Below are 144,179 nucleotides of genomic sequence, written 5' to 3' on the forward strand. Positions count from 1 at the left end.
AATGATTTCTCGGGTGGTGACCAACTTTTAATGAACCTCACAAACGAAAATTGCAGAAATGTTTACTAACGTAAAAAAAACTTACTATTTTTCTAATTACCATTTTAGGAATTGATAAGTAATTTGAAATTTGAAATTTTGGTATTGTTGTATCTTAAAAGAAACAACTCTAGTGTCTTAACTTAAAGTAATAAAAGTTTAATAATAACTCAAATGTAATTATTATAAATATAATTAAGCAATGCAAAACATACAAAATAAATATACACTTAATACACAATAAAACAATACACAAAATGAAAACTTAATGTCATAAACGTACCGCGTGAAAAGAGATTACCTTCGGTGCTTCTGAGGTCCTCTCTCCTCTACGATTCATTCCATTTCGTCTTATATACTAAAATATTTTGTTTTTCTTCTTTTTACAAAATTAAAAATACTATAATTTTCAAAAATGTTTATAAATATTAAATTCCTGGTCTAGTAACAAATGATTAACTATATTATAGTATACAAAGTGATTTTTTTATCATAACCCACTCATTTACTTACGGAATCAATATAATTTAAATATTTTTTTTTTTTGTTTTCTTTAGTTACACATTATTCTTGAATTATTAACTATTTAAAACTTTTTATGTTCATCCCTTATACCTTGTAAGGGTGTCAACTTTGTTTTTTTAAATGGGAACACATATTTTGAATATAATAAAATGTTTGAATGTTTATTCAATAGTAAATGGCATTTGAATTTTTAATATAACTTTATTAGTTTATTAGATATAAACATTTAAAGTTTCAAATTTTTGAGTTAATATATATGTATAATACACAATTTATAATACACATTTTATTATATTCAAAATATGTGTTCCCATTTAAAAAAACAAAGTTGACACCCTTTCAAGGCATAAGGGATGAACATAAAAAGTTTTAAATAGTTAATAATTCAAGAATAATGTGTAACTAAAGAAAACCAAAAAAAAAAATGTTTAAATTATTATTACTTTGTAAGTAATTGAGTGGGTTATGATAAAAAAGCACTCTGTATATTTTGATAATTCTCTATAATAAATTCTTAACATATTGTATTCTTTGACCAATAATAAAATAAAAATAAATAAGTATTTTTTATACTAAATTTATTTATAGTTGGCTTATATATTTTTTAATGAATTTTTACAATTAAGTTTCCTTGACAATTAGATGTAAATGTTGATTTTATCGACATTTGAGTTCAGTTCGTTTTTTCCCGTGAAAAACAAACTTTCGTCTTGTGTAAGTATAAAGATTTATTTAATTAGTTGTTGATATGGCAAGTGAAAAAAATATTTTTGGTCAAACAAATGAAACAAACTTACATAAGGTCATACGCAGAGTTGAAGAAATATGGAATCGTCGTTTCATGCATTCCAATTGTGTTTTAAATAATCCAAATAAAAGACAAATATCAAAAAAGTCAATTAAAGGTGGAAGAATTATCTGTAAATACTATTAAGATTAATAATTAAACTAATTATTTTGAATAGAGAAAAAGTTTTTTAATATAAATTATAAGAAAAATTAATAATAACTTCTCTTATAGATATATAACAATAATTCAGTAGCTTTACTTTAATTTAACTATTTTAATGTTAAAAAACTTTTTCGAAATTTATTATTTAATTAATAATTATTAAAATGATATTCAATTTGCAGCAATTATTAACGAAAATATTTATCATGTAACAAATTCCATTATTCCAAAAAACCGCACGTATCGAAAAACAAATAAAAATGATAAAATTATTTTAGAAAAATTGTAACTATAATTATATTAATATATATTAACAAATCTATAAATTATAATTTTGTAAAATTGTAATGTATTCGATTTAGCTATGTTATTTGGGTTTGTCTGATTCAAAAATATAAAATAAACTATCAATCCCCTTAATATAATTGCGATAACATAATGTTTAATATTATTTAGGACTGCTATTTTTTCAATAAGATTTTTATAAGAAATTCAATTTTTATCGAAGATAATAATATAATATTAAATATAGTTTATTTGTTTATTTAAATATCTCTTTGGTTGCCTAGAAATTGATACAGCGAGGAAAATTCGGAACACTTATTAAGAATGAAAAATCATAAAAAAAAAATTTTAAATTCAACAGAAAAAAAAATATAACAATTTCAAAAGACAATCCGCTATTTTTACCAGCTGATTTGTTAGGAAAGGTATATTTTATTATCCTTTTTTTCAATAAAAAGATTTTAGGATATCCTTAACCATTTTTTGGACATAAAGCAGATTTTTTAAATAAATTTATCATATAATTAAATATATTTTTATGATCCGTTAAGAGTTTTCATAAGAAAAACTTGGAACGCAAAAAATCCGAAATAAAAATGCAACACTTTGGGATATCTTTTAATACTACTGCTCGGTCAAATTTAAAAAGAAATTCATCTGAAGAAGATGAAAAAGTCATAAAAAGTATTCAACTTATAAAATATAATTAATTTTTAAAAAATAATATAATAAACGTTTTGATTTTTGAAACAAATATGTAATATTTTAAAACATAAATTATTTTAGAGCCAAAAATTAGTTCTAATCCTTTGACCTTAAATATGCCAAATGATGTAAATTTACTTGCTCTGTCCACTTTTGAAGTAATAAAAGTATCAGAGAAAGAAAAAGGTAATTAGTTATTTAATCTATTTATTTTATGTAACATAAAATAAAAAAAGATTATTTATTAAACATAATTAATAATTATAATACATGTTAAATTAATATAACCTCTGCAGAGGCTTATTATTAAGGGGGTCCATTGACGTTTTAAACAAAAGTAATTATATGTGTTTAATTTCATATTCCAAAACCTTAAATAAACCTAACTAATTGTAAACTGTTCAACAAAGTTTTTTATTAATTTTATGAAAAATGTTTAAATATGGTTACATTTGCAGAAGTAATACAAGATCAGAACACAAAATCTCTTGATCAGTATAATGCACCTTCATTTAAGTCGCCTATATCTTGGTATACTTCAGACACAATTAATGAGTACATTAAAATGATAGTAACACAGTCAAAAGGTGAAGTTTATGCAGTTGTCACTGATTTTATTGTAGCGTATCTTCGAGGAGGTTATCCATTTGTAAGGAGATGGATAAAAAAAGATATTCACACAATAAAATTACTTTTTGTGCCCATGAATGTATATGAGAGTCATTGGATATTGACAGTGGTTAATATACCTGAAAAGACTGTGACATCATATGATAGTCTTAAGTCGTATGAGGGTCCCTATCCAATGGTATTAAAAAATTTCTTAATTGAATGGGAGATGGACAAAAAAGGAAAAGCTTCTACATGGACATTACAAATAGGCGAGACATCTCGCCAAACCAATGGACATGATTGTGGGCCATTTACTGTNGCGAGACATCTCGCTAAACCAATGGACATGATTGTGGGCTTTTTACTGTTGAACTGGCAGAAAAAATGTCTCGAGGATATACAACACCAATAAATGCAAATATTATGCCTTTTATAAGATTAAGACACAAAAATGAAATTATTGCTGGACAGCTATTCTTTTAATACTTTTATGAATGAAATTTTATTTTTGTATTTTATTTCAATTTTCTTAATGTTCACTACAAATTAAAATTTTTATTTGTATACTACCAAACATATTTTTTACTTTTTCTATGTTTAATTGTTGGTTTTTTATTTTATTTTAATCTTATTTTTTTTTGTAACATTATTTCATTAAAGAAATTCAAATTTAATATAAATTTATCTTAACTGAAGTAATTTAATGTTCTTGTTATGTGAATATACAAATATTATAATGGATACAATTAAGTTAAAAAGTCAACCAATTATACATTTTTAAGTTAAGAAGTGTATCTACTATCTTAACAACTTAATTTTAATTTTACTAAATGACGATTCATAAAGAATTTCATAACTTTTGTTTAGTTTTTAAATACTATTTTTATTATAAAAAATTATTTTCTGTAATTTTTATAAATGCGGTATATTGAATAGTGATAATTAAACTTATTTGTTTATAATTCTCTAAACTGATAAACTATAAAATAAATTTAAAAATGAACTACAAGTTCAGAATATTTCCGTTGTTATTATATTTTTGCTATGGGTATTTTTGTTATCTAAATGACCCAATGAAATCCAAATAATTTCTAGAAATCTCTGATAAAATGTAGATAAATACGTGTCGTCGAATCCTATCAAATTATCTTCAATTTTGTTATTTATTTAAAATACCATTTATTTTATAGTAAATNACTTCATTTTTGTTATTTATTTAAAATACCATTTATTTTATAGTAAAATAAATACAGTATATTATAAAAAAAAGTTAATACCAATATATCAGGCATTTTTTTTTAAGTCGGGGGGCGTACAGACATGAAGGACACCCCCTCAAAATACGCCATTGAGGGTCACAATAAACATATGCGCAGAAATGAGTCAATGCCATATTAAAATCATGCGCATGGACTTTAAAAAAAAAAAGATCATAAAACGGTGAAAAATGATGGATTGAATTGATTTTTATATTTTATATTGAGCAGGTCTGGTGAAAATTTCAAACCTTAAGTCGTAAAACACTGGCGTCAACGAGCGTTTTTTCAAAAAATGTCGCAGGTGAGCGGCAAAAATTTTCCGGCTTTCGCCAATAATTTTTCCAGAGTCTCGTGACCGAGTACTTTCGTTGAAAAAAAAATGGAAAATCGGATCATGCTAAGTAATTTTTCCAGAAAAACGTTTTTTTCTTGTTCTATTATATAATAAGATTATTAGTCATATTATAAATAATATAATTCAATTTATTTCTAACCTCATACTTGCAGGTAACATCAATAAATAGATAAAAATAAGTTTCAACTCATTATTTTGAGTGCATTAATTTTTTTTTGTCTTTAGAACCCTAAGTTTTAAATACTATTTGAGTCAATTTTTTCAAGACTAAACGAATTTTAATTAGCCCCACTATAAATTCCATTATTTATGGAATATATTCCAGTTTATTCATTTATAATTTTCTAAGTTGTAAAAATAATTAATCCAATTTTTTTTTTTTTTTTTAGAAAGGTATGTCTTTCTCATGTTTTCATAAAATAATTTTGAAACATAATAATTATGTTTCATAAGTCCGCAATATCAAATAATAAAAATTATACTATTTATGTTTTGAAAATTACTGTGATCCTCATGTAGGGATTAATTATATGAAATAAGACGAGTATAAATTATAGGCATTTGATATAAAATATTTAAATATTAGTGAATATAAAATTATTGAATTGGTTTGTATAATTGGCTAGTTATGTGAATTGCAATCAAATAGGCGATAACAATACAACATTATTGAACAACGCGCTCATTTCGACGAAATCGTTACGTTCTAGTATATGTATATCGATTTTAATGCTTTAAAACGTTTAAATCGCCAATTCTATTTGAATTTGATTCAATTATAAATTGATTTGAAGAACAAAATCTATTATTGTACACGTTAATGGGCACGTTGTGCGCATTATTTTGAGAAATATTCATGGTAATTTTAATCTTAAGAAGTAAAACAAACGATTGTTATAACGTCTAGTTTTATAAAAATGTTTAAATTGTATTGTCTGGCGCAAATGCTTCTTTTTTAAATGGAAAATGTTACTTGTGTATCGAATATTAATAAAATAATTTTATTTGAAAATGATTACTAACATCAATATACCTATTCTGGTATAGAAGATGTTCGGTTACGGTTTGTGTGAGGTATAACATTGCTAGTGCTGTTCAAAGATAGTGGGGAGAAGAAAATAGAGGCGCGGCTTGGTAATATTCTCGTGTCATTGGACAACGTTGGGTTTGGCCCCCATTCGGTCGACGGCGCCCCTTGTGACCGATCACACCGTCGGTCAGTCAGCAGTATCCACTGTATCGGTGCATCTCTCTCGTTGCCGCCGTGGTCGTAATGTACGTTGTGTCTACTCATCGACGTAAATCTTCTAACAATTGTTTTACATTTGCGCGGGCAAACGTGTTTCCATGACAAGAACCATCGCTGACAGAATTTCAGTTATTTTTCCGCATAGTTTGTAGAATTACTAAAATAGTCTGAAGCTAAAAATTTAATCAAAATTGGCCGTGTTAAGCAGAATCCGGTTCGCGTGGCCGCTAGCGAAACGGTCGCCGCACAAAACATAGTAAGTTATTAATATTTGAGATTCATTTACAAGTATCGTAGTTGTAAAAGTTATCGATAAAAGGATGTAAACTGAAAGGACAACTGATTTTGCCATAACTTATTTTTATATTTTTGGAGATTATGTGTTAGAACTAGAGTTTCATTGCACTTGACTTTAGTGTGATTACCATTGTAAAACTGTAAAATTATCATACTTCAAAATCATTATAATCAATTCAAGACCTTACAACAACTTCGGTATATTTTATAAAAAAAAATCAGGAAACGGAAAAACAAAATAGATTTCTTTGGAACTTACACTATTTTTCTATTAATTGTAAATGTAAATGTAAATGTAATTTATAAACTCGTACTTTTATATATATATATTGGATTTTTATGACATTGCTGTCTCAGTCACGGATTGTTTATTATCAATTATGATTATCAATAGATATACTTTCTGTATTGTCAGTTAGTGTATTTATAAACTCATAACAATGTGCCTTACTACAATTGATAATAACAATACTGTGTACCTGCTAATATCGATGTTATAAAAATCCAATTAGCTACCTGTATTTACAATTCCATGTGTATTATACATGTATATTAACTCAAAATTTTGAAACTTTAAATGTTTATATCTAATAAGCTAATAAAGTTATATTAAAAATTCAAATGCCATTTACTATTAAATTAAAAACTCAAACATTTTATTAAATTAAAAATATGTGTTACCATTTAAAAAAACAAAGTTGACCCCCCTCCAAGGCATAAGGGATGAACTTAAGAAGTATTACATAGTTAAAAATTCAAGAATACTGTGTAACTAAAGATAATAATAAAAAAAAATGTTTAAATTATTATTATTCTGCAAGTAATTGAGTGGGTTATGATAAAAAAATCACCCTGTGTATATATATATAAAACTGTATATATAAACTATATATATCAACAGTTTACATCAGTGTTTTGGCGATTACAAGTTTTATAATCAAATAAAAAATAAACATTAAAGAAAAAAAACTGTATAATACATTTAACATATTTGTGAGGCCTTCAACTAAGATTAACGGAATGTGACTACATAAAAAAAGTTAAATATTCATGTATTAATAAATCGTTGTTTTATCGAATTTAATATAACCGCCAAAAAAACTCAGTACTGATAGGCCTTACTGTCTAGTACATAGATGGCGCTAATGTCAATCATCCACACTCATTATAGGCATTAACCTTTGTTTTGTCAACAATTCGCACTATGAGTGCAGCTGGGCCATATATTAAAAATCATAATATTTGTCATTTTTATATAATTAAGTATAGGTTTTTATTCTATATCTAAATATGCCAGAAACATGCATAAAAGTTAACTGAAACTAAATATAATTGTTAAAAATACAATATAATTCATATGGATGATTGAAACTTTGAAACCGTTTATTTCAAAACGACTCCTTTCGACATCGGTCCTTTTGCAATAACAATCAGATTAAAATAATGTGACGTTTAATAGTTATTGAAAATAAATGATCTTTTATTCACAAGATACTGTTTTATTTGTTTTAACATTTATTACTACTAAATACATTTTTTATTTGTAATAGTGATTAATATCTTCAACTATTATTAATAACATAAACACTTAATTGAATCTACTTTAAAATAATTAAGAGATAGGTACCTACATTATAAATTAATACAACTTTATTTACTTATCATGATTAAATACAAATTATTAAAATCAGTATACGCAAAATTACATTATATAAATTAATTTTCAAATACTAATGCAATAAAAAAATTATATGCACTGTGTGTGTTATTTATTAAGTATCATCTCCTCTCCCATTTTTTCATTAAATAATGATTTCATCATAAAAATGTGTAGATAAAATCTTAATTTATTTTTATAAATTATTGTAAAATGTAAAGTTCATTGTAAGGAAAATTAATTTCTATTGGTAGACTTTAGAGGTAACTTTCGAAATTTAAATGGAACCTATTATTATTATTTACTACTAAATGGAAAATTATTTTAATAAAATTTTGGCAGATTGATAATCATTTTTATATCATTACTTATTATTAGCATTTGAAAATTTACAAAATGTAAGGAGCTAAGTGGTGTTTAGCAACACTCTATTTTTGTCATAATGAACAGATAAAAATTATTTTATGTTACGCACTCTGTTTAACATTTAGAGTTAACAACTCATAATGTAATAATACAAAACTGATTATCGAACTGTCACAATATTATTTGGACCATGCTCCATTTAATAGTAAACAAATGATAATAGATCAAAATAATTATATTACAAGTTAAAAAAATAAAAATTTATATAGCTATTTTAATGTAGTTAAACTTTTTTTTTTCTCAAAAATAATATTTTTCAATAAGTAAGACAATTACAAAAAAAAAATTGGAGTAGAAATGATTAAATCAATTATTAAAATTCAAAAAATTAATGTATCAACCTCATTTATTTCAAAGAAGTATACAATGTATTGTTTTAGAGTTACGTTGGACTTTTGCCTTAAATCAAATTTGTTTCTTTAAATTCTATGACAAAAATTGTGTGCGAAAATAAAACTATGTAATTTCTCAGTAATGATTAATAAAAGTATTCAATGTCCAACCGCAAAAATATTCAAGTCGTATAAAATTATTTTATAAACTTAAAATAGTATCAATAACATGAAAAAATGATCCAATATTTCATATTTATCAACTATTAGTTCGTAACTATAAAATTAATTACTTTACTTTTACATTTGACTATTATCCCAGTTTACTCTATATACTTCAATATATATTAATTTACATATATTTAAGTATAGACAGAATTAGTAGACACGCTTAATTATTAAGTTAACGCATGAATTAACTATTAAGATTTTTGTTCATATAAGATTTTAGGAAAAAATGTTTTTAAACTAATTATTTTGTTGTTTAGGAATGATGGTCTACTTGATAAATTTTCAATTTTATTAAATTTTTATTTTCCAATGGGATATTCTCAAAAAAATTTCTAAGCAAAATCGTTATAAAAATGAATGATATAAATTATATATATAGAATATAATCCATCTATGTACGTTTGTTTAAAACTGAACGGGGTGAAACTCTTTAGGTACAATGCAAACATGTTTACTTAGTCAAGGACGATGCCTTCAAAGAGACTAGTACCGATGTTTTTATAAGGGTGAAAAACTATTTAGAAATTATCGGGACAAAAGAAAAACGATATCACAAATAAATGCTACGAGGTTCACTCTTTACTATGACTAGAGCGGCAGTTTTTTATTTGATCACTCTTTAACAAATCAATAAGTCAGGTTCGGTTTGCCCTTACATAGGCTTGCATCTATTAGGTAAATTGAGATTTAAGAGTTTTTTACTGCAATAAAACGGTTCGTTTGTCGGTTTCATTGTCTATTTACCTGTTGGAATTATTTACACAAAAATTAATGTTTTATTTTCATACATCTAAGAAACATGTAACTTAATCGCCATAAAATATATAAAAGAAATTTCCATTGTTGTTCTCATAACGTTTGTGTAAAATTTTAATTTCATTTTTAAGCAATCTGTTATTGTATAAATTATCAAATACCTAAATTAAAAAAAAAAAGTTTTTAAACAATTTTATTTTGATTTTTTTTAAACTTAGATTTTACCAAAAATATTTTTTCTATTACTTTATTTTTCTAAACTATGAATTCAACTTGCTAATTATTATGAATAATATAAAAAGATACTGTTGTTTGTTACTTGATGTTCGTTTATTGATTCCATACTGCTTTTACAAATCATAATACAATTTTTTTATTAGTGTCTGACCAATATTTTTATAACAACAGAAAAACAATCACTGTTTTAAAATTTAGCTTTTATTTATTTTTTTAAAATTCTAATTATTGAAGTCGCTAATACTGAAATATAATGTATATATTTTTATTCTCAGTATAATTAGAATACACGTGTTACGTTCATAAGAAATGCTTACTAGTATTGACATTAGAGACGTATGAGTAGTGTCCACTGTGTCAAATAATTCTAGTAGTGTTGTTCGCTAAAACAATTTTTACTGTCAATTTAAATATTAGATGTATGGAGGATATATTTTATGTATCGGAACTAATATAAAATTGTCGATTGAAGTGTTTCAAGAATACTCTGCTATTAAATGCGTGTTCTCCGCGTTTCCGTTTTGTCTATCAGTTGAAAAATTTACATGAGATTTTCCGTTTCACATACTTATACGTACATTTATCATCATCGTTATATTGTTTTTCTGAAGGATATGTGTTTTTTGTGTAAATGATAGTATATGACTTATTCATTATATCATTGTTTCCTACTCTCCTGCTTTCCGATATAGAATAATAGTATGTATAACAAACATAAACATATGTAAACTCGAGTATTGGGCTATTAAATACCCGGACAATTGTCATTATTATTGTGTAATGATACTCGGTGTGAGTGAGTGTACGTTATTCATTTCTTCGTGGTAAAGTAAAAAAATAATAATAATTAACCGACTTATTTTCATAAATAAATGCCGAACCCTCTTCTTCGCATTATGTGATGTTAGACTTGTGAATTAAGTGACACATCGCGCATGATATGGTATACAATTATTATCTGTACATACGTATGTACGTGATAATGGGTAATGATGACGTAGATACAAACATCCTTTTTCCGTTGCTGCGATAATATAACTGAATTATATTTCCCGTGGACAGGTTTACACTACCACAGTGTGTTCCCGTATGTCTACTTAATTGATTTCACACTCGAGTGTCAATTTTTTCAGTTTTTTAGTTGATACAATCAATGAATAACACAATTGTATTGTACTGGTAAGTACANAGACAGGTTTACACTACCACAGTGTGTTCCCGTATGTCTACTTAATTGATTTTCACACTCGAGTGTCAATTTTTTCAGTTTTTTAGTTGATACAATCAATGAATAACACAATTGTATTGTACTGGTAAGTACAATTTGGGTAAGTTTGCTTTTGTCGAAGTATGAAAATTTACGCGAGGCCAAGTGCCAACTTTTTATCATATGGTTGGTTGGTTAAAGTAAGGGGAAAAGGGATGCAACTCCTACATATAAATATTTTCTACTTAGAAACAAATTATATTTAAAAAACACATAGTAGTAAAATTAATACCTTCTCAGCTTCGCATTGAAGCTAAAAGAGATGGAAGCTCATTTATTCAATTTCCTCCGTGAAAATAATTTATGCCTACAACCCTCTTCTTTATACATAGGCAATAATATAATTTTCTATCGTTTATAATGAATTTTTTTATCAATAACTCGTAAACTAATAAGGTTCAAATAACAATAGAATTTATAGAATTATTTTTCCAATAAAAATATATTAATTTCATTATTGATGAAAAATTGATGCTATAGAATGTAATACATGAGCATATTACACCCACATAACATAGTCTCTTATACAAACATATGACATTTTTGATACTATTTATAATCTATAAATTATCTGCATTTTATGTAATTCATAAATGTTTTTAAGGAACGTTTCCTATGTACGTTGACATTCATAAAACTATTATCACTAGCTTGTTAATGGTTTAACTTATCAGTGTAATAAGTATATTAAGGAATCTTTATAAAAAATGTGTTTATTAGTTTTTTTTCATGCAAAAATAAGCTTATTATTAAATTAAGTAAAATTTAATCAAATTACTCTAAGTACTTACTAACTGAAATTTACTTATTGACTCATCTAAAAACTCCTAAAGCGATCAAAAGTTATGTTACATAGTTATATGTAAAAGTTATATGTACATTTAGCAAGGTTAATTTGTTTATAAGAATCATAAAATACTTAATTAAATCCCATAGACAATGAGATTGTTTTAATAACATTGTATATACAAAATATTGACTTGCCAATAAAAGACCTGTCAATCGCTAATTATCATTATCATAAATAATTAATGCACGTAATAGTGTCTTGAAATGTTTGCAAACCTTGAGTATAAGCGTAAAAAATGAAAAATATGAGTCGGCATTGAAGTGTCCGCTTGAATTAATCATTATAATTTAATATACTTAATCGGTCAATCATAATACGTTTTTGTGTTGTTTTCCATATTTTTAGATTCAAAGTATTACTAAAATTATTATACAAATCTTAAACAACATTTGGCGTAAAAATAGATTTACTCTTTACCAAGATAATTAATGTTTTAACATATGTTAATAATTAATAACATATATTTATATTTTAACTATGTTAACTGTTTGCTACTACTCGATTTGGTATATTCCGTCATTTGCAAGATCATCAGATTTTAATGAACTAGCAAATTTTTCAATTAAATGAAAATAATATTGATAAATTTTTGTTTTGGTTTCTTTTAAATATATATTTTTTCAATGTATCAATCATAAAGTATTTTTTATGTTCATCCCTTATAAGGGTATCAATTTTATTATTTCAAATGGCACCATATACAAAAAATTAACTTATCTATTAGATAATGATCTCATTAAGAAAATGACTAGCTGACAATAATTTTCCAGTCAATATTTCATAATTTTTTAACATTTTTATACCAAAATGAGTAAAGCAGTGACGCCGAGGAATATATAGTGTTAAAAAAGTAGACTGTTCCATTATCGTATTAGTGTTAATTAATAGAATTATAGAGTTATAGACTTATTTTTTATCATATCATTAATCTTTGGGACTCGTGTTTGTAACTTGCAGAACCATTTTCCTAATGCTTTTAGAACTCTGTGCTTTGTCTGCCTACTACAAAACTGCTTGTCCAGAGAATCCATGCACATTACCTACACACCCCAAATACTAAATTTTATTTTAGTCGCTCTATCCTTACGTACGATTTCATAATTTCTCTAGTTCTCCATATGCCATTATTATTGTTTTAATATTTCAGAACGTGCTTTAAAATCGACCATATGTATACAGCATGTGTTACAAATAATGAATATTATGTTGGTTAAATTATACCTTAATGTATCGGTTCCTGACACGTGCTAGATGAAACACTTTTGGAAGTCTCCAAATTACAGCGATATTGCCAAAATGGTAATTATTTGCACGCGTATAACTAAAAAAGAATATAATTTCACCTATTTAATTTTAATGTACAGTTTATATGGTATTCAGTATAACGTTGTTTGCAACAAAGACTAAAAAATAATAAACGAGTCGCCAAGGTTAATATTCATATGTACTATAAGTACCCCATTACACTTATATTCGTTCCTTTTTATAATTATTATTTTTGATAATCGTATTCTATATTTTATGTTATTGATTTATTATTCTAGATGATAAGTAACATTTATAGTGTATCTGGATTTAATAAGTAAACCAGTGGGATAATAAAACAAGTCTGTTAAATGATACAATTGTTGAAATTTTTTTATTTTAATAATATATAACCAAGTATAAGTTTACAAAAGTAATCTTTTAATTTTAAAAATCAGCTAATATTATTGTTCTCTCGCTACCTCGATCTTATCCTTTCGTTTTACATTTTCCGTAGACTGATGTGTAATTTTATAACCGACTACTACACACAACTATAAATTGTACTTTTTATTTATTTTTATTACTTTTTGGTGTCTGCTTTACATGCTAACATATGGACCCTCCACCACCACGTTAGTGTGTGAGGGCAAACCGTTACCGGGAACTTAAAATGTTTATGGGTAATTTTATGCTTTCCGATTGATACTACTTGCACATTGACTGATTAATAAAACCAGTATGGGCCCGGGTGTCGGATTTGATGTTATTTTTTATTTCGTTTTTGTATATTACATGTGAAATAATCAACAGATGGATAGAAAAACAAAAATAAAGGAAATCATATAATAAAATTCATATTAAAACAGAATTAGTACCGCTGTAATAACATACCGACGTACGATTTAACACGACGCGAGGCGTTGAAAACATTGACCGACAAGACTCTCTCGAACCATTAACTTATAAATGATAACGGTAGCAAAATAATCACTAGATAAAAATTGGTAACTCTTGTGTTATGTTTTTTGAATTTTTAGAGAAGCTAGTCTCGGTATTCGCAAGCGTTGTAATTAATGTTTTTAAACTTCGATGGATTATTCTAGTTGCTCTAGTGTAGCACCTACTTTACAAACGTTTTATTAGTATGATATTATTGTTGTTTTTAATGAGTTTATCGGTTTTCCATTTTCTCTCTCGAATTTTAGTTTTATTATCGCCATATCTATAAATAAGTGCCATTATTTAACTACAAAAAAAATTCAATATTATTAATTTTCCATGACTAATGCGTATAAAAAATCGCAAATAGAAGTCATTAGATGGTAGACATTTCATTGCAATTGATTATAAAATTTTTTATCACACATTAAGAAAATGTGTTCAACAACGCAGCAATACACATGCAATTTTGGAACTGTTATGTGTATAAGCCAAGTGTATTTAAAACAATCGTTAAACGTTAGGAGCGTTCAATAACGTCCGGTTTTAACGGGTGTCTATACAATAATAATAGCACTGGGCTTAAAAACGGTCGTTCGGAAAATTTTTACGGCCGATTTTATGTGTTCCGATTAATGCGGCACCAACCGATTAATGAACTAGAGTTTTATATCTTTCATCTCTCTCTCTCTTGCACGCGCACAAATTATTTCATAATTTATTTATTTATCGGTTATCCACACAGAACTGTACGGCACAATCTGTACAGTACTCTCTATGTACAAAACGTTTGAGTTATTAGGTTTTTTTTCTTAGTATCACATATTGAAACGGATGTCGGGCAAATGTTCTAACGAGTTAAATTTCATCGTGACGTAATCATTTTAACTAAGTTCAATCAATATCTTCTTTCCACTTAAAAATATTAATCAATTAATAATCAATTTTTAGTGCTTAGTGTAGTCATCTTTGTTAACACACATTTGCTTAACGTCAATAAAACAGTATTGATGTTATCAAGAATTTTATAACCAATTACCTAATAACACTAATTAGTGTTTTGATCTCTTTTTAATACACAAAGTATCTGTAAAATTAATCGTTTAAACTAAGAATAGTTTGAATAAACTATTTATATGCAAAAGCAGATCGACATTTTATCACTTTTAATTTAATGTTTAATTAATCTATCGATATTATTTCACTTACAGATCAATTTAAATGGCTTAATTGTGCCAAACCCATGACTACCATAACCGTCACAGTTTATGTGAATAGGAAACTTAGTACATAATCTACCAACAAGTCATGGCCGTTGCAACGTTGTTTGCTCTTCTGTGCATCCGTCAACAGCGGTGTCAGTGGTAACGACAACAGCGTGACAACAAAAATAAAATGCGATTAAATTTCGTTTATTCTTTTTTTAATCGTCATTCGTATTGCAAAATGTGTGCCAAAAAAAATGTGAAAAAACATTCCTTGTTCGAAATTTATGTAATTTTAGTGTGAATATATGAATTTTTTGTTACGAAGCTATGTCGATATCAATCCTGTCTGTATATTCATTACATGTAAAACAACTTAAATCAAAGGGGAAATTCTCTTTGTGTTGCCGCCAAAAGCTTTACAATTAGCTTTTGTAACTGCATTACATTGTGACCTGAGTGAATTTAAGCCATTTATATTGTTTTTTTACTCACTGTTTAATGTTATTGATCATCATAGAGTCTTGAGAAGCGTATAATGTTTCATTTATGCAGAAACTAATAAAGAGAGTATGAACTCTCTTGGTATAAACGATCACGTGGGTGCTAATTTTAATATGGCGGCCGTTACTTTATTGCGGAGACGTGGACAACCAGTCGATACGCTTTTTTATACCTCCTTCAAGATTCAAGACCCTTACACGGTTATCGATTATGTACACGATGAAGGCGAATGTAACGACTTGTATTATCAATAAATAAGGCACTAACATTCAGTATACCAAATAAACTAGGTTCATCTTTGAAACAATGCACTACTCAATTTATACACACTAATATTGGTACTTTGATTTTCGTTCAGTTTTTATCCACGTGCTTAAAGAACCTTTCCAGATGTACTTTAATTTAGTTATGATTTTTTTAATTAGTATGCCACTAGATAGGTATCATCCGAGAAACTGACACCTGTCAGCAACATACCGAATTTGATTTTTAATTAGGTGCACCCAGTACTTAAGACTCGACGGTGTGGTCATTAGTTTTGTACATCATCGGAGACCCGTGTGCCGCTTTAAAAAATATAACACGTGCGTTTATGATTATAGTTAGTAATATTAAACACACAATCGCCGACAACGTTCGATTAAAGACGTCATGCGGCGGCAACATTAAAATCAACCTACACATTAAAAATCTCAACAGTTGTGCCACAGTTATGAGATCTTTGTCTTAGGTCCAGTCGATAGCAGAGGATGTAATCGTTTAATATCAAATCGACTTAGTAACTGTAGAACTAGTAACTTGGATTTTCATATTTATACTTTGTTGAATTTAAAAAAATGTTTATTTATTGTTAAAGTTTTGCACGCTCTTACGCTTTCATAATACGATTAAAAGTTATCTTCTAATACTTGAACACGACTTTGGATACGAATCAAAACCGGTATACTTGAAAAAAGTAAAAAATTTAAATATTTTCTTATTTATTTTACCATATCAAAAGATCTATCTAAAATCTTTTAAACTAAGAAAAGGCTACCTTATTTTTTTTTTTTATTTAATTAAAAATATAAGAATATTAAAAATATTTCTTATGATATTTTATAGTCCTAAACTATAATAATAATTTAAAATAAAATAACGCAAAATGTCAGTTGAATAAAAGTTGTTAGATTTGTCAAAACATTGTGGACCATCTTGTATGTAGTGATTAAATACTATGCCATTTAAGTTGTTTTAGTTTGACGAAGGTACAACAGATGTTTTAGCCATATCAGAAGTCTAGTAAAAACGCTAAGCTCACACCTTTATTTTACCAGAAGTGCATGCAATACTAACATCACTCTGTGCATATATTATTACGGGAGTATTAACCGTATGTGCTGTCGCATACGATGATGATAATATAAAATAATATTTTATATTGAGCTATAAATTTGCATGGTAATTTGTTCACTAGATAACCAAGTAGAAGTATCTTGCGCTGACGAAGATGCTGCGTGCCAAAGTGTATAATAACAATGTACTTATAAATCTACTCTGAAGATATGATGTACATACATTGTTTATGTGTCAGTTTTTAAAACAGGAAAAATAGGCAATGTTTATTTGAAATTTAAAAAAATATGAACATGAACAAATTAATTTCCAATAGAAAATTTCTTACAGCTGTATCGAGTAAAATAAAATAGATGGCAATTTTAATAGAAAATATCGCTTTTTTTTATATATTGTAATTTTTACAGTAGACATTTTTTGATTATTTAAAAAAAAAATGTATTGATATTTTTATTATTAGTTATAAAACAAACTAATCATTGTTTAATGACAAGTATCCTATTTTTATCAAAATTAGTTTTTATTTTAAATTGTTTTATATTATTAAATTACTTGAGATGTTTTGAACGTAATTGCTAGCAACAGTTGCCAAAATATTGAACACTGCATTTTTCCACGTGTTCCTTTGAATTTGTATTGTAGAACATGTTTATACGTATACATATTTTAGAATTTAATTAAAGAATATCATCAGTCAGTATAAATACTCTCACACATTTTGATTAATCTGTTCTCATTGTTTGGTTCTTTTTCTCTATTATTATAGTATTGTATAGTCTTGTACGTTCTTTATATTTGAATAGATCTTTCGCTCATCCGGTTAAACAAAATCAACGTCCGGGTATTGATATACTCTGAGGTATCGATTACAGACGAATAAACTCATCTGCGCAGCCACCAAGCAGTATAAATGAAACGTTTTGCAATAACTTATTTATAAATTATAAAGATTCAAATTTAAAACGGTAATAAATTACATCTCCAAGGTCTTTTGAAATATAAAACAAGTGTGAATCGTCCAAACCGGACGCATCGTATCGCGTTATTCAAAGAAGTGCAGTGAGGATTGATTGAATCAATTGACATATCCAACTGACGTTGAATGATGAAATGAACGTAGTAGATTATATAATTCAACAACACTTTTTTGTGCAATGGTAAATCATACAGTATTTTTCACACTGATTTTTAGATAGAGCCATATTATTTATACAAATTTCATTCAGAAATCCTGTAATCGTTGGTTTCTCGAACTTAATCATATCCAACAGAACTCTGGCCCTTAGAATTATATGATAATTTTTTCACACCTACATTTTATTTGATATTAATTGTATGTTTATGACTAACGAATTTTTTCGCGTGGAACCAAACACAATCATTACCGTTTGTAATTCAATAGCATATTACTGTGGTTCAAATTAGACGATTACAATATGTATGTTAATGGATAATTCATTAAAGTAACGTGGATTCAATCTACCCACATTTTAGATATAATGATAATAATAGAGTAACCGCTTCAGTCATTGTAGTTTCTTATTAAATAACTACAATAAGAAACAATAAAATCATTTCTATAATAACACATTTCAGATCATGTATTATTTTTTCGTGTTGACAAATAAATAATGTCAAAACTTTTTTTAGAAAATAATTAGATTATTATTCAGCTAATTTTTTATTTAAACATTTTTCACGTTTACAGACAATTGTCAAAAATTTGACCATACCAGTTTGTTTTTTTTTTTTTTGTACTCAAACAATATATTAACAAGAGTTTTTTGGCACGAGCATATAATAACATTGTGTTTTCCAGCTTCGTGGGTTTTTTTACACTTTACACAATTTGCATTGAAAATTTTTATCCTCAGAACTGTTTAAAAATAAATATTTATAATTTATTTGAATCGTACGATGATATTTTAATTTATATTAGATAATAATTTGAATCTTTTTAATTTAAATACTGACTCATTTTAATATTAATTATTGATGTTTCGTTATTCAGTAGTTTTTCTGTGAAATGTGAATTTGATAAAAGCACCTAAGACTAAAAGTTACCGCCCATAACCGGATTCACGGCTTCCATATTCAATGTAATAACAGTCAAAATTGATGGGTATCTGGAAGTGGCGGTATCGGAATGCTGTGCATAGTAGCTTTGAGGGGAAGTTATAGTATCGTATTAACAAGGGGTTATGAGGCAAGCGGGGGACATTCGGTGGTGTGAGCAAAAAAATAACGAAATAGCAAACGTCATTTGGATGTTCACTAATCTTGTTTTCCATTTAAGTGTCGGGTAAGGGTTGGCCGGCGGAGTCGTTGGGGTCTCAACGTCACTCGCGCTATAATATTAATGATGTCGCTGTGGAATTTATTTAACTACAACCAACGGCGGCAAAATAAAAACCGTTTTAAACTGTAGCAAACGGAAATCTATCACTGTAATTAATGAACTTATAATGACAGCACACTGTACCATTAGTATATACCACGGGTTCTAGTATCATCTTTGTAGCAAGAATCTTTTTTATGAGCAAAACAACAGCGCTAACACCAGTAGTATGGGCAATGAAGCCAACCGATACTATTCCTTCAATATTGTTGTTTATTACTCGTTGGCGCTAACGGTAACAATCTCTTTTGTTCATTATGTCTATTTGCTGTGCATAACGTATTTAATTTTATGCAAATCTGGGTTTTGTCTGTGGCGAAAATTTCTAGCTGGTTCTGTGATATTCCAAAGTATCGTTGCACTTTCTTCCAACACGTTTTACTAAGGATACGGTGACACCTTACAGTAACGACCGTAAACGATAGAATGCTATTGAAACTTGTCACACACTCACAACCCATCATCTGTCTGTCCGGATACAGACATTGTCTTATTAATTAGAATCGCTTCGTCTTACTTAAACGTGTTTCCGGTCGATCACATAGTAAATAAACGAAAAATTCGACTGGAAGAACTGTTAAAATTCGGAGTGCTTTTTTCATTGAAATAACATTTTTATTGAATGAGGTACGGAATGTTTTTAATGTTTGACAATACCTTTGAGTATATCAGTATTTTCCTTACATTTCAAGCTTTTTGACATAAAACAGTATGCTTTATCTCTTCCCCCATCACGAAAAAAAATTCAGTTCATTTACGAAGGATATGAATGTCTCTATAAGGACTGAACTTAAACCAAAATTCTGTGTGAGCCAAAGCTCCCATAATCCTCACGAAAATTACTATAATGTTTGTTTATTTTACAATATGTTATCAATTAAAACAATAACAAAATTACTAGTTAATTTTTATTGATGTCCGGTAAATTTTTAGATAAAAACAATGAGAATATTTTTAAACATAGATATTTATAACAATAAATTATAATTCTATTTTATTCTATCGTTAAACAATAGACATGAACAAGTCAAATTCATGGTACAAATCATACAATTAAACCCCTCTATCCATTGTATATTTTCAAAACAAATATACTGAAATTAAATACAGTCAGGTATAATAATTATTAGTTACACTGTGGTTTTTCTGTTTTTTTTTTTTTTTTTTACTGCAACGCATCGTTGTTAATTAATCTGTTAATATTTAGAAACTATAATGCCGTTGGTGATGCGTATCTTATAAAGGAGTCAGTCAGTGCGTGTGTCAAACCGTCGAGGTTAGGCCAAATAATGTGTGGATGAATGCCAACTGGACTAATGTAGTCTTAATGAAACATGTGTTAACATTTTTTTTTAGTAGTACTTCGTAACATAGATTTAGTGGCTTGTCTCTTTTTAGTATTATTAATTCATTTAGTTGCGGTTACCTTTAAACGAATTTTCGGAAGTTGTTGTTACATCCGGTCATGATGAGTGTGACATTGCCACAAAGAACTTTTCCATTTGTAACATCGACTTTTTAAGTTCTTATTTAAATTTTTACTAGTCACTAGAAAATTCTAAGAAATGTAGTACTTTTCATTGTAAATGAAATAAATTTCGGTTATTTGGATGGTGAGTCTAAATTAAAAGCAGATTCTTAGTTATTACTATATATAATATTATCATCTTATTTTACTGAAGTTATATCTTTTATCATATATTTTATATTTAAAAAAAATACTATTTATTTTTTTCGCCTACCTGCCTATTAAGACAATTAGGCATTTTAATATTGAGTGAAATGTTGATATAGACTACTTAATTTGCTATTACAGCAGTTACCGATCGAAACTCAGATAATGGCCACAGATGCTACAGACAGTTCACGATTAGGGTTGAATCTCAATTTAAGTATGACTCAGCCCCATGCTTATCACTGGCTTCAGTCCCCCAAAGTAGGAGGTTCTGATGATGATGATAACGATGAAGATGACCGTAGGAAAGAGGATGATGACTGTTCTCCAGAAGATGATCCAGAAATTCTAGAAATGCAGGTATGTGATTACATAGAATCTTATTTAGTTTACTAATATCACTTTGTTTTAACTTTCAACTACAAACTAGGTTAATTGTCTTTGGTAAATAAATCATAGATATTTATTGACATCTTGATTTTTTATTTTTTTTAAATTCTATAGTTCAAAAATATAATACTAATTTCAATACAAAAATATGGTTTAAAAATTTAATGTTTTTCATCTTAAGGTGACAAAGATAATAAACATTCTTTGATCATATCATAATAACTATCATTTCAGCGTGAAGAACGTGAAACTCTTAATCAACTGGCCAGACGTTTAGCGACTGCACCACCTAGTCTTATGCTTCAACATCTGGTGTACCCAAGACTTCCTGGTGGCGTCGCAATGTCAATGGCGCCAAATATCGCAAACGTCTCTTCTACTAGAGGACCATCTGAGACCATATCTCCGCTAGGATCGAGCAGATCCAGCTTGACACCACCAGGTCAAGACTACAACTCAGAAAATGGATCTTCTAGAAAAGGAGAAGCACAATCGTGGACTTTTGAAGAGCAATTCAGACAGGTAATGAACCCTCAAAATCGCACGTCATAATGTAATTTTGTATAGGCTAGACAAAAATTGTCTACGTTTATTTGTCTAATTGTATTCATAGCGCCCAAGTATAAAAGTGCATTAGAACTATGTTTCGGGGGTGGTAGTAGTGCGGAAGATTTCTTTTATAACTTATCTATAGGTATATACATTATANACAATTCAGACAGGTAATGAACCCTCAAAATCGCACGTCATAATATAATTTTGTATAGGCTAGACAAAAATTGTCTCTACATTTATTTGTCTAATTGTATTCATAGCGTCCAAGTATGAAAGTGCATTAGAACTATGTTTCGGGGGTGGTAGTAGTGCGGAAGATTTCTTTTATAACTTATCTATAGGTATATACATTATAATAGAATGTAGTCCACACTAGAAATAGTCGCGTTCGCACCGCTATNTAATAGAATGTAGTCCATACTAGAAATAGTCGCGTTCGCACCGCTATGGTTAATGTCCTTTTTTTTCTCATAGAGTTCGACGACACGCGCGTACAAAAGACCACAATCAGCGTGAGCGAGTGTGTGTGTATAAACTCGTAATGAAACAAATAGTATACAAATATAACACTCGGAATTGTGGAGACAAGAGGTGAAAAAATATATATATATACCTACCCATTTTATGAAAGAAAAAAAAATTCTATACACACGCACACCTGTTGAATTGGTCACAAGAGACGGCGAAATTATTAATAAGAGTGCCTGGACGGTAAATACAATACGATGACGGTGACAACACTACTGGGTGAGAATATACGATAATTTATGTAAAATAATAATCTAAAAAAACCGTGAGAGACGGATTTCGATCATGTAGACCGATTTGTCATCTTCACATACACCTGCCGCCCTGAGCCTTGTCATATACTATTCGTGTTCCCAATGACGTCGTTTAGCATATGCATCAACCTGCAACAGCAGCCAGCCTTACAGGCGGTCAACCCGTAATGACCTCACGACTCTTTTAATGCATGTTATCATTCTTAGAATAATATAAAATTAAAAAACCGTGTAAAGAATAATGAGGTACGTATGTAAGATATACATTTACTATGAATGAAAACGTGTAAAACAAAATGTTTCTTTATATTACAATACGGTCGACATTTTTTATGTAGATCCATTTGTTTAGATAATCAGTTAATCATTTTTTTTACTGTAAGAAAAAATTCATAGCCTTGATTTTACTTGATGAGTGTGGTCATGCACACATTCCACTGACATTAAAATAGCTGATGTTTTTTTGTTTAAACGTCGGACAAGGACTACCCGAATTATTTTTTGAAAACAAATTACCAATATTGGTTTTCATCATAGTACTTAGTATTATTTCTATAAATTTATTTAGAAGGATAGAGGCTAGCGCCTACTCCATACACAGTAGCAGAGGTTCGTCTACTGACAGGCTATTCTTAAGCATATACTTTTAAACTAATTTACTGGTATTATTATTTTTAGTGTTGATTAGCGTCTAACATATGAGTCTGACACAAATTACTTTTGTATTATAATTTCGAATAACTCATTTGGTAAGTTCGTTGTTATTTAAAAACAAAAAATCCAAATTGATCAAGTTCTCCATATTTTCTCCATTCCATCGATACAACATAATAATAATAATCAGTCAAAATTATAATATATTTTGAAGCATACAGAATTTTTGTAATCTCTCGTTGCTCCGATGGTAATGACTGCCAGCGTACGTTCTATTAAAATTCCTCCTTTTAAAGAATTACTTATTATGTACAATTATTATTATTATTAATATATGTGGTGGTCTTATGGTCTATGTATGTATGTTCTAAAATATATATATACAATATTAATGTGTTTTATTCCGCCGGGCGCGTTATTGACTGATTGGCCGGCCGCACACACCCACTCCGATAAGTTGAAAAAGAAATAATACATATAGTGTATGATAAAATAATGTATTGATCAAGTGCACAAATATATTATAATAGCGCAAGAGAAGAAAAAGATAGATACGAGATGATGGAGAGAGAAAAAGAAAAGGATTACACGCTCTGCTCGATGCAGTTAATTACGCTTATATGTGCTGATTGATTGGCCGACCGTACATGGGAATCTTTCGTCATTATTATTGTACTTCTCTTCCCCTATCTTCGAAACATTTGCTGCTGCCGTCGTCTTAACATTAAAAAACCGATCACCAATTTATTTGCTTTTCCCAATTATTATAGACAATGAATAATCGCGTCCGACCAACTAGCCAGAGATGAACGTTTCTTTGATTCGACCAACCGAATAAATGACAGCAATCGGTCAAAACCACGTTTGCCGTTCGACACCTTCACATACTTTGTTATTCCATCATACACAATATTTATGATCGCCAGACGCGCCAACAGACGGTAATTGCATCGCAGATACTTAATAATAATAATCGTACTAAATGTGTTTTATATTTTTTCGTCAAATTGTGACTGTACTTTTTTTGCTTCACCGGAACTACGCAAATATCGAACATACGATTATTTCGTTCAGAGTCCAAAAACACGTTTTATTTACTTGTAGTCCAATTGGGATACGAATGTATATAAAAACAATTTATCTTCAACCCTCACAAACAAATATCTTGTACTTTAAACATATATGTTTCCGTTCCGAGTGATGTTGGTCCTTAACCTCTTTTTAGTTACGCCATTAGTCCAAAACCAACGGTAGTGTTACACTGCGATTATTTTTTAAATAAATTTTTTTTAATTTTATTTCTTTGTACAGTCTTAAGAAAAATAAATTAATATGACGTGTTATTATAAACGCTTGTTTAACAGTTTCTGACTATTCTAAAAAAGCAATTTTTTTCGACAAGTAAAAACACATTAATTAGTATATCGATTTCAGGTTTTCTCTTTTCAATAAGAGGCTGCTCTTTTTATTGTTTAAATCACTAAATAAATGCTGATGAAATGACAGTCAATCAATTGTATTTTGACTGTGTATTAGAAAGTTGGAGAATAAACATTTAAGGATTATTTATGGTGTCATAAGACGTGACAAAATAGTGAGATTTGTTTGGCGAGGCCAGTAATAATGTATATAATTTTTTTCACTTAATATTTAAAAATAGATACGTACTTGGTTGATCTGTTAAATCTTAAAATAATATCTTATGAATGTCGATGGTACTGAAATTGGTAAACATTCTATTTAGCCGATATTAATAGCAAATATAGAAATCGCAAAATATTTTTGCAAAATTCATTTAGTTTTTAATTGTTTAAAATTATAAATATAACTAACCAATAATTCGTTTTTCATAAACTCAATTCTCAATTAAAATATTTTCAAATAATTTAGTATTCTATTTGTACATATTTTTTTTTGTGGGATTTAATAGTGCTAGCTTGCCCTTGCAATTGAAAAAGGTCACCCTTATTTCTAACATTTTACACTATTTTTCAACATTATATAACCTATAAGTGGTGCATGTAATATAAAAGGAATAGCAAGTTGTAAATTACTTTCGGTACCTCTCACCCATAGTCGATGTACAATGCGTGTGTTATTATGAAGACGTTTCGAACGAATAATATAATCCGGCTTTTTGGAAGAAGATTAAAGAAGTGTATCTTTCATTCGCGGGAAGTTTTCAATTATTTTCTGTTTGTCCATTGACTAATGTATAAACTACCCTAAAATGAAATTTCCGTGTGTTAGTGAGTAATCATTGATATGAAAATCAAACAATTGAAAACATTTTATTACGGTTGAGTTGGTCGAGCAAAAAAAAAAATTCAAATAGACATCAGACTTTAAATCGATATTCGTAAATTTTATAAGTCTAGTTTTTTTTTTTTTTGAAGTTTCAAATTCTTGGAATAGTCACATAATCGAAAAGTTCAATAATTATTTACTATTCAATTAGTGTCCGCCAAAATTTTGAAATCGTGTTAACTCATATAACAAATGATAAAATGTGAAGTGTCTAAGACGTTTTTTAAGACTTATATTATTTACAAATATTTATCAAATGTTATACACTAAAATACTTATGTTAAAAACAGACTAGAATAGACTTAATTAGTTACTGGGTTTAACTTGTGTTATTTTCAATTACCACCGACACATTTGAAGACAAATGTTAACTTTTTACACGTTTTATAGACTACGCGCATTTTTTATTTAATACTATTCTCATACGAATGACTCACTTCAGCTATACTTTCTTTAACAAATAATATACGTCTTTTACATGTGTCGCTTTTGTTGTACTCATAAAAGATCTTATTCTTGTTCACCGTGTAAATTACCCGAAACTGATCCCGCGTACACGGCTGTACGTGATTTTAATTATGTTTCCTTTATTAATTTTACTCTATTCAAACTGTCGTCGTTAAATTATTCAGTTTTCTGTGTAATATGAAAACGGTGATAGATGTCACTCATAAAAAAAATTATTTTTCACGTCGACTAGGAAAGTAGAACGAAAACGTTTCCACGTGTTTGTTGCGTGTACTCAATTTAATACAAATATTGACTCTTTTAATTAATTAATTAATGCGTTTATTAATTCTTCATTAAGATTATGATCGGTAAATAATTGTTATGCACACATGCATAGTCTTAATAATATTTATTTTATTGTTCCAATAATCTCCTACAGGTATAATTGCACTGTTTTTTCAACAGCTGCTATCGGTGAACAAACAGCGTATGAAAAAGCCGCGATATCTCTCGGTGCACATAATGGGTACGTTGTTCGTAAAACTCATATTGACATTAGGAGAAACAAATTAATAATTTTATTACATCTGATCAAAGGTGCCGACTCCGCCGACCAACCAGGTTCGGGATTAATATCATGTTCATATTATGACACACGTGAATGTATTTGAATATTAGTTGGTTTTATATCCATTCAAATAACACTATCTGTTTATTTAGACAATTAATGTAAATTTTGTATATCCGTTTTGATAAACTATACAGAGGCTATTTATTGAACATTATCTATTACAATGCGATACGTAAAATCAACGAACAAAAAGTTCTCATTTCATTTACTGTCGAACGTATTGAACGTGTCTAAATAATTTATCTAGTAATTCGTAATGGAGTTTTAATAGAGATTTAGATTGATTCATTATATTATAGACTAATTTTTTGCATTTAAATTGGTATGCTTCGAATCAAAGGTGTAGTCGAAAAGGAAGAGATTAAACTTTCCATTACAATTTTTTTTGTACTTGTAATAAAATTACAATAAAAATTATGGAAGAAAGTTTATGCAATTAAAACGATCCCACAAATAATTTATTCTTGTATCTTTGCTTGAATGAGGTTAGAATGATTTGATAAAATAATATTTTGCATACGGAGCGTTTAAAGTAAATTTTAAATATCATTTCTTTATTTTTCTCTGTTGTGCAAATTAATCGCATCACGTAGTGGTGACTAGAAAGTATTATACTAAAAATAGACTTTTAGAAACGCTGAGAACATGTCGTCTTATTTGTATTTTAAATACAAATACATATTAGTTGCTATCAATCAAGTTACCACAAAGTTGCTTTAACGACAAACCCTTCGTGCTGGCGGACGATGGCAGCAATACAAGATGATAATTTCAATGTAAATAGTCAGCGATATCTTCTTTTTATTGTCGTTGCTAATCATTTATAAATTTATTGTATGAGTGAGTGCTCGTCCTACGCGTCGATTTGCCACAAAACGTTTTACCGCACTTAAAGAAACACAATAGTAAACACATAAACTCGAAGTATTAACTACAATTGTGTAATGCTATTTAAAAATTACCCAATGCAATACAAAAGAAAATGAAAGCTCAGCTCAATGAACTCTGAGTTGACCGCAAGTTCAACAGTTAACAATGCACAGCAAAAAATCAAACATTTTCTGCGCAAAATAATATGATATTAAATTCTGAATGAAATCTTGTCACCTGAATTTGGCCTTGGAATTTTTAAATTGATTTTTTTTAAAAATAATGGCTTATTAAAAAAAAAAATTTCAAAACTTTTTTTGCTTAGACCTATAGTTTTAAATATACATTTTTTTAACAATAAATTTTAAAAAATGTAATTTTTATGCTTCTACCATAAGAAAATACTGAAATAATTGCTGTGAGCATTAAAAAAATGTGAAAAGCTCAAAATTTAGATATTTTACAACGTTTTTATAAAAAATATCTTTAATTCTATAATCATGTTTATTTAAAAATAGATGTAATGGCAAAATCCTGTAAAATTATTGACGTTGAAAAAAATGATTTAATTAAATTTCATGTATCTTCATCAATTGTCAAGTTATAGAGGTATACTGACCAATTTATATTTAAAATCAATAGATTTTTCTTGTTCATTGATAAAATTTATGTAAGAGTTTTTGATTATATCAGTTTAATTTTTATCAAATTTTATTCAGTATTAGTGTAATATTCTTTTTTTTCATACTTTCAAATATCAGTCATAATGTGTTTCAGTACACGGCTTTTTATTTTTGTAATAATGAGTTGACAGTTTATAATTCTATAAAGTTCATAAATAAGTCCGAATTAACAGAATAATTAACATTTTTAATTTTGTTGAATGTTTAACACGTATGTCTTTTTGCACGTTAGTTTTTAGTCTGTGACAGTTATTAATTATATTTGATTAAAATGAAACAAATGTTGTTAAAAAAATGGGTTTTATTTAATATTTTTGTATAAGAAACTGTGTTTCCATATAATTAAATTCATATTTAATCGTCGTTAATATCTTGATAGAGCTAATTGATTTTACGGACTAAATTAATTAGCTCTAATAAGTCTATGATTCTAATATTCTGATATATGTTTATTAAGTGTTTTTTTCGACTAGCTTTATTAATTTACCAATAAAATTTTAATTGAAAATGTCGCATGATAACTGATAAACACTCAACTAAATTATTATTGTTTAGCTAAAATATTCCACTAATGAAACTAAAGTTAATTATTTAGTACACATCTAGTATTAAACTCATATGAGGTTGCCCTATACGTAGTAAAGTTCTGATTAATTATATTGACTCTAAAAATTTATTAAGTGTGAATAGTATAAACTATGTGCTTGATTAGAGTATATGGCAATTTATAGTAATATTTTACAAAAACATCCATTGCTCAAAAATAACCTATCCTATCAAAAAAAATTAGTGAAACTAAATGTCAAATACGACAATGAGATACTTAAAATTAAATTTTTAAAACTAAAATATTGTTTTTAATATATCGTGTTTGTTTTTTATTTTTTAACAAAAATATGTGAAAAAACTCAATTTTAAAATTATTTTAAATTTTAGAAAATATTCGTATTCTATTCGTGTAGTTCGGTTACACCACTTACGAAACATTTGCCCACTACTAACCTTTCTGTTTTATAAGTGCACTATGCCTGTAACGTGGTGTTGCCAGAAATATTTATTTCAGTTAATTACAATTATCNGTGCCTGTAACGTGGTGTTGGCAGAAATATTTATTTCAGTTAATTACAATTATCGTACAACACGCTATGATATTACGGTACCACGTTATATTGAACGAAATGGCGTGTAAATGTGTTAATTATTATTGCTTTTCACGTAAAACTGCATCTGTTAGTTGATGGGGTGATTTGAAGTGTTGAGTTTAATTGAGCTATCACGATGGGGTTTGTTCAAATGGAACGATCGTGTAATGAAGTGCGACAATAATTGTCTCCTTTCATGATGGGGATGCATTGCGCACTCAAAGCTTACAATATTTTATAATCAAGTTTTCGTGAGAATTTGCGACATGTGCTGTCTTATTTAACTTGTACTGTATATATTTGGTGTGGTGATGAAACTTACAAAAATTCATTAGCAAAAAATTCTTGCTTCTGTTAATTTCTAGTTTTTTATGTAAATATATCGTCGAAATATGATAACCATCAAACTTTCGGAGACAATTTAGGTTAAATATGAAAATATTTATTCATAATGTTTATAAAAATTTTTGTATGCTCCGACAAGGTTTAGTTATGTCATGCGGTAACATGATGTCTTTTATAATAGGAAACGGTAGGGGGTATTTTTTTTACCATCCAAACATCCAAATTTGAAATTTTATAATAGGAGTACAGACAAACGGATTAAGTCATGCGTCATGTTTATTGTATTTTTGCTATGACAATATAAACTTGAAGTGAGATTATGAAAAACGATTATAAAAGGTGTTAAATCCTCGCTAATGAGTGAGGTCTACCCTCCATGTTATCCTGTTTTGTTATTATTATCATATAAATATTGTCCTATTACAAAACAATATTTTGTAGTTGAGAAGATATGAGGATTTTCGATAAGCATCGGGCTCTGATGGCCACTGGTTTTATTTGTGTTCACGAGACCATCTTCACCTTCAAGCATGAAAACCTTTTATTCGCTCAATGCGTTTGTATAACAACTAGATAGGCAAAACAAATTAGTTTTACTATTCAGATTATGTTTTGAAAACGGTTTTGTATCTCTATTGATATATCATAACTAACTGTAGCTCCTGATGAATTTTGGATTAAATAGATTAGTATTATTATTTATTAATGGGTTAAAACTGTGTCAAAAATATGTGGATTTTATAGAAAATATCATTTGTTTTTTATTGATTTCCTCAATTATTTCAAGTGTATGTTGTAAGATGATTTAATTTATTAACACGTTATTTCGATAGTGAATACTATCAGAGGTATACCTTCGGTCTGTCCGATGTTTCACTACCTGGTGGGTTTTGTTGACTCAACGTGTCCCTTTGGTGTTTTACTAGATTTTAGCGCCACCGCAATGAAACCACATAAAGTGTTCCTAACTATTAACTGTTAATCCTTAACAATAATTTTACCATGGCAAACTCATACTGTTTGCACATCAACTCAATATTTTCATTCGGCAATAAAAATTTCTTTCTTTTTTTCATTTACCTATGTGTTAATTCATATGAGCACTCATAAATCATATCACTTTTGTATCTCTGCCCGTCTTCTTGAAGACATAATCTGGTTATTGTATCTAAACACTATTGAAAATGTATATATTGTCTGTTTAATTATACTTACTTTTATTATACATTACAGTATTAACAACAACTATCAGAATTTTTGACCAACCTTTACGTTTTCGTATTTATTTTCTGGGTATTATCAATATGAAAGCATGAGACCCGCTGAATTCGGTGTATTTGTACCTATACAACACTTCGCCTTAGTTAATTGAAATTTAGCTTGTCTTTTGATGTATTTTGTAATGATTTTTTGGAGTTATCCTTGTGGTTACATAAAAATTATTATCAATGTTTTATTTTGCATATTAACTATGTCAGACGCTATAACCAATGCTGAAAACTTTACCAATGTTGTCTGGTTTTAATTATCAATGCGAATCGCACTGTAACGAACGCATATAGAATTTATTGCAGCGTGAAGATCACAACTTGTTTTGACACATGGGCGGAGTTTCCCTTACAATATTTTTAAAAAACAAATAAGTTTTAGCAATTTACGTTTGATTGTTAGTAGCATTTTTTCTCATCACAAAGCATTGATAAACAATTAGCGTATACTTTATACATAGTCGGATAGCATTTTAGTTGTAATCAAGCAACATGCCCTACCTACAAATCGAATAACTGTGAAAAATAGAAAGATCATATTGTTTTAGGGCAATCTTATGACGGCCACGGTATCATACTGTGCTATTAGACAATAATCACATTATATTATTATAAAAGTTGTACAATGGAAGTGAATATACTCGATTAAATTAAATAGACACCTGTTAATATTGTTTCACGGTCACGATAAACGACTGATAATTAATTTACTACAACGTGGAACATCATATCGCCACACAAAGCCAATTAATTAGACTTCTCGTGCTCCGTACGATCCTCTGTAGCTGACCGGCCTATCAAAAATAATACATGTTTAGCTACGGTCTTTGCTGGTTTAGGGTGTTAATTTTATACACCCTATTTTTACTTACCCTCTGTTTTATTAATTTAACAATGATACGTTAACTATTAATAATAACTATGGACGTGAATCCAAAGTTTTCGTTTTATTATTTAAAATGTTCAATATTTTAATGTTTTATCAAATTTGACTTTATGCGTAAACTTTTGTTTGCATATCTTGTGCTAGTCATCTACAAAACATGTTTGCTTCAGGAGTGTATTTAAGGGCAATGATAAGAGCGATTGCCCCCTAGACCAACGCCATCAATAATTTTTAAAACCCATATTTATGACTTATAGTTCAAAATAAATTTGACCATTAGTTTAACTTTTAGCAAAAAAAATGTCTCTAGCATGTTTACCAAAGTAAAACAAGTCAAGTTACACCCATCTCTAAAATGAGTTCTAAATATGACTCTGGTTTGATTTGATAATTACTTGGATGACTAATAATTTAATTTGTATAAATACAACCTAAAGTGTTAACACTACTATTGCCGTGAGAATCGAAGTGTGTCCGTTTTTTTGCTATAATAACACTTTAAAATATTTTTATTGCTTGTTTGTATTGTTTTAAATTTTTAAAACTCAATTTTTTCGAACGGTTTTGTATTTTTTAACACACAGAAATTCATATAATTTTCATAATAATGAGCTGATGTGGTCCTAGGTTATGGTTAAAATGTTCAAAAGAGTTCAAATGTTTTATGTTCAATAAGTTTTCCATTGTTTTGTTTCAGCTGTACACTGCAGGCAATGAAACGGACAGACGGAGTTTCCTGGATTCGCTATTCAGCTTTATGCAGGAACAAGGTGAGTAAAACGAAAATACATCGTTACATTATGTTATACGACTTTTTTATTATCATTATTATTTCATACAAAATTACTACTCGGAACGCTATTCGGTTATACATATATATATATATATATATATACGTGACCAACTACAAAGTACACAAATAAAATTAACTCTAATGAAGTAATGGATATATTTTTAATGACATTTGTTAGCCTGCCTTACAAAGTAATGATGATAATTTAACAAGAACAGTATGATAAAAAAATTTCAACTGTGTTGGTAATACTCGTTAATGATAAATATTAAAAGTATGTTTTTAGAATTAATTAGCAAGTTCAACAAATAGTAGAATTTACTAGGACTATTATTTATAAGTAATTTTTCAATTATCTTTGAAAATCGTTTAAACGAAAGCTTATTTTATAAACTATAATTTTATTTCAAAATATTTGTATTGTTCTCGAGTTACACCAAATGAGATTTTAACAATCGTGATCTCCTTCAGCTGTAAATATACGACATCTTTGTACGGTTCATTTCACGGACTCGGTTGACCGTAAAATATCAAAATCAAATGTGTTATAAGAACGTTGAATAATTATCTGATACACAAAGAGCACTTTTTAGATTTACGGTCGTAGCCACACACTCACAACTCATACGTATTCGCGTCTATCCTCAATAAAACACGTCTCTGTGATAATATACGGATTTTCGGTTTTGTTTTATTTGGCTATAAAATGAAAAACTACTATTGTATGTATTTTATTTTAATAATAATGCACTGGGACGCTCTTTCCGTTTATAATCCTCAAGTCTTACACTATATAATATATTATTCGACACTGCGAAACACAATGCTAGTTTCTGACAAGCCTATAATAATAATCCAGCGGCCATGATGCTGTTATTATTTTTTCTTTGCATCTTTCATCCGTAATTCTTGTCTGTTTTATTTTATAACAGAGTACACTTAAAAAAATGACTGGTTTTGTGCGGTTAATGATCACAGAAAATATTGGAATTACATTCCAAATTAAGTTGAGTTTGCTGTAATTTCGAAAAAAAATTAAAAAACTCTAAGTCTCACAATCGATTGTGTGTATAACTATGACAACAGTTTGCAGTTTACACGTTGCAATAATTGATGCTGAAAAACACTATTTATATAGTATTTTAACTGAAACATGAATAGGTTTTAGAAGGTGTACTTTAACGACGGACATAATGGACTGCTAGAATATTAATAATTGGTATGAATGTGGCTTAATTTGTGAATATTTTATATTTGAATGTTTTTACGGTGAATTTGACAAATTAAAAAAAAACATATTTATATTGTAAATGCGCGCCTGTGGTTAATTTATTATTCCAATCACCTTGTAGAGAATTAATAATAACCGAATTCTAAAACTAATATGTTTGGTTGATTACGGGTTACAATTGTTATTTAATTAGTCGCTAGTACATTTATGTAAATATCAATTTTCGAGTCATTTCAATTATTGTATTTTTAGAATTTAATACTAGGCGATTTTATACAGGTATATCAACATAGAAAAATGTTTCTATTAAAAAAACTTATATGTATTTGTCATTAAAAAACTAGCATAGTCGTCTATAATGATAATTAAACGCACACATAAGCAAGTTAAATACAATTACAAAATAGGCGTGTGGCGATGAATTATATAATTTGTAAAATGCTATCATTGTTAAATAGATAATTGCTAATTCGCCCAGGTATAATAAAATTAATTCATACATTTCAACTGAAGCAGTATTCTGGGCGACATATGTGTGCGTTATAATTTCACCTGCTCTTAATATCAACTGTAATTTTCATTTTGAATAATTTTATAAATTAAATTGTTTTTTGTAAGTCAGAAGTAATTTTTCAATAAATAGTTATAGTAGTATACTTATGTTAGTTAAAATAATTGATTAGAAAATTAGACAATTCTATATTTTATTAGAATTTAAAAATGTATCAAAATAAAATATTCTCTAATTTAAATAGAAAAAATTCTAAACATTGTTATTACAAATATAATTGTTATTGAACAAATTGTTACATAAATGTTCACTATAGTTTCTCTTGTTGTATATGCAAAATGTTAGTATTTTTTTTGAAGTAAAAATGTTTTGTTTAGTCTAAATCATATTCAAAAAACTGATATTATGTAAAAAAACTGTGTAATTATTAGTTGAATGATGTTAAACATATTTGATTATTACTATGAACAATAATATAATTAAATTTTATCTTAATTTTTTCATAAGTGATGAAATTTAAGGTTTTGTTTTTTTTTATAGAAATTAAGATATATTAAAACTGTAAAAAATGTTCAGTATATTCGTGTTACGTTAATAAGTGAACAAAAATGAAATATTATTTCTTTCGTGTGTGTTTTTTATTCATAATTTACGAAGACACTTAATGTTGCACAATATTTAAAGTAATTTTAAAAGGCTTTATTTTAGTAACTAAATTATGTTTAATAAATTTAAATTTCATAGTTTTGGAGGGGAAATGTCCGTGTGAAAACTTTGAAGTAGAGTTATTGTTAAATATACACTCAACAAAAAAAAAAAAATTTATTATTTTTCTAATAAATTTTAACTTATATTTTTTGCTGAGCTGAAATTATCTTGGATAATTTATAGACATGTAACGTCACTAAGGGTTAATTTTACCCCTACAAAATGTTTTATTTATTTTATTTTATTTTATTTTGTAAAGCATTCCGACAAAATTAGCACATTACAAAATTTGTACCTAGATTCTGTACAGACAGATTTTCACTGATCACTGTCAAATAGCTCAAATCCATTAGTGATAAATAAAAATGTATGTTAATATTTGTGTTTAAAAGGTTGGTGTATACTTGAATGTATATGTTCCGTTATAGTTTTAATTTTAATTTAGATAAGGTTAGTAATTCAACTCGGCAAAACAATAACTAATATTTATCAGATTCGTTTATTATATTCCTGTAAAAAATTATTTAGTGTGTCGAAAAATTCTAGAAACGTATAACTGACCTCAGAGTGTACGCGACCATAAAACAATAGCAAAGACATTAGAAAATGTAAAATAAACAATTTATTCGCCATATTGTTGTATTTCCACACTTAATCACGTCACGTTAATACACTTTGCTACTGGCTAGTTAAAAATTATCTTACATAAATTATACAGTATAACTTAAACTGAACCTAGGAAACATTAATTTAACAGAAAAATACTGATAATAATATATTGTGTCGTTTACTACATTTTACATTTGTTGATAATGAGCATAGTACTTTTTAGTATTCAAATTTAACACACACGTAAACAATTTACCTTAGATCATTTAATTTAAGATTTGTTTATTGTTTATCTTGAAAGTTTCAATAACATAGAAAAAAGTTAATGAAAAAGGGTAAACTTTTCATTTAATTTTGTTTTATGACAATATTTCTATTTATTATTAATTATCATCTTTTTTTTTATATAAAATAATATCTTTTAAGTCAGAAATTTAAATTGCTTAATAGATTTGTCTAAAATTTTCTGACTTTAAAATTAAAAATATTACTAAGAAATTTAATAAGAAAATAATACATAGTTTTATATAACGGTTGTGTATTAAATAAAACTGCTTTTCACGTTTACAAATTTTTATGGTTTTTGTGGTTGTAACTAATTTTTTAAATTTCCAAGCTTTTTCGAAAAGGTTATTTAATTAATTCATTTTTGAATTATTTGAAATAGGTGATATTGTGTCAGTTGAAACGTTTAGTATTTTTAATGTCCGAAAATATCCTATAAAGACTATAAACTAGCGATGACGACAATGGTCGTAGACAATAGATGTTGATGATGATAATAATAATAATGTCTTAACACACAGCGGTGGTGCAAGGAGTGTCTATTGTTATTAGTAATATGGAAATCAATTACTACTCGCATTAATATTGTACGTTAACTAAAAAAATAATGATTATTGTAATTAGTTCGGGTTTGGTATAGTTAAATATATAACATTTATTACGTTTTTTATAATAATATTCTCGTTACCCGTTTATATGGCTGCGCGAGTACTTCGATATTGATGGACAGGTTAACAAGCAACAGTACTTATAAATACGATGACCGTAATGACGCTGTTTTTAATAATGTATACAAAATATTTATCCCAAATCCGAAACAATTAAGTATAATTTTTTAATTTTCAAATGTAAATGTACTCGTTTATCATTATTGCTTTTTATCCTTTATCCTCTGAACGTTTGCATGAGGTTGCGTTGTACTGGACAAAAAAACAACACATCCGATAAGGGCTTTCACCTCCAGAATACAATTAATAATGATTATATTGTGCAGCGAAGACTAAGTATTGAAATATTTCTTTGTCGAATTTTATACTATTAAAATTATTAAATTATTAATATATTAAATAAACGCATTACATCATCAAAAGATACCGCGTTTCATAGTTGTATTATATCTTATAGATGTGAATATTTTTATTTATTTCTGATCTCATCTTATTGCTTTAATCTGCCTTGGGCAGCATCAAAAATTTTCGAACCTAACACATTTGTTTCCTTCAACTGTAACCATGTACAGGGTACATTTTTAAGCTAACATAATATAACTTCAATAGGCTTTTGATTATAGCTCGAGTCAAGATAATTTTTTTTATACACTAATAGTATTGAATGATGAAATTATAACGTTATGGCGACGATTATTTTATGGCTTAGATTCAACTAAAACGATATGGGTAAACACACTTATTCGATTGAAATTTGAAACCTCAAATAATGGCTATTAAAAACAGTTATCCGCTGGTATGAACCCATCCTGTACCTTTAATGTACAGCGGTTGGTTGAATTATTGTGAGTCTTTAGTTCGATCCGATCATATCCTAGGGCGGTGATACATTACAAGTTGGTACGTTTCCCCGAATAATTAATTACACGCACAATTCTATGAGGAGTTATTTCTAAAAAAATAATAATAATAATAAATAATTATGATCCGTGTTTTATTATTGCCATCAATCAACAGGGCCATGATTTCTTCAGATCATCGCTCTGTATACGAAGGTCTGCCGAAAGATATTCATCCTGTGGACGTTATCACATTAATCCCGACGATGTTATTTAATATGAAATTTACTTTCTGTGTATAGAAGTTTGTATCCATACGAGCATTTAAGACAATCTCAAACTTATGTAATTATATTTACACAATTAAAATCACGGAACAGAAGTTTAAGATATTAGACCAGCTGCTGCTTACCCGCGTGAAAACATTGTTTATCGTAATTTTTTAATATAGCTTCTCTTACTCGTTACACAGATCTATCTCTCAGTATTATCATAGTGTTACAAGAGAGTGTATATCCGTTATAAGTATTACTTTCATACGCCGCAAATAAGTATTATGCCACCTATTTAACCCCTTTGTAAGAACCATGTGTCCAATATTTTTTACATTACATTCTTTATCGACATATACATCACTATTAATGTGCATCGAAGCTTAATTAACAAGCTATTATACCATTTATCTGATTGAATACAATGGATTCAAAACATAAGTAGACTTAAAACATAAGTAAATTAATATTTCCTGTTATTGCGTCTGTAATTAAAAATGTTTAATGTTTAATTATATCGACAAATGTGTAAATAGGTAACGTTATTATTATACCTTTTTTTTTTTATGCAAACAATTGTTTTTAGCACTAAATTAGAATACTACTAGGAAAGTTATTGCTCATTTGAGCTCAGACACTAAATTACCAAAGGAAGTTATACAAATGTAAACTCTGGTTTGTATTTTCATAATAGTTTCTTAATTAACAAAGTTCGATTGCGTAGCACCTATTATGTAGTTTGTTATTTGATTTTTTCTTCAAATATCACGTTTTATGTATTATTATTTCACTTGTCCACTATAATTAAATCATATATTATCCATAATTATATAAGTACGTGATTATTGTTGCGGAAAAATTAGTGCAAGTAGTATAGCGTTGTTAATGTAAGTATACTTTTTCCATAGTTGCAAGGTAGTAGTTTGTTTTTATTGCCTATTCGTCGTGAATTTTACACATGCTTTCTTCTATTTGTAAAAAAATATGTTGAAAACGAACAACTACATTGTAACAATATTAGATACCTGTGTATTCGTTGCATATTAAAATATTATATCGCACTTAAAAATATTATTAACTAATAGTGTGAACCGCATAGTAATTGTCGCTGTCCCGAGTGTGTCACACTCGGCGTTCGATAATCGAGTCGAAAATTAAAAAGTCATGTACAAAAGCAATAAAAAAATCCGGCGAACAATGTGATAGATAAATATACGGGCGCGTTAAAAAGCTGAAGTAAACGCACCGTCATGCCCGTTGCAGTACGGGTGATATTATAATGGCAATAATAATTATATATGATGGAATTGGCACAAATCGTCGTACACAGTGTGCCCGATGACGATATCTGTGTACTTGATGGACATTTATATTTTTTTACACTAACTGTGGGCTATAGAAAATTATGGCCGAGATTGTTATTGCAATAATATTCATAATATATAGTATTTATGCGATAAACAGCAACACAATGTTACCGGCCGGTCACGTCCGCGAATTTATTATATTATGCACTCGTTGAAAAAAAATGTCAATTTTCAAGATAATACGATTATAATACGGTACGGGAGAATTATGCGTCCGAGCAGCGATCACGTACTAAACATACGTAGAAACACTTTAATTTACATAACCAATACGTTTAATACTTAAATGTAGCCATCTCAAAACAAAACACATTATTCGATATTAATAATTACAACGTACTAAGAAATGCGTTCGACTGAATGTTTAGTAGTTATCCCAATCGTGTGTATCGTCATCATTACTACTTCGAACGTTGGCAGTTATAAATTAGTCATCTATTAATTCTGCTCCTAATCAGATACAAAATATGTCGTTAATATTTTCCGTTACGCATTCACTTGTCTTTTTAATAAGTTCCTGATACTTTGTCGAATCTTCCGAGGTAGGAAGGATATCGTGCACTTAAGTATCGGCTGAAATATGCTAACACCCGTCTTTATAATGTAGGAGAGCCGAAAGGATTATGGTTCGGCGCCAGTGGAACTGCATGCAGTTTATCTAAAAATCTAATGCTAAAAGATCTAATGAAAATAATTTATCCGTTTTACAAGACATGCTACATATAATTAATTTTCACTTATATTCGTAAATATAAATTATACCATTTATATATTTTTTTTATTGCACTTTACTTTATTTCAATATAATTTTTTTTCATTTTACAATATGTACTCAAAAAATACTGTAAACTGAAAACACCTCACGAGATGAGCGGTTCGCATATATTTTTTAGATAAAGATGTTTAAACATATATGATAACAATACTTTTGACAAAACGACTCTTGTGGATCTAAGGTTTGCGCATTAGAGTTACATCTAACTAATCTAAAAACTCTTGGAAAATATTATCCTAATAACAATAACAATAAAAAAAAAAAAGTATAAACCTGTCGAGTATGTCTTCGTTTTTTCGTTGGCCGTTTCGGATGAAAATTTTCGGTAAAACGCCGACAAAAGAGGACGCAACTCGTTCACAGAACATAAAATAACTTATTCGCATGCAAGGAGAGTAAATAACAAAATTTCTTTATCCGGCACTTAACCACAATGGTCATCGGGCGTTAATAATACTTGTATTACAATTTTGTGTATCCCATTCTGAGCAATAAAACCGATTTTAATAGCTTGTCGGCGGCATTATAATATTCTCCCCCGACTCCGATCTTTCCCTAACGCCGCCCCGAATATCGCCCCCGCCCGCAGTCGAACTACTTATTTTTTTATGTTTGCTATTAAAAATCGTAGAATAATATCATATTTTTAGATTATACGATTATCAGAAACGTTTGTCGTTTAAATCACCGCGGAGGATGTATTATAAGCGACAGCCACAACGGCGGTGGCCTTCTCTACACACTCAGCAGCTGGCCGATATTTCTCAAGTCATAAAACTTCTTGTTGAACACTACTACCGTGAGCACAGTTGTTTGGTTTTATTGCTATTTTTTTTCTAGTGTAAATTAACTAGATCACTTAGGACAATTTTATTGAATATAGTAAAACAAAATTTAATTTTATCGTGTATAATTCGAAGGAAATTGATCGTTTCATAACAATACAACAGTGATGTATTAAGTTTTCATTGAAAGTATTTGAAATAGCGCGAACAATTAAACATTGTACTTTTATGTATTAGTATTTTTATATAATAAAACAAAAATCATATTCATAATTGGCTTATCGTTTTATTGGCTTTACTGACTTGTTAAAACTTTTAAACGTTTCGATCGTTAAACGACAGAAATACAAGTTAAGCTTTGTGATAAATAATAATTTTTTCAATTTTACTTAACTTTGAGCTTTGATCACGTTAATGATATAATTAACCTAGTGAGCAAAAGTATTTTTAATTTTTATTTGGATTTGTTGTTGTTGTTAGATTAATATTAAACGTAAAGATAACACAATGATAATAATTTATAAGAATTATTTTTTTTATTTGATATTTTGTAACGTTATTGTATTGTACGGGAATTTGATACGCGTTTAATAAAAATTATAGTTGACCGATAAATCAAAAAACCTTTTGTCTTTCTCTTGCGCATACGACTTACGTACGGGCAATTACAGCCTCTACAGGGTTCCTTATGATATTATTAAGCATGTGATGCACCCGCGTCAACGTTACTGGTTGAATCTGTGCTATCACATTATACACGATTTAATACGATTATAATTTATTGTGTTCGTTGATACAAATGCACCAAGAGTTTTTTTTTTATGTTTTAGAAGATCCAAACAAGAGTGGGAAATAGAAATTCAATGTTATTAAATACTATAGTACAATGTTTCAGTGCGCCTATAGAATTGTATTAAAGAATTAAAAATCGAACATGACTCGTGTGAATGCTAAAAGAGAATAAATCAACTTGGCAAGTGTATTAAATTGAAAAATCATAGCTATTTACACTTTTAGAACGTTTATGAAATGTAAAACGTCGGTGCGTTACAATACTTATTTAAACATGATATTCGTCTGGCGAGTAAAACAGCTACACCAGTTGGAGAAGTACCCATTGTCTAGCCATAAAGAGTGCACACACTTGCAAGTCGAGTCCATTACATCCGGTTAACCGTGACAAAATTCTACTAGTTACTTATCGATTTTTGTTATTGTTATACTTGTAATTGTAAATACATTGTAATGTATTTAAATTATATGATAAAGTAAAAATAATATAGCTTGCATTACTAAAGTAAATAATATTCTCAACTCGCCTGACGGTAAAAAAACTCTTTTTTTTTATTTTAACTCGCTTTACAATTGTATAATAATTATTTTTATGAGCGAGGTTTTCATTTATTTTTGTCCTAATAACGTAATTCTAATGGGGTAGTTTTTGAGCAGCTGGCTAACTAATGATAATGCATATTATTAAAATCAAAAATATAATGTTGCCATGGTCGTCTCCAGTGTACTACAAAACACATGGTCGGCAGATTTTTCCGTCGAAGAAACCGGTGTGATGGCGACCCTATGCTAAAAATCTACAGACGGTCTTCTATAATGACTAGTATATTAAATCATTGTGATTTTTGCCGTAGGAATTTATTTGCCAAGGACATTTACTGAGAAACGTTTTTCTATGCAAAAACGTTACAGAAATTTACTCGCGAATCCACCAAATTTTAATTTGTTCTAAAACCCCAACTAAAAGTTTTAATTTTTCACACATAATAGTCTTTTTACATAGAATCTTAAACGCCAAAAATCAATATTTCACTTCAAACATTCATTTAGTTACAACATTATTTGTGTATTATTGTAATTAGTTTTACGCTATGTCGTCAATACTCCCTCTTATCTTGAAGACTTGACGGAATACTTTAAATTTTGTTTTGCATCCAACTCCTTATGCGTTTGGTGTATAGAAAGGCCTCGTGTATAATTTTACTGATACTGCATCTAAAGGCGTTAATGAAACGCCTTATTAGCTTTAACGCCTTGTTATCAGACAACGATGGATTTTTTATGCGTTAAAACGACAGAAAAACAATGTTAGTACACGTCTTCACAACCAGTACACGCGCGCATACATTACCTTTATGTAATGTGGTCAAAATCCCCTCGACCACCCGATGAATCATTGAGACTTGAGTTTTGTTTTGGGTCGTCGACTAGTAATAAACGTTTAACCATAACATTCCATTACTGTATGAATTAAAGTAAATATATGTATACTTTTTTCTCTGTGAAGTCGATTTTTGTGTTTTGCCATTAAATGTTAATAATGCTAATTAGTCATTGATCGCAAATAACGTTTGAGCGCAAAAAACCACCGGTAAATTGATTGGTGGGGACAAATGGTACACGGATTGGATGATATTTTTAATATTTCTCAAACGCATTTCTAATAAGTAATTATCTTCATTATTTACACTTTCAGAAAACTCTGATTGACACAGCGTTTATCCTTTATTTGCGTATAAATACCATTCCCACGTTTCAGCATAATGATTCATTAACATTTTGTGATTAGGCTATTGAGAGGATGATACTAATTATAAAGTCATATAACTAATCTTTACTTCAGTACAAACATATAGTACTTACAACATACAGTACTTCAGTACAAACATGTATTTGTATTACACAATTACAATTTTCAATGTATTGCATTGTTACATGTGCTACATACTAATATATTTAATGAAAGCATTGGAATTTCAACTTTGTTAAAAAAAAAAAAATCGTTTCAAATTATTAGACTAGTAATTATTAGAATGTCATTTAAAATGAGTTTTTGTTCTTAATAAGTATATTTGAGGAAAATACGTTTTTTAGTACAATTATTTTTAGATCTGATTTTTAAGGAAATTATCAAAATATCTTTTGAATGTCTTACGGGTTTGTTTTTTCTTGAGTTTTAAATCTATGTTGACGTTTGCTTGTGTAAATAAATTTTAAGAGGTATTTTAATACGCAAAGATAAAATAAGGTTATGTCGGAGAATTTAAGTAATCAGTATTGTTTCAGTTGATTAAACGATTTAAATGAATATGTGTATTTGATTTTATACGAAGGGAAATCTTCCGAAAGGATCACAAGTGACTGTGTAAACATATTGTCGTAGATATAATAAGAAAAGAAAAAGTGACTGTGGCGACCCGTTTGAATACGCTTATGTTCATTATTATTACCATCATCGTCAAGCAGTCCAGGTGTGTATACTGTCTTTGTTTACTTCGGTTATATAAAATGAATGAGTACTCTCGTCGTTATTTGCTTCCTATTCCTTTTGATTGGACATTTCGCCGCTAAAAGCTATTCCGATAAAAAAAACTCAAAAAAAAAAAAAATAATAATAATAATATCGGGTGTGCTTGTGTGTGTACAATAATAATATTATCGTGTAATAACACAAGAGACAGCAACGGTATATATTATATGGGCAAACACATATACAGTCCACACCCAACTTCGTCAGTAAATATTTGACTAGCAGACGTTGGGTCGCCGCTAGTAAACCAGAGGAACAATATCCTCTTCACCACATTTTTACTATTTTAATAATAATAATTATTAATACATAAGTAAACTGGCGTAGGTATACAAAGTGGCCCTGATCAATAAGTAAAGAACTTTTTTCGTATACATAGAAAGAATGAGACTGAGGGTTATAACTTCCTACGCACGAAAGACATTTAGAAAAAATAATGTAGAATTAAAATTTCATTGTAATGAAAACATAAATACTCTGTTGAAAATAATATAAAAATTCCCATGTTAGAATGATTTTTAATATACAAATAATTTTACAGACAAATAGTATAATTTTCATATAAAGTATTAAAAATTTATACATAACTACAACATTTTTATTACAACTTATCTACATGTTTTTTTTACATTGTTTGCGGTAAATCTTTACAATAGTAATACACATATTTAATTAAGTGAAATTTTTATAATTATTTTTTATGTATGTATTTAACGATACAAATATAAAATATAGAAATTTCTTAAAATTATGTCTACTTTAGAAGAAATCCCAGTGGTCAGAAATTCATTAATCATCATATTTATAATATTATATTTGGTATTTGAAATAGACTTGGTAAGAAAAAAGTCGTATATGTATGTTTAATAGTCCGTAATAACATTTTGATATAGCAGTACAAATAAAAAAACTCTGGGCTATGGAAGCTCAGCTCCTATGTTGATTTTTATCATTAATGTCTTTCATGAGTAATAAAGTTTAAATAGTAGAAACAATAATTAATAAGACTATCAGTTGTGGCAAATATTATTTTAAATTGAAAATACATTTAAAATATTAATGTAAAACTAGAAAATATTGAGCTTTCGAAAAGCCACAAAAATTATTATCATTAATTTTTTTTTTTGTGGTTTTTGGAGTAAAGTATTTTTTAATTTTAGTTTAATGTTTTAAATATATTTTAATTTTTACATAGTTCAAATAAATTTAATTATATTCAATTTGAAACTACATCTATTACTAGGTATTATTATCATGATTATTATAAAACCATTACGTTTCTATGACATTTAAGAGCTCTGAAATGTAAGCACGCGCTTAATTTGATGTGCATATTTATATTCGACCCGCCTTCCGAAGTGTTTTTCAGTGGAGTCTGCATACTTAATGTAGTTCATGTAAGAAGAGCTATGGGGGTGGGGGGATTGGTACTTGGCAACGGTCAACAAGGTGGTGACACGAATCAACACAATACGTACCTTAATGACCGCGTACGAAACAATTGTGTCGTGTTTTATTTTTTTATATTTAGTCAACAGATTCTTTGCGTCTTCCGCAGTCAGACAAAATAAGAGAAGTTCAATAATACGACGACCGTCTTCGTAGTGATGTATAAAAATTAATATAGAGGAGATGTAATGTGTAGTGTAATACTAATAATATTTAATGTGGTGTTCTCCGAACAACTCTCGGGGGCTCAACGACCAACACTATGTTATTACCTCACTTATGTGCTACGCTGTCGTACGTTGTCATCGTTAATTGAACGACTCATTATACACGCATAGTTATAAGTCAGAAGGTACGATGACAGGCACGATGGACAAATCAAAAACTTGTACATTTCATATTTAAACAAGTCACGTGTCAAACGAATAAACATTCTTTGTAGGAATTTGCGAATAATAAAAAAAGCATAATTTTACATTTAACCATTTTATAAATCTATTCGTTTAAAACTTTGGAATTGTTAATTAATTGTCTATGCGAAACTAAAAAATGTAAGCGTACAACAGAATGACGTTAGAATAATTCAAACCCGTCTCATTGATGATAAAAATTCCGTTTTTTTTTCCACGATCATTAAAAAAAACTATTATATTCAATTGTATAAACGTACGGGAGTGGATCTGTAGTTTGTGGGATCGGATGCGTCTGCAGTGGCAGTGCGATTGTTGTTTTGAGTTGCGCCGTAGAAGTTTCCCCTCAAATCGGACCGGATGAGTCGCTTTGATATAAAACAGGCGTGTTATAATTCGACCGCGTTCCGACCAATGAAAGTGGTTCAATGGAGGCTTTATAAAAAATATAAACAGTTGAATTATGTAGTATTATGTATGAAGCATTTATTAATAATTTATTCCTTAAAATCATTACAACGATATTTTATATCATGTTTGTTAATGTTGGATATGATGAAATGAATAAATTATAATATATGAATATGTTATATTTATACGAAATATACATCAAAACTAAAAAATCATGTAGGGTTGAAACTAATACATTTTTTGTATTTTATACAATTTTTACATAAATTGTATCGAGTAATAGATCAAAAACTTTTATCAAATCATTTCATATAATGAGTTGATTGAATCATTCAACTATAGTTGAAGTTATTGGTTTTACTATGACAAGCGTTTTATTTTATGTCTGTTGGTGAAAATTCTTAGCTCTCACTCAACCGAGTTACTTTTAAACATTTAGAAAAATATCTAATGGAATTTTCCAAATTATATATATTTGCGTTTAAAAATTTGTATAAATTTTTGTAAATACGAAATCCTAATGAAATTTTAATAGTGTTTACTAGAGACAATAAGCTTTCTTTTAGTAGGCTTTTTGTTAAAATTAGATGAAAGAAGTGTTTGAAAGACACCGCCCTTGCTCGTAAACAATTTTTCTCAACACTATTTTTGAAAAAGGTTCCGTCAAAGAACGTGTGTACTACACAACTGTAAAATTACAGATACACAAATTATCGTACAATTTAACAGATTCGCATTGTAGTGATTTTTATGATAGTGATGTAAACCACTGTCAGATGTCTTCTATACGGGAAGTATACTGGGAAAGTTGCTCCTGCGACGACTCCCACTGTGATGAGGTTCATTTACATTAGAAATAAATGTAAATACACACTATGACAGTTAATACNGATGTAAACCACTGTCAGATGTCTTCTATACTTCCCAGTTGCTCCTGCGACGACTCCCACTGTGATGAGGTTCATTTACATTAGAAATAAATGTAAATACACACTATGACAGTTAATACATTAATGGAGAATTGTCGCATTAACTTGTTCCTAATTTGAATTTTACTTAGGGTTGATAGACATTGACGAGGCATGCCGGTATTGAATTTCAATAAAAAATAATTATTTCCTCTCTTTGTCTTGAGTATTTGCGTTTTGCTCGGTAAAATTTTACTACAGGCCGCACCCCGTCCCTACATTAAATTCTTTGGTTGGTGAGCATAAGTCATATTTTTTTTATTGTCGGTAGGCACATTTTTTTTATAAAATAATAACACGTATAGTGCGTGGTGAACACGAGAACTCTAATTTCATTTTATAAATGATTCCAACAACGTACGCAGCCCGTAATTATAAGTCGTAAAAAGTGCGCCGGTAAATGCGGGACCGCCAAGTGGTCTTATACAACTCCCCTACGAGCTATATAAAATTTCTATATCCACTCACACACATTATTTTGTATAATATACACTGGTAGTTATAAGTTATATACCCAAGTAATGTATGATATTATACCTTGGACATGCCGCACATTTTATACACTTGCTTATGTATACCGGGTAGTCCAATTACACTGATACGATTTCGCTTTGCTACAATTATTCTTTTACGAGCTTTAATATTTTTCAAACTCAAATCCTAAACAATAGGAATCTCGAAAAAATAACGTATGGCGACCATTTTTTCTATACGATTTCATTCATTTTAAGTAAATTTAAAAATATATATATATGATTTTTATCAATTTCCAATCAAAACAAGTAAATTTTCGGACGTTACAATAACTTTCTAATACCCTGTAGATATTTGTTATTCAGTCCTCCCTAGGTCTCGTCACGATCAGCGGTTTATTTATGTTTTTGCTCATATCATTATACGACTGACATATTGCAAACATTCTGCTAGCGGCATGTTTCTTCCATATCTGATTGGAATGCCCATCGTATAACATGGTTGGTTAAAAAATTAATTTAACATGTTATTTACGACAAATACAAAAAAACAATAAAATAGCGCAAATCAGAACACTGAAAGTCCGAGAGTCTTGATATATATATATTGCCTTGGTTATTCTATAAACTTCAACACAACTCCATGTGCTTATGATTTATCTTAGACGCCATGGATTTTACTATAAGATTTATCTAAAAAAAATTATACTGTCTATTTAATTATATTATTTATGTAGGTACTCCAATCAGTCGACTTCCAATCATGGCCAAACGTGTGTTGGATTTGTATACATTGTACAAATTAGTTGTCCAAAGAGGTGGCATTGTAGCAGTCATTACCAAGAAATTGTGGCAGGAAATTATCAGAGGATTAGGACTACCACCGTCCATAACTAGTGCAGCCTTTACTCTACGTACTCAGTAAGTTTTTCCTGAGTAATAGAATCATAAGAGTATTATGTATTGAGTATTAAAGCTCATAAAAATTAATTATAATTAAAAATGTTCTTCTTAACAAGTTTTTTTTGTTTTTTTTTTCAATTTCGGAATTGTTATATCTACTAAAACAATTTTTAAGGTATGTCAAGTATTTGTACGCTTACGAATCCAGGATGAATCAATTCAGCTCTTTAGAAGAACTGAATATGGCGATCGCTGGTAACAGACGTGAGGGAAGACGAAACAAATCTTTACTGTCTGAGTACTTGCCCCAAATGGCTGGTGGCCACCACTTGTCCGATCATCCGCTGTCCGCGTCCCCAACACCGCTGGTTCATCAACACCATCAACAGCAACAATTACATTACGCCAATGTCATGGCTGCTGAAGATAGATTTCGACATTTAGCAGCAGCTATCATGGACACCAGACAACGAGCAGCCGTTGCAGAACAAACTAGACAACCACATTCGTCAAGCGGAGTTGCCAGTCCTTTGGCTGCTTCAGTTGCCGAACAATCTTTCAACGGTCATCAAAATTATCTTCCAGTATCCCCAAACATTGCTCATAGGATATCTGGTGACCAATCAACCAAACAAAGAGGTTAGTTTATTTTTGAAAAATATACAGCGGTTTCAGTTATCTCAGAAAAGATAATATTTTTTTCTATTTTTAAATGATTAGGCATTACACGCTTACAAAGATATGAATAACATGATTTTAATTTCATCAAATAAAAGAGAGTTTCTTTCAGTATAACGCGGTGTTATCAATGAACATGTTTTCTTTAAAGACGTTTTTTAAATAATACAGTAAAAATTCATTTTTTTGAAAATTACTCTTTCTGTCTAAATAATAGTTTTATTTGTAATTCAGTAATTTTAAACAGTCTATTCAACATAAAATTACATTTTCAATGTATTGATTTTTAAAATATTTTCTTCGAGTCTTTATAAATAAAAAAAAAAACAGGTAACTTTATTTTTATGTGTAAATGTAATAATATTTTTACTAAAATTAGTAAATAACGTTGCATTTGCTATTATTGAAAAAAAAATGCGAGTCATATTTGCATTCAAACTATTTAAAAGTAAAGTAATCGTATCAGATTGCAGTATTTGTGCCAAAAACAATATTTTATTCAGTTTCATAAAATACGAGCATTGCAGGTGCAAAAGTATATGACGTTTAAAGATTGTTGGAAAATGCGTTTTACGACTATTGAGCATATATTTAGATAAAAAAAACCGTTACTGTTAGATACGTTATTGGCGTGTCTATTATAAATATGTGTTTATCAACTGATGTAGAGATATTTATATAACGTGTGCGTTTTTTCAAAGGAAAATAACGATTTTGTCACAAGTTTCAGAACAGGAAGCTATACATAAGTTTGTACTTTTTTTAGGAATTGTATATTTTTAATTTCTCTAAAGCTCGTGACATTTTTTATTTTCTGTTTATATAATACAGTTGTAGTGCCAAGAAACGGTTATAATGTAAAAAAGATAAGAGGGATAAAAGTACATCGAGCTAACGGTGACATCTAACAATCCCTTTGACAGGTGTGTACCGCTGTTGCTACCGTCTGACAAGATCCCAAAAATAAATATTTATTTAATTTCACATCTTAAAATGTTTTTATCTTTAATAATCACTTTACTTTGTATTTAGTGTTTTTGTTTTGTGTACAGAGTGCTTCATTTATCATAAATCATTTAATTAATCAAAAAATAAAAATAATGTTGAGAATTTTATTTTTGGTTTCTTTTAGTTACATGTTTCTCACAATTTAAAACTTTTTATTTTCATCCCTTATACCTTAAAAGGGTATCAGACGGAGTTAACAAAAAATTATATTTATGAATTTTCTTATTATGTAAAAGTAAATTAAGTTTAAATATATAGGAATTTACATAGTTAATATTTTTTAATTTGTTTTTAAAATACACTAATGAGTCATCAATGAGACAAGACTTTTTTTTGACAAATCTTGTATTATTATTAAAAGGTTTTTATACGACCTAATTCGCATTCGAATAGAATAACGATTTATAATTCTGTCATTATATCTGTTATTCTGACATGGTATTCGGTCAAAACTGTCTGTGTCGATTCTCACGTGATTTGTTTGCATAGTTCATTAAAGTACACGTAATATTTTCAACACATGCAAACAAAAATATTTTTTAGTCACTGAATAGGTACTCAAAATACATTCAGCACTGTTCATTTTTTTATGCATGTACGAGAAAACTTGTCGAACATCAACTTTTAACATGTTTTAAACAGTTGATTAATATCTAAATATCATGTACATTAACACACAACAGAATGATACTAACAAACGTTGTATTATTATTGACTTTCCTATCCCTACAACAACCACCTGAATGTTAGCAATGTATTCATTATTCTTGGCACGATTATTTTTCAGTTGAATTATTGTTAAGAGCAGAAATGAGCCTTGTCGATAAAAATGAAAAAATTATGATGAACGAAAAAATATTCAAATAATTAACTTTAGTTAGTCTGGAGGTATTACTTCCACAATCTTTTTTCTATACTCGAAGAAATTTTTTATAATTAATATAATATTAATAATATAAACCATTCTGTCTTATTTTGTTTTTCTGAAAGTAATCACAATCTTTTAAATACACTTGGCTGTTGGTAAACCAGAATCGTACGAAGCATTATGATTTTTCTCCCTTGAACTTACGTTGGCCCGTACGACCACCAACCGATTATCTATGTGAATATCATAATATTGATATTATTGTCAGGTGACTGTTTCGGGGACGGAGTTCCAGAGGTTTCGTCAATGTTATCAACGTTCGTCGGCCGCACACATCAAGTAGCATTGTGTTGTAAATACACTGCGCCGTTTCTCGTTGAATAATTATACATAATAATGGCGCACAGGTACGTACACCACCGCGGTGTTGTCTGCTGTGTGTGTTGTGCGCACGTTGTACAAAATGAACACTACTTTTGATACGCCGGCAAGTCACCACGGCTCTCATGAACTGTGTACGGCGCGCGTTTGAATAAATCAATTTACACCGTGACATGGTCGTGTGTTCGTTTAAATCCATCCATAATATAATATATAATACGTGAGCCTTTTGATATTTAAATATTCAACACGGATGCATATTGTTGATTTTTTCCACAGTACACCCCTCCCCCGCCCCATCGTCGCCCGCGTTATAAGACGTTATGAATGTGTATTATACGGGTGTATAATTTTTTTCCTTCAAGTAACTCATGTTCGTACATAAAAAACATTACAAATTACCGGCACTTGTTCATGATTACGACTCTGGTTGTTTTATTCTCGAAACATCACATCGGTTTCCGTACAAAGACGACCGAATAGAGTGTAAGAGTGTATTGCTCTAAATAAAAATGAAAACGTTTTGATTTTCAGCCAATGACAAAATGCAACATTCAACAGCCACCTATATTTGTACTAAACATTGTTCGATTTATAAAATATTTTCATTTAAATTTTCTAAGAGCAATGAATACAATAAATTTAATTTTTAAATTGTTTTTCATCTGTGATGGTAAAAACGTGTTGTAAAACTGTGTCGTTTTGTTTTGCAGAACTACTAAGTATGCTCATGTGGATGGATTTAATGAGAGCAAATCAAACTGCTGGAATGTCCAAACTGCCTATGCCCAGTGAGTTTATATGTGACATATAAAATTTTTACAATAAAGTTTTTATTGAAATTATTAAACTTGCTATTGAAAATTAATATAAATCTATTATTATTTATTATTTAGATATTCCACCTACAAGTCCACCTTCAAATGCTTATGCAGCAATGAACCTGACACACACAGCTGCGGCAGGTCTGCAGTTCAAGACCAGTCCTGTGCCGGAACAATGCGAAGCATTAAACTTAGGGAAAAAACGTCCGGCAAACAACAATAATGCCGGAGAAGATAGTGAAAATGATCATTCGTTCAATAAGCGAATTAAATACGAAGGATTGACGTCACCAGCGCCCGAAAAAATTATCGGTCGAGGATCGGATGACGAAGAAGACCACAGATCCAAAACAACTAGTCCGGTAATAAATAAACGACCTATACCTTCACCAGAACGCCAAGACTACGAAGAAATTGTAGAAATGGACATTAAAGTATCGTCGGGTAAGTTTTTGTCATCTTTGTTGACTAAGTACAGATATTTGATTTGCGGTTAAACATGAAAAGAATGTTATGAATTAAATTAAAAAAAGTCTTACATATTTTTTCTAATATTCAAAAGTGTGAATCATTGCTCTTATTTGTAAGTTGTTGTTTACCGTACGTTTTACATGGTCTGTGTATTATATTGTTAAGATTAAAGACTCTCTTAATTAAGCCCTTAGTTATGAAATTATAGAATGGGTATTTACAGATATTGTGTTATGCATGAGTAACTGTAGTGCAGGTATCCAAGGAAATTTACATTTGAATGAGAGAGACTTAATTTCTTCTTCTTATTTTTCAAGCAAAACGAATGAATAATCTACCTAATATTATACAAAATACAATTACGATTATACATTTCAAATAACACAATTGGAATCCATTAAGTATTAATATTATTTTTTTTTAGTCAGCTCACTTGCATAAATTGTATAGCTCATTTCAACGTGTGCCGTTATTGTTTCTACGTCGCTTACATTTTTCTATGCTATTCATTGACCTAAATATACATGAATATAATAATTTCCATACTTTATTCTATTTATATGTTCATTTGGCCGTGAGTATAAATTAAACAATTGAAATAGAGAAATCAAAAAACAAGGCTTACGTCATGTATTTTCATTTTTCTCGGAATTTAAAAAATACAATTACAATATTTCTGATTGTAATTGAAATCATTGTGTTTGAATTCAATGTATAATACTCTAGTTACTATTCCTATGTACTTCCATCGTCGGCAAATATAAATAAGGTCATGAAAATTGTATTAATAGGGCGGCGAGATTAGTGTTTGTGTGGAATTATTTACGGATAGAACGTTTTTGAGGGAGATTTGAATAACAATTAAATGTGTACAAACATATACAATTCATTACTAAAATTCAACACCTTGACTTTGTTTCTTATGTAACAATAATCTATCATTAGTCATAACAAAAATAGATTGTATATAAATTTGATGCATGTAATACGTGATAAAATGTTAGTTTTTTTTATGGAACAATGTTTGTTATATTAATAGGTTTATCATCTAATGGTCTCACAATAAACGTAAGTCGAAAAACCAAAGGTGGTGTTTATATTGGACAGTTGGCTAAGTCAGAAACAGCTCTAAATGGAAGTAAGTTATACTTTTTCAAAGTTTGAAACAATTTTAATAATTTTTTTAAAGTTTTTTCGTTAAATAAATATTACAAAAATAATCTAAGCATGAGATTTAGTTCATTTACACATTTCTGTTACATTTTGCTGTTAATCAAAAATTACATATTGACAGAATAAATTTATATAATCATAATTTCTTTTTAAAGTAAACATTGTTTACATACATCAACATTTTATATTTTAAATAGGAGTTGACAGTCCTTTTTTATTGCGTTTAAACGGTGAACTCTACACTGGACACCTTCAACTCCGCCAAAATAATCAACGAGGTCATTACGATAGAATAAGTTAAATTAGATTGCAGTAGACACATGTAGTATACACTAGACATTGAATTCTAGATTAATTGTAATGTACATTTTGTCTCGAGTGTTTTTTTCAGTAAACTATAAAACTCAGAAATACTGTTTACTGAAATCAATTATACTTTTTTCTACTTATAAGATAATTTTTTCAATTTTTTAAGATTTTAAGATTAAACCGTTAGACGGTCATAAATAATTTCGCGTTATTGTAAAAAGTAACATTAATTTGTATTAATAAAATAAGCTTTTATATAAATATCTAATGTAAATATTTTATACTATGACATTGTATATATTTTTAATGCACATGAATTGTTTTCATTAATTAAATAATTATTTGTGTAGGTGTTTTAAAAAATGATTGGAAATTTTTTATTTTTGTATAACAACCCATTCAAAATTGTTTTTTTTTTTAAATATTATTAAAGCTATGTATTGAATATAAATTGTTAGGGCTGTGCATTCTTCATGTATAGATCTCATTCTCATAAAATACGAGAAGTCTTCATGTGGACTACTTTTAGTTCAATACATAATGAACACTTTTATGGTGATTACTGATTTTCTTTATTATAAATTTTAGTTGTACAACAAAATTTATCTATAATATTGTACATTTTAATATTAGAAGTAGCGTTTACATATTTATATCGATTATTGACTTGTGTTGTATAATAGGATATTTTTAATTTACTGTACATATTATAATAAACGATAAAAGTATATTACACTTATTTAAACGCCAGTTCATTATTATTTCTCTCGTTATCTTTCAAATGGTCATATTTTAGACTCTTATAGGACGATGGTTCGAGTAAAAAGCGCTTCCGGTATTTTCATAGAGTAATAAACGTCCAACACAAATAGCTTGCAATGAATACTGCAACTAACAAAATGGACTTAAAGGTAAGCATACTCAATTTGCGATGCAGTAAAGAATGAATTGAGTAGTAAAAAAATATAGAAAAGCATAACTTAAATTTACAGTATAGAATTTGTAATATTGTTATGTGTACAATATTAGACTTTGTTACTTTTGTTGAATCTATTTACATTAAAAACAAATAGTTTTCTTGATTGATTTTGATACGATTCTTTTGATTATAATCTTCACACAGTGTTAAAAAACCATAGAAAATAACAAATGTATAGGTGTCTACTATAATATGACGATTCGTGTGTTTTGTAGGTAAACGATACTATTTAAATTATTATCTATTGATTATACAATAAATATTATTAATGATTATCATTTATCCAATACTTTATTGTAGACATCTACCACGTGATAATTCAAATATAAATTAAATATAATTCATTCACAATATAAGAGATTTAACTCTAATATATTTGGAAGGTATTTTAGTAAAAAAAGATATGGAGTGTTTGTTTTTAGAGTATTTATAGTTTTATGACGAGGTTTTGAACTTGTTGCTGAGTTCATTTTTGGAGAGATAGTTAAAAGTCATAAGCTTTAACTCAGTATAGTTAAAATATATTGTTATTTTAATTTGGTAACTTACAAATATACATCGGTCAATGAGAATGTTTTTATTTTTTAAAGCGACCAATTTCTATTGTCATACAGGATTGTTTTTACACAGATGAATATTTATTAGACGACATGTTTATAAAAAAATTAAGCCTGTTGTAGTTTGTCATATTTATATAATTAAGGCTTGATAGGCTTGTTTTACAAATATCAATCATAATATCACCACAATGGTAATAGAGTACCAAATATGAGCGACAAGAATTTTCAATTTTTGGTGTTGTTTAAAAATATCTAACTTATAAAAACAAATACCATCATAACTATGTGTCAAGATTAACGATATTATAATTTTTTGGTAAAATTACTGTTTTTACGTCGACGCTAATTAGTTCCTATCTATTCAGCTGTCAAAAATATTTCACACTTTATACCTGTGAATGAGGAAATGACTACAAATAATACGTGTAAACATACTGCGATGTTTAATGTATTGTACACAATATTTTTAGTCATTTTTCAGATTGTAGATATTTGTTTTAAAAACAAGATATTTAAATAGATTTTATGATCTAATCTATCGGATTAATGATTTTAAGTCCAAAAAATAAAACAATTATTACTCACGGCCTTTGAAAAAATCGGCCTAATACGGTCTGAGATATAAACATAAATTTATTTGAAACAAAGTTCAACCCTATTAATTTTTACATTAAAATTACAGGGAGAGACGTACTGATTTTTTGTATCCCTACTGCTTTATTTTTTTTTAAATAAATCGTGTATTCTTGATAGTTTATCTGTTAAAATACTTTATAAAAATTATGTAAACGATTTAAAAGATTAAATAATGGATTCGTGCCAAAAGTTAATATAAAAATCTTTTGTATTATATTATTTAATCATTTCTTTATTTTAAATCATTATTTTTAGTCGACTTCAAAGTGACAATAGTTGTGATTTCCTTTCAACCGTGATTGTTTCAACATCCGATAAATAACAATAAATCAACTTTTAATAGTTTTGAGGCGAAAACTCTTTGATACTACTTTAGTAAAAATTACAACAGTTTTATACCCAGTAACCAAGTTACTTGATTTACAATAATGTTTAATAAATACAGTAATAAAAAATATAATGATCATTTAAATAAAATGAACAAATTTAAAACGTTTAAAAACTACTTTAATTACCATAGTAATGTAAAATTTGTTAGGAAAAAATGTTTGCTTATAATAATTTAGATTTAATACATAAAATTGTACTCTACGTAATAAATAAATAATTCTAATGATTGTAGTAGACATTTAAATTTTAGTAAATCAAAAATATTTGCATGATGCTTAATGAAAAATTAAGTAGACGCTGTAGTTTCCTAGTTTTCCAATTTGTGGAATTTCGGTAAAATTTTTTCAAGAGTGCACGTTAAAAAGCAAAAACACTACTAAACTTTTAGTAATTAAGTAAATATAATTAGAAAAGCCCTTTTCAACATTGCACTTTATGATTGCTGATGATTTTTTTTCTTTATATTATCACCAAACTTTAAAACTTTTGGTAGTCTCAACTTTAGTTTTTTGCTCATCTGATCAAAAGATTACATTATACGTAAACTATATCTATTCCTCAAAAAATAAGAAAATCTTATAGGATAGCGTTTTTTATAGACAGGGTGGACTAAAAGGCTAAAAGGGGAAATAAATTTGTGGTGACTATTCGCTTCAAAAATGTTGCATCGACCAATAAAATTTTCAAAAAAAAAAAAATGTTTTCATGCTCTGAAAATCATAATTAAAAAATCCAACATACTATCAATTATTTTTAGCATTAGTGATACATTAATTGATATTATTATCATTAATTGAAATTAATTGTATATATATATATATAATAGTTAAACATAATTCTTTGCAAGATATAGCCGGCCTAATTACGTTATTCATATTTTCCGCCATTACTCTATACAGAGGGCGGCCTCAGGGGCATTTGCCCTTTACTCCCGCCCGGAAAAAAAATTATCAAAAAACGGTAAGTTATAGGATAAAAAACATTGATTTATTTCTAGTAAATTTAATAGTGTTTATGGACTAAATGTTACAACAGCGCGAACAATTTAAAACTTTTTAATGTAACGTTCATATGCGCCTTCTTCTCTTAAACGTGATATGGGTAATAGTTAAAGTTCAATTAAAGTACCGTATTCGGTAAACATAATTATTTAATTAAGATGAATTGGTTGCGAATCCATTGTCTTTGTGTGCCTATTTTTAGAACGTTCAATCAGTGGCTTGTGGCGACCCTCCGGAGAATTGCGTTAAACAATGCGAATTATCGTTATTATTAAAATCATAACATTAATTCGTGTAGTTATTACAATCTTTGGGACACACAGGACGCACACCTTGTACGGCTTTCTGCGGCGGCGGCAACGACGTAGCGGGTACAAGTAGGCGTGGCTCCAGCCAATAAGAGAAGTTCTCCCTCTTGGCTCCCCTCTCCGCCCCAAAACGTTATAGTGGTTTTCTTCGGCTTTGGAGCCCGTGACTGTCGTTGATACACATTCGCATACACACGCGCCAACAATACGCATTCGTCACCACCGCCGCCGCCGCCGCCGCTTCCGGTCGGACGTCACCCCGCACGTTTGTTCTTGGGGGTTTTTTTTTATCTAATTTTTTAATTCGTTTTGTGAGATGTAAAGTGATTCATGTTCTGCTTATCATCGTAGTGCCGTCATTGTCGATCGCGCAACTGGCCCTAAGTCACAGGATATCTCTTTACCTGTGAACTGGATGAAAAATACAAAATACAATACTATTCAAAATTGGCCGTGTTAAGCAGAACCCCGTCCGTGCAGTAGCTGTCGGCGAAACCGATTCGCTAGACTCGCACAAGGATATGGTAAGACATAAAATTTTTCAAGTCAGACTTGTACATTGTATTTTAGAATTTTTGTTTTTTTTAATGTTTTGGTTACAAACGAAATCTTATTAACAACAGTAAATACATATTATATCTTAATTATGATTTACAAACAAATTTTAGTTGAGTATTTTGTTTTTAAAATGAATTCAACATTTTTTTTACTAACTATATTTTGTTATAACCCAATAATTTGAAAATATCAAGAATTCTTTACCGCGATCTTAAATATGTCTTTTTTGAAACGATAATATAATATACTGATGTCTAATTGAAATAACGAATAAATGTTACTCGGTTACCACTCAATTACTTAGAAACTCTTACTGAAATATCAATAATAAAATACGTTTGATTTTATTTCTCTGATAACACCGATTCATAAAATTTATAATTAGTTTAGGGCCGACACAGATAAATAATACAATTATAAATTTTATTATGCCTATTAACGTTCTATTTTGATATTATCAAAAGTTCAACTACCTTTAGAGTTCATAAAAATAGAGAATTCCCAAAATAATTTTAATTGATTGCAATTTAATTTACACTTAATTGACCTTTTTTATCTGTAAAGTCAGTACCTGTTTAGACAATGAATCATAACCATGCGGATAAAAGCTTTCCAGATCATTTTTTTTTTTACATGCACAGAAATAAAAATTAAATTTATTAAATAGTTATTACTTTTAAAACATTGTTAAACAAATATAATAAATAATCAACGATTATTTATTTCTGAAATATATTTTTCTGGTTTTAATTTAGTTAAAATTGGTGTTTCGCTTTACCTTATAAATAACTTTTATTTAGACATTTAAGGAATGATATAATGAATTTTTCAGAAATTAATTATCTTAATAATTTATTAAAATATAAAAATAGTAGTTATTGAGTTCAACAATATAATGTTGACGGTTTTATCAAGAAACCTTGTCGTCTGCCCACTAATCACGCTGTAATGTCGATTTAATGATCGTTGTTTTTAATCTCAAAACTATCTTACTTAATTTACATTAATCCCCTATGGGTAATATTATTTAATAATATAAATAGAAGGATACGTGCCTGAGTTTCTCTGAATTGATGTTGTTACATTGTGATATGTCATTCTAAATTTTCCCCCTTACCTACGGGCTATGGAAATTTAATTAGGTCGATTACCTGTATAATATTAAGGTGATGCTATCATACCACTTTTCGTATCATTTAACAGTTGTCACATTAGTTTTAAAATGTTTCATATTAATTTGTCTGAACAATATTTTAAACGAACCTTGAAGTCTAAGGAATATTTTGATATCAAGATGTAATGTAAAAATATTGAGGACTTAATCTTTATTATTCTATGGCCAGTCTACACCCAAAGAAAAACCTCAATCAAAATTGAAAGAGAAATTTTATCAAGGGTTTATGATAATGTTTTATTAATACGAACAAAATAACTATTCTTATAAATAATTATTGTTCAAGACAAGAAAAAAAAATATCATATTGATAAATATATCATTGATTCAATAGTAATGATATATTTATCAAATTGAACAATGAATTTATTATATAGATCGAGGTTTTTCTCTGGGTGTATAAAGAAGTGTACATTTTATATAATTTATTATTTTGTTGTATCTTACATTTTTTTTCCAAGTACCCAATTAAAGTGTACTTTAGATATAAAAAAAAATTTCTCATATAACAAGATTTTCTCGATTCTCTAACTAGATTATTACTCAAATCAACTAATAAAACTGCAAAGTGTTAAAATGGTATTTTAGAAAGAGTTCTATCATTTACCTCCGTCTATCATGTACTCCGATTTTTATTTACAACCACTCGATCGTGTTAAATCCTTTTTGTTACCTTAAAAGATCAATCGGTTTGTGCTGTTAATTTTCTGGTCGATGACAAATTGTAAGACGGCCGCTAATAAGATTTATTGGATTCTCATTTATGTAGGATATAAAAATTATACAGCAGGTTACAATACTGATAAAAAGATCAGGCCCTTGACCGTCGCGGTCCCGTTCGTCGTGCGCGCCTAGTTTCCAAGGACATTGTAATGTGTACATACATTAAATTGATAAATAGTATACAATACAACCTTTTTCTTAAAAAATCCGAAACTCGATTCACAAATGTTTGTTTAGTCTTGCGTTTCGGGGTGACGACGACTAGACAGAGACGACGTTCAAAGAAGCCGCGCGTTAGGTTCCTTTTTTAAAAAGGGTAGTTTTTATAGAGGTGGAATAGCACAAAACGTATAAAGAAGATATCACGAGCTCGCTTTATACTCAGTGTGTACATATACACGAACCGCCGCCGCCTATGATAATAGCGGGTGGTATATATTTTTATATTATATTTGTTCAATAATTTGTCTTTCCCGCTTCGTTCTGTTCGATGTGTGCCCGTTTTGTTGACATATGGCCCCGACACACAGCAACCCTCCAGTGCGATCACAACGTTATAGAGTAATCTTAAACCTCACAAATAGTCGATAAACAACCGTGTAATCGTTTCGTGTGCATTGGTAATAATTGATAAAACAAAACTGGTTGCAGGTACGCGTACACGATAAAAATAATAAAAGACATTATGCGTTACACTAGTTTACTCTTTTTTTTTTTTTTTCTTAGTAGATTGAAAACACATTTAAACTTTGGTGGCCTGCACTCGTATATAATAAAATTTAACGATAATTATACGATAAAAATATTCCAACAGACGCATAATATAATGCCATTAGCAATTACAATTAGACATAAATTTCAATAATTGTGTACAAAGAATAATTGTTAAGACACGAGTCATCGAAACTACTGTATAATTATTACTCATATTCTCTGTTTCTTGTGTCATATAAAATGATTTTCTCTTTGTTTTTAATGTGTTTAATAGTTATTAATGCACAATACCATAATGTATTTTAACATAAACACATAACAGTCAAATTTAATATTGAATTTTAACTGTAATGTTATGTAATGTAATAAATACTAATCGTTTGAAATAAAATTACTAGAAGTTAAAAATAATGCAATAAATATTTTTTATGAATAGTTTTTACATGAATATATATTTTTATGAAAACAAAAATGTTATATGGATTTTCTATAAACGGCATTCCGGCGTTTCAGTTTTAACTTAATGATTTTTATCTAAATTCTTTTGCTTGATAAATTCCTGTAGCTAAATTTTCCATCTATTTGTGTTACAAGAAGAAATATCAACGCAAGTACAATGCTATTTACTTATTTCGTGAATGGCAATACTAGATAATATGGAAGTAATTATTAACTTTTCAGTGTTTTCACAAACATCTAAGAACTCACGAGGAAGTTTACTTACACATTAAATTTGTATTTATTTTTAGGGAAGGGCACATGCTAAATTCCAACACGCCTCTAAATAACATTATATCTTTTCATATATTGTCATTTTGATTTTTACTTAAATTTTATAATTTTAATCATTTTTTCAATTATCTACTTGTTATAAAGTACGCGGATGAGTTCATCGTGTGATAAAACTACACAGGTTATTGATAGCTTACAGGTATAGTACTTTGGTATACACTACCTTAAAAGTTTATTTAAAATGTATTATACTATTGTTGAATTAACGTCTAATTGTCTTGGGAATAAATTAACCTGTTATTAATGTATTAAAAAAACCCAAACAATATATTCAAGTAAAAATAAGGATGTAATAAATAAAAGGATAGTCCACATGTTACACGAACACATTTAATATACCTATGTAAACAAACTAATGTGTTATTATTAAATGAATACGTTTTATCTCACATTTGATAAAACATTATCTCGTGAATAACTGAAATTGATACAATGTATCAATAATTATTTTGTAGGCATATTATAAGTAAGTTATACATATTTGTTATCTGTTTTTGGGTGTATACATAAAAAAGGATTGTTTGATGTTCAGTAATTAATAACTTAGAGTTACTTGACAATTAACTCTAGTATAATTGTTTTAGAATTTTTGTGTAACTTTTTATTTATCAATTAATTATGATAATTATTTTAAAAAGTTAATGCTTCTTACTTTTTTTAAACTTGTAGAGTTTTTAAATTTGGCTTTTTTTTAAAACCAAATTGTAATAATATCAGACAGTTCCAGCAACAAAAGAACAAATATGAAAAAAATATTATAAATATTTACCCATAGCTATCTATTAAAACTGGTAAACCATTTGTTAGACTCAACTTATCGTCGTCTTGTCTACATTAAGTTATTTCCNATTATTTTAAAAAGTTAATGCTTCTTACTTTTTTTAAACTTGTAGAGTTTTTAAATTTGGCTTTTTTTAAAACCAAATTGTAATAATATCAGACAGTTCCAGCAACAAAAGAACAAATATGAAAAAAATATTATAAATGTTTACCCATAGCTATCTATTAAAACTGGTAAACCATTTGTTAGACTCAACTTATCGTCGTCTTGTCTACATTAAGTTATTTCCTAGCGTTATCAGGTATCAATTATATTTTATTATTAAATAATTGCTGATTATTAATGAGAATTCGGAAAAAAAACTATGATAATTATTCTATATGACAAAATATTATATTTCTTATCATTATAGTTCTTATTCAACGCTATATGAGTAAAAGTAAGAACTTTAAAAAGAAAACATTTTGTACTATATTAAAAACGATTTATTTGTGTGTAGTGTCCTATATATTTTTTTGTATTGCTCATAGTTTCGTGGGATTTTGACTTGGAGATTCCCTCCAAATACAGCATAACATCAAAAAACAAAAAAATGATTACTTAAGTTTTCATAGCTGCAATAATTGCTTAATACAGATTAAATTAATATTAACCATAACTTTTGAAGATTATAATTTTTTGTTTTAATATATTTTCTCATTCTACCCTTGGCTGAGAGGTGAATTCTTGGAGTCTGTGCAAAATGTGTCCTTGACGGTAACAGACGTCTTATGTTTCATGTTCCCCTGCAGGCCGCCTCGAACGTGCTCAAATCACACACATTTATACTCCACCACCAGATGCAATCGTCATAATGCGGATGTGCACTTAAAACGAAATAATTAATGTTAAATATCATAAATCTAAGACTGATAACTTTATTTTCCACGTATGTGTTGAAAAAACAATTTTTTCTTTTACTCAATATTGAAAATGAAAATTCGTTTAAAAAAAGGCACATTTGGTTCACTGTGTAACGATTTATAAATGATTTACTTCATACAAAATGTTGACCAATGAGTTTAGTAAGATACTAACAATCAACTATTTTAAATAACCGATAGACGACCTAATGAGTGCAAGGGTTACCTTCACACATTTTGTCTGGCATATTGTTTCTATTAATATTAATGTTGTGACAGCCGGTGCAACGACATTGGCAAAAACTGTTATTCTCGTTTGGCCATGAATTGTACAATGTGTCTTATTCTTTGAAGTCTTATCTCCTACTTTTCGTTTAACTATTTAAAACTTCTTTCAATGCCAATAATATGAAACCAAAGCAGATGTATTAATCAACTTTTTCATTTTGATTTAACGAATCATTTTCGAGTTTTACATAATCATGTTTTAATATAAAACACAATTATGTAATTTTGTGTTTTATGTTTTATGTGTTAATCGATAACAAAAAACAAATAACGTTCAAACATAACAAATTCCAAAATTGGACTCTCTCCAAAAATTGTACACAGTTAGTGAATTATAAGAATTTGATTTTTATGGTTACTCGCGCTCGCATAATTTTATTTTTAATAAAAGGTTGAACGTTGGTGAAATTTGGAGTATTTATTTGAGAACTCCAAAAATAAACCACTGGTGGCGTTAAGTAGTAATTGGTGTGTATGACGAAACAATTTTTTTATGTAATAAACTCGAGTTATTTAGACCTACGCTGCTAGTAACTTCCTACGCCATTCTTACACAGTGCGATTTTGAGCTATCAAGTCGATCGGATTCGCAGTTTATACGATGTTTGTATAAGATGCGTAGGTAGATAATACTATCTTGTTCCCCTTGGTGCAATCGTTATTATTATCGATAGCTTTTAATCATTATTATTGTATAATTACGGTTTAACCCCGTCTAGGCCTAGACGGTTAACACAATGCCGCCAATTGTCTCTATAATAAAAACCGAATCGTAGGCAGAAACAAAATGCACCGCGTAGGCTTATTTATTATGGAAACCGTATTTATTAATTATTCCATTTATGCACCGGCTTTAATCCGTTTAATCAATATCACAAATGTGTGTGTATTGCGTTTATTGTCTGTACGAAGTCGAATAAAAGAAATTAATTGTTTTCATAATAATCCAGACAAGTAATTTTGTTATTTACTTTGAAACTCCTTAGATTATCAAAAAAATTCATTATCTTGACATTGTATTGCATAATTGACGTTCGATAAATTTCTTAGGACTACGACAACTCGATGCAATACTTAATTACACTTCTATCCAATGTGAGTTTAATTCAAGTCATTTAAAACACATTGAAAACTTAATAAAAACAATTTCTTTTAAAAAGTTGTATGTTACAATAACTTTGATGGCTAAATAAACTGCAAAAAACAAATACACTTTGTACGAACTAAAGATTTTTTTTATCTAGTGACATGTTTTCAAGGATCCTTTAGTCGTAATTTTGGCACGGAGGTACCAAAAGACTTGTTTAAACTGTTAGCGTTATCATTAGATTGGATTTAACCAACTCAAACCCAATCTATTAGTACAATTTTTGATGTACGTCTCAAGACGCGTATCTGCACACTACAGGAAACCTTTAAAAGTCAAATACATCAACCGTATAGATGTTGTGATGCATATAGCTTTAATAATTTAGATATAATATACATGGGCACTCTAATTAGTGCTTAATAAATTGTTTTAATACACTTTTTATCGCTTTAAACATTATAAAATTTAAGACCTATCATCGTCCAAAACGATTTAAATCTTAATGATACTAACCACGCTGTTTTGTTTAATATATATATATATAAGCAAATCCTTTTTTTTTATTATGTGAGACCATTTTTTTTAGTAGCACATAAAGAAAAATTAGTGAAAAATATTTAAAAAATGATGAAGATTATTTTAAATTCGTACGTTAAAATTTGCTATAGAAGTTTTTTATACTACTAAAACTGATTATTTGTGAAAATGGTCTGTATTTTTATTCTTTGATATTCAATGTTTTCAAAGTTTTACATATTTTATTTTTATTCTAAAAAAACGAAATTAACCGTCTTTTAGTACCATCGGATTTCTTTGAATGGAATGCACTAGCTTTGCGTGTGTGGTCATCATAATCGATATAAATAATTAACATGATTACGCAGTACAGATGTATTTTACTATTGACTTCAGAATAGAGAAAGAAATGAGATTCAAATAAAAAAAATTGTAAGAAATAGACGTATCTAGTTTTAAATGATGAATTTAAATAAAAAGTGTCACGAGGTTTCTTGTATTTTATGTTTAAGAGCCTACAACAAAAGATAAATTTTGTAGGTTTTTAGTATTAGAACAATTTTTCATCACAGAGAAAATAATTAATTTCACATAGATTCAAGCAGTATGAAGCTATCTTTATTATTTAACTTATAGAAACTTATAGCAAAGTCAATTATTATAAAGGATTAAACATGTCACCACGTTTACATAATGTGTTTAATCCATTAGAATAGTTTATATGTCTATATAAAACTTTCGAGTTCGATACTGTCATATTTATACATAATGTCTTATAGGCGTGGTATGTATAAGTAATGATATTATTAAACAGAAGCTTTACAAGAGTTTATTCTTGAAGGAATCCGTATGTATGTGAATCGAATGCATAGGACGGCGTCTTGGATAAAACGTCAGAGTTGTTTTACAACATAAGAAGCCCAAGTTGTATTATAACTCAATCTATATGTATTATATTATTACATCACCCCTCATTTAGTTATTGTTAATATTATAATTATATTATATCCACTGGCTTGTACTAGTTTAGATTTTACGAATTCTCCAAAAAAATGAGAATTCAAAACAATCGTGATACAATTTAATGCACATGCAATAGCTGATCAATCTTTGTTGGTGTCGTGGACCTCTTATTTTGTCTGTTAATACTCTTGTAATTTTGATTTTAGGGAGCAACTCCTGGTTTTCACTGATCTATAGATCATTCTGTCCAACGTGATCGCTCTAGGCCACCTGATCGCGTGCAACAGACACCACGCACACCCGTCGATTCTGTATTATTTTATTCATATTTGAAAATAATTCGTTTTTTATTATACGCATCATTAATATGGTTTCCACATATAAATAACGCACGCTATGTCATTATAAATACTATATCTGGTTTAAATAATAAGTAATATACGGTTTCTATAAGCGTTTCCATCGAAGATTTTCTAGTTGAAATCGATGGACCGATTAAATAAGTATTTTTTTATTTTTCATGAACTTTTTTCTCGTATTTCTTAATATTTGAACATTTTTCACTAGGATGAATTATTAATATATGGTTTACATGTTTTTTCAGAATTTAGNAATGGACCGATTAAATAAGTATTTTTTTTATTTTTCATGAACTGTTTTCTCGTATTTCTTAATATTTGAACATTTTTCACTAGGATGAATTATTAATATATGGTTTACATGTTTTTTCAGAATTTAGAAAACTCTATTGCATTATTGTTCAATTTTCTTAAAAAAATATATTTATTTATCTGCTTTATTATAGAGATCTTGTTTATTGATTTACATTGGTCAGGTGATATACTAGATTTCAAGTAAAAAATTTTAATAAACGTTTATAACCGTTTCGAATTTGGTTTTCGTTATTTTTTCTATCTCATCTGCATCACAGTTGTCCGCGAAAGCTGCCGCTTGTTAAATAAATTCTTACTGTATCATTAATTATTATAAAGTGAGGGGTGAGTGTGGTGCAGAGGCGGATGAGCTGACACTTTTCCTGAGCATGAGGTAATAGTTGTGAACCCGCCCCTGCACCATCCCCTTCACTGTCACTCTCGTTCGTATATATATATATAAATGTAAACACGAGAGCACAAGATTAGTGACGACCCAATGATGAATGTTTGTTTTTACCCTCCGCCATACCCTCAAACACTTCCACCGACAACTGTCTCGGACGCGTACACAATTTCCCTTTTGGCATTCCAATATTGTTAGTGAATGTATGTTCGTAAATTTGAAGTTATCGGTTCATCAATTTCGAGTCCGGAAAGCTATTTACTAATATCGCGGGATAGGTATTGAAAAGAGCATAATGATAAACAACGAGCAACAGTGTAATACATTTAGATATGCATTCGAAAATGTTTTGCTTGTTTTATTAATGGACCGTTTTGAGCAACTAGAGCTTTGACATTTCAAACAAAACAACCAAATGAATCTAGACAAGGTTTTTCTTTAGATTATTTTACTATGAATTATTTTGTATTATTAGAATTGAGAGAAATTCGTTTGTACATTGAATTAGCTCAATTAATCCAACAGTTTAGCTAAATTAAAGCAACAAAAGTGTTTTCTTTGTAAATTTGATAATAAAGAAATATAATCACGAGAGTGACACACAATAGTTTTTATTTGAATAGATTCAGTACAGGTTATATTTAAATTAAGGGTTTGTACACTAAAATACTAATAATGCGTTTATCAAACATAATTACAACTGATAAATTGTATAAAAAACGACAGCCGGTATTTTAACGTATAATAAAAATACGTTATTTATATCGATATGTTGACCAGCATAGTGTGTTTTATTAGACTTGCAGCTGTTCTTTAAAACGATTTCCATAAAAATTACCATACTAATTAAGTAGATGTATTCGGTATTTTGGTCGGGGAATTACAGCTTCTGTACAATACTTAGAACAGAAGCCAAGTTGTTAGCACGCGCATTATTTACAAACTACTTTACGGTAATCTTTGCAGTTGCAGAATTTGTAATTACTCCAGTGAGTAATCAACGCAACATATTTGTCAATAACACAAATCCGTAGTGTACTTATAATTCCCTTTAATTTACGATACTCGGTGCTAAACTTGCCGAATCGTTTATAATATAAATTATAACATCTTTCTTTGTTTTGGCCATCATGTAATTGTTTATTGATAGCACTCAAGCTGGCAATTATACAGGAAACACTACATTTAATAAGTAGTCTTTGTCAACATAAAAATTCATTAGCTTGCAATTAAACACAGTATTCTCTGTAACAGTATTCCAATTGTGCGCGATGGTACGAATAAATATTAATTTGGCTCATAATTAATAATGTATGTCGTTTAAATAAATTTGTTTGTGAAAATAAGCTGCGTGCCAAATGTTTTGATGATAAGTTTATGTCTGATTTCCCACATCATTCTAACGTGTAATTCGAACAAATTATGCAATTTTCAAAGGACGATTGATTTTTTAATGATAGACATTTGTTCATAGCTAACATTTGATACTCGTTTAATGCGACTTGAGTTATGAGGGAAAACGAATGATTTTATAATTTCTTTTTGTGTTAATACTCCAATGACTGAAAATAAACAGTAAAAAATGATAAAATTGTACCAAGAAACTGAATTGCATCGATACTACTTAGCCGCTTCCCTTGAACGTCGTTTATAGGATCTAAATTTTTAAATAAGTTATTTCAGTTTAATTACCCTAAGGTAAATTCACGTGCGTTTAACAAGTGAAAACGTATGCGTGGACTGTATAAAATCGTGAGGTCTCAGTTGAAGAATATTATTATCGAGAGCGAAAATAATTACAATTTAGATGACGCGTGGCTGTCCGCCAAGTGGACTAATGTAATTTTAATGAAACACGTGTTATTTTTCTATGAGCAAGCTAACCACTACATCACATTGGTAGTGTGTATCTGTCGCCACCGCCGCTTTACATATTATTAATTCACTTAGAAATCGTCATATTATAGTCAACCAAATGTCATAAGCAATTTATTAGACCGACGTCGCGGGCCAAAAATATACAACAAAAATGAAAATTATAATTGAACATTTTTAAATGATTTATTCCGTGTGGTCTTCACAGTTTGAAAACATTTCTAACTCATCAAATGTCAAGTTATCCCGCAACACTCATAATCTATTGGTTTGAATTTAGATTTTTGTGTTTTGTAATTGATTTGTAGTATTTGATTGATTTTGTCCTGTTTCTTTTGGCTTTTTTGTAACTCATTGGATCAGTTGTGTTTGGTTTGGTAATTCAATATATTAAAAAACCAAAATAAAATTGTATTGGATTACTTTTAGCAGAATATTCTGTGGGTTTGAGGATTCTAACCTTTTAAATAATAGTCACAATTCAATAGACAGTCAAATGTATAATATGTAGTGATGGTTAGTTGTTAAATTGACTGAGGGTCATGACAATGTTTTATCGGTCTCTCATCCAATGAATTTTTCTAGTATTGACAATAAGTGGAGTTTTTATTGTTAGTCGACATTATATATTGTCAAGCCTTTAGGTGCGCAATAATATTTATTATAAATCAAAGGGTTAAATAAAAATAATTTCAAGGTTTTTTGCTAAACACAAAAAAAAATACTTTGAGTTATAGTCTTGATCATACTTTAAAAACCTTATGTCAGGGTCACACTAATGATAAGGTAGAAGTTGAAAAAATTAAGTCAATATATTTAGGATCATATGAACATTTTTGTTATATTTAAACAAATTATCAACGTACTAATTTTTAATTGCAGCTTAATAGCGACCCGTCTCCAGACATAGAAAGCCGAACAGATCCAGTAAAAATGGCAACTGAAGCCGGAAGTCCTCGAAGACTGGGACTTAATTTAAACTTGAGCGTACAACCACATGCATATCATTGGCCTCACTCGACGGTCGTTGATGCATCACCGCCAAGGTCAAATGGTGCCGCCACCGACGATGAAGATGACAGGGATCAAATGATGGATGATGATGACGATTGTAGACAAGATGAAGACTGTACGCCTGAAGAAGAACAGGACATATTAGAGATGCAGGTAAATTTTAATTGAAACAATTTATGAATTAAAGCCAATTTATCATTTGAAATAAAAAATTGATATTCTTATTTTAATCTAAATGTTTCTAGCGCGAAGAACGTGAAACACTCAATCAGTTGGCTAGACAATTGGCTTCTGGATCTAGATTGATGGCACCAATGTTACAGCATTTGGTATACCAACATCCCGGTCTATCTGTTCAACCAGTTTTGCAACACCAGCAACAGCAATTGTCTATGTCCGGTGGATCTGGATGCGCTACCGCTTTATCTCTAACTACCTCACACAGACAGTCAATGACCGCCGACTTGTCACCAAAATCAAGTCACTCAGGCGACACACAAGGACATCCAAATGATATGCATTCGCCTTCTATGAGTCGAAACAATGAAGCTCAATCATGGACGTTTGAAGAACAATTTCGCCAGGTAAATTATCTATTAGTTTAATTTGTNGACGTTTGAAGAACAATTTCGCCAGGCAAATTATCTATTAGTTTAATTTGTTATTATAATATTGTTAATATTTGTCATTCGATCAACTACTAAATTGAATAAATTATTTGTTTAAAATAACACTACGAGGGATGATGAAATGGACTAAATTTTCTGGTGTGCGATGTAATAAGTAAATTTAAGAGTAAAACATTAATAAACGAGAGAATGGAATTTATATTAAAATTATGAAAATTGATTTTATAATAGTGATTATTAAACATTTTAAAATAACTATAGTTATTTTATACATATTTAATTATTATAAGACTCGTTTAAAAAAAGTGTTATTTCGAATTTAATTCTTTATTTTATAAACGATCGCAGTTCATGAGTTTGATAGAAATAAAATGTATATATATATTTTAATTACATTTAAAATTAAAATTTATTAGAACAGTATAATATGAACACTGAGTGAAAAATAATTATTTTTTATTATCTATCCATATTTATGATAAACATTATATTTTGGTGCTGGTAAGATATTTACTTAATTTTATATTCTATTAAGTTGATTTAATTTGTGTGGTCTTATGTTGAATGAATGATAGTGACTGACGNATATTTATGATAAACATTCTATTTTGGTACTAGTAAGATATTTACTTAATTTTATATTCTATTAAGTTGATTTAATTTGTGTGGTCTTATGTTGAATGAATGATAGTGACTGACGTAAAGGAAACACGATTGCATGATAATTTTTCTAATAAGAAGAATTAGTTTTAAGAACTGTACTTTAATGACTTTCATAATGAATACCTAATTCAGTTTCCTGTTTCACTCAATTTAATGGTGTTATAATTTTTTTTTTCTATATATCCGTTGGTGTTTATTTAAAATTGACAAATTTTAATTATAAATGCGTGCGTGTAAAATATTAGCGTAAAACAAACGTGAAAAGTATTAAAGTGAATTAATTCTATTTATATAGATAATCCACGCTAAGCTCTTCCTTCTTTTGGGTTCTTTTTCAATTTGTTTACCTCAGACTGAGTTCGAGTTTATTGAATGAACGCCAAATTTAGAAGAACAATCGACGTGAACGTAAAAAAACAATAAAACTCTAATATTTCTCATAAAACACCAAAAAGGGGCAGATGACAGGTTAAATATTGTTCTCATATCGTTTTAATGTTCCTAATAGAGAAAAACGTCCGAAATAATTTTGTTTGTTTAAACATTATCTTTAAACTGTATGTGTGACATCGTCTAAAATCGAATAGAAAGGCAGATGCACATGCCTCATCATCGGTACATTGTTATTTTGTTTCCGGGTGAAAATATAATAATACCCGGAGTTTTCACTTTCGAGTTCATCGACACCCGCTTACCACCCCCGCAATTCTGTAGTGGACAAAAAAAAAAAAGACAGAAGAGACTTACTCATAATCTGTTTCTGCTTTTATTATTTTGATTTTTTCTTTCTTTGGGTCGCTCATATTTGAACAATATATCAATGGGTTACCGAACGAAAACGAAACTGGTGTGCGGACAGACACCTGTTGAATCGCCGTTCGAGTTACATAATAACAATAACCATGTGACAATAATAAAGAATAATGATAATGAGAAGAAAAGGCGAAATTAACGTACCCATTCGAATGCCGTGTTGGATGCTTAAGCAGCTGACACAAAAATGATCGTTGGGAACTCCATTCGGACGCATATCAGTTCACACGGCAGTGGAGACCAATTTCAATCGCTTGTCATGCACAAAAATCTCTCGTCTTTTCCGCATATTCTGTGTCTTACTATATTTTTTTAGTCCACACCTGGCCTCAGCCAATATGGTAACCCTTTTATTTTATCACGTGAACTATGTACGTCGTTGAATAATATAGAGTAATTATCAAGTTGGGTTTGTCTTAGGGGTAGACCATCGTCGTCGGTAATCGGTCTATGAAATCTCTATAGATATTTTTTGGTGTGTAAACACACTTTTTTTGTCACAATAGACTTTCTCATAGAAGCGACACATGGACGGTAATTTTACTTTTCATATGCTATTCTTTTACTTCTTAGTCAAGACTTAACAAAACTAACATAATCGTTTGGTCTTATTCAGTTGGTCGAGTTTCACCTTTCAGTAAATCAATCAATGAAGAATTATTATTACCTTCGACGGAGTTCTAAAATTAGATTAACGCCAAATACATAAAACGTACTATATGATGCATTATATATACAGTCTAAATACTGCAAAGCATAATAGTATTGACCATATGTGGTGTGTTTTTTTCACGAGAACTGCAGTTGTAATCGACAGCCATAATGTATAGACGAAATAAAGAAGTAATAAAGTTTTAAGTGTCGAGGCGCTTTTCACGACGGTGCAGTTTTAATCACTCAAAACACTTGGTCCGTCCTGAAATGCACACGAAGACGACACGCTATAATTCTGCTCAGACCACACACAACTTTATGATTCATTTGATCACTTCCATTGTGTGCCATTAAATTGAATCTAGTATTAGACTTTTATTAATTGTTCCTTAATCTCTATACAGTTATTCATACACTTTTGGTAGAAATCGAAGAAAATCATTTATCTTGAAATTTAAAAACTTTCATTTTGGATGATTGTAATTTATATTAAGTCTAAATTACAAAACGAAATGAAAATATGTTTTTGCGCTACAACACTTCTAATAAAACGAGATCCTTTAAAATCTTGTATGAATATACGAAGGGATGTTTGCAGTATATTCATCATGGTTGTATCGTTCACTAAATGTGTTTTTGAAAACATTCTTCATATTAAAAGTCTTAGCTACCTAGGATAATTGACAATATGGCAGTTAAATCCTTAAACTTTATCAGCCATTCCGTCTTTTATTGTCGAATAACTATAATATAATTGAAAAACTGGACAGAGATAAATAGACGTTGGAATTAAATCCTCTTTAGTGTTATTATCCGCCACAGACTTCACCGACAAAACGGTTTACTTTATACGTCTCGTAAGAACCCTACCGAAGCAATTATTTGGGTTAAAAATAATCGTTTACGACCTGATGAAACAAACATCCGAGTAGAGTATCGTTACACGTAGTGAACACGCTTAAAAATTAAAATGACCCTAAGTTAAATGCATTTATTTTTTACCACTTTTTAATATCATTGTTTTACATGGCAACGAGAATGACGAACTTATCAAACGGTAGTCGCCCATGGATTCAGTAGTCGAACATCGTTTAATGACAACGTTTCGTCTTCAATGTTTTATGTAAACGGCTGACCGTCGAATGGATTTCGTTAATACTTACCCGAATCTCGACGAAGCAAACGAGTCGCACATGTGCAACCCACCGAAAACGGGCGGTGCAGACGGACAGTGAGCAGTTTTGCCTTTGGCTGAATATTAATAAGCACACTAATTGTTTTTTGGATAAATAAAAAATTATATTTAACGGAGAACTGAATTACGCCCTTGTGCCGGTCGAGAATATATTTAAGATTCATCGACGACGGTGGCAGCGTCGGATACATTATAACCCAGCTTACATAAAAAACTATGTACGACTTGTCTAGCAACTGATCGATTATACACGCCCATAGAGCAGAGTTGAAATCTCTTGTACGCCTAATATAAAAACATTATCATATACAGCGTGTATTGATTAGACCGTGAAAATGATTACAGCGGTTTGGGAGGAAAATATAAATTCCTCGCCCTCCACACATATACACGAACACTCTATTTACGGACCATGTTAATTGCTGTTTAAATTCACCTTTGATTGATTGTCGACCATATACACTGATATTTCTAATAATAATAGTAATATTATTAGTAACGTCGTTGAAAGATCTTTTTGTTATATTTGCCTTTACCCAATTACCGTGCGGACTAAGAATAATCGGTTACGATTAACCGCGCGCTTGGGAACCGTTTATGGATATTAGTTGGAATGATGAAGGAATAAAATATGTATTCGGTTCGATTGAGACCGTCGAATAAACGACTAGCGATCGGTCATCGCTTCGTAGCAGACACCTTATGGCAAGGCCATTGATCCGAAAACGTTCACAAAATTCATTATTCTATCGAATTCGTGAATAATTTGTTTGCCGCACTTTATTGTTTTAGTAGGATCAGTTTGATTTGTTTGGATTGACCAAATTATTTAAAAGGCGACATTTGCACCACCAATGCTGTAATATTCAAGTCTAGGAAACTCATTAAATAGAAACAAACGCTATAGGATATCTTTTTACTACTAGTAAACAATATCAGTAAAATATTAACGGTGAATTCTACAAGAGAACAATGTTGTCAATAGCTATAAAGCAGATGATTTAACAACCTATCGTCTGTATAGGTAGCACGCTTACCACAAGTATATGCGCATTGTATGAAAAGTGTGAAATCGTTAACGTTTTACATTGTTACATACTTCATTTGCAAAATCTTAGTCTTCCTGAGCTATTATCGCGCTTGTTATCCGAATATCCTTCTCAAACCGTTATTACTGATTTATTCGCTATAGCCGATAGTTTACCTTATTTTTCACTTCTTGTAAGAAAGTGTTGGTGAGGTTTAGATTATTTTTCACATTCGTGAAAAAAAATATCAATATAGAAAACCGTAAAAAAAATATCAATATTTCCTATATTTTTTCATAGTCCAATCGTGGTCGGTTTTGTATGAAAACTATTTTATTATCATTCTTTTAAGCAAAATTTTTAAGTACAACATTTATAAAACAAGATAATTTTTTGTTTAAAATAATCATTATTAAAAGAAACATAGGAAGGGTAAGATAATTTTACAATATCTTTTTACTTTGGGTTCTATTGATTAGAAAGGGAAAACTGTAATGTATTTGGAGGATTTAATGTGCATAATTATCTTACCAATTCTTGAAAAATAACATTTGCTCAATTGTAATATCCGAGACGCCTAATTTATGTGTATTGTGAAAAAAAGTCGTTCTCGATTTGTAGAAAGAGTATTATTTCTTCGTTTATTAACATAATGTTAATAATTTTGTTTAAAAAATTGTTTTATTGACGAATGTTTTCCAGATGGTTTTTATATACTGGATTGAAAGTACACGGCATATGTAACTTATTATTATACTCGACGAATATTGCGTGATATTCATGTTATTATTTTTAACTCGAATCAAATAATATTATTACTATTATTCACTATTATGTGTACGTTTAATGATGATAACATTATACAAATGATTAATACCGGACTGACGGGATTCCATCAATATCTCAAGTGTATAATATCTAATATTAAAAATACTTTTGTCCGGATAGTATGCGTGCTACTGCTGATATCACGTCAACATATTATGCATCTGAAATTTATAAAGAGCTTCATCATGAATCTTACATAATTGATTGACATTTTTACTTGAAATTCAAATAACGGTTTGATATTTTGCCATCATACATTCATTTTTGTATTTAAATCTAACCTAAGGTTAGATTTAGACGGTTAAGAGAAGAATTGTAAGTTTTCTCTGAGCTATCGCGTTTATTAGTTATATACTATTGCTGGATGATAAATGATAAAAATCTGAAATCATACAAGTAGTTATAATTTTCATATTTCCATTTTTTAGAGATAAATTCAATAAAAAAAACTAGTTAAATGTTGTTTGAACCTTTCTGGCACGTATTTTAATTTGAATTAAACTGTTTGCACTAAAATGTTGAAATTGTTTTCAAGGTTTTGATGAGTGGCATTAGCAAATTTTGAAAACGGAAACTGCCAATGTATAATTGTTCTTTATACTTCGCCTAATTGTGAAACCATATTGCGTGAGGCTACTCCGTTTTCAATGACCGCTAAGTTTTTAATGGTTGTGGTTGATTCGTTCTACCCTTAGTAGTTTACAGCGTTTTAGGGAAAAGTGGATAAGAGGTCCGGTGAGTTTTATTCAACGTTGGTTTGTTTTTAATTGAGTCGTATAATTGAATATTTGCCAGTCGTTCAACCCTGATGTGTGTGAAGTAGATTTATTGCTTTATTACTATACGGTAAGCGTATGCGTGTTGTGGGGGTGTTTTCTTTGACACTGTGTTTAGGCCATGAGAACTCGAGCCAGTCGCGTTTTCACCCCTTAAGTCGTAAAAACCCGCGGAGGCCACGAATTTTTGCCCCGCGGCCTAGTAAAAGCTGTCTATTCATTGAGAATGAGGCTGAATGGATAAACTACATTAACTATAAAAGGAGAAATAGACAATTGGTGTATTATAATGTGCATTAACATTAATTTAGTTAAACATTTGTTAATTTTTTCTATTGTATAATAAATTAAAGAGTTGTTTTTCTAGCTGCTACATTAACATAATTGTCACATTTGCCAAAGAACAAATAATATGATACAATAATTAAGCAATAGCTTATTATTTATCACTGTTGTAATGACAGTAATATATTTTTACATTTTATGATGACATTCAATTAACAAGAGTAAAATTTTAGCCTAATTCTTTATTTAGTTATGCGTCAATAATCAATATTAATTGAAAATAATATACTGCTATTGTATATTTTTTGCCTAATTAATATTCAATGACCTAAATCCATCTTGATGTACATTTTTACTAGCAATGTAACGAAATGATTGCAAACTTATTAAGCTTAAAAATCCAAACAAAAACAACATATTTAGTTTGAACAAGTTTTACTTTTTTTCCTACAATTTGGTCGAGTCAATTTTTTTTAGATTCGCTTTCATATCAGAAATTTAATATTGTAATTAATTATTTTTTTATTATTTTGAAATCATTCATTCGTGATTTCTTTTTCACCTTGAATCAAAAATATGTTATTAGGTAATTGTTAAGACGGTTTTTTACGTTGTTAAATATTTTATACGGTGCTTTTTACGATTGAAAAATATATTTTAATCAACGTATTATTTATTTGTTCCAGTTATACTCGGCCGGTAATGAAGCAGATAGACGTACTTTTTTGGATTCATTGTTTAGTTTCATGCAAGAACAAGGTAAGTGAAGTAAAAATATAAATACAGCGCGAGCTCTTTCAGCACTTCTCTTTTTTGTGATTGGACATTAACACCTCTGCCATCGTGTTCTAGTCACACTTCCCGTCTATGGGTTTTAAAAAAGACTTGATAATAATGGGCATATTTTAATTTAACGATTGTCAGGTTCATAAATAATAAAAAAAATAAATTTCAAACATTTTACCATGGCCATTGGTAAACCGAAAACATTTTTAACTTTATAACTCAAGATAAAATACTAAATGATATACGGTAATTATAACAGTAAAACAAATTTGAGATTCCAATGAAGAAAAAAAAAAAATGGGTATCAATGGAACAAATTATTAGTTTGATTTATATTGAAAATTGTTGTTTCGACGTTAATTGATAGTGTTTATTTAATCAAAAATGGATTAACGGCAATGAGCAGTAAACAAGTTATTAGCAAACTCCACAATTTCTTTCTAGATTATTGTTGAAATAAAAATTACTACCTTAATAATCCACGTTTCATAGTTATTTTGAAACATATTAATTTAATTATCGTGTTCCATGTTGAGTTATGTTTTTCCGATTCGATCTATTGCGCTTAATTAGCGTATACATGTCTCGCGTTCATTAATTACTCGCCCCCGGCACGTTGTAGAGCATTAAAAATATTATCAATATTATATTATACTAAGACGAATTTAACGTCAGTCAAACTCACAAATATAATAAAACATTTAGACGCACAGGAATGCGTTGCTATTGGGTATGAAATAAAAGTAATCGACGGATTGTGGAAATATGATTAAAAGTGCGTATTATGAAAACGTCATTCATATTAATTGATGTATTAATTTTGGTAAAACGAACACAAAATGAAGAGTACGGATTTTTTTTTGTTTATGTTTTAGATAAATCGATTAAGATAGATTAATTTAAGTTTGAATCTGATGTTTTGAAATACTTTTTGAAAATTTGTTCATTTTTTTATATTTCAATTTGATGTAATGATGGAATCATTCAACTAGAGGTGATATTAGTAATGTTTGGTTTATTTAGAACTTAATATTTGACGTCACCGGCTAACGAAACGTGTCATTAGTTGGTAGAAAATTGTTCTACGGCATTCACTGTCGCAGACCACAAAAATAGTCATTCGTGTTGTGTTTCCTCTGCACACAACAGCACAGTGGCACAAAGTGAAGCTTTATAAAAATGGGTTATGTGACGCGCGGCGTCGTTAAAAAATCGTGTGGGACCAAAAGAGACGACGCTACTTAATGGGAGTGTGTGTATAAAAGAATAATAGGGTAAAGGTATATAAATTAAAATTTTATAGGCAAATAAAAACCAAACAAAACGCAATGAAATATCGATTTTTCGAAACGTGTTTTATTATTTCAATAGATGTTTTTAACGCGCATTATGAAAATGATTTACCAATTTATGGCGGCCGGACTATAAACGTTGGGTTTATATTTTATACGTGTACGTCTCGGATTTGAAAATCAAACTAGAACGTAAAACCGGCCTACAACAAGTAGTAAACGTTCCAAAAGCAATTACTACAAATTCTGGCGAATATAATATACAATCATACTAATAAAAAGTCTGTCTCCGATATCCACGTTTACCGATTATTTGGCGAGCTGCTATGTACTCCTTGAACGGGTTGCTACCGAGAAGCAATTTAATGTAACAAGTAAAATTTTCGTTTGGCATTTACCAATCTTCAGTGATACGTTGGTTAGATTGCAATGAGAAAACGGTATTAAATTGTCTTTAATGCCGTTCTTAAATTGTACGATGTTATCCAACAAAATTTGCCAGTTAACTCCTCACCAAGTCTATAGTAAGATATATATAGTTGAGAATGGAGGTAAATGACCCAATACTTTGAAACACAAATGAGTCATATTTGTGTTTAAAGTAATTACGATTCAATTTATTTAATTATGGGTTGGCAACAGTTTAACAACTCATCGATATTACATAATCAGTATTAAATTTAACTATTATAAGTAAAACCTGTAACAAATAAAATTATATTGTGAGAGATTCTGTGAAATATTATCACGATGTTCTATTCCGTTGCATATTTACTGTTTACAATAACATTATAATTTTAAATTATTTTTCTATAGGTTAATTAGGAAAACAGACTTTAAAATAACAAACATTGAGTTAAAAGTATACGTGAAATAGTCGTCAAAAGAATATAATTTAATTTAAAAATGTGTATTGGATTCGGGTCGTATTCGGTTTTCTAAGTGTGCAACTCGCCATTGTTACTCCATTTCCCCCCATAATACAAACAAATAGATACACTATTAAAAATCCATATTACTAATTATTTCTGTCTTTTGTCTTTTGGGAAAAATAAGACGAACTCGACACATACTCAATGGTATTAAAAAATATTTCTATTAATTATCCCAAACAAATGTTTATTATAATATATACGATAACCATATATCTTTGCATTTGTTTTTTACTGCATTGTTGTATTTTTGTTCAAGTACAATTCTGATCCGCTATTGTGTGTAAACGCACACATGACATGTTTTCCATGAAAGCTATCGTATATCATTATATTTTATTATAATATGTAATGTATTTATTAGATACATTATTGTGTGATGAATGCGAACAACGTTTCAGCGGATGCTAATGAAAAATAAAAGGGCACATTTACATTGGTACATATACAACAATAATAATTACAGTAGAACGCAATTAGAAAACATTTGTCATTATAATCGTCGTATTAACGAAATATTATTGTTCTATTATTTTTTTATCACACCAACTCATAAATTATTGATTAGCATTGCGATTACGCGTCGTGGGTATGTCTGATTTCGTACATATGAGCAATTAAACAACATTTTAAAGTTATTGTCCAAACATTGTGTATATATTCGTGTTCGTCATGAATTTGACACGACAAAATATTACATTTATGCGCTGCGTAATAATAACAAAAGAGGTTTAAATAACTGTTTGTTGAACTTTTTGCTCCAATAGGTTCTTTTCTGGATCACTCGTTTCCAGTGTTACTCGTTAATTTCCTATTGATCACGATGGAAAATTTAACAACCGTTATTGTTTTTGTTCAAAAGAATTTTGTAAATATTATTAAAGTAGTTCTATTTTTATATTTTCAATCGATTAACCTCGATGCACGTAGCTAAGAGGAGAATACAAGCCTGAAAACAACAGTAAATGACAAAAACAAATAATCAGCTATGTTTACATAATTGCGGACTATAGTCAAACTTCTACCAGTTATTGTTAATAATCATCGCTCGGGGAAGCTATAAATCATCATCTCGGTCTAGAATAAAATTTACAAGTGTCATCCAGTTGTCTATCGTAGGGTGTGTGCATTCATGTCTGATTCTATTTGTCAGACTATCCGTTACATATTTGTTTTGGGCTCATAATACATAATTGTAGAACTACAATCATTTGACACATATTATGTAAGGCTCATAATGATGTTATTACAATTATATATTTTTACAATCGGAGTATTTTTTTTTAATTTTATATTTAATTTATTTGTTTTAAATGTTAATCCTGTGGCTTAGCATTTATGGATACATAATTACTCTATTAAAGCCATAACACTAATTAAAAACGTAAATAATTACAAAGAATTTAGTACAAGGGAGGCAATAGAAATGTTTAAAAATAAGAACAATTTTATTGATTCGGAAATTGTTAATATTTAATTCAGTCTTAAACTGGTAAAATGTGATAATATTACTTAGTGATAACGACATACTGAGTGTATATATGGAATTTTTTTTTCGGTGGGGGTATCAGTATGTATTTAGTGTTGGTAATGGTAATATCCGTTTGAAACGTATTCGCGATTTTTGTGGCTTTTTGAGTTAAATATTTATTAGTTTTGAATTAATATTTTTAATAAAATAAAAATTTTAAATAATATCAGCTCAATATTTATTATATAATAGAAATAATAACAGAGAAGTATATAAAACGCGAGGAGTGTATTACACAGAAAAATAATTTTGCAAAAAAAAAACCGTGCCCGAATATATGAATGACACTATTATTAGCTCTAAGAATGATAATAAATAATAAATATTTTCGAAAACATTCAAGTTTTACAACCGACAAAATGGCGTCTGTTACCGCGGTAAATAGCTAATGATCAGAAATTATATAGAAAAATAACTTTTTATGTGTGGTAAACAATGACGATATTTGCATACATTATTCAGTCACGCCTATTTAATGATATTAGCAAAATGTCCTAAAGTAAACGTGGAAATATCTTCGAAGTTTAATTCTGTTCTGAGTATATGTATTATTTTGAAATAATTATTGCTAATTTCAACATATCGTCGGGGTTATTTTAAAATTGTTTTTCAATATTTGTTCCAGTGTTCAATAAAAACGATATAGAAAATTTAAAAAACGTAGAGACGTGTGGTGTGATACGCCTTTATTAGTTAATATTTAATCAATGTACAGGGTTGCATATATATATATATATAAATGATAATACTAAAATAAGGTTACACAATTTAAAAAAAATATTAATTCGGCAAAATAAATGTTTTCATCCTCCATATTTTTTTTTCAGACGGCCCTGAGTAAGCCATTTAATTGTACATATCCAAGAAAGTAATCACTTCAGTTTTTCTACTCTTGATTTACCCTCATATGTCTTAGTAAATTTATATTTCATTTCGAATAGTTAATTATTGTAATAGCAACGTTTACACATTATTAAAAAATTTGAATTTAACAAAATGCGTTTATTTTATTAAGGGAGAAGTTGTAAACTTCTCAAGTTATTAATTTACTTTTAATGAATTATTTTTCAGGTCCTTAGACTTATTATGTGTTTCTGACTCAAATCACAGCCTTATAATATATTACAATATAAAATTAGCTATAAAAGTCGTATTTCAAATGTTATATTGTTGATATTTTAAATATATTATTTAATAGCTTATTTTTAATATTAACAATAAAAATAGTGAAATCAAAATTTATGTGACGCTCAATGTAATTTTTTATTGAATATTTAAAACATTTAAAGCTTAGGCCGTCTTTGTGATTATAAGTCTTGTTTTTTTTTTATGAACTAGATGATTATAAAAACATCATCGGTCGGCGATTAAGTGGTTCGCAAGAGTATCAACTCCTTCCGGAGGTATTGTATAAATGCTTTCAGACTGCTGGTGGTCTTCTGTGAATTTCAATTATTAACTGTAATAAAAAACGTCCAATAAAACATTACAATTGCAAACGAACAAATAACCACGTCTGAAAACGTCGTTCATATCTCGATAGTAAAATAAGTGTTTGATTTTTTATTATTTGTTATCCTCTTGTTAATACTCGAAATGACAAATATTGAGTTTTAGTATTCGATGCCTAAGATACTCGATTGATTCTCATACAATGTTCAAGCAAAATATTAATCGGATATTATTGTAAAAAAAAAGCTCCAGGCGGCCGATTAACGACTTGGCGTAAGTGTTATTGTAATATAATAGAAATGGTCATTACACTGTTATTATCGAATTGTTTATCAAAATATTACCTGATTTTATATCAGTTAAAAAAAGCAATTACGTGTTTTTAATAAGTCGTTGAGGTTAAATATTTATAATATGAATGTTGATGGCCGTGAAAACAATACTTGCAGATCATTAAATTGGCAATATTTTAAGCCGTAATAGAATAAAATATCGTGCCAAATCAGTTGTACGATTCTAAATGGATTGAGAATTAAACACCGAGTAGTGTACATCGGCAGGGGCGGTCAGTTAAAAACTGGTGCGAATACAAATATCTGCCGAGGGCATTAAAGTCTACGCGAAACGTAAGTCAGATAGTAGACACTCGCAGTGGAGTGTTCACACAAGGAAACCAGACGGATTGATTTTCGAGTCGTTTCTTAGCACCGAATAGGTCACGGGTTGAATTTTACAACTACCCTAGTACACACTACCAAGTATTATTATTATTTTATTATTATTATTATAAAAATAAGGCACTGCCGCCGTATCGTATGACATCCATGTGGAAAGTAACACATGGCCAACAGATTTTTGGGACATTTTTATACGCGCTGTCCGACCGGTGCGCATTAACAGCATTAAAGTGCAAAATACAAGCCAGACAGACTGATATTCGGCACCCCTCTTTTATATTAATATGAGTGTTGTTCGCTTATAATTAACTCCTGTGTTTAGGGCGCGATATAAAATCCCGTGCAGGACATGTGTGAGTACTCGCCCCCTTTTTTTCGGGTTTACAGAGTGATCGCCGTGGTTTCCACCCCTCCGGATCTAAACGGGAAATAATCCAGACACTAAACGGTTGGTTTCGCAGAGTCATCCAATTTATATCCCGTCGGATTTTATTAACAAACTACTCTACACGTGTAGACACCGATTGAAGGCAAACTTTTTATTATTAAAAATTGGTTTTGTTTCGGACAATCTAAAAGACCAATGGCGTTAAGTGTACAGCATTGTGCATTGTACGCGGCACATGGTTTTTTATTTTATTTTTCGTATTACATCAAATTTATCACTTAATTTTTATAAAATACAATTGATGCAATTTTCGGAACCCCTCTGTATGTCACCCAATAAGGATTGCCGAATAACTTTGCTCCGCGTTTTGTGATACCATATCCTCATTAGAGACGAAAATGAGACCCGTTGTTTCCGGCAGATTTCTATAATATCCATTTTTGTGACTTTACCCAGTACATTCGGAATGTGTTAAATAATATGTGTTGGGTTGGGTGTGTCGGTTTTTAGAATTATTTTTTTTTTTTTATCGTAATAGAAATTAGATAACATGCCAATTGATTTAAAAGTATGATCATTTCACGATTATCGAATACGGGTCTGTATAAAAACGTCCAAGTAAAAAATATTCAATTTATATTTAAATTATACTTGTTTATGTTGTTTTAATAATNGAGTAAAAAATATTCAATTTATATTAAAATTATACTTGTTTATGTTGTTTTAATAATAATTGTCAATATTGAAAAACGATTGTATAAATTTTATCATAAAAAGTTAGCTAGGGCTTTCAAAAATTAATTACGTACCTTATTTTCTAAGTACTCATTGTACAATTTTTTTTTAGCTTTACTTGACGATCAGCATACTTTGATATTTTGCGAAATAGACTCAATGTTCCCAAACTCCTTTGAGCAATGCGCGAGTCTAATTTTGTGCAACGTTATGTAATTTTTTGTTTTTTTTATTCATGTTTTTGGACATACATATAGCCATTTTAAACTAATTTTTGTTCAACATTATTTGAACTTAGTAACTTCATGGTTAACATGTGTTACTCGGAACGATTGCGGTTCAACTAACTAGTCTAATTCAACATGTAACTAGTGTCAAGTAGAACTTTAACCTTTTTAGGAACAGGAAGTGTGTGCAAACTATACACAATTTTTACTTATTCCTAACTATTCTAAATTTGGATACTGCGTACTCGGATATTTTTTTTATTCGATATTTGGACTTTGTATATTTTGATCAAAGACCATCCTAAATATCATCTTTTGATATATCAAAATTATTTTGAAAAATATATTATGTCGCTTAAGAAAATGTTCAAAACTAGTAGTTTTGTTGATGTGCCTAAAGTGTTCAGCTTGCAAATCAACATTTTTTTAAGAGTTGACATAATTTTATAATTTAAACTATTACCTGGATAGTTTGGTAAATGAGTAAAATTAATAATAAATCCCTACGCTGTAACGTCAAATACATTAAAATTTTTCTTGTTGGGTTTTTTTTTAGATAAATATTATGTGAAATTAGCTTTAATAGCGTCTACATTAATTAATATTATTATTATTTCTATTGTCGCGAGGACAGAAATTATCAATTTACTATTGACCTCACACAGTCCATTAAAAGCAAATCGATAATATTTGTCATGATAATATTATAATATGCTATTTCACAACGATATATAACCTATTTCAGTAGCTGTATAAATGTGTTATTTTGATTACAAAGTTAAATGTTATTCAGAGTTATTAAGTGCTTACAGTAGGCCCCGGGCGTTTTCAAATCAAACAATAATACATCTATTATGCCCGAAGAGTGAAAATTAATTTTTGATGCGGAAATTTCAACAAATATTTATAACATTGTCTTAATATTCATTTGCTTATTGTGTTGGTCACGCGATAGCTAAAAACAAATCGGGACACTTAACTAAAACTATTCCATAACAAGTTTTGGTTTTTCCCTTTATTTCTAGAAATCAGTTTGATTTTTTTACAGAGCTTGGTGTGATAATAACATGTATTATAAAAAGCAAACTAGTAATTTTATTGCTTGTTTTCCTCTTAAAAAGATACCAAAATAATATCATATTTATTGTACCACGTGACACGCAGGGTCTGTCCACCCCAATCTAAACTTCGGATAATAACTGACTTCGGTCGAAGAATATCTTCAAGCCTCGGCGTAGAAAATAAAATAACTCGGTGTCTTTTACGGTTGTTCGTCAAAAATAACATACCACAATAATATGTTAATATTATTGATATTACACAAAACACATAGTATTAATGATAATAATACATGCATGTATAAAAAAGCACACCGCAAGTAAATCACCGGCTAAACAGTAGGAATAATAGTTGAAGAGGCGGTAGTCGAGGCATGCGATACCAACACTTATATGTACACACAATACACGACTTAATGATCCACAAGAGGCCTAGCCCTTCGTTTGTACAACTCCAGTTGGACATTCGAAACAATCAGTGACTATAATAACAACGACTGATTTATTAAATATTAACCCGATGTAGTTATGATATTTTTCTTTTGTGTACTTATATTTGTCATTTATGCTAACAATTTAACTGGAAATATTTTTTTAGTTTTTAACTAAAACTCTAGTTACTGTTTAATATAATATATTTCATTATTCAAACTCATAACTTCTATGATATTATACATCAACAAAGATAAATATACAGAGTGATCGATTTATCATAAACCACTCGATTACTCGCAAAATAAATACTTTCTTTTCATCATTATTATTATTGTTTTAATTCTTTATTTACATTATTTATTTATTAATTTAACACACATTTTTGTTAAGGAAATACAAATTCTACCAAGCTAACAAAAATATTGATTTAGATAACGAAAAAAAATAAATTTTGGCTATATTTTTTTTTAAATTTACTAATCAGGTATATTTGAAGAATTAATATAAAAATTTAAATACCTTTCAAATATACCATAAAACTTATTAAAAATATTTCATAACATTGAAAATATATAAATAAATTGAGGATTATAATAAAATAAGTTTCATTTAAAACATATTAAGGTCATGTGTATTGTATTTAACTTCAATGCCAACCCGATAGTTATTGATTTTACTACGATATATTATTTTTATTTATTTTATTATTAAAAATGTAAGTAAGGACCTGAAGTGTGGAGTGCGTTCTGTTGTTTTACCACTAGTCGTTTTCTTAATTAATTTGTTTTCTATTTTAAAGGTAGTTTAATATATATGATGTATTTTAAACAATTAAGTTAGTACTCTTTAAAGTTATGAGGGATGATTAAAAATAGTGATTATTAACTGATAAATCAAAAAATATACATAATTAAAAAAACTAAACATTTTTTTTTTTATTATTGTGTTTATTTTGCGAATAATCAAATAGCTTTTGATAATTATTATAATATTAACTTCAAAATAACAATATTACTAATATTTTTTTTCTTTAAATGTTCAGCATAATTAAGTTAATTTAAAAGCTATATCAATTTTAATTTTCGTGAAATTCATAAATGTTCTTGCATTTATTTATATTCTAAGTTTTTTAAGCTAGACATTTTCTCGAGGTGAGCTAAAAAAAAATTTTTTTTTTTGCAAACAATTTTAGAACAGTATAAAATACAAACTGTCCGGGGGAGCTAAAACTCTTAATAAACTACTGATTAGTTCTACCATTTCGTCGAATCGCAACTCATTATTTTTTCTTTTTCATTTACCCTTTTTTAATGATTCATATGATATAGCTATAAACCAAGTAATTTTTTTCTATTAATATTTATTATGTATTACAAACGTCCTTTGTTATTGACTTACTCACAGGAATGGCAAGGGTTGGTCAAATGAAGAGTTTTAAGTGATTACTTTAATTTGGTATTATATACACGATGATATTAGTCTGTGTACATTCGACATGACCAATAATTATAAGTCGTAAAAAGTAGTTGGAATAACGTAGAAAAATTATCTATGGGTTCCACCCTAAATGAAAGTTGATGTTAGGGAAGCAGTCTTTTATTGATATTTTCATTACCGTCTGCGAAATCCCACAACATCCTCATTGTCGGTATTTTTTTCTTAAAAAGTAATTATCTGTGAGCAAAATAAAAAAAAAATAATTTATAATAACAAAAATTATACTTTATAGAATATTATGGTTTTGAACTCGTTATTTAATAACATTTATTTAACGATATGAATGCATTTGTTTCACATTTTTACATACTTGTTTCTCTTTTTTTAGGTACACCTATAAGTCGTCTGCCGATAATGGCCAAACGCGTGCTTGATTTGTATACCTTATACAAACTAGTTGTCCAAAGGGGTGGAATAGTAGCGGTTATTACTAAAAAGTTGTGGCAAGAAATCATTCGTGGTTTGGGGTTACCGCCTTCAATTACAAGTGCAGCGTTCACACTACGAACACAGTAATTTTTTCCACATATTATGTATTAATAAAAGAAATCGCGCTAAAATTAATTAAATATGAAATTAGAACTATTGTGACTCAATGAATGATTTCAGGTATGTCAAGTACTTGTACGCTTACGAGTCTAGAATGAATCAGTTTAGTACACTGGAAGAGTTGAACATGGCTATTGCTGGAAATAGGAGAGAAGGCAGACGAAACAAGTCGCTTATGTACTCCGACATGCCACCTCCGCCTCCTGGTCACCATCCTCATCATATGCATCCTAGTACGCCGACATCAGGTCACCATCATCAGCATCCACAGCACCACTATGCCAATGTGCTAGCCGTCGATGACCGGTTTAGGCACTTAGCCGCAGCTATTATCGACAATCACAACCATGCTGCAGCAGCAGCAGCGGCGGCGGCCGCGGCCGCTGCAGCAGTGGCTACTTCTGAAGCAGGTTCTTCAGCCGCGGACCTGCACTCGAAATTGAGGAAACCTCTTAGTCCACAGTCTCAAGATTGTAAAACTTCAATACTGCCAATGCAACAAGTGCAACAAGTGCCACAACCGTCACTCCCGCCGTCATCGACCATCGCCAACGCAATGACACCGCCGTCGTTGTTTAACGGACACCACAATTCATTTCAACACCATTCGCAGCAACCACAACAGCAACAATTGTCAACCGTTCCTAGTTCTTTGCAGTCTACTGCTGAGCAAACCAATAAACAAAGAGGTTAGTTGCATTGATTAAATTGAATACATATCGAGTGTTGGCATTGCAAGCATTGAGTCTTGTATTTAACAACAATTTCCTTAATTAGGTTAAAGCAATTCTAGTTTCAATGATCAAATTTTGTGAAAATTTATAGAACGTTTATAGAATTTAGTTTACAAAAAAGTTGTATGCGCAATGTTTGTCTTTGTTTAACAATATTGGCCATTAAATAGTAATTATTAATTTCTAAGAATATTTTTGTTAGTATGTTACATAAAAAATATAGTAATAAATATCGCGATAAAACGTTAAATTATTTTTTATAATATTGCTTATTAAAATTTTTGAGTCAACGTTCATTCGCCCAAACGAAAAATGTTGATTTTTAGTCGAGTAAAGATAGAGATTCATGACACGGGTTTTGGTGGATTTCATATGACTGACGCTTATTTTTCCATCATTTCGATCTGTCACTTTATTTGTGTACCTCGTATTTAAATAACTCTGTGCCAAAAGAGGTATTAAAAATAATAATGTGATATACAGATGTCTAAATTGTATATATTAAAAAAAAGTTGTAAAAACGGCTGCTGTTTGACAGGAGTAAGATATAATGATGTTGGTCTTATGTGTTTCGGGACATCAAAAAATATCCTTATGGTAAAATTTATGTTCTCATAATATCTTCAAAATTTAAAATATGTACATTCCGTTTTATCAATAAATCCGTTTTACCTGTGTACGATTGTCATTAATAAGTTTATTTATATTTTTAATTAATCTTTTTTTGAAAGTTTCCCAAAAAATAACTTAAGGAAAACAAATGTTATTTCTGTTCTAATATCTTGTCGTTCATCGGAGAGGTCTTCATTAGTTACGGCGATCAAAAACGCGTTAAAAGAAAACCTGTTGGAATCATATCAAGACCATTTTATGCAGCTCTACATTCAGCTAATTATAATTTATTATTTGAAAACGTCAAAAATTAAAAAATAAATTGAAAACTTAGAAAATATAAACGTTAAAATAGCTGCCTGTGACACGAAGGAACGAATTATAAGCGTAAATTATATTATTGTATCCTCCTACATTTATTCCGTAACTCAACACTAAAACAAATATAAATTAAGATCGTTTTGTTCGTTGTTTTTATGATTTGAGAGTAAAATCGATTATTGAATTGAAATAGTTCACGGCAAGGAAAGGTATTGATTAATAGATTATAAATGTAAAAGGTAAAATATTATTCCAGAGAATCGTTTGAAAACCAAAAGTTTACAATGTAGACTTATACCGAGACAAAAATGACCTATGCTCTCTTTATGATAACAATCAAAAATTCAAATGTTATAAATAATATTACAAAAGTCTTATCTCGGATGTCATCATGGACCATTCTATTTGGTTTACATATTGAATGTTAAAATATAATGGTAGTATCAATGCATAGGAATTGAGTTATTTCAATATTTCAATTTTAGGAACTGGTGTTTCATTAATAAAATATGTGTAGAAAAAAATTAGTTAGTCAATGTAATTTTTTATATGTTAAATTTTCCAAAATAAGTTATGAATATTCAGTCGTCAGATCATTTTACCTTTAAATATAATATTCTTATATGTAATTTTAATTAACGTTATTTAAATTTTTTATAGAATTACTTAGCATGCTCATGTGGATGGATATAGTTAGAGCAAATCAAAGTGGCTTACCTAGACTACCTATACCAAGTAAGTAAATGTTATTGATATAATTTTATTTGTTAGTTTTTAAACAATCAGCGCTATCTGTCAGATGAAACATAACGATTGTAGTATTATTTAGTACTTAAAGCTTTCAGTAGATGGCGCAAAAGTAGAAAACACTACATTAAATTGAAAATCTGGGAAATATTTTTGACAATAGTTTGTTATAAATATTGATTTTGTTTAACTGAAAATATTTTGGTTACGCGGCTTAGACCTTAGAGATAACGAAAGCGGTATTGTTTTCAAAATCCCAAACAAATAGTTATTATATACAGTAAACAATAAATAAAATGAACACCAGAGCCATTAGAAACATTGAATAATTCCTTCACATTATTGTTTTACCTGCCCCGTAATATTTATCATGAGTTAATTGTTTGATAAAACTTTCGCTTAAGTAAACCTTATCTGTTAATCTCTTTGGTTCATTATATATCTCGTTACATTGACTTAATTCAACTTATTTGATATTCAATAAGCTATTTTGATTTAGTGAAAAAATATAACCGATTAATTGAATTCTAGTTTTGATGATGATGAGCTTGTTCATCTTCATTTTGTACTGCTAACATAATGAAAAAAATTATTATATTTTCAGATATGCCAACTAGTCCTACGGCATATACGACCACTTCAGCATTAAATCTGACACCAGCATACAAAAGCCCAATGATGACAGTTGCTGCTGTACCTGAACAAAGTGAAGCACTAAATTTGGGCAAAAAAAGGAGTGTCAATAATGCCAACAACAACAATAATATTGATGATGACGAAGACTCTTCGGTCAAGAGGGTAAAAACTGAAAGATCGTCGCCGCCAGCGAGTTACTCCAGTGGTATGGCTGATGCTGAAGAGGATGAAAGAGGTGAAGTTGAAGAAGAGGAGGAGCAAGAAGAAAAGTTGGAAGATCTGAGAGCTAGAAGTTCCCCAAAATCTGTTCACGATCACCGAGACAATGGTTCTAGACGGACCTCGCCGGTCAACTATCAAAGTACACAAGACGATGTAGTCGAAATGGATATTAGCACAACGCTTTCTGGTAATTAATATTTTATTAGGGAAAAAATAGTATATGAATTCAAGTGCCATCTCATAATGTCTTTGCGTTCTTACGGATAAAAAAAGAATTGATTAGATTAGTAACTTATTGGTGACTTTCATCATTTATCCAAATGTTCAATCGACACTTGCTAATATCTTATAATCATAAATGAATAAACGTGTGATGTGACAAAAGTGCAGTTTATGATACCCGAAAGATCTGAACATTTTCTACTTTTTTTTTTTTTGATATTAAATTCATTTTTACGGAAGTTGCTTCCTGTGCACACATTCGATAGCATGAAAATGTGTATGAATTACTTATGGATGGATGAATTTCATATTAAAAAGACTCGTTGAATAAATACATATATTAAACGATATATTTTTAGAGACATAAGCTTCCCAAATTGATAAAACTAAATACTACATGACATAATATTTAATAAAGTCGAAAACTGATATAGTCTAAGGTTACATAATACGTTATATTGATATAACGTATATAATGAATATTAAATTGAAGAAATCAGTAAAATGTTTTATTTATTTTTAATATTTTATCTTACAGGTACGTCTGGCAATAACTGTTTGGCTATTTGCGTGACACGAAGAACGAAAAACGGCATTTATAGAGGTCAACTCACAAAAAGCAACACCTTAATGAATGGAGGTAAGAAAATGAACTTGCATTAAGTTTTCGTTGTTGTTTTTATCAAAAGACAAACTATATTTATACGATAAATAATAAATATGTAAAGTAAAATGAATTCTTACCGGTTATCGCGGGTGTAGTCTATAAAAACACTAGAAGTTCAGTCAATAAAATAGAAACGCTATAAAACATAAGTAGAATGATTTTTATTTTAAGTGGAAATCGAAAGATGTAAATATAATATGATTAAAACCAATATTTATAAAACTTTTTACTAGATTTTTGAATAATTTAAACAAGCTACAAATGTTTTATATTTTGAAGTTTTATATGTTTGTGCTTAAAGAGTTCTTTTTTTATTGAAACATAAAAAAAAATATTAAACATTTTAAATGCGGACGTTAATATTTCATAAAGATCAATATATCCGTATCCAATGTATCCGTATCCCTTGGGATTATGCATTAATTGATTTATTTGTATTCGGTAATTATAAAAAGAATTATAACAGAAATATTATATTGTTCAGTACACAATAATTTATTTTAAAAATTTAAATAATTTATAAGCTTAAAAACTTTTGTTCTCATGCGTTTTTTCATGTGTTATTATTTAATTATATAATATTAACAATTTTTTTAAAGTGCATTTCAAAATCAGTTACATAAAAATAATTACTAGGGCGGTAGATAATAAAATTTATTCAAAAGGAAAAATACGCTTGGTTACATTAACAAAGTCCAATTAAAAATGCTAAATTCTCATAATAATTCAAAGGTCGTCAATTAACTAATTACAGACCCGATAATATTACTATGAGAACTATTTAAATTACATTCAAATATTCATACCAACGTTTTCATTCAACAAAGTTGTTCTCTACAAAAAAAATTCACTTTAATATCAAATATTGTACTGAATACAAATAATAGATATCAAATAGAACATTTTTAACACAACATAAAAAGTATTTTGTTGTGTTAAAAATTTTACGACACGAAAAAACCCTCTATTAAATTGCATTATTTCTATTACTGAAAATTTAATAATGTGATACTCTCAGCGGTGTCGTACTAAAATGCCTCTGTATGAGCAATTGTATCATTGATGTTATAACCTTATTTTGTTTGTTTTAGGTTTGAACAATAACGCTAACCCGTTCGTTTTACATTTAAATGGAGATTTGTATACCGGACACTTACAGTTGCAAGCCAGCAGCAATTAAATTTCAATTGAACAGGGACAATTTGATTGAAATTTTACTGTGTGTAATTTTTAGGAGACATAAATTCTATCGTTGTTCATGTATAATTTTATTTATATAATTGTAGAAAAGTTTAAATAATAGAATTAGACTAAAACGCATTGTATATAGCACACTAAGTGTTATATTATGCAAATGTATTATTTGTAATAATATTTTGCTTAAATAAGGATACTTTTAATTTTTTATTTTGTACAATTATATTTTAATGAATTTTCGACTGAATAACGTTTAATTGGCTATTATTATACGGGTTTTCTACTTTAATTCTACTTGTTCAATTACATTTTATACTTGTGATGCTTAAATCTTCAATATATTATTCGGATCATATCAATTGATGTATGATTTATCTTCAATTAGCCAAATAGAAGTCTGCCTCATATTGCTAGAAGTCGCGATTGTTATATATTTTTTTATTTTTCCAATATTGTAACGTGCGTATGTTAACCGAATCGAAAGTAACTCATCAAAAAGGATTCAAGGTCATTTAAATGAAACTAGACGCCTGTCAATGTCCTACAAAAGTTCAAACTGCCTGTTATTTATAATGAATGTCGCCGTTGCAGTTATTTTCGAAATTTCTTTTCAAACCTTTTTTACCCTGAAAATTCGGACCAAACGTTATTTCCACACGTTTTGCCCATTTGTGTATTGCGCTACTATGTTTGCTCGTGACATCAAGACTTTTATAATTTTATTATACATTTTAATGGGAAAAGCAAGAGATAAAATTATTTAATTCGGATGATTGCATACACCAAGTATAAATTAGATATGCTTGTAGGTCATAGTTTCAATTAATTAATTAGTATGAAATGACCACACGATTGTGGTAATTGGTTGGAGTAATTTTACTCGCAATGTTCTTCTTATAGATATGTACCTTTACGACTTTTGAAAATATCAAATAAAATTATAGCAATATCTAATTATTAGTATCTTGTATAAATGTAGATTATGATTTGTTTTTTTAATATATTTTTTTAATGTAGTTCCTATTTGATAATGTAATTCGTATGTTTGACTCGTTTACTTAGTATGGCTAATATTTATAATGTGTGTCTACCGATTCGAAGATTCTGCATAATGAACTAAGATCTCAAGTACAAATAAGCCAATGTCTCTTACGTCAATTATGTGAATATGTTATTGCAATAGGACGTAATGAGACGTTGAGAATAATACTAATATTATTACTATTTCTTTTTATATACTATAATTTCAATAATATACTTAATGAGTTTGTCAATATAGTTGATCTGTTAATTTTTTTAGTGTAACTATACGTAGATATCCTTTTTTGTTTTAAATGTAAAAATTATGATACACTATAATCTATGTAGATTATAATGAATATGGTAATGGCATCATCTTATTGTTAATATTTAACATAATTATTTATAAATCACATAAGCTTTAAAATAATATATTATAGATGTAATATTATTATAAGATAAATAATATAATTAGTTGTAAAATCTAATGTTAACTATTTTATTGATAATTATGTAAATATTAGTTCGATAACAATCACTTAGGTTTATTTTAGAATTCTATACCATTATTTATTTTATAATTAAATTTATTATTATTATTATTATTATTGTAATACTGTCATTTAATTATTTTTTATTATTCCTGTATTATATAAATAAATATAATTCTTCAAAATTCATATACATGAAGGGTTTATTTCGCTTGAGTAAAAAAACTAAAAATTGTGATTTTATTATTTTCAAAATTCTGTTGTTTGTATTACAGCCTTTAAACAAACACGAATTTCAAAAAGTTATTTTAGAATAGTAACAAACAAGAGTTTTTTTTATAAAAAATTGATGTATGAGTGGTAAAAAATAATGTATTCATTAGCTGAAAGATATTTTTAAAAATGTGTTGAAGCAATGATTCAATAGAGTTACTAAATGTTTCCTAAAAGTCCCTATGATGTTAGTCTATCTCGTCAAATAGATCTATTTAAAACAGTTATTCACGGTTATAAATTAAAAAAGATTGAGTAGCATTACCTACTTCGTTTCACAGATGATTGTCAGGAAGTAACTAATTACATTTCGGATACGATATTGTACGAATAAATGACAGATTACAATATGTTTTCTCTTAAGTGCGTGTCATTCCCAGTGTTCCCCTACCAACTGTTTTTATAGTGTTATCGTAACTTTATGCAACTAACAAGAATTACTTTTTTGAAATGAAAAAAACATCTAAATAGCAATAACTAAAAATGCAAATGAAAATAAACTTTTAACGAGTTATACACTTTTGGTGCGAATTAAATTATTACAAATTCGTAACGCTTTTTTTTTTAAAGTGTTTTTTTTTTTTGTTACCTGTGAAGTTATTGAAGCACTTGCAAGACTTCTCCCGTGTTTTGTTAATATTTATTTTATTTTTCTTTACAAAAAAACCTTATAATATCCAACTATGTTGACCGCACAAAAACAACAATATGCTTAACTTAAAACTTCACATTTTCTGTAATTCTTTTTTACTTTACACGCAGTATATTTATTCTTGTCCTTAGAGTACTTTTTTTTTCGACCTACTTAGAACTGTCAACGATCCATTTTTCGTTTTTACACAGTGAACGTGTCGAAACGACGGACAATATGAGAGCTCAAGATCGAACGGTCGACTTAGCGATAACGACATAAATAACCACAGTACCTTTTTGTATTAAAGGGGAATATAATGCGGTCGAGTCCATCTTTTATATAAATTCATTTTGCCATTCTATTCGTTTTTCATTCGCTTACATAAGCAATTATCTTTTTCCGAATAAATATAATGTGAAAAACACCATGTTCAGGAATTACCATCTATATTACCTCTGATTGCTTGTAGCTTTTTAAAAATTTACCCATTTATGTGCTCAAAATCACTAAGAGAATAACAGCAAAAGCATGTATCAATCACGTACTGTAGCTTTATAATAAATATGTGTATCAAAAATAAGATTAATATTATAATAATTATTAATATTTTACCGTAGCTATTCGGTCATCTGTTATAATTGAATTATAAGCCGTTGGCTTTTTACAAATAGATATAGTCGAAAAATTAAATCTAGTTGGTTTAGTGTACAAAACAAGTATTTTTTGTAAACTTCATAACTGTCTGGTTTATCTACAAATCAAACTGGATTTTTAAATTTTTTAAGTTTGTCATAGTTTTAAGTGCACTAACGCTTCCGTTTAAATTTACTTGAGTTTCTATCATTTAGATCTTAAGGTAGTTCACATGAAAACTGGAACTAAATAAAAATTATTGTAGCATAGTTTTTTCTGTATTCATCAAGAACCATGTTGGCCGTGAAATGCATGTAGTTTTAAATGTAAATATAAAATAATAAAATAGTGAAACTTCATTGTTTTAAGTAGTTATAACCCGTTTGTAAAGAAGTTCAATCAAATGTTAATAAAAGTAACTTGAAACAACAGTTGACGCTCTTAAGGTGAACACTCCGTGTTGAGAAGCAATGATCTATTCTTTAATTGAAAAATAAAAATATTTTTCATAAATCATTCTTATATTTATACTTGTACATTTCTTTTTTGTATAGTAAATAAAATAATTCAAAATGATTCTCGAAAAACCAACAGAATCTCAAATGAAATACTTAAAAACTTTGAATTTTTATCAAAATGAATCAAAAATGGAAGAAGACGTCGATATAATTATCGACTGGTTATCAAAACAACCTCATTTACCTAATGTTACAGGTTAGTTTTAGAATTACATTGACAGTCATTTACTTTCTTTTATTATTTGAGTGTATTACAATAGAGATTTTAAGATTAATTCTATACAATATGTTAATTAAGGTTAGCAGTTAAGCTGTCACAAATAATTCTCTTGAAATTTAAATATTAAATTATATAATAATACTTAAGTATACTTACACAACTTTCTTCTGTAAATAATGGATTATGTGAATCTTTAAAACTCAAATAATAAGAATTATTGAATAATAATTCAGTTCAAAAATGATCGTGTAGTAATTAACACTACATAATTATTTATATTATATTAAAATAAACAGTGAAATAGAGATGTTGACTATATAATAAACTAAGGTTATAAATTTAACTGTAGATTTTATCAGATTTTAATATCAACACTATGGTCAATATTATAAAAAAACAATGTACACTGAATAATTTTTATTTATTTTGCAAATGTTTTTTATTATTATATTATTTTATTTCAGACCGCGTTTGGTTGAAACATTTTCATATTGCTTGCAAAAATAATCTGCTTAAGACCAAAAATCTTCTTGATTCATACTTTGTCATACGAGCAGAACTACCTGAGTTATTTGATGACTTGACCACCGATGCTAAATGGGTTGAAAATGCAATGAGAATTGGGTATGTGCTGAAAAGAAAGTTACAAAAATAATATTTTTAATATTTTATTAAATAAAAAATAATGTTTTTTTAACCCAAAGAAAAATATCACTTATGCCTAAATTAACACCTGAAGGAGATCGCATACAAATATTTCGGACAGTAGAAAACAACTCGGAATTTGATCCTCAAGCAATGTTTAAAGGAAGTCTCAAAACAATTGATTACCTGATGCGACGGGAACCCATCTACAGTATGATAATTATAATAGATTGTCAACATTTCCGACTATCATATTTACTTAGTTTTACTCCTTCGTTAACCGCAATGCTAGTGAGAAGCATTAAAGTAAGCACAAAGTATTCAAACATATTGGTTTAAATTAATATTTTATAATGCTAAAATGACTCAATCTCTAATGCTGACTTTGTTTAAAAATTATTTTTTGTATTTTATTTAAGTTTGAAAATCCAAAATAATTTATTTATTAAAAGTTATTAGAATATAAAACTGTAATTAATTATTTAAAATATTTAATCTAATAGATCGAAAATTATACTATAAATGTAAATGTGGTTATGCATATTACGTTATTCGGTCTTTTTCACGCTTAAATACTTAAGGAGTATTTAAGAGTAAAAATTAATTTTTGAGATGTTCTTTGGGAAATAAAATATCTAAGTGGCATTTTGATTATTTCTAGAATTACTCAGATAGTTGAGTCGAGTGGTTTTTCCAGTTGTCGACCTAACAGGAATTAAAAGTTTTTTCTGTTGTTTGTAGTAGCAAATGTGGTTCAGCTTGACAAATAGTTTTTCAACTATAGTTATTAATATTCTTCTATATTTCCCACTTTATTTTTTAATAAATAGAAAAAACGAGTTTGGGTTGGATTGTTGAAGGCAAACATGCTACCCTATAGTATAGCTAGTATATATTCTTAAATATAATTATGTTTGATAATATTTACTCCTTCCAATAATGTGACTTAAACAAAAATCTTGAAGTCATATTTAAACCCATAGATTATTTTTGACAGACAGTTACAATAAAATTATAATATCATAATTTTTATTATATAATATTACAATAACTATTAATATTAATAGAGAAAATTATTAAAAAAAAAATTATGTGTATAGCAGGTAGCTTAATAAAAAAATAAAATCTAGGAGTTTTTAAGCAATACCCAATTTTATATTATAATTTTACTATTTCTTAGTTTATTTAATGGTCAATGTAAATAGAATCACATATTCCCTATTTTCTTAAATATTTTTGAATCAGCAAACGCACTCATTCAGTATCTCCATCACACTACTGAGTTAAACAGTTCATCTTTTTTTATAAAAGTTGAATTATTTTCTAATATAGGAAAAATGACAAACATTTTAAACAAAATTCTTGCTACTTAGGTAATTGCATAATAATATGTTGCTTTCAGGACGCCACTCCATTAAGGATAAAAGGTTTACATTATGTAAATCCACCTAAATTTATAACCCAACTCGTAACTGTTTTCAAAATATTCTTGCCAGCAAAAGTTCAAAAAAGAGTACGTATAGCAAGTTAGATGCTTTATGTAATATGTATACGACGGATAATGTTATATTATTCTGTCATAGATAATGGTACACGAAAGTTATTCTGATCTTCATAAATATGTACCAAAAGAAGTGTTACCCGAAGAATATGGTGGTGAGGAGGAGTCTATTATAAAACTAGAAGGTAAATTAAGAAAAAAACATTTTAAAATCATATGAATGGTGATATAAAAATATTTCATAGAGGAACTGATAAGAAAATTTAAAGAAGATGATGAATTTTGGAAGACTAGACCTCAAGCTGATTTATCAAAGCGTGTAATTCAACAAAAACCCAATGAATTAGATATGCAAGGAACATTTAGAAAGTTAACTATTGATTAAGAATTTCCTTAATAAATTTTTTGAGATAACGAAAAAAGAGAGCTCGTTAAAAATACAAAATTCAATTGTTCAAAAAAAAAAAATAATAATTTAAAAATAAAACTATTTTTAAAAATTTTAAGTATAATATTCGTATTGTAGTACTTTATTTTTGCAATTTTATAATTAAATATAATTTAAAATTGTCTTATATTTTATTATATTATGTTAAATTCACATAATATAATATGATAAAATAAAAACTAAATAAAAAAAAATATTTATGAGAAACCTCTAAACAATAAAAGCTTCCTAAAAGACGATGAAACCAGTAAACAATTGTTAATCATCATATTAAACATACATCATGAATAATGTTGGAAACTTTTATCATTTTTCAATTTAATATTTTATGTTTAATATGTCATAAAGGTATCTGATTACTTTGTTGACAAATTTAATTAAAATATTACATTTTTTACTACGTTACATGGTCTAAATCAAATATATGTTGCTGCTATTGTTAATTAAATAATTTATATTTCAATATTAATTTATTACAAATTATTATGCTGATTATTTTAACATCAATTTAAATAATTTTTCGTTATTTAATATTTGTTTTCGTATAACAAAGTAGTTTAATACCGTTCCATTATTTAATGTTTATCGCAATACTATAAAATATAATTTCATATAATTATAACGGTAATTAAAAAAGTAAAACGTACGAAACATGTATTTATTTTTAATTTTATAGTTAGTTCTTTGCGGCATTCAATGTAATAATTAAGCTTTGTATGTTTTTGGCCATTACATTTTGTTAGCAATGAATGAATAAAAATATTCATAGTTAAATATCAGCGCTTTTTTAGTATAAGTAAATAATTCGTCCAAATAGATTGTATGAGATATTAAGTATTGCATTTACACACGTTGACATATTATGATTTAAAAATAATACATCAAATGGCATTACGAACTTCGATATTCGTTTGGTGTGACAGATGATATAATATTTACAGGCGTCTTTAAAAAAGGTCATATTATTTTTAAAAGTAATCGATTTGAAAAATGGCAAGAGCTCGTTTAACAAAATTGCCTGCGTTCTAGAAATTATAAACTAAATGAAAATTTTAATCAATTTTATTGAGCCTTAAATTCGATCATGAAGAATTTGATTAAAACCGGTCATTACAATTTCACCGAAACGTTGCACTGTGTCTTTCAACGTCGACACAGACAGTATCGTATGGCAATCATTAATCGTCAGTGTTTTCGACACCGTTGTTTTTATGTTATTCGTCTTCCATCGGACGACGTGATTTATGACCATTGGAAATCTGCACCGATTTCGCGCGTCTTTAATCTAATTGAATGCAAGTATTTTGTATTTATCACTTGTAACTTGTAGAACAAGCCACGGTGGACCATGTCAACTAAGTACGAGTAATGGCTGTACAAGTCCACAACCGCGTTGGCTCTTGTGCAATAGAAACAACGTTTTTCATGTAAATGTTCCAAAAACTTTACATAATTCCCGTGGATTCTCTTGGTGTTAAATTAGATACACGAACGAGCGAATTGCATAATTCTGTGACAGTTTCAAAGCTGAAACGAGTATAGAAACCCCGTCGTTTGACATCACAAAGTCGAATGTATATGCAAATTGGATCAATGATTTTTCTTCTAACATGTGCACACTGTATGTACCCTTGAGCTACAGTATTTCACTTTAAAAAATACACTTTTCCAAGGAAAAATTATTAAAGCTGTAAAAACATAAAGTATAATGTAAAAATATTAATACGCTTAAAACTACGTCATTGTGCACGACCGTTATGTACGACATTTACATTGATGTTACGTGATCAAGTAAATGTCTTTTTAATGGTTTTGTAAGAGATGTTTGATTTGTTATAAAACAATTTTTATATACATTTTATATTTCGATGGAAATTCGCCATCGAAATAATATATGAATTTTCAGTTTTTATACATTTACGAATTTTCCTCTTGGTTTGCAATATTTTTTTTTAATAAGCGAGATAGTTTAGTTTTTATAAAATTATAACTATCACATAATTTTTGGTGTGTAAGTTTTGACTGCATTAATAAATACACAGCACGTTTATCTAAATTATAACTTTATATCCTATTTTTAATCAGTATTCCGTTGTAGTGTTTCATAAAATACTTTTCAATCAAAAATTTATTTGAAAATAATAATAATACATTGAATGTTTTACAATTATATATTTAAATAATGTGCTTTGAATTAGGTCAAAAGTTAATGTAAAATAAACATAATTCTATGATATTTTATAACTTGTTTTTTACATTATTTTTAATAAACAAATACCTGAAATTCTATTGGCTTGCGCCGTTTATCAGAACATATTTTCTTTTAAATACTATTGTATTTTACCAGTATCATTTTTGGTAAGAGTCAGTGCGGTTATTTTGAACAACTTTTTCTTGTAATCATGTAGGTATGCCTAAAATGGCATTAAATATTGAAATGCTTGAATAATGAGAGTCCATTTCCTTAAAATTAAATTCTCTAAAGCTTAGTGAAATATATAGAGGTTATGGATATGGTATGGTATGGTTTAAATTATTATATATTAATTATTTATTGTATAATATGTAGTGTTGGTCACAAATATCGATATTTGAATACTACATCAATATCGAAAGAAAAGTTCGATACCATTATCGAAATTTAATGGTTTAATATATTATAATATAAAATATTTTTCAAATGTTATGTCACTTTAGCAATATTTTACATTTTTTTCACACAAAAATTTCAATTGTATATATGAATGTATGTGTATGAATAATCCATTAGAGAATAATTAAAACAAGTGGTGAATAATTTAATTATATTAAATATTTATTAGAGCATTATCGGAATGTTAAAAATATAGCTTTTAGTAGTTATTATTTTGAAGTTAAAAAAAAACATTTTTTTCTAACTCGTATATTATATAATTCGTAATTGTTAAGTTTGTGTACGAATTTGTAAAGGAATTTTTTTTAATTTGAAGGAACGTGCTTTGATTAATCTATACATTATTTTATTAGAATATTTTATACAATCGAACGCATATTATGTGGCAGATTTTAATTATAATTCTAAAGTAAGGAAATGTATTAGCAGTAAAAATATATAAAGCTAAATCTTATTTTTCAACTCAAGAAACAAAAAGGTAAAGGCATTTGTTTACATTTGTTTGAATACAAATACCTATTTTGCGTCGCACTTCCAATTTTTAAAGCTGTTCAATCATGTGTATCAAATTTAATCTCCGGATTTGATGTTTACACAGGAATTTCACACATTCTGTATATTGTTAACATTACATTTTTATGGTATGCAATTTTAAGAAAACATATCTGCAAATCAAAGTGATCAATAAATATTTATATGTTAATACATACAATAAGGTAAAAATGATCATATTTAACAAATCAAAACATCACCAAGCAATGAAAAAAATTCTTGTAAATTAAATAAATTTATTAATAACGTATTGTTCTAAAAGTGCATTAAGAGAATTATTTTAAATAAAAATCAAGTTATATAATATGATATAAGATGCTCGACAAAATAAACTTACGTTTCTCCAGCCTTCCTTTATAACAATATTGTACTACATATATTTTTTTAATAATTATTATTCTATATGAACGAATTCGTACGCTAAAAAATAGAATCTTTACAATGTTCGTTTACTAGATATAATCATTTTTCTAATAGGTACTGTAAAAACGTTTTATATTTTCATGAATATTGTATTTATTTTAAAATATCATATAATGAATGTTTATATTATTAAAATTGAGTGGTTCGAAAAAATATAATTATCATTATATTTGACATTATTACGGTAAAAAATGTACAAATAAAACACTATATAAATAGTTAATTTTACTATAATCCATCAGAAAGATAGAAAAGAAAATATTTTATGTTAACTATTATTTCTTATACATTTTATGGAATAATAAAATTCATTTAAAGTTTTATCACGAATATAGTCATGAATTATTATCATTAAAGTTAAGACAAAAAAAATGTATTCATTTAAATTATAATCATCATTATTCATAATATTTTGTCCCGTGGCTTACAAAAAACGATTAATGTGTAATACTATGGCTCAAAACAAATTATGTATCTTTTTAATCATTGTTTGAAACAAAACGAATACCTTTTTTCTAAAACAAATTAAATATTTCTTGACAATGATCTGAAAATATTATGAGATTCCATAATTGACTTCTTTAAACAAATCATAAAATATAAGTGGTTTCTAAGTTTTGAACAGTAACAATATATGAATACAACTGCATTATTAACTAACAATTATTGTTACTGAATTATCAAAAGTTGAAATAAGTAGATATTTTAACAAACCAGATAATTAAATTAAGTACTAACGTAGTATCACAAATTTTATATATTATTATTGGCTGAAAATATTCTAGGTAACATAGAATAATTATTTAAAATTATAATATAGAAATTTTTATATCACAAAATTTTCAGAAGATAAAAAATATATAATTATTAAATATTTGATTGTGACATCAAAATATAATTTAATAAAGAACTTTTAAATTTTTCATAATTAAAGTAATACTACAACACACAGTAAAAGGACTATTGAATTCAATTTAAAATTTCTCAACAATTCTAATATATACAGGGCGATTTTTTTATTATAACCCACTCAATTACTTACAGAATAATAATAATTTAAACATTTTTTTTCTTTATTATCTTTAGTTACACATTATTCTTGAATTTTTAACTATGTAATACTTTTTAAGTTCATCCCTTATGCCTTGTAAGGGGGTCAACTTTGTTTTTTTAAATGGTAACACATACTTTTAATTTAATAAAATATTTGAGTTTTTAATTTAATAGTAAATGGCATTTGAATTTTTAATATAACTTAATTCGTTTATTAGATATAATCATTTAAAGTTACAAATTTTGGAGTTAATATACAGGTATAATACACAAGATTACAAATACAGGTAGCTAATTGATTTTTTATGACATCGATATTAGCAGGTACACAGCATTGTTATTATCAATGATAGTAAGGTACATTGTTGTGAGTTTATAAATACACTAATTGATAATACAAAAAGTATATCTATTGATAGTTATAATTGATAATAAACTTTAAATGATTATATCTAATAAACGAATTAAGTTATATTAAAAATTCAAATGCCATTTACTATAATTGTTAGTTAATAATGCAGTTGTATTCATATATTGTTACTCTGTATATTTTTATTAACAATTTAAATATTTAAATAGCATAAAGGTATTGTTTAAAGCATATTTAAAATATATTGTTACTTAATCTAATAAGTTTACTATAACATAACTTAATGAAATAAACATTTAGAAAATATAACATACAAATTTGGTATTAATCAGAATTGCTCAAATTGCTTTATGTTTTCAGTAAACATAATGTTTAAGTGAAATTAGTATTATTTACAAACGGTAAGTATAGTGACAAATATTTTCTTAATGTTTATATTCTTTTAACTATGTAATATCGTATATCGAGATGTTAGTAACACAAAAAATCACGAATACTATTTAATTATAATTAAAAAAGAATGGTATCATGAATCTACATTTATTTAAAGCTTAATTTATAGAGTCACTACTCAAAAACTTGATAATATATAATATCATATTGCTTTTTAATATATTAAAAAAATATATTGTATTGCTTTTTACCATAAGTTTATTGTTAAGTTTTCTCTGTGATCTGCCTAGCTGTCCTGTGCGTCCCCAAGGCTACGGAAGGAGAACATCTTGTAGATATGCAGGATAACCGTGAAATAAGTTGTTATCAATTTATTGGCTTGGTCGAATAAACGGTCGCGGATAAGGGAAATATCGGTTGGCTTGGTCAACCACCGACATCTTGGACTGTAAACCAATACTGTAAATGATAAAGGACTTATCTAAATGAAATTAATAAAGCGTGGTGACCGGATATAAAACAATGGCTATGTATACATTATAAAGGACACGATTTCAAAGAAATCTTAGAGCAGATATAAAATATAGTTAAAATTTTATATATCATGAAAAGTAGTTCAAGAAATTTAAAATTCCATGATGCTCTCTTACTGCCCTATGTCAGATCGTTTGGCCTAACTACTTGCGGACGTTGGATACAGGACAACATGGATTTTTGGATGACACATTGGATAAACTGCACGTAGATGGTTCAATGAAGAATCATAACATAACACTGATTCAAACTACAAAATGTTTTTTTCTTCTGAGGCATTTAAGAATACCATCAGTAGTATTAATCACAGTGACATAAATACAAAAAAATTTATCGTTTAAGTAATAGTTATAATGATAGGATGAGCGATATTTTTGCAAGTAGAACTAGTAATATTAATAGGAATGGTAGTAGTACAAATAGAATGATTTATAATAGTATGAAAAGAAAAACGCAAATATTTCATCCTTCAATGGTATTAGAAACATCTATGTACATACAATAAAATACAACCTACTGAATTGATCGATAAAAAAATTAGAAGAACTCATGCCACCATATATAAAAATACTTGTGATTTGAGAAATGATGATTTCCAAAAGAATTATAGCAAAATTTTCAATACATTAATCATTGAAAAAAAAAATACAACGTTTGAAAAAAAACCTCAGACATCCAGTAGTAAGATTAGATAATATGTTGACACGACGTTACAATAAGTCAATGAAAATCAATGAAATACATTTAAAAGTCACTATTATATTTATGCTGAAAAATTAGGAAAATTAATTTTTTTTGGAATTCTCATAGTCCCAGTAAAAATTATACAAAAGCATTGCCTCTGAAAGATATTCTAAAAAAGTACGGGGATAAACCATATACTTTATTAACGAAATATAGCTGAAGAATTAAATTGGATCCAGAGGGTTTCGACTCAGTTTACCCACAAGTATTGAGTTACCATATTGCTCATCGTTGCAAGGAAAAAGTTGCGATGTACCCTATTTTTGGAGCTGGTGGAAATATTATTCAACATAAAAATACTGAGTGGCAGATTTCTAAATACGTTTTAATGGAAATAATTTTCCATTTATTTATTCAGTTTGTAAATAAGTGAGGGGTTTGTTTCACTTAGATAATTTTTATACATTAATATACTGAGTATTATCGTAACTTGGTGTACATTACAAAATTAATTTGTATGTTTAATTTTAATTTTAGTTATAACGATCGATAGAGATCAGGTAAAAATTAGACTGCCACAATGTAAAGATATACGGAGTTGGTAAACATATTGCGTTTATAGTAGGTGATTATTTATATGTTTATATATTTATTTATTTTTGTGTCTACAGTCACAATAAAAATTTGTTTAATTTTCACTGAACTGACTTAACTTTAACGATAATTGAAAATATCATAAATCATAATTAGTAAAAGCATTAACCTTAAAAAATTTCATTCGTATTCTATACGAGTGATCGGTTTATGATAAACCGCTCGACAATTCGAAAAATAAATATAATACTGGAAAAATAATTGTTTGATTTCTTTTAGTTACATATAATTATTGATTTATCAACTATTATTTACTTTTTAGATTCATCCCCTATAACTTAAAAAGGTGTCAACTTAATTTCCTAAACGGCAACATACATATTTAATTAGCTTATAAAATAGGAAATAATCTAATTAAGAAAATGACTGGTCGATAACAACTTTTGGATCAGAAGTATACAGAAGTTATTAACAATTTAAAGTAATGACTGGTGATGAGGAGTGAGTGCTGCTTTTTAGCACTTATCATTTCCTGACCGTACTCTTCATACCAGTAGGTATAAAAATGAGGATAACTCCTTAATATACTCCATTAAAGTATTAAATGAGGCTTTTTTAATTGTTTTTTTAAATATACAACCTTAGGAAACAAAACTATTAATAATTACAAAAAAAAAAAACTACTTAAATTCCCTAATAGTATTGATGAAAAAAGTACTAAGGATATGCACAGTAGTTTCCTATTGGTAAGTAGTTACTACATATACTTGTATATTATTACTATTGTAAGTATTTGACTACTACTAAATTAAGTATATAAAAATATTTTTTTATAGTTTCTTCTTATCATCAAAGGGGAAAAGATCCATGGTAGCTGAACACAGCAAAAATAGCATACAAGAATTTGACAAAATTTGACAAGATCAAAATTTTTAATGAAACATTTTGCTAAACAAATATATAAAAAGGAATTGAAATTGAAAAATGCCTAAAAAATTATAATCGAGAAGACGGATGGAAATATAGCAAGACTTAATTTTCGTTATACGCCAAGATAAAAGAAATGAATAAACACAACATAATGTGTGAAAAAGCTATAATCCACATATCTAAAAATTGTCGATGAAAATAAAAAAATATATCAAGAATATCGAAAAGAAAAAAGACAAATACAACACAAATAATAAACAGATATCAACAACAATAAAAAATAGTCATATTGACTTATGACTATTAATAATATCAACATATTATTATATGTTGTCAACCGATTAACGATATAAAAATAAATAGAAACTAATTTAGGCTGACAGCATAGTTATAACTTCGAAGGTTTAGCTAACAAAATGAACTCTGATATAAGTTCGAAACATTAGTACATAATTGAAGTTATATCTGAAAGTATTCTAAGTAATAATATGTTTGTGCAAAAAGTTACTGTTTTTTATATTATTATAATTTTTTTCTTGAATTATTTGTATTTACATTTCCCTATGGATAGGAGACAAGAATACTTCCACGGCCCCTCTGCCAGTCGTAAGAGGCGACTAATAAGGTTGCGTCAGGTCGACAGCGTAAAAATTTTTGTCGAAAAAGTATGAGGAACCCTGAACAAAACTTAGGCGGATTGTCCCATCTCGGATGTACAAGAAAGTAGTTAAAAACGGAGAAGGCCTAAGGAATAAAGTGTTTGATACCAGTCGGACATCTTGTGCGGTAGCTGTTTCACCAGTCATGTGTACAGGTCTACCCAACACTTGTAGTATCAACGGTGTAGGGACATCACCACTTAACTCTAGGCTGGACTCGTGTATAAAGGAGAAATATAGATACAAAGTAAGAATAGGTACTTGGAATGTTGGAACATTAACTGGTAGAAGTAGATAATTAGTAGGAATATTGAAAAGGAGAAAAGTTAACATTTGTTGTGTGCAGGAAACTAAGTAGAAAGGAAAGAAATCGAGAGAGATGGACGAGGGTTATAAAATAATATACTCAGGTAAGTCTAGTACAAAGAATGGTGTAGGGATAATAATGGATGAGAAATTGAAAAGTAAAGTAGTAAAAGTAGTTAAGAAAAGTACAGAATTATGGTCGTAAAATTGATATTTGAAGAAAAAGTGCTGAATATAATAAGTGTCTATGCACCACAAATAGGATGTGATGAAATAAACAAGGAAGTGTTTTGGAGAGAGATAGATGAGGTGATGCAAGGGGTATTTGGCAATGAAGATACGGTGATGATGGAGATATGAATGGACATGTAGGTAATGAGAGGAGAGGATATGAAAGAGTACATGGAGGGTATGGTTTTAGTGGGAAGAATGAGGCTGGAGAAAGAATCCTGGATTTCTCAGTATCGTATGATCTTGCTGTGGTTAATACTTATTTTAAAAAGAGGGAAGAACATTATATTAATTATAAGAGTGGAAATAATAGATCACAGAATGATTATTTTATGTTGAAGAGAGAGAGCATAAAGCGAGTAAAGGATTGTAAAGTCATACCAGGCGAGATTGTAACTACACAACATAAACTGATAGTAATGGAGCTGTGGGTTACCGGAAAAAGAATATACAAAATAGAAGAATCATGGGGGAAAAATCAAAGATCCGGTGATTGGGATTGAAAGAGGAAAATGAAAAAGAGTTTGTAAAGACGGTAAAAGAGAGGACGGTGTGGAATATCGAGAGAGACATAAATTATGTGTGGAATAGATTTGCTAGTTGTGTAAAGAATACTGCAAAGGAGATTGTTGATGAAAGTAGTAGTAGAATGCCAGGAAACAAAGAAACCTGGTTGTGGGATGATGACGTTCAAAAAATCATAGAAAGTAAGAAAAAGCAATTCAAGTACGAAAGAAAAGCAAAAGGAGAGAAGACTGGATGGAGTATAAACGCTTGTGCAAAGAAGCCAAGTGTGCAGTAAGTAAGGTGAAGTTTAAGAGGTATGATGAGTTGTATAAAAGGCTAGGAACAAAAGAAGGCGAGAAAGAAATCTATAGACTTAGATGCTTTGGTCATGTTATGAGGAGAGAAGAATCGGAAACTGTAAGAACAGTTATAATATTCATGAGCTTTTTTATTTTTAATAATTAAATGTTTACTGAAAACGATAGAATAGTAATTAACGTATATAATAGTATTAATTTATAAGTATAGATATTTTTTTGTATGATGACAACCAACGTATCTCAGTTAAAATGTAATTTATTTAATGGGTATAAATGGATAGTATTTCATCTTGGGTCCTGATCAATATTTTCATTAAACCACCTTAATTTATTTATAGAGCTGTTAAATTACTTTCAACGAGAGACGGTATTTCCCAATCTAATTAAAATATTTAGTTTTGTATATGTTTATATAGTAACACGAAATGTAAGTCAATAAAAACCTAAAAATAACATTATTATACTTGTAATGCAAAAAATTTATTTTAATTTTTAAAATTATATATATATTTTTGTTGTAAACAAGTAATAATGATTTTAAATATTCTATTAAAAAGTGTCAACAGGATTAATTATTACATGTTATGAAAATGCCCCATAATGAAGAAGTATGAAATAAGGTCGCCCTTCTTTCGACTTGTGTTTATTGACATTTGCATACCCTTTCAATAGTTACAACTCTTAACTGACTAAATTTAACTCTCTTTAATAAACATAACATACAAAACCATTTCATTGGATCAAAACCAATAGAATAATTAATAGTAAACAAATTACATAAAATATCTCATGTTTAGTGTAATATATATTTTTTAAAATCATCATTGTGGTTCACTGTTTTATATACATCATAAGATAAAATAGAATATATTGCAAATAATTTAAGTTAAAAATTGACATTAATTTTTTTCGAAATTTAAGGGTTTATTCACTATTTATAAAAAATACAAGAAATGTTTGTTAAATAAATAATGTAAAGACAGTATAATATTATGAAAAAACGAATTAATTTTATCAATAGTTGATTTTCGTGTATTAAAGTTGATATGTAATCTGTTTACTAAAATTTTCACATGTTATTTTTTCTCTGTGCCATATTTATCGGTGTAACAGTATTGTTGTAAGTGTGTTTATACTGCTCAGAATCCCATTTTGTCACCTTTAAATAAAAATTATAAATAATATAATTAAAATGACTTTATTTTTTAATATTAACTTAGGCTAACAAAAACTAAAGTGTGTTAATACTTTTTTCATAAGATTTATCTAAATCCAACTAAGTTATAATTTTAACCTGGATTTATGTGCATTTATAAATTTTATTAAGTTATTATAAACACGTCATCAGCCAGTAAAAAATTGTATTAATAGGGTTGAAAAACTTAGTAATGTAATTTAACTGCGATTATAATGTTGGGATGGATTAGGAGAGTTATACTCTTCTCATACAAAAAATATTTCTACGATACTATACATTTCAACAACAAATTTTCTCAAACTTGGAGGTTCTTTTAAAATGGCTGAAATAAAATGTATGAATACATATAAGTCGTTACTCTAGTTATAATAAACTCTTTATTTTAAATTTAATATTAGAAAACTTTATTAAGTATTTAAAAAAAAAATAGTTGTAAGATTGTGTATGAATAATACAAAAACCGTATTAATATAAATATCTTAATATGTTTTCTCAAATGTATACTGACCAATATTTTATTAATATACACTTCATAAGGTATTACAGTTTCACCGGTTGCCGTTTCAATTGCTGCAACAGACATCATTTCTTCTATTTCCTCGTCTTCAAAAGGTTCACCGTCATGTCGAAGAGCAGATTCCATACATTCGCGACTAATCATACCAGTCTTTTCAGGGTCTAATGCACGGAAGGCATTTAAAAGCTCTGTAGCTGACGCCGGCTGGTATCTAACAAAGAAAAATAGTCTTTTCTCAGACCCTTCAAACAATGTAGATTACATCTTATAGGACAGTTTGTTATTTTATTTATAAATTATATAGAGATTTTCTTTACAAATATAGATATCAAAATAAAATTCTACGTGTATTTTACCATGTTCATACCCTCTTCAATAAATTATTCACTTATCAGATCATTGAATGATTTTTGGTATTTTTTGAAAAATAATGTGTCTCTCTTTTGTGAAAAGTTAATTATTATCATAAATTTTAAAACAAAAACTGCATTATGTTTATTAGGTGCTTACTTATATTCACTTATGGCATTTTCAACATATGGTAAAAATGCTGCAAGATGAACAGTACCTGTAACTTCGTGATCTTCAACGTTTACTGCAAGTTCCCTCAAATCGGCTTGTGAAGGCACGTATCCTAAAGTTTAATACAAATAATTTTTTTAACAAATAACTTAAACCTAATTATTGTATATCAAACATATTAATACATTAAAGAGAATATAGAAGGTATTGTTGAGCTAGTATGCGAAGGGTATTTGGATACAACTTGACATTTTATAAATAGAATTAAAAAAAATATATATTTTCCTTTCCAATTTAAATTGTTTTATAAAATTCAAAAAACAGATGTGTTCATGTATCAAATTTAGTTCAAATCAGTTATTTACGAAGTATTATAAAAGAAGAAAAACTGATATTTGGATTTAAAACATGTTACTTATACTTATTGAATTTTGGGACATTTATTTTTAAATTAAATTATTATTGATAATGATTAGGATAAATAATTTTTTAAATAAAATTTATAATTGGCTTTAATAAAAAAATTTAAATTTAAATTTAGCATCATTAGTTTTTGGATTTTAAGTAAATAAAATAAGTGACTATATTTTATTATAAAATAAATATAAATAAATTTATCATATACTATAACACTACTAATGTGTTCATCGCAAAATGTGATGTATATACTTATTCAGTTAAAAAAATATGATTAAAAGTGTCGTATTATAAATTAAACGTTTAAAGTTTTATTATGAACTTATCGCGTATATTTTTTATAGTTTAATACTTCTAGTTTATAGCTACATATGGTAACTTTATTAAAAAACTTTTTGTGATATTTTTTCAACATTATTTTGTTGTTTGTAATAATTTTATCGTTTGAATAGGACCTATGCTCTTGATATTATTCATTTTATACTTAAAACTTCTCATTCTAAATCCATTTGTACAACCAATTGAAATTTGTCTGAGTAATTTGTTTAGCAAACTAAATAGTAATGTCACACGTGCTATATTTTTTAAATAACGCATTTCATATTTTTAATTTATATCGTTGGTTCCATACTAATAATATATTCCTTGGTAAAAATTAACAAACTTGTTTGTTAAATTGTTTTTATATAAGGAGAGTTCAAAAGAAATTATACTTGAGTATATTTCTAAATACGCAATGTGCTATACAGTACGTTTATTTGTTTTTTTATGGACGTTTTACACTTAGCCAGTATTGATTAAAAAAACCCACAAAAATATTTTTTGAATCATTATTTTGTTTTTATTTACTTAATATAGTATTTTAGTCTCTAAATTTAACATTTTAGTGTCTTTAAAAACATCAATGTTAATTTAGCTTGTTAATATTTATTAACATGGAAGGTTTTGTTTTACGTACTTTATGTATGTAACAATGAAATCTATATTACTTTTATTTAAATTATCGATTAAAACAAAATTTATCAATAATAATAATTTCTTTTAATTGTCTTTGATTGTGTGTCGCATATTAGGGAAAAAGATAATTTTAAACATTGAAATGTATTGTAAAATTGTATACTCCGCGATAAGACATTAGTTAAAAAATGCTAATTTTCTGTTTAGGATAAAAGAGTACACTTCAAGAGTAAATGCTTGAAAAAAGAAAAATCTTGAACAACCTTATACTTGACCATATTCGAGTTTAGTTTTTTGAAACTATGCAAACTTGACCCGTTGATATTTTCGAAAGTTAATATGGCGCATATGTGTCATATGAACTTTAAAAAACAATACAGCAAAACTATTTAATTTTGCTATATTGTTTTCTCGCACTTAAACATTGAAACTAATATATGTGGGAGGTTTAAGTAAGGCTAAAAATAATACGATTTGTTCGCTAGTCATATTATATCAAAAGGACTTGATATTGTCGTTTAAACCGTCTATACATAATCTAATAGTTTTAAAGACTTAAGATTCCGTTTCAGATTCTAAACGCATTTCATGCTGGGTTCAAAATAAAGGGCAGCTCAAGTATAAAATAGGAAAGATCTTCTTGAGACACTTAAAGTTTGTAACTACTAATACCAGGAAGAACATAACGATGTGGCTAAGTTCGTCTTGCCAGCTCAAGAAAACTCCTGGAACTTACCAATGGTTAGTTAATTGATTTATACCAGTTATACAAAGGAAATAAACCCCTCTAAATTCTATTTGTTTGGTGCATTGTATCTTATACCCTGACAGTGTCACAAACACGAAAATAATTTCTTAAGAATGGTAATAAAAAAAACAGTAAAACGTAAAATAAAAACCAAAAAGTACAGTTAACTGTCGCAGTGAGTTGATAACCGAAAAAGCCATAGGCTTGTAAAGATCATCTGACATTTGTCGACTACCCATCTAACGTGGCACCTAACGAATTAAAACACAAACGAAAAATTTGATTGCAGTAAATAATACAATATCTTATCAAACGTATACTATATCTTGCAAAAAAAAAAAAAAAAATTGAAATATGTCACAAAGAAAAAGCACCTTTGGCACAGAAAACTTTCTCCGACATTCATATTTTTTGATCTCATAACTAATGACTCAATTAATAAATTAACAAAAAATCTATTAAAAATTCGGGTCACTTGGAAATATTTATGAATCAGTAATTCATGAAAAGGAAAATTATTATTTTGTTTTTTTCTGGTAAGAAATTACTGTGAAGTTTAAATTAAAATTTATTTTTAGTTGTAAAGTATTTATAAACTAGACGTAAAACATTTATTTACTCATGAGCGTGTTAATCAACTCAATATAAATGTCTAAAATTTTGAAATCAAAAAGATTTTGTTTCAAAGTGGTAGCAGTTTTAAGTGTTCGATAAATCAATTGGTCAAAGAATAAATTATAAAACAACAATCATCGACATTAAAGGGTGATTTTAATTATCTGGACATCCAATTAAATGCACAATGAACACTTGTACCGTATTTTTTAAAAACCAGTGAATCGTTAAAGGCTTAAGTATACTCCACACTTACCGAGATACCGAAGCACAGTACCCAATTCTCGGACATCGATAGTTCGATTACCGCTGTGATCGAATATGTCAAAAGCATCCGCAATAGTAGCCGTTGTAGTGGATGCCGTCATGGGATTTATTTGCTCATCGTTGTTTTTTATAATAGAGCTTGGGGTAACATTTTCATCATTACCGCCACAGTTTGGTAACGACATAGTCCAGCAAATTTAAATAGGCTAAATATTTAAATATGCGCAAAACATTAATCACTATTTATTTTGTTAAAAGAAAAAACGATTTAATGCGTTTGTTTTTTTCTATACAAATTTAGTGCACTGAAATATTGATCAAACTAATATCCTGAAGCGAAACGAAACTAAGTTATTCTAACACAAAACTACCTTAGAAAATAAAATGAAAAAAACTTATCAATGTATAGTTGCAATAAAAGTAAAAATCAAATTTTTTTTATTATTATCTATATATTTATAATTGATTAAATTATGTTTTTTTCCGTTTTATGCACTCATTAAATTAATAACTCTTCGTTAAATTATGATTTAGTTATAAAAAAAGACAGAAAATAAAATAAGTTAAAATAGTCATAGTATTTTAAGCACGTATAAAATTAATAAAAAAAAAATAATAATATAATTATTTACTAAAAAAACTTTAAATAATGTCATTCATTTATAACACTTTAATATATAAAAACATAATACTTAAGGTCGTACCAAAGTTAAAAAGATGGGAAATTAAAAAATTATTTTAGTAGTGTAAAGAGTTTTATTTTTAAATTGTGTGATATATTATTTTAATTAATTGTTTTATTACCCTAATATATTTAGATTCTAAAAATAGGCGAGTTTATTTAACGCTACTAACACTATGTAAAAAAATTAACTTATTGTAAATTCATTTTGTAATGTTTTTCTAATAAACGCAATGTATCTTTACATATTTAAAAATATGTTAACTAAAACGATTAAGTATTGCCAAGGGGGTTGAACATGTTTTTTTAATTACTATCATTTACCTGCGCTACCCATATAATAAGCGCAGGTGATAGAATATTTAATTTATAATTTTAATTAAGTTTTACGGGGTTTTCATCACATCTTTTTATCTTTTATTACTACAAGGGAAAAGCTGGTCGATTTTAAGAACGGATGACTCATGCTATAATATAAGGGCCATTTTTTATTAGTCTACCAGTTTCCGTTTGAAGTAAACAATGAATAACATTTTACATATTTCTAATGCAAAAATGTTTTATGTATTTTTGACAATAAACGATTTAACGGCAATAATCTTATCTCCCATGTTAAATAAAAAAATGTTTTAGTGTTTATTAAATAAATGAAGAAATTTTAATAAAAAATAATAATAATTGAAATAAATTTAGCTAAATCTTTTTTTAATGTTTTCTATCTCTAAGTGCTTGCAATTATTGCAAATTTTAAAAAAAATCAAATATTAATTACTACCAACTTAGTTGATAAAATAATAAGTATTCAAAATAAATCCAATGATCTTAAAACATTTTATCACAAAACATTAAAATAAATGATTTATTCAAAATGTATTTAGAATTTGGTATAAAAACTTTGATTGTACAGCATAAAATCTCTAATTAAATATTTATGAATAAGAATTCCAACTGTTTCTTATCTTTATAATCCTTTATAAGAGCTGAGAATACTAGTATTTCTTTCAATTAGTTAAATTGCCAGTACAGTAATAAATAGTCAGTTATAAAATGTTGTAAAACCAAGGTTGATATCCAAGGAAATTTTGGATTTCTTTTATCATTAAGAGTATAATAAAGGATAGTTAATTACTAGCAATAATTATTTAAAAAGAAAACTATTCTTGCAATATAAATATTTTTATAAACGGAAAAGCTCATAGAAGCTTTTGAGTTAAATTAGGTGAAATGAGATCACAACTAAATAGTTATCAAAGATCATAAGCAAAAAAATTAATAATTTTATAATTTAAATAAATTTCGGAAAATTTTACAATAACTTGGTTGTAAAAAGTTTCGAATAGCATTATTATTATTTCCAATATTTTTGTTTATAAAACTGTTTTTAACTAAATAAATATTTACATTTTTAATCTCAATGAAAAAATGTTGTTTATTTACTAAATCATTTGTTGATCATCAATGTTTGTTCAACTTTTTCTTCAATTTTTTATACTACATTAGTATGAACACAATATATAATATTAAATTTACTTTTTTAAAATAGTTAATAATTTATTTTATACTAGCATTTGTTTAATCATAAATACATTTAAACATACATATAGATATAATCAATTATAAATTATATCATCATACCCATTAAATGCAGAATCTTTATATTATTGTTTATTGCTACCGATTTAAGAATAGAAAAATTGACATAAATTCCAAATTTGAATGCTTTAACTTGTAGTTATAATTTTTAAATTTCATAATTTTAAAATTAAATCAAAAGATAGTATAGATTAAAATCTAATATTTACCTAAACATTTTCAAAAATCACACTGAACTAAATATGTATATCTTGAAATGATAATATGATTGCTTTGGCATTGTAGGAAGACTTCAATTTTAATAATTTATATAAACCTTTGTGGGACAGTTAATAGAGATGTGTCGTGTACCCAGTCTTTTTTAGGACTCTACTTTTACTCAGTACTCGATTTGTGAGCATTTTTTTTATCGGGATTTTATTTGGTAGTCGGTTTGTAAGCATTTTTTTCTCAGAATGTGGTATTTTTTCCGACCTTACTTTAAAAAATTATTATATTTTTACAAATTAAAACCTATTGAAAAAAAAAATAGTACTAGCAGTTTAAACAACAAACTTTTTTCTACCAAAAATGTATTCTTAAGAGTCAAAAATGAAATAAAAAACTGTCATACATTTCACACTTTAACTTAAAATATGTTTAAGTTCAAACAAAAACTCTTTACGCACACGATAACCACATTAAAACCGTTAACCGAACTTTGTTGTGAAAAGAGATTGTTTATGCTTGCTGAAGTGGAATTTGATACCTTGAATTCCACTTTAAGAAAAAAATAAATGCACACTTTAAAACCTTTAAAGAACATACTCCATAAATAAAAGACTACAGACAAATATTAGAAAATAGATTTTCACGGAGATGTGTATTTCGTAAGTGGTCCAAACTATTTTATAAATGCATAAAGAACTGAACTCAAATAATAACCTAAACGTCTAATATATAGTTATAATAAATAATTAAAAGTGTTATAAGTAATGTTCGGAATAATAATCTTTTAAAATAGTCACAATTAATGTTAATTTTCTTTTAAAAATTTTAAATTATTCATCTTATATTTTCTAAAAAATCAGTAAATAGTGCTAAAAGCATTCTTTTATTAAAATATATTCTCTGAAATTCATAATTCATTTTTATTTTCCAAAGTAAAAATCGTTATATTTATATATAATTTTGAATAAAATAAAATTAGCTTGAAATTATTATTAAGCTTTTAAAGTTTTTTATATAAATAATCATTTTTTCAATAAAATGTTTATTGTTATAAATTATTGCACAAAATAAAAAAAAACATTGACATTTTATTAAATTAATTAATATATTCTTTTTTATTTTTTTTATGCGTGAAATATTCCCAATTATGCAAAAACAACTATTTAATTAAATAAAAAACAATTCATTGAGTTTGTAAATCTCGTTTTTCTGCAAATACTATTAAAAAATATGCAAATGAATAAAATTTTTACTTCCAGATTTATAACACAATGTGATTATTTTTATGCACAGAAAATATTTAGGATTATTAAATTTTAAAAAAATCAGTTAATTCCTTAATTAATATGTTAAGCGGATCAATATAGGAAACATACTATAACAATAATGCATAAGTTTAACACACTACACATTATAATATTACTTATAAAATAAAATAACTAGACAGTTGAAATTAACGACAAAGAAATGAGAATTTAGTCGCATTTTTTTTAGCATCAAAAATATACGATAGAAGTACATTATTGTCCATTTCTTAGTATTTCTCAATAAACTATATTTTTAAATAAATGTTTCACTATTGCGCTCAGATTATGGCAAAAAGAATATTTGAAAAAAAGAGACGTAAAATTATAAGGTATTTTTATGATTGGAAAAACGAACAAAAAACTTAAAATAAATACTTTCTTTTTCTTTATTTAATAAATACAATTCACACAAACATATAAAAGGTGATTATTTTAAAACTAACAGATATCTCTAAAAATAAAATTATGTTAAGAAAATTATTATTGATATTTTTATATATTTTTTAATTTTAGTTTTATTTTTAATATTTTAATTTCTCAATAAACCTTATAATGATGTAAACTTCATTTTTTTAAATGCTGTATTTAAATGGATTTTAAAATGAAAAATTATCTCATGACTGGTCCATAACAACTCTTGACCCTTTATTGCAGAAGTTATTAGTAATTTTAAATATTGTTAGAATGTGTGACTCGCGTATGACAATATTTATCGTTAGACAGTTCTCAGTCGGACCTATCCTACCGTTTAGAAATAAAAATGTTAATAACTTTCAATATACTGGTCCAAAAAAATAAAAAATTGAATCATTTTATAAGCTAGTTAATATGTGTGTTGCCATTAAAAAAAATGAGTTGACACTCTTATATATTTGTTACCTTTATTGTTAAAGTTGATTTAAGTTATTTAATTTTTGTTAGAATGGTCTAAAATGTCTATTCAAATTGATTTCTTTAGGATTTTGTTTTCTATTTGATATTACTAAAAATAATAAAAAAACTACAAAAATGAAAGTACAAAACACACTAATAAACGAGTGAAAAAATGTTAGCAAGATGGTTCCCAGGGCACCTTTTCAGAGTTTTGCCTGATTGTACAGTTCACATGAAATGCGTTCAAACGGCAGTAATCATTTTTAAAATCGCTTTGTTCTCGACAAATTGTGCACGTCGCCTTTAATTTAAAATGTTGCAATTGTTTCGCTTGAAAAATTATTGAATTCAATCCTTAATAGATATACTGGCTCACCCGCAGCGACCAAACAGAGAAAAAGAGACTTATATGAAATATCTCCTTGAATATACAGGGTGTACTATCAAGTTTACATTTTTCGTGGAAAAAATCTCATACATATAACTAATACTTTGTATTTAAAGATTAGTATTCTTCTATCCTTCACTGATGTGCAAAGTTCGATACTAAATAAAATAAATACAAAAAATTATAGAAAATAAAAAAAAAATGTTCAATTACTAAAAATTTATAGGATTTGTTGGAATGTGTTGAGAAACCCTGTTTAATAAAAGCTCATACAAGTTACGACGTATGTGAAATTGTTTGTAAATATCTCTGCGGCTTCCGAAAAATTATTATTGATTATTGATTTATTGAACTTGTGATTAAAATATTAATCACAAGTTCATAGTTTGATGACGTTTTCCTTGTTGCTGTATCTCATGTTACACTTAACTAGAAAAGTTTTGACCAATCAATATTACTATCGTAATAAAGCGCTTCGCATAATTACTTCAAAAAATGATCGCGTGACTGTTAAAAGTTTTACACATAAACATTTTACTGCTGTTTTGTGGAGAATGTTAGAAACGGATAATGGAGATGAACACGAAGAACTCATTAAGGTCTCATTTTTTCATATTGCGTCTAAGAGTATAATAGTTCTATAATGATAAACAATTTTCCTACATCTCGACTTCAATATAAATTTCTTTGAGTTCACCATAGAAATTATAATATCATATGCTATTGGCGTGTAAAACTTTTTTAGATTATTTGCATATAATAAATCGTCTAGGTTATTCGTTTGGAATATAAATGTGTACTGGTTTCCTTCTAAAATACTCTATGTTTACACAGAATTGGTTTAAAAGCCAACGTGTGTAATATCCGGTTCATAAAAAATATAATTCAATATTTAAATTTAAATATTGAATTATATCTATAAATTTAGAATATGTTAAATCTGACAACTAATAAAAAAAGCATGCATGGAAATAAATAATTTCAAAATTATTGTTTTAATATAATTAGCACGATTTTAATTTCAATTTGCATGAAAACAGACCAATACAATAGATAATGATAAACTTATAAGCTCATAGTGAGTTCATCAAGCAACATGCATAATTATAAATTTATGAATTAATTAAATAATATACTCAAAATTATAAGTGAAATGTATAACATGTATAGATATGTGCTATTTACAATAGAAATACAAATATACTGATTTCTATAAATATATAATTTCTACAAATAGAGTAGTTGATACCTTCTTAAGTTATAAAAAGTGTAAGATATTTCATAAATTAATTAGTCTGAGTACCAATAGGAACAATTTAATAAGAAAATTTCTGATCAAAGGAATTAGAGATCATATGTATAACTAATATTCAATTATGTTTAGTATTATTTAAAAAATTATATAGGTTAGTTTGCTGAGGTGAGATCTGATTAAGTTAATTTATGAGATATTACAAGTTGAGCATAAGTATGAAATATGAAAAAATTGAATATTAGTGACTGAAAGACGATAAAATTTTATAATTATATTTTTATTTTGTAAGATATTTTGTAAATGACTACGACACATATAAGATTCAACTGGATAAAGGTTTACTACCCACTATAAAGTAGCATTATAACCTTGTGATTGAATTCAATAATATTTGTAAAATTTATTGAATGTTTAATAGGCTAGTAAATACAATTTGTTCTATATGACAACAACAAAATTTTGTAATAATTAACTTATATTACCAATGAACCATTATTTAGTATGATATTTGAAATCATCCACAAGGTTCACGAATTAAAACTAAGACTATAACTAGAAGATTTGTTGTAAAAAAATGTCCTATAAAATTACAATTTTCAAAGTGTTACCATAAAAAAATAGTCAACAATTTGACTGCAAATTATTGACGATACAAAATATAATTTAAGTAACAATTTTTTATAAGTTAACACACAAGACGAGAAGGATGTTAGATAGGCAACTAACGAAAAGTTAATAGATAAGGCAACTACAAACTAAGAGAACAATGATTTTTCAAGCGCATAGCCATTGAAATATTTTTTAATAATTATTTTTGATTTTAATTTTTTATATGTTAAAATGATCCGTGCAAAATTTTGGTACAAATTTTATTTTTTAACATATTTTTAGTTCTTTAAAGTTCATAAAAAAATGTAGTATTTTTTAGGATAATTTGCAAATTTTATATTGCATATCATTAAATAGAAATATTGGGAATCTAAAAAATGGCATTTTCAAGATAAATATGCAGTAAAAATTTAAGAAAAGAGCCTAAATTTTTTTTAAATTATTATTATTTTTATTGTCATAAATCATTTAATTAGAAATCGTAGTAATCATTACTATGTGGTGTTAATAAAATTGAAATTAGCAATAATTTTATCATAGGTAATGAAAAAATCTAATTTTAGATTTGAAGTCAGCGTAAAAATTTGTTTTAGTAAAGTATTTATTATTCTACGATCATTAAAAAATGTTTTATTTCAGTGATATTTTACTGTGTAATTTAGTATAAAAAAACCCAGCAAAGTGGGGTCGCGGCATAGTAGGGATGTTGCATAGTTAGGTTCAGTATAGATTTAATTTGACAGTGATTAAAATCACTATCATAAGAAACGCTTCGATGCAAATCTGTAGATAGTATTTAATTCTAAAAAATTGATGGAGAAAAGCAAAATCAACTTCTATTTCTTTAATTTTACCCAGATTATTATTTCTTTTAATTATATATTATATAATTTTTAAAATTAATTGTTTTCAAATTATTATTGATTTTGATTTTTGATATGTTAAAAGTAATCATTTTGAATTTACTTTTTTTTGTCGTTTAAAGTGAAAGTTTTAATAGAATAAAAATGAATTTATTACCATAACTTTTAGCTCAACTTTGCAAGTTTGAAATTTACATTATTAAATAGAAAAAAATGAAAATGTTAAGATTAATATCAGATTAATGATTAAGATTAATGCAATCAGGAAAATTTATAATTACTATTTACAATACATTTATCAGAAAATGTCGATTTTTTTTTACATTTTTATCGTAATAGATCACTTAAATAAAAATCATAGTTATCATTTCTAATTAACTTTTGGTATTTAAAGAGATTCTTCAATGGAAATATTCAGAATTTAATTAGTTTTAATAATTATATATCTAAGAAAACCAATAAAAAAATATTTACAAAATTGAGTGCATTATAAATTTGAAAATAATTGTAAAAATCCATCGTTAAATTCAGGTGAAACTAAAAATCACTTTTTTTTTTTATTTATGATTTATATAACAACGTGTTACAAAAAAAATTGGAATACTATAGACTTGTAGAAGCACACACAAATAGATATAAAAAATTAATAAATTACAAAGTAAAATTATTTACTTTTGTTGTTGAATACTTTTATCATATCAAATCTAATTCAACAATAAATACTTTAAGAATATTAGAAATTAATGATTTTAATTGTTTGTATGGAAAAAGCTGGTTTAGCTACTTTTTATTTGAATAAGGAATATTTTTTCGATTGTTAAGAGTAATAACTTAAACTAAATACGAATTGTAATAATTTGACGTATCGTTGAAAAAAGTTGGTCAAGTGAGGGTTGGCAAAATAAATCGTAGCCACAAAAAAAACTACATAATAAAATAATATTACCATGAATATAAATTTCTTCTCACGAGGGGAGACTATAGTGATAAGATCCTTTATATTTATTGAAGTTATTGAATCTGAATGAGATAAATATCAAATGATTTGAAAATTTTATTCTAACTCAAAAAAAAATGCCAGACGGATTTGAACCTCGTACCCTAAGCGTGAAAGACACAGGTGTTACTCATTCGGCAGCTGTTTGTTGCTTTTGTCGTATCATAAAATTGGCTATTTAAGCTAACTTGAATTTAAAAATTACTTTTTCAACTTTAAAAAAGTAAAAAACTTTTAATAAGTTTAATTTCTTATGTCTTATGAACTTTATTCTATGTCAATTAAATTATATAATATTCATGAGAGTCAGTGTATTCCCCTAATAAGATATTTTAAAATAAAACAAAACACAAAATCCAGAATTTTAATAAAAAAATAGCATATTTTTGAATACGATAGCCATTTGCGCATAGAAGATAGGCCGTCGGGACAAATTTTTTATTTTATTTTATAGTACATAAAATAAGCTTTAATTTGATATATATATTTAAAGGACGCAGTATTTCCGGAACATTTTCAAAAATTAAGTTGAAAAAGTTAGTTATTGTAAAAAAGTTGCTATTTTAAATCCCCCCTAATGAGCAGGTTAAGTGTAAGATTCTCAAAAAAATGATATTAATTAAAAGGAAAATATCTAAGGTAATAATATAAAAAAAAATTATGTTGATTTGTTTATTTTTGAAAAAGTTATGGATGTTTAAAGAAAAAAAGTAAACAAAATGACAAAATTTACCGATTTTTAAATTTGTAATTTTTTTGGAAATTTCCCCCATTTGCGGGGAACGAGGGAAAATTTTTAAGGGTAATGTCTTCAACTAGATACGATTTGTGATCTTTTGACGTATTGTTGAAAGAAATCGGTCCAGTGAGAGCTAAGAAAAAGTGGCAACAGACATAAAAAAAAAACACATCATGGTAAAATTAATACATTCTCAGCTTCGCATCAAAGCTAAAAAATTATACCCCAAGCGCGAAAGTCTGTAGTTTTATCGACGCAGCAACCGTACATCAAGTATGTTGGAAGATAAAAAAGACAATTTAAGCTAATTCTAAAATTCAAAGTCATTTTTCTTAACATAAGGGAGGCAAAATATTCAAAATAAGTTCAAATTTATATCTAATGTAAATTAGATTCATGTAATTTTTATAAAAATCGGTGGCCACATTACTTTGGCAAACCCTTGTAAGGTATTATAAAATAAAAATAAAAAATTGTACACTAAAATAGCATGTTTTTTAACTAAGGCAGCTATTTGCACGTAGATGATAAGTCGTCGGGACAAATTTTTTTTTTTTTTAATTTATATTATGTTACATAAACTTTAATTTGAGATATGCTTTAAGAATGCACTACTTCCGGAACATTTTCAAAAGTTAAATTGTATGTTTCAAGTTTGAACATCTCCTGTATAAGTCCGATCTATATAAGGCGAAATTGTCCAATTTAAAAAAAAAGTATGTCAAATGAAAGAAGTATACACAGTGTATTGTACAAAAAATTGTATGTGTTGATACATACATTTTTCGAAAATTTATAGCGATTTGAAGTTGAAAATATAAAATCGTTAATTTTGACATAAAAATAACATGTTTTAACTACATATAAGTCGTCAGGACAATTTTTTTTTTCAATTTATAGTACGAAACATAATCTTTAATTTAACATATAATTAAAAGACGAAGTATTTCTGAAACATTTTTAAAAGTTGAAAAAGTTCTATTTTTTGTATGAACATTACAAGATTTGTACTCCTCCTGTATAAAAGGAAATGGTCCGATTAAAAAAAAAGTATTATTTAATGAAAAAAAGGGGTAGTGTTTTTAATGAATCACACTATATTATAACAATATGTAAATGTGAACAAAAATTGCATTAAGCATTGGCGTTCTACATTACCGTAGAGAAAAAAGTTTTTTAAGGCAATAACATCTAATTTTGATCACAAATAATCTACTAATTTTATTAACTTAGAAATGCTAATGTTATACTGAAAAAAATATTGTCAGTGTATAGTTTTATAAGTCAGCAACTCTGATTTCGATTTGGTAAAAAGCTCTTTACAAGTGATTCTATCCAGTAAGCTTAATCCCTAGTATAGACTAAGCCCCTGATGAAGAAAAGCACTACCCATAAATATTAAAACGAGGCATTAAAAGCAACTTTTATTGTAGTTTGCTAACAGATTATTATTGGAAAAATTTAATAGAAAATGTATGATGGAGGAAAAATACCTTAATATTATTCTTCAAACAAAGACTAAGTTCATGTATTAATATTTATAGGAAATCTTACCTTTTAGTGGATTAAAAAATATTAATCTGACATTTAAATTTTTTTTCATAGGTTTTATTGTGTAAATATTATATCTCGACAATCACCTAGAAATTAGTTGATATAGTATTAATTAGCGTGATGAATTACAGAAATAAAAAGATGTTAAATAAAATATTTATAGTATAACAAGAGTCAGGTATATATAATAAATTAATCTAACATTTAACGAAATGATTATCTCATTCAAACCCAGCACAGGGGGGTCGCGGCACAGTGGTGACGTGACATAGTTGGGTCAAGTATAATAATATTTGACAGTGATTAAAATCACTATCATAAAAAACGCTTCGATGCAAATCTTTAGATAGTGTTTAATTTTAAAAATTGGTGGATTATTCCAAAAGCTACATGATCTGTTATTTTTTTTTTATATTGAAGTATATTACAAAAGTTTTAATTTAAGATATATATAAAAGTGTGAGTATTTCCGGAACACTTTCAAAAATTAAGTTGAAAAAGTTCTACTTTCTATATGCATTTTAAAGACTTTAACTTCATTACTTATTTAAATTTTTAATTAACTGTTAAATGAATAAAATAATTATTTGAGGTCGAGATGAGATAAACATGGTTTTACTAGGTAACGAAAATAATTACTGATTCATGGATTACGATTATTTTGCTAGATTTACTATAGAATCCTACATTAAGTCAAGTGGAGTACTTACAGCTATGTTCAATTACTTTACATTAAAGAGCTTTAATACTTAATAGAAAACAGCACATTTACACAGATATAAATGTGAACCATTCATTTATCATTACTTACAAAATCAAAATAATTTCAGAAATTTGTGTTTTGATTTTTTTTAATTACATATATTTTTAAATTTCTTGATTAATAATTACATTTTTGGTTCGTCCCTTGAATTCTACATGAGTACCAACTTTATTTAATTGCAACATATTATTTTACGAGAAATTCAGTGGCCAATGATAAATTAATATATATTTTTATCATTGTGGTAAAAATTACAATTAAAGTTTAAACTATAAATGGAATTGTTCAACATTTTTGTTAATAATGATTTCTTTAAAATGTTTCAATTGTAATATATTTATATATATATACAGAGTGTACAGTAAGTAAGGAGACATGTCAATTGTTACAAACAACGAGAATAATAAAAACCCGTCTCCTAACTTACTGAACACTCTATATTATAAAGATAATAACATAGGCACTAAATTATTAAAATTATTTAATTAATTAGTAAAATTATTTGTTTTAAAAACTTTTGATCTTACGCATTATTATATCTTACGCTTTTTTTCATTTATAATTAAAATTAATTTATTATTTCATTTGATACAATTTATCTAAGTATAGAAACGTAAAAATTATTTTTGTTATAAAATAATACATAAACAAATATTATTATTTATTATGCCGACATTTTTTTGCGCACTTATATCTGAGCAATAGTCCTTGTTAGAAAAATACCACACTAAAAGTACAATTCTTTAAATATAATTTTTCTATTAAAATATTTGAAAAATCAAGTTATAAGTTTAAGTTTAATGTTTAATTTTGTCGTTAGCACAGAAGAATATAGAGGTAAGATTGATTTATTTTGCCTTGAAAGTCTTAACTATGGTTTCATTTAATTGAAAAATATTTTATTCGATCTAAAAGTTCTAAAATTTTAACGTTAATATGATACCAGCATTAAAATAAATCCTATCATTAATAATCTTTTGTTAATGATTACATGAAAAAAGTGATTCAAAAGATTTAAAACCTTTAAAATAATTAAATAAAAATAATCCAGTTATTTTTAAATTTCGATAATACTTCACTTGATTGATTACTCAGGCAACGCTGAAGTAACTTTCATCATGTTCCCTTTACCTTCGTGTGTCACCATAGGATACGTTCGGTTGATTATTTTCGTAATTATTAATTAATTAAGCTCGCATTTTATACTTCAACCATTATATTACAAGTATTAGGGTTGCTTGATGTAATAAAATCCTGTAATGGTGTTAGGTTTTGCGGGGCTTTTAAGAAGAAGGAAGAGGGTTGAGGTGAGATTTCAGACAGAAGAAATTACTATATTGTTGTACCCTTGCGCCGGTACTTATAAAGACCTCACTCACTGAAAAGAATCCATAGTAGTTAGTATAGTTTGTAAGTATTTATTATAAGATACATGTGATAATATTAATTTCATTATCAACTATGTTTCCGATTTAGTTATATTTACAAATATTACTAGAGCAGAGATACAGACGTTTTAAAAATTATACAATATATTTTTAGCAGAATGAAGTGTAAAGCAAAAGAATCATCAAAAAAAATATATCAAATTATATGCTATAAAAGTTGTTTTCATATATAAATCAATATTTATAAATATCAATTAATAATATACTTACACACAAATTTTAAAATTGATAAAATTTTAAATACATTGATATTGAGTAGACATCGCTGTTTATTTTGACAGGTATGACATTTAAAGCTTAAAAAACTATGATATACTGCATATATCTTTATTTTACCACATTCTGAATATAGCTGTCAAAGTTTTAATAATAAATTATTCGTATTGTTTCATACATTCATAACTGAAAATTCAAGTTATCAAAAACTTAAAATATTACAACGAGTAAGTATGAAAATAATTGTTTACTTATCTACAATTTTCAATGAAAAGAAACGTTCATTAAATTGATAGAAGTCCTTAATATGTTTTGTATTATAACTAACACCTTAAATCGAATTTATGTATACTAGGTTTATATATTACAAGTAGGGCACTGATTCCGGTAGGGTACTCCTACGCCGTGCATGATATGTGTTCTAGAAAAACTTTACCAGAAAAATAGTCCCAGATCCAAATTTAAAAAATAATAATATGGCCACAAAATACTTAGATGTATTCAAAATTATACTTCATAATAACCTACTAATTATTATTTAGTACAACAGTTAAACGAATGATAACATAATTATCATTAAATACAATCTTTGAATGCCCTGTTATTAGTGAAAACTTCAAAAACTAATGTAAATTTATAAAAAATTGTCATGCGCATACCAAACTTGTATCTTACTAAAAATTATGCGGGTTGACTTAAAATACTATATTTTCTTCAGGCCTTCTCCGTCTCTAACTACTTTATTTTCTCTGACCTTTTGTCCCCGCATACATCCAAAAAGGGAAAATTCTGCCTAAACTCTGTTCAGGACTCCTCGTAGTTTTTGATAAAATTTTACACCTGTCGACCTGATGCAACCTCGTTAGTCGTCTCTTATGACTGGCAGAGGGATAATGGAATTATTCTTATCCCCTATTCAATAGGACAATTGATTTCGTCAGAAAATGATAGGCGGTAAATATTAAACAATCCGGAGTGCTGAAGCAAATTTTCTCATCTTTGTAAATAATATTCTCAGAATAACATATTCGAACTCTTATATTAAAAAAAAAAAATTGAAAATTAATGACATCGTTAAGTAATTTTTACAACATTGACTAATTTTTCAATGTTTTATTATATAATAAGATTCATTGAATTTTTAGTATAAACGTATCATTAAAACAGAAATTTCATCATTACTTTTATTAAATTTCCGCAATATTTTATTATTCGCTTTGGCTTCGTAAAGTTGTAAAGTTGTAGGTAAGTGAAATTCACCCGAGAAAAAATATGAAAGCCTTTTTCCCTTGTAATTTTATGTTATAATATGAATAGGCAAATAACTTCTGTTATATTTTTATAGCATAAAGAACAACATGTGTACGGGTTATGATAATATTTAGGAAATACCTATTCGTATAAAGACGTTAAAAAAATACTTCACGTTTTGGTCATAACAAAAGTTATTATTAATCAATACTTATTACTTTGTATATTTTATTAACCGAAATGTTCGTCAACTTCTTAATAGTGAGTAACAGCCCTAATTTCAAAAGCTTTTGTGTGGAGCTAAAGAAATCTCAGTACAATATGGCATGAATTATTATCACAGTCTCATAGAACAGAGGAGTAACTTCTATAAATCTAACTATATTATAATAAGTGATATTCGAACCGAATTGAACCATTTTCCTTGTAAATTGTTTCAAAATCGAACTAAAATAACCATATTTTACTTGAATTTATTAAATTCAATAACTAGTAGTTATTTTTACTTAATAAAAATGTTTTTTTCTTAAAATAAATTAAAATAAAAATTCACTTTGGCTACAAAATTCAGAGTTCGTAATATCATTCATTTTAGCACAGTATTTATAAAATTATAAAATATAATTTTTCAGAAAATAGACCTAAATTTCAATTACTATATTTCGAACAATAAATAAATAACATTATGATTTTGACTAGTAGATTTATATTCACAAGTGTATTATACATAGTTAGCTGTCAGGTAATCATTATATAATATCACTGAGAGCTAATTTTAATTTTAATATTTCCAATGTTTTGAATATTTATTATATGGACAGCGGATCTGCTCTTAAAATAACTTTGGACAATGTATAATTATTTATTTTTGTATCAACTGTTCACATTTAAAATGAAAATAACAATAATTTTAAGAAAATAATATATAACAAATAGAGTTTTTTTTTATTATACACAGAGTGATATGTTTATAATAACCCCCTCAATTACTTAAAAATAAAAATAATTTCAGAAATACATATTCAAAATTTGTTATCGACTAATTATTTTTTTAATTGCATTATTATTTACTATTATGTAAGCTAGTTATACCTATACCTTACCTTCAGTCTATATTTTAAAATGGTAATAACTTTCGAAGTACTAGTCTAAAAGTTGTTATCAACCAGTCATTTTCCTAATAAGATCATATAATCTAGTTTTACATGTGTATTGTCATGTAAAAAAATTAAATTGATACCCTTAAAAAGTATAGGATATGGACTGAATAGGTACTTAATAACACAAGACTGCAGCCTTTTTCTTCTTTTTAATTTTTATATGATTTATAAATTGAATTTTGACGCTGATATTACTCGTCATTATTTTATTTACCAGAGCAATCAAATTTATTGTTGTATTATTCATTTAAAAATCACAATAAATATTTTTTTCATTTTATAAATACAATAAAAGAAAGATCAATAAATAACTAATAAATTTCGTAGTTGAATAATGACATTTTTTACCATATTGAATTTACGTTTCTGATGATTGAAAATTAGCTGGTGGTAAAATTATAAAAATTTTGAATAATTATAACTAAACTATTTAAAACAAAAAATTACCAAAGAAACAGATTAAATAATGAATATATACATATAGTAATTGATCGTTAATTAAATTAAATGTGAAACATTAATCAAAAAGGGGCCTACGTAGCTTAGTTAATAACGCGTCGTGCCTCGATAAGAAGCACCAGAGTTTGATGCCGTTGCACTGGGTTATGTAAGTTTTTAGTTCTCTATGGTACAAGCAATAACTTTTAAAGAGGACGTTAAATATTATTAAATGATACTATAAAAACATTCAGTCTTTGAGCGCAAAAACAAAAAAATTGATTTTTTCAAAAATTTTAATGAAATATTTATTCGGAAGTGGCATTTGTTGAATAGTGACAAAAGATAAAGGTTATTATTGTATTGAAAAATGTAATTTAATACGTCTACTTCTTAATTTCTATTTTAGACTTCGGAATTACATCTTCAGAAATCACTTCTTTCTTTTGAAGTCGCTTTTCGTCTCCAAAATTTGTTTCACTCGAATAAATCATATCTTTTAGTTTATTTTTCATCAGATTATAGACGCCTACTTCCATTTTATTTGTTGGTTCTCCTGTAAGTTTATATTCTTCGTAATAATTTATTATGTAAAACTCATTATCGTTACATAAAATTTTTGAAACATTTAAAAATATCAACAATTTTCAATTTAATAGTTAAACAAATAAATCAACTTTTATTTATTATTAAAACTAAAAAACAGTTATATTACAGTATTATTACCACAGTAAACGTCTTGAAAAATTCCAGTCAATGCAATCAGGACAAATATTATTTTAAAATACATTCTCACTCAACTTTTTATAAAAAAAATTATTTATATAAAAGTTTCTTATGATATCAAAAATTTCAAGTAACTTGGAAACACTGATGTATTGAACGTTTCACGTTTATCTATTTTGTAAAACTTGGTAAATAATTCATGGATAGTATTATTTGCTTGGCTACTCAGGTGTTGTACACATAGACTGCAAATGATTGTGATATATAAAGCCAGGAAACTATCCTGCATGAACAATTAACATTTGCATACGATACACATCCTTTGACCCAATTATTAGATAAGAAACCGTAGCGCATGGATGACATTTCCTCCAACTAGTTAACAACTTACAATGGAAATACTATATGATTGTTTTAGTTAATGTAATTTCTATTTTATCAATATTGTTATTGTACCTATTGAACAGTACAAGTTAATTACAAAATACTGGATTGTAAGCTCACAACGCATTAGCAAATCTTTGATTGTTATTCATGTACTTACATGATAATTATAAATAAATCATGAATTTTAAATCACAATTGAGGCACTGGCATGGGAAAGATACTAAGTCACAAAAACTTAATTTTACAAGATAAAGAAAAAACAGTTTATCTAAACCACGTGGACTTATGATAAGCGTCATTTTGTTTTCAACATAATTATTATTCTACATAAAATCTTGATTTTTGGTTTTTTTGGTGAAAACATTTTTTTAGCAGATTATCAGGATATATTTTTCCATGTATGGGAAAGGCTTCAAATATTTATGTGTATTAAAAATTTATTTGAATTCTATCACCTCTTTTATATATTTTTTTGTACTTTTTGTTTATCAATTATTAAATTGTAAACATTTTTTTTATAATTTATACAAACGTTCGTGTTTATCTTTGTAATATTAACATAAAAGTTTCTTGGCATAGTTGTAATGTATTAAACGTTAGCAATGCAATATACAGCAATCATAAAGTTATCTCATTATGTATAAAATTTATAATTTTAGGTCGCATTTGCTAACATAAATCAAAGTTACATTATGATGGAAATAAATTCTAATTTATATAAATATTTTGTCATAACGAATATTTATAAGGTGGACCTTTACACATTTTTATTTCACTAATCATTTACATAAATTGTGAATACTCACTAAACATTAAAACAAACGAACAACTGAAAGACATGAGAACATTATACCTATTGTATCTTAAACAAATTTATCGTTATATATTCTAAGTAACAATAATAAAATGAGAGCAATAATATTTTTACATTTATGTATTCTAAACACTAACTTTTGTCTTAGTAGTAATTTGCTTGGTCAATAATAATATTTAATATTACCTCATAAAAACATACTTGTACAAGTATTTAACTTTTAGCTAATATTTTTATTAAAATTTATTATAATAACACGTATTATTATAAATAATATTATATTAAAAAAAAAAATGTTATTTAATTTAAAAAGTATTTTATTTATTTCTTAATATAGACTATAAAATTAAGGGTAAAATAATACTGAATGACGGTGGCTAATGGTATTTAATTAATTAAGAATGATGTTTACTTTTTAATTCATTGTGTTTACTAATAATCAGTATATTACTTATATATTTTTGACATGTCAACAAAAATTGTATTTATTGTAAAAAGAACCAAAAATGTCCAAAGTAATGTCTAATAAAATACACAATTTTTATTAAATAAAAAATTATCGTTTTTATTAATTTTTAAAAACAAGAATTTTTGGAATTTTTTATATTTTATCTATATTAAAGATGTTATAGTATTAGACCACTAGGACAAGTCTACAAACTAGTTACACAAACATTGAGTTAGGTCAACACAACATCGGAATATTATTATAATTCTTACATCCGCAATGATAGTACAACAAAAATACGTAGTCAAAGGTAAAACAAACAACCCAATAGGAGGTTAACAATAAGTAAACGGGGTCAGTTGAAATTAGTGTCAGGATCACAAATACCATAAAACAACTGGGTAAAAAAATCATACGTAATATCCAGTTTCCGATCAAACATGAATGTTTTGTATTTAACATTCAATCCTCTGGTATAAAAAAAAGTTGTTAACTGTTAGAAAGTTCCAATGATTAGCTAGAGATATTGAGTTCATAAAGTGGTCATATCTTATATGTTATATTAATAATAATAATCCGTTTATAGTAAAAATAAATAAGCGATTTAAAATTTTTAAATAAGCAACCGGATAGCAATTTTAAAAATAATGTTAAAAAAATATTATTACAAAATTATTTAAAAAAAAAAATCATATCAGGGAATATATCAGTTATGTAAATAAATATCTTTAATAAAGTCATTAAAAACAACATTTTCTGAGAAAAATGCATGTGACGGTTATAGTAGACATCAAATTATTTTTATAGAACGTATTGATTAGTAATAAAATTCAAGTTTAGTTTACATAAATTATCAATTCAACTTCAATTTATCACTAGAAAGATTTTCTTTTTCGAAGAATTTTGGTTGTCTTTAGTTTACTTTTATTAGATATGTCAAGTAGCAACCAAAGGGAGTAGATACTTAAGTCCCAAATGGGTAGCTGACAATAATAAATAAAAACTATGAGCTAATAATGTATAAGATATTTCTTATCGACAGCTATGAAAACTAAAAAAAAACCACATATTTTTTCACTGAAAAATAATTCCATTGAAAGCAAATATTAATAATAAAAAATGATACAATTTTATTTTAAATAACTCGATGGAGATTTTAACAATATAATAGGCGATGTTGGCGTTCTTAGATTAATGTTGTCACTCACCGCGGCTTGGTATTTTGAATTCAGATTTAAGTTGAACTAAGTTTTTTATTAGAAATATTTTCAAAACTGTATTTTCACACTGTAAACTGTAAAATAAATATGCAAATCAAGTTTAAAAGTTTGATCTCATGTACCATAAACTAACTATACGCTTCAAAACAAACGTAAATTAAATAACATTTGTTTCATTTACAAGTTAGACACAATGTAATTAATTGTGCAAAATTTTGGCATAAATTATTATAGTCCTTTTTTAAATGTTTGTTAGCCTTTTAATATAATCAGCAGCGGCAAATATTATACTTTAGAGAACTTTAAAAAGTTTACTAAAGAATAATAAATATGGAGTATTTTAATTATTTGGAATTACTCGTTCGATTTAGTTTTGTATTTTTTTGTTACAATTTTGTCATTCATTTGTTACATAATTAAAAATAATTTTAATGGGATTTTGTTACAAATACTCTTAAATTTATTCAACTTTCTTATAAGCCTTTAAAATTGATGTTAAATATAATTGCTAAGTTTATAAATAATATTATGAAAATAATTAAATTTATATTTAAAGTATACATAGACTTTTATAAAAAAGAAATTGTGTTAATTCAACGAATATTGATAAATTTGTGTTAAGAATTTTATTATGATGCATAGTTTTGAAATACTTTTCAAATGTATTTTAAATACTAATACCGATAATTTTATTATTTTTAGTGCATATTTTCGATATTAATTAAAAAATTTGATGAAATTTGTTAATAAAGAATATAATAATAATATAATAACACATATTTTATTGCCTGTCTGTCGTAAAAAAATGTTAACACTTTTTTGAATATTTAATATAGAATTGATTTGTATATAAAAACCAATAAGTAATATTTATTATAGATCATGAGTAATATTTTCATTAGGCACTTAAAATAAAATACGTACCTTTTTTATAATTAACATTATATTTAAATTCATGCAATATGAAATTATTTGTACAAATATGGAAATCTAATTTACATTTAAACGTTAAATTAAGTGAACGTTAGAAAGGTCAATTTACCTGATGGTCTTATATATTTTTAATTTTATTTACTAGCTAAAAACTAATTACCCCCATTTATTTTTACTTAAAATAAACACCAGTTATTATTCTCGCTTTGTAACGCTTGTTTTTTAAGGTTAATAAACTTAACAAAAAAACGACCTTAATCATAATATATCCCACTATAGTAGCATTGAATCAAGTTTTACTAATAAATATAATATTAATTGTGATTTTTTATCAATGTGTTAGCTTTATTTTTAGTGTATAAAATCTAATAAAAAAAATAACTGTAGTTACCTTATACGTTAAAAATATTATAATGTGTGCTAATTAATTGCTCTCACCTTATTCAATACTACGATTACACTAAGTTTTTACATGATTAAGTTTTATTTTGTGCAAGTTGTGACATTGATGTTTTAGAAGTTTGTGTACTTTTATATTATTTAATGCCTTACGAAATATTTTTTGAAAATATAAGAGTTTATAATTTTTTATTATTTTTTTTTTAATACAATAATGATTTTTTGTTTATCCATTATCTTATGCCTAAAACTATCATTAACTTTTGTTTTTCAAATAACAACCTTGTATTTTTTTGTATCATCAGGTTTGATTCAATAAAAATTTTTTTTTGATTCCCAGTGAGTTTGGAGTTTATTAAATTTGAATAAGATAAAAAAAAATATGCATTTATTTATACAGGTCGCGAATGCATAAATCAATAAGCGCTACTGTTTCATAACAATGTAATGAACAGAAGTAATAGCATAGGTACAAAATCGATTTTTGGCGTTCACACCACGTATAAATAAATGTTTTTTTTTCTTCCAGTAACAGTAAAAGTCCAGTAACTAATTGGAAATTGAATATAAATAAAAAAAATTTCTTTTTTAATAAAAATATTATGTCGTGGTAAAAAAACAATACATAATTGAAATTTGAAAATCAAATATTGATCATAGTTAAAGGCATGTCGGTTGATAAAAGAAATTTTATTGTTCTTATACAGTAGCTCAACAAGGAATAAGTATTGTTAAAAAAACAGGTTAGTTTTATACTTTTAAAAATATTTCGTGAGGCATAGTTAAGGAAACACGTTGCATAATTAAAATCACAATTTAGAACATTTAGAACTACATAATATTTTCACATAATCGATAGTCACTTTTCGTCAGACTTTATAGTAACAATTTATGAAGTATAATTTAAATTCTAACACTCTCGAATTTTATATCTTATGATTGTTTAGCGTAATATCAATTTTCAATATTTTTATTATAATTGACATAAGAGTATACTTAGACGTACTCACATGTGTTATAAACACGTTACATTAACATCTTATTTATGACCCTATTACAAATATTTGTTGGTTGTATTTAGCTATAATATTACATATTAGAATTATTTATTTCATAATAAATATTAATATTAAATAGGTTATGAAATAAGTTATCTATTAAAAACAATTATATTTCTAAAAAATGCAGCAAATATTATACTTCTAAAAAAAAAAATATCCACATTTTTACATGTGTAAAAATTCTAAAAGTTTTTCACGCATATAGTGTAAGATAAAATTATTAAAATTATTAATAAAAATTATATATTTGTGTACGGATATCCGATACTTTATGTCAAAATAAACTAATTATGTGTAAAATAAAAGTTTATATTAAAAATATCATACTGACGTATTGTAATTTTTGGATTATTTTTTACAAAGTAACTAAATATAATATTATTATTATTTTGTTATTTTACTAGTCGTGTGAATATTATATTAGTAGATACATGTATTTTTGTTGTATATTAACTAGGTAAATACTTGTAATAAATTTGTGAAATAGTTGACCATGAATATCTAATGACATATGTCGTTTTAAATAATTAAATATCAAAGATTTAATAATATAAATTTTAACTAAACGAATAACCAGTATTTCTCATAGTATACTTGTTTTGTTCCGAATAACACTGCTCTTTGTGAAAATAAATCATATTGCATCTATTTCTTATGTAAATTGATATAAATGTGATCTCCATTTTTTCCTATTATCTTACTTATAGAAAGGGGAAATTCCTCTAAAATAAAAAAACTAACTTCCAGCTCACATACACATGCCTGTTAATATGCCACTGACTTTTAATATATAGTGATTAAAATCACTATCATAAGAAACACTTCGATGCGAATCTGTAGATAGTGTTTAATTTTAAAAAATTGGTGAATTATTGAAAAGCAAAATTCTAATTCAAAAAGAATTATGGAAAAATTTCAAAAAAAGTATTGCCACGGGCAATGAGTTTTACTGAATTGCTAAACATTCGTCGCATTCTTTTTTTAGAAAAATTGGCAATTTAAGCTGATTCAAAAGTTAAATTAAACTTTATCGACTTTAAAAAAAAAATAAATTGAAATAAGTTTAACATTATATTCTATATCAATTATATTTATATAATATTCATGAAAATCAGTGTACCCACTTACAAGGTATTTTAAAATAAATTGAAATACAATACCAAGAATTTTAACACCGAAATTGCATGTTTTTTAACTACGGCAACCATTTTCACATAGAAGATAAGACGTCGGGACAATTTTTTTTTTGAACTTATAGTACATAACATTAGCTTTATTTTAATATATATTTGAAGCTCAGAGTATTTCTGGAACATTTTCAAAACTTAAGTTGGAAAAGTTAAATTCTTGTACAGAAGATGTTATTTTAAATCCCCCTTGTAGACAGGTAAAGGGATAGATTTTCAAAATATTTATGTCGAATGAAAGGGAAATATCTATGCTTTCAATATAAAAAATATGTATTTTGATTTGTTCATTTTAAAATAAGTCATGGCAATTTTTAGAAAAGAAATGATAAAAATGTCGAAATTTACCAATTCTAAAAATTGTAATTTTTTGGGGGATTTTTACTATTTACAGGGAACAAAGGCAAAATTTTCAATTTTTGAGGGTATTGTCTTCAACTAGATACGATTTATGATCTTTGACGTATCGTTAAAAAAAATCGGTCCAGTGAGAGCTGAGAAAAAAGTAGTAACAGACACAAAAAAATAAAAAATAAATATATCATGGTAAAATTAATTAAACCATCTCAGCTTTGCATCGAATCTATAAACATTTTTGAGATGTAAACCTGTACATTTTTTGCAGTATACCCTGATTACCTAACTTTTCCTGCTATTTTTGACATCATTAATAATTTTTGATTTAGTGAATGTTCTGAATTATTTTTTAAATGATTTTTACAGTTTTTAAATTACATAAAAAATTATATTATTTATTATTTGACTAAAATAAAAAAAAACGCGAGTGGTGTAAACTAAAGAAATGTAAATCATTAAGCAACCATAGAAATGCATACATTTTAAGAAGCTATAAAAATGCAAACTTAGAAGCCATAAAAATGCTTAAAAATTAAGAAGTCATAGAAATTCAAAACGTTAAGAAGCCATATAAACATTAAAATCCTATACAAATGCATAAATTTTAAGAAGCTATAAAAATGTTAAGAAGCCATAGAAATGCAAAACGTTAAGAAGCTATAGAATCGCGAAAAATTAAGAAGCCATAGAAATGAAAAACATAATAAAGCCATAAATAGTTGCAGCCACCGACTAGCAACCATCACTCTGAAGATGGACTCTGCAATGAGTCCGAAACGTCAGAACTCAACTGTAAACATGGATATATCCTCAAGCACTTCAAGCAACAAGACAATCCATGAAAGTTTTAACACATTCAAAGCCATAAAAATTCAAATATATTAATTTTAATTTTTACCAATGTTATCATACAACTTAATTTGTAGAGCTCAAACTTTTTATCACTGGTCACCACGTATAAATATTGTTGAATTGTTCCCAAATTTTCAAATATCATTTTACGTTAATAAAAATAAAAAAATTACTAGACTTTGGAAGAATATGGATATTTATAATTAACTAACAGTAAATAACAGTAAGATTTAAGTGAAATACATCATCTATGAAATACTATTTGCACTATTAAATATTATTTTCACTGACCCAACTCTCGTGAGTTAGGTCATATATTTCAACAGATATACTTACAGCCATTAGCAGTGCTATATGACGTGGATGAAAAATAGATCCACTAATAACTACATACATTACAAAACTCGTCAGCTTGATTACCGTTTTAATAATAAAACGATTATTAGCAAAGCCTTTCGTTGTCGATGACCTGTACCGCTTAAAGCAAATGCCATTTGTGAGCTACTCTAATGGAACGAATACATTGTCTGTTCTAAAATAACATCCTTTATTGTTTGTGTTATTATTACTATTATTTTTAGTTCTAACAGCAAGACTTGTCCCGTTTAGCTAAGTAAAGTTATTATAAATTTTAAACGTGATAATATTTCATCATTTTTACAATACACTTTAATTTCATAAACTAATAAAAACAAAAAATGATACGTCTACTATCTTATTTATAAGTTTGTAAAAATAATTCAATGATTTATTTGCTTTTAGCAAATACCTGTCAGAAAATAAAAAAATAATACGTAGGTATGCAGTATTAAAATAAAAATTTCACAGTGACTAATAAACATTATTAGCAGGTTACTGTGGAGTATTATTAATTTCTTTAATAGTTTTTTGTGTGTTGAATAACAATAGAACCTGGAAGTCGTAAAGTTTAAACCAATATTTTAATTAAAGTATTCAAACAATAATTTACAATCGATGCTTATGATAAATTAATATATAATACTTCCCGATGGCAACTAATTAAATCTGTAAAACACTATTGACGGAATTGTTCATATGAAATGTGTACTACATGGCATTGGCAAAACAATAGGAGGCTCTATTTCATTTGTTACTACACCATTGACCTTGCGGTCATTATACCGAGCAAATAAATTAATCTTGTTTTCATACTACTAACATTGAGTTAGTTTACACCCTATTTCAGCAATAATTATAGTGATTGCACTGTTTGTTGTATTGTAAGGTCTACCGAATAATCAGCTTTTTGTTCCAGCATTAACTTGATAATAAGATAAATACCTAAACTTTAGATACAAAACGGAATACTGTTGGTACAATTGTTATAATAGTTATAACGTAAGCAGAAAACTTCGCGTCAGCTGCTAAAAACTAAAGTACTTCTTTATTGCCTAGTATTGCGTTCACTTGGATTTCATTGGAAAGGAGCTAGTAGAAAACTAAAGTTTCATAAACTGGTATATTTTGACACAATTGATATTTTATACGATTTCTTATTGTTACAATAAAGCGATTAACAACAAACGAAGAAATGTATACAACAAGTCATAACAGAAGTAAACTAAGTACAACAATAAAATATAATCATCACAACAATTTTATTGTATTCTACAAGTAATTATTTAATAAGACACGTAATTTCGAACAAGATTAAATTATTATTTGAACATTCAGTCGCTAAATATCAGTTCAAGACGGCGAAATGCTTAAAACTTAAGCACCGCCTCAGTTACAAAAAAGTGTATACAAGTTACAAATTTGTTTAATACTAATCTACGAGGAGCTTAACACGAAAATTGTTCAACTTAGAATAACTTATGGACAGGAAATTTATTTACAAAAACATAACAATTATTTGACAAAGTATATATAAGGCAACACGGTACGTGTTGAAACCACAAAGGGATCTTTTTATTTAAACAAAACTGATAACATTTTACAAACACAAAAATATCTTAAGCGTAGTACAACGCAGCAGGATTTTTGATGGGTAACTGTTCTGGACGTTTCTTGGGAGTAGCGAATCTTGGATTGAACGGGCCAAGGGCAGCTTCGTTTGTGGATGACGGTTGTCGGCTGCGCTGGTTGTTGGATGCACGAAACAGCAACCGATTGAGTCGTGTCGGTGTGTACGGCTGACGGGCGTCGTTGCGATGGTGGCCATGTCCTCCGGCACCACCGACGCCACAACCGAGTCCGCATCCGACGAAAACGCCGTTACCGTCGTCATCGTCGTCGTCGGGTTTCCAGCACGGACACGGATGGAACGTATGCCGGTTTAGCCACCAATAAGCCAGCGGGTTGACGACCGAGTGAGTGTGGCCGAACAGCAAAGCCGCTACGGTGACCAGTTTGACGGGTCTCCGGTAATTGGAGTAAATGAGCGCTGTTGCGTAGGGCAGCCAGCAAGCAATGAACACGCCGGCCAGTGCCAACAGCACCTTGGCCAACCGCTTCCGACTGCGGGCCGTTGGTGTTGGGCGCATCGACGGCTGCTTTTTCGTTGCTTCTGTTTCTTGCGCTGCTGTCGCCACAGAAGTTTTCGCACCATCACTGACTGTCTGTAAATAAGTAAAGTAGCAATAAATTGAAAAACCACTAAAAAAAAAAACTGAATATAAAACTGCAGATAGAATTTGACCAACATTTGTTTTTGTACGCTGTTACATAATTTGAAAAAACATTTTTTTTT

The 144,179-nt window shown here is 27.7% G+C and overlaps 5 protein-coding genes and 1 long non-coding RNA gene across 9 annotated transcripts in view; 3 read left to right on the forward strand and 3 right to left on the reverse strand.

Moving 5' to 3' along the window:
• The first annotated feature begins 5,922 nt into the window (after window positions 1–5,922).
• On the forward strand, window positions 5,923–55,531 carry LOC126910456 (protein dead ringer homolog). Of its 3 annotated transcripts, none has more exons than XM_050693043.1 (10): window positions 5,923–6,237; window positions 21,480–21,698; window positions 21,963–22,250; window positions 32,999–33,071; window positions 48,915–49,098; window positions 49,256–49,719; window positions 52,729–52,806; window positions 52,912–53,283; window positions 54,350–54,448; window positions 54,681–55,531. In XM_050693043.1, the coding sequence occupies exons 2-10, from the start codon at window positions 21,504–21,506 to the stop codon at window positions 54,782–54,784; spliced, it is 1,857 nt and encodes a 618-aa protein (XP_050549000.1). In that variant the 5' UTR covers window positions 5,923–6,237; window positions 21,480–21,503; the 3' UTR covers window positions 54,785–55,531. The 3 variants fall into 3 exon arrangements, with proteins under 3 accessions (XP_050549000.1, XP_050549002.1, XP_050549001.1); XM_050693045.1 differs by lacking the exon at window positions 5,923–6,237 and adding an exon at window positions 11,227–11,245; XM_050693044.1 differs by lacking the exon at window positions 5,923–6,237 and adding an exon at window positions 16,049–16,885.
• A 3,217-nt stretch (window positions 55,532–58,748) lies between these two features.
• LOC126910452 (AT-rich interactive domain-containing protein 3A-like) lies at window positions 58,749–96,422 on the forward strand. The gene is made up of 10 exons (XM_050693036.1): window positions 58,749–59,190; window positions 70,984–71,268; window positions 71,361–71,699; window positions 78,673–78,745; window positions 89,325–89,508; window positions 89,606–90,234; window positions 91,873–91,947; window positions 92,564–93,004; window positions 93,578–93,679; window positions 94,798–96,422. Exons 1-10 carry the CDS (start codon window positions 59,188–59,190, stop codon window positions 94,884–94,886), a joined length of 2,220 nt encoding a protein of 739 aa, XP_050548993.1. The 5' UTR covers window positions 58,749–59,187; the 3' UTR covers window positions 94,887–96,422.
• Window positions 96,423–98,364: 1,942 nt separating this feature from the next.
• On the forward strand, window positions 98,365–101,314 carry LOC126910495 (clavesin-2-like). Its single transcript, XM_050693119.1, has 6 exons — window positions 98,365–98,668; window positions 99,157–99,316; window positions 99,397–99,643; window positions 100,740–100,850; window positions 100,921–101,023; window positions 101,084–101,314. The coding sequence occupies exons 1-6, from the start codon at window positions 98,527–98,529 to the stop codon at window positions 101,221–101,223; spliced, it is 903 nt and encodes a 300-aa protein (XP_050549076.1). The 5' UTR covers window positions 98,365–98,526; the 3' UTR covers window positions 101,224–101,314.
• A 10,966-nt stretch (window positions 101,315–112,280) lies between these two features.
• LOC126910500 (dynein regulatory complex protein 8-like) lies at window positions 112,281–117,134 on the reverse strand. The gene is made up of 4 exons (XM_050693126.1): window positions 116,726–117,134; window positions 113,721–113,844; window positions 113,202–113,421; window positions 112,281–112,654 (listed from the first exon to the last, which is right to left on the reverse strand). The coding sequence occupies exons 1-4, from the start codon at window positions 116,919–116,921 to the stop codon at window positions 112,565–112,567; spliced, it is 630 nt and encodes a 209-aa protein (XP_050549083.1). The 5' UTR covers window positions 116,922–117,134; the 3' UTR covers window positions 112,281–112,564.
• A 16,226-nt stretch (window positions 117,135–133,360) lies between these two features.
• LOC126910508 (uncharacterized) lies at window positions 133,361–134,040 on the reverse strand. The gene is made up of 2 exons (XR_007705259.1): window positions 133,809–134,040; window positions 133,361–133,638 (listed from the first exon to the last, which is right to left on the reverse strand). It is a non-coding gene; the product is annotated as an uncharacterized LOC126910508 (long non-coding RNA).
• Window positions 134,041–143,355: 9,315 nt separating this feature from the next.
• The window catches only part of LOC126910473 (galanin receptor type 2), a 54,878-nt gene continuing 54,054 nt past the window's right edge, over window positions 143,356–144,179 (reverse strand). For both annotated transcript variants that reach the window (XM_050693078.1, XM_050693077.1), the window contains one exon: window positions 143,356–144,048. In XM_050693078.1, the coding sequence (XP_050549035.1) occupies window positions 143,443–144,048 (606 nt within the window). In that variant the 3' untranslated portion in view covers window positions 143,356–143,442. The remainder of the gene's footprint in view (window positions 144,049–144,179) is intronic.

This window comes from Daktulosphaira vitifoliae, unplaced genomic scaffold (genome assembly GCF_025091365.1).
Source record: "Daktulosphaira vitifoliae isolate Bord-2020 unplaced genomic scaffold, ASM2509136v1 Scaffold_1, whole genome shotgun sequence".
Classification (NCBI taxonomy): domain Eukaryota; kingdom Metazoa; phylum Arthropoda; class Insecta; order Hemiptera; family Phylloxeridae; genus Daktulosphaira; species Daktulosphaira vitifoliae.

Coding starts and splice junctions, on each gene's coding strand:
- LOC126910456 (XM_050693043.1), top strand. CDS start 21,504: ATGGCCACAGATGCTACAGACAGTTCACGATTAGGGTTGAATCTCAAT. Junction 52,807..52,911: donor GTCCAAACTGCCTATGCCCA/GTGAGTTTATAT, acceptor TTTATTATTTAG/ATATTCCACCTACAAGTCCA. Junction 53,284..54,349: donor GGACATTAAAGTATCGTCGG/GTAAGTTTTTGT, acceptor TTATATTAATAG/GTTTATCATCTAATGGTCTC.
- LOC126910500 (XM_050693126.1), bottom strand. CDS start 116,921: ATGTCGTTACCAAACTGTGGCGGTAATGATGAAAATGTTACCCCAAGC. Junction 113,845..116,725: donor TACTGTGCTTCGGTATCTCG/GTAAGTGTGGAG, acceptor ATTAAACTTTAG/GATACGTGCCTTCACAAGCC. Junction 112,655..113,201: donor TGTATATTAATAAAATATTG/GTCAGTATACAT, acceptor TTTTATTTAAAG/GTGACAAAATGGGATTCTGA.
- LOC126910495 (XM_050693119.1), top strand. CDS start 98,527: ATGATTCTCGAAAAACCAACAGAATCTCAAATGAAATACTTAAAAACT. Junction 98,669..99,156: donor TCATTTACCTAATGTTACAG/GTTAGTTTTAGA, acceptor ATTTTATTTCAG/ACCGCGTTTGGTTGAAACAT. Junction 99,644..100,739: donor TGCTAGTGAGAAGCATTAAA/GTAAGCACAAAG, acceptor TGTTGCTTTCAG/GACGCCACTCCATTAAGGAT.
- LOC126910452 (XM_050693036.1), top strand. Junction 90,235..91,872: donor GCAAACCAATAAACAAAGAG/GTTAGTTGCATT, acceptor AATTTTTTATAG/AATTACTTAGCATGCTCATG. Junction 93,680..94,797: donor CAACACCTTAATGAATGGAG/GTAAGAAAATGA, acceptor TGTTTGTTTTAG/GTTTGAACAATAACGCTAAC.